The sequence below is a fragment of the Carcharodon carcharias genome, chromosome 8 (assembly GCF_017639515.1).
Source record: "Carcharodon carcharias isolate sCarCar2 chromosome 8, sCarCar2.pri, whole genome shotgun sequence".
Classification (NCBI taxonomy): domain Eukaryota; kingdom Metazoa; phylum Chordata; class Chondrichthyes; order Lamniformes; family Lamnidae; genus Carcharodon; species Carcharodon carcharias.
In genome coordinates this window covers 36,199,014-36,343,192 of record NC_054474.1, presented here as the reverse complement: position 1 = coordinate 36,343,192, position 144,179 = coordinate 36,199,014, and the positions used below count along the sequence as shown (strand labels likewise).

The 144,179-nt window shown below is 44.2% G+C and overlaps 1 protein-coding gene across 1 annotated transcript; it reads right to left on the bottom strand.

Annotated features, from left to right (window-relative positions):
* Nucleotides 1–26,461: 26,461 nt before the first annotated feature.
* On the bottom strand, nucleotides 26,462–111,178 carry LOC121281149 (solute carrier family 22 member 5-like). Its single transcript, XM_041193880.1, has 9 exons — nucleotides 110,780–111,178; nucleotides 95,705–95,808; nucleotides 89,661–89,815; nucleotides 86,169–86,340; nucleotides 69,714–69,840; nucleotides 64,498–64,598; nucleotides 49,928–50,142; nucleotides 39,771–39,953; nucleotides 26,462–26,601 (listed from the first exon to the last, which is right to left on the bottom strand). Exons 1-9 carry the CDS (start codon nucleotides 111,167–111,169, stop codon nucleotides 26,462–26,464), a joined length of 1,587 nt encoding a protein of 528 aa, XP_041049814.1. The 5' UTR covers nucleotides 111,170–111,178.
* Nucleotides 111,179–144,179: the final 33,001 nt, after the last annotated feature.

Below are 144,179 nucleotides of genomic sequence, written 5' to 3'. Positions count from 1 at the left end.
AGCGCCTCCAGCAGTGACTGCTCCATGGCCAGCTTTAGCGAGGAGATTGTACAACATGTGCAGCCCAACCGCTCTGCAGTCCACTAAAGTGCTCAGGAAGTCTGTGGTGGGGCAGGGGTAGCTCTGGAGTACTTGGTGGCACTTTGAAGCCTCTGCATTTCTTGAGTGGGCAGATAAACTGGAGGCCCAGCTCCAATCATATCAAGGCAGCTGCGACTGAACTGTCTCAGTTGCAGACGAATGGCCACTTTATACAGGTTTCCCGAATGCAAGGCCACTTCCCTCACCCACCATACACCCCCACCCCCTCCCCACCCCAATGCTTGTGTGCTACATTCAACAGCAGAGCTGCCCTTGCACAAGCCCTCCTTAACCACCACCGCTCCTCCACCACCGGTCACCTCAATGGCAAGGCTGTACATGCCTCCCACACTCCCCCTCACCCTCAAAAGTTGCCTCAGAGGTAGGGCTGCACTTGCCCCCTGATTCCCCCCATGCCACCAGTCAGGCAGGAGGCACTTAACGCCAATCCCCCGACACCCCTGAAGCCTGCAAAGCAACAGGTGACCCTTGTGAGCTCTGCAGAACGTGTCTGTGCACTCACCTCCAGTTCACCCAAAGTGCAGGCCGCCAAGGACACTTTGCCTCTGCACTGTTGTGAAATATGCTGGCGTGCTTTCTCGCTGACATGGACGGGCGATCCAGCGGGGGCTCAAGAGCCTGGTGGAATGGCCTGATAATGATATGCTGATGTTTACAATGAGGTTTCATAAGGCCATAAGACATAGGAGTAGAAATTAGGCCATTGATTCTGCTCCGCCATTCAATCATGGATGATAAGTTTCTCAACCCCATTCTCCCGCCTTCTCCCCATAACCTTTGATCCCCTTACCAATCAAGAACCTATCTATCTCAGTCTTAAATACACTCAATGGCCTGGCCTCCACAGCCCTCTGTGGCAATGAATTCCATAGATTCACCACTCTCTGGCTAAAGTTTCTCCTCATCTCTGTTCTAAAAGGTCTTCCCTTTACTCTGAGGCTGTGACCTCGGGTCCTAGTCTCTCCTACTAATGGAAACATCTTCCCCACGTCCACTCTATCCAGGCCTTTCAGTAGTCTGTAAGTTTCAATCAGATCCCCCCTCATCCTTCTAAACTCCATCGAGTATAGACCCAGAGTTCTCAAACGTTCCTCATATGTTAAGCCTTTCATTCCTGGGATCATTCTTGTGAACCTATTCTGGACCCTCTCCAGGGCCAGCACATCCTTCCTGAGATATGGGGCCCAAAATTGCTCACAATATTCTGAATGTGGTCTTGCCAGAGCCTTAGCAGCACATCCCTGCTTTTATATTCTAGTCCTCTCGAAATAAATGCCAACATTGCATTTGCCTTCCTAACTACCAACTCAACCTGCAGGTTAACCATAAGAGAATCCTGGACTGGAACTCCCAAGTCCCTTTGCACTCTAAATTTCTGAATTTTTTCCCCTTTTAGAAAATAGTCTATGCCTCTATTCTTCCTACCAAAGTGCATGACCTCACACTTCCCCACGAAAAGTGCATGTCCTCACACTTCCCCACGTTGTATTCCATCTGCCACTTCTTTGCCCATTCTCCAAACCTGTCCAAATCTTTCTGCAGCCTCCCCGCCTCCTCAATACTACCTGTCCCTCCACCTATCTTTGTATGATCTTCAAACTTAGCCAGAATGCCCTCAGTTCCTGATGGCGGGAAATGTGGCCACCGTTCGCGGGCTGAGCGGACAATCGCCTGCCTGCCATCATGAAGCTGGTCATGCCATATTGTTCGCTCACACCACCTATCACACCCGCTGCCAGCGGGCAAGGAGAATTCCACCCATAGCCTTAGCAAGAATACAACTATGGGCTTTAATTCTGGCAGCATATGAATACACTTGGTACATTGGCCTGGCAATCAAATCACAAATGCCAATGCCCTTAGTCAATTGCCTTCGCAAGAAAATGATGAGCATGTCCCAGCTCCACAGGAATTTATTTTACTGTTAAATTTCTTAGATTCCTTGCCAGCATGTGCTTGACAGGTCAGAGGCTGGACAAGTCAGGACCCAGCCCTACCTCAGGTAATAGAACGAGTGCTACATGATTGGTCACAGGAGCCTGTATCTGACAAAATGAAACCGTACTTTCAACAGAAGACATGAAATAACCAGTTGGGATGGCATCTTATTATGGGGAGCATGAGTGATAGTTCCTCCAAAGGGAAGGGAGCCACTTTTAATTGACCTACACAGTGCCTATCCAGGAATTTCTTGAATGAAGTCCATAGCACGCAGCTATCTATTGTGGCCTGGGATGGATGGCAAAATAGAGAGTTTAGTAAAGAACTGTGTGCAATGTCAGCAACTTCAAAAGTTGCCAATGACATCTCCATTACATCCATGGGAGTGCAGATAAACCTTGGGTGCAGTTACACATTGACCACGATGGACTTTTCTTGGGAACAATGTTTCTGCTCATTACCAATGCCCATTCAGAATGTTTGGACATATATGAGGTGAAGTCACCAACTTCAGTCGCTACAATTGAGAAACTACTTCAGAGTTTTGCTATTCACAGACTACCAGAAGAAATCGTTTCTGATAATGGCACTGCATTTACGAGTGCTGAGTTTCAATGGTTTGGAAGCCTCAATGGTATCACTCATGTGAAAACTGCACCGTACCACCCTTCCTCAAAAAGAATGGCTGAAAGGGTGGATCAAACATTCAAAGCAGGCATGAAAAAGCTAATTGGTAATTCCTTGGCAACCAAGCTAGCATGCCTTCTTTTTATTACAGGACTATCCCTCATACAACAACAGGTGTCACACCTGCAGAGTTATTGTTGAAAAGCTGTCTCAGGACGAGATTGAGCTAAGTAATGCCGAATTTAGAGGGGAAGTTGGAATGGAGGCAGGGAAGCCTGAAAACTAGACATGACTGGCATAGTCATGAGAGGAAACTTACCATGGGAGAGTTGGTATACATGAAAAGCTTCAATGAAGGACAAAAGTGGTTATCGGGTGAAATAAGTGCGGTGACTGGACCTCTATTGTGTTACGTGGAGGTGGAAGGCCAGAGCATCTGTAAACATGTGGATTATTTAAGGAAGAGAGACAAATCATTAAGATATAGTTCCACCAGTGACCACGACCAGGCTTGTGTTTCCTGTTGAGGATACTCACCCCAGGACTGACATGCCTGATGTTCCTGTAAGAGTTGAGGATACAGAACTGCAAGTGCCCATTGAAGCACCTGACGTCCTGGCAACTCCGGAAAAGGAGGTTCCTGACAAAGAATCTGAAGTTGTGGAGCTGCGACATTCCACATGTATCAGGAAACCTCCTGAAAGACTGAACTTGTAAATTCCTTATCCAGTGTAAATATTATGTTTTTTGAAAAAGATGTACTTGTAAATACAATATGTATAGCCGAGTTAAAGGGGGAGGAATGTAATAATTATGGTTTTATTTAGTGTGTAATGTACCTTTTAAGAATAATACTTGTTAAGGAAGACCACATTATCAGTAGTAGCCAATTGGAGATTAGCGTGGGCTACCTCAGCGGTCAGTGCAGAGATGGAGTTGAGGTTGAAAGCACATGTCTAGTTGCTGCTGAATATATTGTAAATAAACTTAATGGGCTGAATTTTGCCCTTGTCCCCGACCGCGATTTCACACTGGTGGGCCAGTTAAGACCTATCCAACATGAAACAAGCTTGTTACTAGCCAGGCAAGGCCGAGTGGGGGGGTCTGTCAGCCACTGTGTCCAATAGCGACCTGGCAGTCGGTATAAAGAAGGCCCAGCCAGGCCCAGAAAGACTGCCAGGGAAAGACGCCTTGGCTGCTGTTCAGACCATGCATTCAAGTGCGGCAGCAAACGCCAGGCGAGGGGGCAGGTCGGGCAGACACTCAGGCCCCTGCTTTTCTGATAAGTGCCTTACCATTCTCCTGGAGGAGGTGGCCGCTAGAAGAGACACCCTTGTCCCCAGAGACGGGAGGGGGAGGCCACCGCACCTCACAAAGAGAGCATGGGAGGGGCTGGCAGCAATGATGAGCAGCCAAGATGTGGTGCAGCGCACATGGATGCAGTGCTGGAAGTGCTTCAATCAACTGCTGTGCTCAGGAAGGGTGAGTACTGTGTTGACATGGGTTTGTGTACAGGCCAACCTCCCCTGGACCTCAGGGGTGCTAGAATCTGTCAATGACGCCGGAGCTGGCCAAGGAGGTGAGCCCTGGCTGCTTGAACTGAATGCCTTGCAGCTCAAGGGCCACGACTCGGTGAGATTTTCCTCAGCTGGGGTTGGCCAGGCTGCAATGGTGCTGCAGTTGGAGAGTGGAATAATCAATGCTCCTCTGTCCTTTCAGGAAAAAAACAAACCATAACCAAACAGAGAGGTCACGTACAGGTGAAGGCCCACCCAGCCTATTGCTGCTCACCAGGTTTGAGCAGGATGCCCTTGAGCTGGAGAGCCGGCACGCTCCCCGTGCAACCAGGCGTGGAGAGGCGGGGTGTCACTCAAAGGTAAGAGCACAGGGCACAGAGGTGAGTCTTTTGCATTGTGCAACCATTCTGATGCAGTCACAGAATCCAGAATCGTATGATTGTTACGGTGGAGAAGGAGGCCATTCAGCCCATCATGTCTGCACCAGCTCTCTGAACATTTTAACTTAGTACCAGTCTCCTGCCTTTTCCCCGTAACCCTGCACATTGTTTCTATTTAGATAATCATCCAATGCCCTCTTGAATGTCTCATCTGAACCTACCTCCACCACACTTCCAGGCAGTGTATTCCAGACCATAATTACTCACTGTGTGAAAAAGTTTTTTCTCATCTCGCATTGGCTTCTTTTAAACTATGCCCTCTGCTTCTCGATCGGTTTATGAGTGGGGACATTTTCTCCCTATCTAGTCCATTCAGGCCCCTCATTATTTTGAAAACTTCTATCAAGTCTCCTCTCAGCCTTCTCCTCTCCAAGGTAAACATTCCCAACTTCTCCAATCTTTCCTCATAACTGAAGTATCTCATCCCTGGAATCATTCTCATAAACCTCTTCTGCACTCTCTCCAATGCATTCACATCCTTCCTATAGTGTGGCACCCACAACTGTACACAATAGTAGTCTAACTAGTGTCTTATATAAATTCATCATAGCCTCCCTGCTCTTGTATTCTATGTCCCTATTAATGAAGCCTAGAATACTGTATGCTTTAGAAACAGCTCTCTATCCATCCTGCCACCTTTAATGACTTATGTAGCTCTACACCCAGGTCTCTTTGCTCCTGCACACCCTTTAGAATGGTATTATTTTATACTGTCTTTCCATGTTCTTTGTACAAAAGTGTATCACCTCATACTTCTCTCCAGTGAACGTCATCTGCCATCTATCTGCCCACTCTATCAATGTGCCTATGTTCTTTTGAAGTTTTACACTATCCTCACAGTTTATAATTCTCCCAATATTTGTGTCATCCACAAACTTTGAAATTGTCCCCTGGATATCAAGGTCTAGATCATTTATGTATATCAGGATGAGCAAGGGTCCCAATACCGACCCCTGGGGAACTCCACTACAAACCTTCTTCCAGCCCAAAAAATACCCATTAACCATTACTCTAGGTTTCCTATCCCTCAGTTAATTTTGTATCCACGTTGCTACTGTCCTTTTTGTTCCATGACCTAAAACTTTCCTCACAAGTTTGTTGAAGTGGAAGTCCATATATACCACTTAAGTGGCCTTGCCCTCATCAGCCATCTCTGTTACCCCTTCAAAAAGCTTCAGCAAATTAGTTAGACATGATTTTCCTTTAACAAATCCACGCTGACTCTTCTGAATCCAAATCTTTCCATGTGACTATTAATTCTAACCCGATTAATTGTTTCTAGACGTTTCCCCACCACCGAAGTTAACTGACTGGTCTGCAATTGCAGGACAGATCTTTACAAACTTTTTTGAACAAGGGCGTAATGTTTGCAATTCTCCAGTCCTCTGGCACCTGCCCTGAATCCAGGGCACATTGAAAGATTATTGCCAGTGCCTCTGCAATTTCCACTCTCACTTCCTTCAGTATTCTTGGATGCACCTTAACCGGTCCCGGTGCCTTATCAACTGTAAGTACCAACAGCTTATCTAATATCTCCTCCAAATTAATTTTAAACCCTTCCAGTGACTGAATTTCCTCTTCTGCTCATTGATGGGAGCCTCGAACCTGGCATTCCCATTGACCATTGGAAGATAATGGCACCATGATGCAGATCTCCATCGTCTCACCAGGGTGCCTGGCATGTACAGTGACAGTGTGATAACTTTAACTAATGACATGTCCTTCTTCTCCCTTTTAGGTTCACCAGCAGGCATCCCATCCATAGACCCCAAAGGGCCACCCCTGTCGTCAGAGGACCAACTGGCATCCCTGTCACCTGCGTCATACCCACTCTTTGAAGCAGGCACCAGCGCAGAATCCAGCACCTCAGTGGGCATTAGTTTGGTGACTAGAATCTCGGTGCACATTGGTGAGGGAAGTCTACACTCGCCCGAGGTGCAGGCGGAGACAGAAAGTGTCCAAGGCCGAGGAGTGCTGGAGACCAGGACGATGCTCAATTGAGGGCTGATGTTGAGCCTCTGGAGTCGTCCATTAGGCGGCAGATACTGGCAAGATGTGTGGGAGTATCTGGCAGAGATCCATGAGGGTCTGCATGCCATGGTCTCCATGCCGGAGGAGTCCATGTGGAGCATGACCACTGCATTGACCCTCATGGCTGAGCTCACTGCTCCTCCATTGAGAAAGTGACAACTCTCATGGAGATGCAGCTCCAGGAACAGTATCAAGAGTTCCTGGGGTTGTGCTCAGACCTGCAAGCCCTCACACAGGCACTGACCTCAGGTGGTCAGTGTCAGTGTGGGAAATGGATGATGCACCCAATATCCCAGCTAGGTGCCCATCCATCAATGGTGAGCAGGGAGGATCGCACCAACCTTACGTTGGTGCACAAGCTGCCTGTCGTCTCTGTGGGCTCCTCTCAGGGTGCTCTGGATGACGGCAGCAGCTCCTCCGCACCTCTGCCAGAGACTGTGGCATCTGATAATGACTGGGGTGATGCCAGCTGTGGCACTGGCTGCTCCCTCCCAGGCAAAAATGCCTTTACACAGTAGTGGGAGTTTGGATCTCTCTTCCGCAAATGGCAATTGATGCTAGAACAATTGTAAACTTTAAATTTGCTATCTAATGTTACCCAAAGATTTTAAGGGATATGTGGTAATGAGTTAGGTCACAGATCAGTCATAATCTCATTAACTGGCAGAAAAGGTTTGAAGGTCTAAGTGATCTACCCATGTTCTTATGTTACCTAACCTTTCCAACCTCTTAATATGTTATGGGCTATGTGCCAGGAGCAACAAATAAATTAGTTACCTTGAGTTGCAGCATGAAGACACAACATTGCTGTGAGGAGTCATGCAGCATCTGATGGGCAATGATCCTGCTATTTTTGCTTTGGGAACACAATGTATTATTATGGGAACAGAGAGAAGGGTTTGTTCTATTTGTGGGTTTTTACATTGCAGATTACTGGTGAAGATTCCCAAATGCATGTCTTTGTATCAACAAATAGAGAATTGTATTGAAATGACTGAAGTTAATATTTGCAGAGTTATCAACAACCTGAGCAATAATTTAACATTGATGAAATTAAGATAGAAATATCTCTGTGCAGTGCTTAATTTCATTTCAGGCAACAGAGACTTAATTTAATTGTAAACCATATTTATTTGAATTGAAGAGGGTTTTAATTTCTTATCACACTGGAGGTGTATTTACTCATGAACAGATGATAAATGACTTGAAATAAACTCCGTTCTGTTTACATGAGGCTGATAATTTTGTTTCAAAACTAACATATCAGGAACAGGTTTGGCCTCTCAAGCTAATCTGCCATTCAAATCTATCATGGCTGATCTGTATCGTAACTTCATTTACCTACCTTGGTTCCACATGATATAAAACCTTTGCCACAAATTTATATCAATCTCAGTTTTGAAATTTCAATTGACTGAGCCTCAACATCATTTCGTTTTGGTGGAGGTGTGGTGGGTGTGAGATGCAGTGCAACGACAAGAGTTTCAGATTTCCACTATGTTTGTGTGAATAAGTGCATCCTGACATCATTCATGAACTATCTTGCTCTAATTTTAAGTTTATCCTTTCTTGCTCTGGACTGACCCATGAGAAGAAACAGTTTCTCTCAATTTGTTCTTCTTCTTTCAGCCTCTTCCATTGTACTTGGGGTCACCCCAATTGTGATTGATCACCCTTCTTCCCCTTCATCTGTCAGTCACCCATTCCTCTTTCAATCACACTGTGTTTAACGTCTCTCACCACCACATCTTTCCATCTGGTCTTAGGTCTTCCTGTTCTCTTTCTTCCTGGCTCTTTCATCTCCACCACTCACCTCATAGCATTTCCTCTGTCCATAACAACTGACTGCATCATTTCAATCTCTTCTCAGCTACTTTCTTTGATGCTCCCGCAATTTGCACCGACCCCCGATGTGCTAGTTCCTGATATCTCCTTTCTCATTACCTCACACATCCATCTCAGCCTCCACATCTCACTAGTATCCAGCCTTTGTTCCTCTCTTCTTCATACTGCCTAAGTTTCTGCACTATACAACAAGGTTGGTTGCACAACTCTCTTGTAGATCCTTCTTTTCAGTTTCCGTGATATTTTTCTATCAGATAACATAATACCACGTCAAATTCTTTATTCATTTTCAGCACCTCAATTTGATTACCCTTCACCTTCTAGATGTGAGTGAATACAAGTCCATTATCATATTAAACCTCCTCTTAATTCAACATTTAATCATAGTATCATGAATCTGTGCTGGCACTCTCACCATGGGTCCCAGGGTGTAGTTAACAGAGACTGCTGGAAACAAGGCCTCTGGGAACTTCCAAACATTTAAGAACTAAGAACTACCTACAGCTATGTGCTAGAATAAATAAACACAAGACTCTTTCCAGAAGTATCTCTCTCTCTCTCTCTCTGTCCTGGTCATATGTGATCCGACATCACTAATCATGTATATTAGCTATTAATATAATAGCTATTAACCCTTTATACTACATCCAAAATAAATACAAACTTCTTGAGTTGTGGAGCTCAGAATGGAGCCCAGTCCTCCATATCAGATCAGTCCTCCAACTGTAGCATAACTTTCACCCCTTTGTATTAAAGGATGACACCCCATTAATATAGGATAAAAATGCAGTAGATGTGAGAATTCTGGAATAAAACAGAAAATGCTGGAAAATACTTGGCAGGTCTGGCAGCATCCAAGGACAGAGAAGCAGTTAACATTTTAGGTTAATGACCCTTCGTCAGAACTGGGATTCTGTTCTGACAAAGGGTAATCGGTCTGAAATGTTGGGCTGGATTTTGTTCCAGTGATGGTAGTGGCTCAGCCCATCCCAATGCTGCTACTGAAGATATTTCCTCTCTGTTTACTGGGCCCTGACTACTTGGCCCATGTACTAATCTATTTAATGCTCATCCTTCCAAGGCACAAATGGAGACACCCTCATGTTCTTCTTGCCATCCCATTAGCAACTACCTCTCACAGTGATGCTCTCAGGTCTCCAGGTCTGCTGGCCCTCTGATGAGGCTGGCAGCATGGAAGGCCCACTGTTGATCTTAATTGACCACCAATCTTGCCTGCAGAGTCTTAACTGCCTTCTCTTCATAACATCACAGGTGAATTACCACCTCTTGCCCGTGCTTGATCGCTACCTGAAAAATGACAGGACCTCACCTTTAGTGTCATTTGGTCCCATGGACACTTGGCTCTGCATTCCATATAAACATAAAAAAACTATTTAGCCCAATCATCCTGCTCCATCACCTAAGCCTGCCTTTGGCCCAAACTGTTTTTTTGTCTCTATTCTATAATGGGTTCTCAGCATCATCAGCAAGGTCAGCATTTGTTGCCCATCCTTAATTGTCAAATGAACTGAGTGGCTTGCCATTTCAGAGGGCAGTCAAACTAGTCAGCCACATAGCTGTGCTGCACATGTAAACTTGATAACAGATAGCCTTACCTGAAGGGCATTAGTGAACCAGATGGATTTTCACAACAATCAATGATAATTTCATGACCATGTTTACTGAAAGTAGCTTTCTTTTCCAGATTTATTAATTGAATTTAAATTCCACCAGCTGCTGTGAGATTTGAGCCCATATCACCTGAAATTAGCCTCAGTCTCCGGATTACAAGTTCAGTGACACTACCACCAGCACTCCCCACACAATTGTGTCACAGTATTAACTTAATAATACCAATGAGGCCTTCCATTAATATTATTTCAATTCATAAACAATGTTATTCAGACAAGGTTAATAAAGGATGCTAGACACTGAATAAAATTAAGGATGTTTCAATGGATTCCAAAAATCACTCACAACTAAATTCTGTATTAGATTAACACCCATAACACTCTCTAACAGCCTTATTACTCATGCTCATTAATCCATAATTATAGATGACATAATCTTGCTTCCTAACAAGGAGAATAATTGTAATTCTGAGATCAATAAGCAAAAAGAAATCATTTCAGGAAAATGATTAAATAAAGAAAGTGTGGTATAACTGAACTGAATATCATCAATGGCTGCCTTTCCTATTCATAATCAATCATTGACTTCAGGCATATATCCAGATCTTATTCTAGAGTATAATTTATGTTCTAAAAGGCATCATAATTACTAGTTTATAATGTGAACCATGTGTAAAATGCATCTAGCCAAAATAATGAACAAAATGATAATGCTTTCTCCCCAATAAATTCTCAGCTTTACATCATTAGCCACAAATACATTATTTCCTATCCTTAATCATTTCATTTGGAATATCTTTAATGCTCTATTACACCACTCCTCCAATATCGTACTATTTAAAGGATAACTATCTACCCTGATTTCAGTTCTGGCTCCTGTTGTTGATTTTAAATATCTTCTCTCTGAATTTAACCTGATGATTGATTTCCCATTTTATACCAAGCAGGGTGAATTTCCTGCAAGTTGGAGGAGTGGAACAGGAGTAACAGTTGACAGGAACAGCTAACAATATCATCTGAAAGGAAAACACTGGTTTGGTGCTGCTATTTGTTTCATGGTCTTTGGCAAAACTGTTCCTACTGGGAGAGAAACAAAAGGAGGATATGATCCACATGGGGTCAATTTGCACTTCACATGCGTAGTGTTAAAAGGGTGGTGATGAACTCAAAATGGTATTGGTAGCTTTGGCACCCCATTGGCAACAATGATCAACCATCATTATTGGGAGCTTGACATGGTCATCTGCATTGGCACTTTTAAAAAATTCTTTTATGGGATGTGGCCATTGCAGGCAAGACAAGCATTTGTTCTAATCCCTAATTGTTCTTGAACTGAAAGGCTTGCTGGGCCATTTCAGAGGGAAGTCAATTGTCAATCACATTGCTGTGGTTCTGGAGACACCTATAAACTAGACCAGTTAAATACAGTAGACTTCCTTCCCTAAAGGACATGAGTGAACCAAATGGGCTTTTTACAAAAATCAATGGATGATACTAGTTTCAAGGTCAGTCTAACTTTCAATTCCAGGTTTTATTAAATAAGTGAATCTAAATACCACCAACTGCCATGGTGGGAGTTGAGCCCACATCCCAAGAGCATTAGACTAGGTTTTTGGATTTTGTTGACATTACCACTACCCCACCAACTCCAATGACTATACAATCCACAAAGCGGCAGCTATACATTAAGGAGGTCAGCACCTCAAAATTGTGGCCACTTCTTCCCTGCAGTTATGTGACCGGCTGGCCAGCAGTCTTCATTGGTCTGTTGCCCAATTGTCAAAATCGACCTCATAATATACTTTAGCCCAAAATGTGAGACAAAGGATGGCATTTTCTGGATCCATCGTGGGAGGGCGGGGCCAGAAAATGTGGCGAGCCATTCAAAACTCCATTGACTTCGGCAGGACTGGAAGATCCCACTGGCAGCAGGGGCTGTAAAAGTCCACCCAAAGTTTTGTGTTACACAAGAATACATTGTTGGTTCTAAATGGAAGTATGAAAGTATAGGAAATATAAAATTGTGCAGCACTCTGCCGATCTGAATATTTGACAGTGATTCCTAAGTATCTTGATTGCATTGCTAATTACTTTTGAATTGGAGATAATGTTAATCAGTGACATAAACCGGAAAGGAAGGATTGCTTGTCCATTTCTTCATTGCTGCTGATGTGTGGCCAGGGCTGGGTTAAATTTCCCCCTTTTTACTGACAACCATATTGTTTTCTCTTGTTGTTCCATTTTTATAATAATTGTCTTGATTTCTGTGATTCCTTCAACATTTCAACCTGTGATAAAATCAAAAACAGCACCGTCATAAAAAATGCACTGAAACTTTCCCATTCTATCTCTTTGGGTACATTTAGTCAGTTTGGTTTGGTTTGATTTCTGTAATTCAAAAAGATTTAGGCCAGAATTTTCTGTTTCCATTGACGTCGGGCGTCATGGCAGGCATGAGCAGACAACATGGCAGGAAGGTCAAAAATCATTTTCACAAGGTCGTGAAACCAGTTTACATTTACCCACTCTGCCCGTCAATGGCGGGCTGTGTTTCCTGCCGCTGCGTGTTTGGAACTTCATCTTAATACATCTACATATAAACTACTGACTTTCGACAATAAATGGGCAAGTGGATTGGAAAATGTGTTAAGGTTAAGGCATTAAGGCACATCAAAGTGATATATGTGTTAGGCTTATTTTCTTCGTTAATGCATTTTGAGATCAATGTTGCAGAGGGGTGCTCTGCTTGGCTGCAGTAGAGAGCTTCAGTTGGAGATTGGTGACTGAGGGAGTGTAAGGGTTAAATTAAGGGTCAAATTCAATCTGAAGTCTAGTCTTTCTTTAATGTAGCAATTAACTAAAAGTTGCTGTTAAGGTTGAAAGGTGAGTTTTAGTCCAGCCTTAAAACAGGGCTCATACATGTTCTGCTTGCAACTGTAACTAGTTAATTAGACAAATGGCTTAAACAGGTTTTCAGAGGCTAGATTCAGAAAGTATAAAAGTAGACTATCTTATAGTGCTCACTTTGTCTGCACTGGAGTGCAGTGTTTGGCTGCAGTAGACAGCTTCAGTTGGAGATTGGTGACTGAGGGAGTTTAAGGGTTAAGTTCTATCTAAGTTTATTCTTTCCCTTAGTAATTAACTAAAAGTTGCTGTTAGGGTTGGAAGAATTTTGAGCTTTAGACTGGAAAGGAGAGGCCAGCAAGGCAGATATAAAGGGCGCAAAAAACGAGACCGGAGAGGAGAGGCGTCACCTCAGGACCTTCAGGTGGTGGAGTTTGAAGTGACGTCATGATTCAAAAAATGATGCGATGCAGAGGAGGCAGCTGATTGGTAAGTAGAGTTAGGCGAGCACTTCTACTTCTACTCTTTCTATTAATTAAACTGCTGCAGTCCATTAGCTTAAACAAAATAAGATGAGGGCATTGGACTGTAGTGGGAGTGCTTGGAGGGGAACAAGGACCCCAGCATAGTTTGGATTCTTTAAAGGGCGTAACTAATGGGCTTAATCAAAATGGAAATCATGGCAGCAGATCTCGCACCTATGATATGCTCCTCCTGTGCTGTGGGAAGTCATGGACACTTAGAGTGTCCCTGGAGACCATGTGTGCAGGAAGTGTGTCCAGCTACAGCTACTGGCTAACCACACTTGGGAGCCATGGATGGATTCACTGTGGAGCATCTGTGATGCTGAGATTGTCATGGACAGCACATTCAGTGAGGCGGTCACACTGCAGGTTAAGACTGAACAGGCAGAAAAGGGGTGGATGACCACCAGGCAGAGTGTGGAAGGCAGGTGTCCCCTGTGGCCATTCCCCTCTCTAACAGATATACCATTTTGGATACTGTTGGGGGAGATGACTTCTCAAGAGAAAGCAGCAGGAGCCAAGTCCATGGCACCACAGGTGGCTCTACTGCACAAGAGGGGAAGAAGAAGAGTGACAGGGCTATAGTGATAGGGGATTCAATAGTAAGGGGAACAGGCAGGCATTTCTGTGGCCACAGAAGAGACTCCAGGATGGTATGTTGCCTCCCTGATGCCAGGGTCAAGGATGTCTTGGAGAGACTGCAGGGCATTCTGAAAGGGGAGGGTGAACAACCAGTGGCTGTGGTATATATCGATACCAATAATAAGAGTAAAACAAGGGATGAGGTCCTACAAACTGAATATAAGGAGTTAGGACGTAAATTAAAAAGTAGGGCCTCAAAGGTAGAAATCTCAGGATTACTACCAGTGCCAGGTGCTAGCGAGAGTAGAAACAACAGGATGAATATGTGGCTGAAGAAATGGTGTAGAGGGGAGGGATTCAGACTCCTGGGACATTGAGACCAGTTCTGGGGCAAGTTGGACCAGTACAAACACGCAGGAAGGGTTGAATCTGGGCAGGGCTGGGACCAATGTCCTCAGGGTTGGGGGTGGGCTGTGGTTGTTTGCTAGTTAAAATTGGAATGGCAAGGGGATGGGAACCTGCGCGGAGAAACAGAGGAGGGGAAAACAAGGATAGATATGAAAGACAGAAAAGTAAGAAGCAAATGTGGAAGACAGAAAAAACAAGGGCGAGAAACAAATGGGGTCATAGTGCAAAATAAAGCTAAGATGACTAACAAGATTAAAAAGACAACTCTAAAGGCATTGTATCTTAATGCATGGAGCATTCGCGATAAGGTAGATGAATTAACAGAGCAAATAGATATAAATGGTTATGATATAGTTGCAATTACGGAGACATGGCTGCAGGGTGACCAAGGATAGGAACTGAACATCCAGGGGTATTCAATATTTAAGAAGGACAGGCAAATAGCAAAAGGAGGTGGGCACTGTTAGTAAAGGAGGAAATCAATGCAATAGTGAGGAAGGATATTGGCTCGGAAAAACATGAATCTATTTAGGTGGAGATAAGAAACACCAAGAGGCAGAAAATGTTGGTGGGGGTTGTCTAAAGGCCCCCAAACAGTAATGGAGATGTTAGGGAAGGCATTAAACAGGAAATTAGAGATGCATGCAATGAGGGTACAACTGTAATCACAGGTGATTTTAACCTACATATAGATTGGACAAATCAAACTAGCAATCATTCTGTGAAGGATGATTTCCTGGAGTGTGTATGTGATAGTTTTTTAGATCAATACGTTGAGGAACCAACTAGAGAGCAGGCTATCCTAGACTGGGTATTGTGTAATGAGAGAGAATTAATTAGCAATCATGTTGTGAAGGGTCCCTTGGGGAAGAGCGACCATAAAATGATAGAATTGTCCATTAAGATGGAGAGTGAAGAAGTTGAATCCAAAACTAGGGTCCTGAATCTAAATAAAGGGAACTACGAGGGTGTTAGGTGCAAGTTGGCAATGATGGATTGGGGAAGCTTACTAAAAGGGTTGACAGTAGATAGACAATGGCTAATATTTAAGGAACACATGCGTGAATTACAACAATTATTCATTCCTGTCTGGCGCAAAAATAAAACAGGAATGACAGTTCAACCATAGATTACAAACAAAATTAGGGATGGTATTAGATCCAAAGAGGAGACATTTTGCCAGAAAAAGCAACAAGTCTGAGGATTGGGAACAGTTTAGAATTCAGCAAAAGTAGACAAAAAGATTGATCAAGAAGGGGAAAATGGAGTTTGAGAGCAAACTTGCAGGGAACATTAAAACTGACTGTAAAAACTTCCATAAACATGTGAAGAGAAAAAAGATTGGCAACGACAAAGGTAGGTTCCTTACATTCAGGAATGGGGGAAATTATAATGGGGAACCAAGAAATGGCAGTAGAATTGAACACGTATTTTGGTTCTGTCTTCACAAAAGAGGACAAATAATTTCCAAGAAATGTTAGGGAACCAAGGGTCCACTGAGAGGGAGGAATTGAAGAAAATCAGTATTCGTTAAAAAATGGTGCTCGAGAAATTAAGGGGATTAAAGGCTGAAAATTCCCCAGGGGCCTGATAATCTACATCCCAGAGTACTAAAGGAAGTGACCCTGGAAATATTGGATACATTGGTGTTCATTTCCAAAATTCTATAGACTCTGGAGCAGTTTCTACAGATTGAAGGGTGGCAAATGTAACCCCACTATTTAAAAAAGGGAGAGAAAAAACAGTGAATTACAGACTAGTTAGACCAGTAGTGAGGAAAATGCTAGGTCTTTTATAAAAGACATGGTAACAGAACACTTGGAAAACATTAAGGGGACTAGTCAGCATGGGTTTACGAAAGGGAAATCATGCTTAATCAATGAAGTTTTTTGAGGATGTAATAAGTAGAATAGATAAGGGAGGACCGGTGGGTGTGTCAAAGAGTCATAGAATCGTAGAGGTCTACAGCACAGAAAAAGGCCCTTCGGCCCATCATGTCTGTGTCGGTCAAACAAGTACCTAACTATTCTAATCCCATAGCCTTGTATGCCATGGCATTGCAAGTGCACATCAAAATACTTCTTAAATGTTATGAGGGTTTCTGCCTCTACCACCCTTTCAGGCAGTGAGTTCCAGGTTCCCACCACCCTCTGGGTGAAAAGATTCTTCCTCACATCCCCTCTAATCCTCCTGCCCCTTATCTTAAATCTATGCCCCCTGGTTATTGATCCCTCCACCAAGGGGAAAAGTTCCTTCCTGCCTACCCTTTCTGTGCCCCTCATGATTTTATACACTTCAATCATGTCCCCCCTCAATCTCCTCTGCTCCAGGGAAAATAACCCCAGTCTATCCAATCTCTCCTCATAACTAAAACTCTCCAGCCCAGGCAACATCTTGGTAAATCTCCTCTGCACTCTCTCTAGTGCAATCACATCCTTCCTATAATGTGGATTCCAGAACTGCACGCAATACTCTAGCTGTGGCCTAACCAGCGTTTTATACAGTTCCAGCATAAACTCCCTGCCCTTATATTCTATGTCTTGGCTAATAAAGGCAAGTATCTCATAGGTCTTCTTAACCACCTTATCTACCTGTCCCGCTACCTTAAGGGACCAGTGGACATGCACACCAAGATCCCTCTTCTCCTCGGTACTTCCCAGGGTCTTACCATTCATCGTGTGTTCCCGTGCCACGTTTGTCCTGCCCAAGTGCATCACCTCACACTTACCTGGTTTAAATTCCATTCGTCACAGATCAACCCATCTGACCAGCCCAACTATGTCCTCCTGTGATCTAAGGCTATCCTCCTCAATATTTACCACCCCACCAATTTTCGTGTCATCCGTGAAATTACTGATCAACCCTTCTACATTCAAGTCTAAATCATTTATACATACCACAAACAGCAAGGGACCCAACACCAATCCCTGTGGAACCCCACTGGACACAGGCATCCAGTCACAAAAACACCTCTCGACCATCACCCTCTGCTTCTTGCGACTCAGCCAATTCTGGATCCAATTTGCCAAATTGCCTTGGGTCCCATCGGCTCTTACCTTGGTTATCAGTCTCCCATGTGGGACCTTATCAAAAGCCTTGCTGAAGTCCAAGTAGACTACATCAAATGCATTGCCCTCATCTACATACCTGTTCACCTCTTCGAAAAATTCAATCAAATTGGTCAGACATGACCTCCCCTAAACAAAACCATGCTGACTGTCCTTGATTAATCCCTGCCTTTCCAAGTGTAATTAATTCTGTGCCTCAGAATTGCTTCCAATAGTTTCCCCACCACAGAGGTTAAATTGATTGGCCTGTAGTTCCCTGATTTATCCCTTCTTCCCTTCTTGAATAATGGCACCACATTGGTTGTCCTCCAGTCCTCGGGCACCTCTCCTGTGGCCACAGAAGTATTGAAAATTATTGCCAACGTCCCTGCTATCTCCTCCCTTCCCTCACTCAATAGCCTGTGATACATTTCATCCGGGCCTGGAGATTTATCTACTTTTAAGCCTGCCAGACTACTTAGAACCTCCTCCCTTTTTATGCTAATTTCTTTAATTATATCACAGTCCTTCTGCATGATTTCCATACCTCATGTTGACCCTCTGATTTGTGAACACCAACACAAAGTATTCATTTAGAACCCTATCCTACGTCTTCCGGCTCCACACACAAATTACCACTATGATCCTTAGTGGACACTACTCCTTCCCTAGTTATCCTCTTACTCTTCATGTACTTGTAAAATAACATTGGATTTTACTTTATTTTACCTGCCAATGTTTTTTCATGTCTCTTTTTGCTCTCCTAATTTCCTTTTTAAGTTCCACCCTACACATTTTATACTCCTCTAGGGCTTCTGCTGTCTTGAGCCCTCGGCATCTGACATTAGCCTCCCTTTTTCTCTTTATCTAATCCTGTATATCCCTCGACATCCAGGATTTGTTGGTCCCACCCTTTGCCTTTACTGGAATATGTTGGACCTGTGCTCTCCCTATTTCCTTCTTGAATGAGTCCCACTGCTCTGATGCAGATTTACCTAAAAGTAGCTGCTCCCTGTCCACTCTGGCCAAATCGTAACTGATCCTATTAAAATTGGCCTTCCCTCAATTTAGAGCTCTGATTTCTGGCCCATCCTTGTCCTTTTCCATAACCGTCTTGAATCTAAAGGAGTTATGATCACTATCTGCAAAATGCTCCCCCACTGATACCTTTACCACTTGTCCAGCTTCCCTAAAATTAAGTCCAGAACCGCCCCCTCTCTTGTAGGATCTTTTACGTGCTGGCTTAAAAAGCTCTCCTGGATGCATTTTAAGAATTCCACTCCCTCTAAGCCTATCACGCTATGACTAACCCAGTTAATGTTGGGGAAGTTGAATCCCCCACTATTACTACCCTATTATTTTTACACTTCTCTGAAATTTGCCTACATATCTACTCTTCTATTTCTTACTGCTTGGGGGCCTATAGTACACTCCCAGCAATCTGATTGCTCCTTTTTTGCTTTTAAGTTCTACTCACATGGCTTCATTTGAGGACCCTTCTAAGATGTCATCCCTCTTTACTGCTGTAATTGATTCCCTGATCAATATTGTGATACCTCCTCCTCTTTTACCTTCTTCCCTGTCTCACCTGAAGAATGTATATACTGGAATATTGAGCTGCCAATCCTGCCCCTCTCTCAACCATGTCTCTGTGACAGCAATGACATCGTACTTCCATGTATTAATTTGTGCCCTCAACTCATCTGCCTTATTCGTCAGATTCCTTGCATTAAATGTGGCATATTTGGATTTCAAGAAGGCTTTTGATAAGGTCCTACATAAGAGGTTAGTGGGCAAAATTAAAGCACATGGGATTGAGGGTAATATACTGGCATAGATGAGGATTGGTTGACAGACTGGAAACAGAGAGTGGGAATAAATGGATCTATTTCTGGGTGGCACGCGATGACCAGTGATGTACCGTAAGGATTAGTGCTTAGGCTCCAGTTATTCACGAGATATATAAATGACTTGGACGAGGAATCCAAATACAATATTTCCAAGTTTGCTGATGACACAAAACTGGGCGGGGTTGTGAATTGTGAGGGGGAAGCAAGGAGGCTTCAGGGCGATTTAGTCAAGTTGTGTGTGTGTGGGCAAACACATGGCAAATGCAGTATAATGTGGATAAATGTAAAGTTATATCCTTTGGTATGAAAAACAGAAAGGCAGAATATTATTTAAATGGTGATATATTAGGAAATGTAGATATACAAAGGGATCTGGGTGTCCTTGTACACCAGTCAATGAAAGTAAATGGGTGGGTGCAGCAAGCAATTAGAAAGGCAAATGATATGTCGGCCTTCATTGCAGGAGGATTTGATTTCAGAAGTAGGGATGTCTTACCATAGTCTACACCGGGAGTATTGCATGTAGTTTTGGTCTCCCTACCCAAGAAAGGATATACTTGCCATAGAGGGAGTGCAGAAAAGGTTCACCAGGCTGATCCTGGGGAGGGCAGGACTGTCGTATGAGGAGAGATTGGTTCAACTGGGCCTGTATTCACTAGAGTTTAGAAGAATGAGAGGGGATCGGATTGAAACATATAAAATTCTAACAGGGCTAGCCAGACTAGATGCAGGGTGGATGTTCCCCCGGTTGGGGAGTCTAGAACCAGGGGCCACAGTCGCAGGATACCAGGCAGGCCACTTAGGATTGAGATGAGGAAAAATGTCTTCACTCAGAGGGTGGTCAACTTGTGGAATTCGCGACCAGAGAAGGCTGTGGAGGCCAGGTCACTGAGTATATTCAAGAAAGAAATCGATAATTTTTTGGACATTAGGGGCATCAAGGGGTATGGAGAGAAAGCGGGAATATGGCGTTGAGATAGAGGATCAGCCATGATCACATTGAATGATGCAGCAGGCTCGAAGGGCCGAATGGCCTCCTCCTGCTCCTAGTTTCTATGTTTCTATGTTGCATGGGTTTCATAAGAAATCTCATCCTTGCTATAAAGTATAATGTCCATTGTTTTGCAATTTGATCTGGCGTAACTTGTGTTAGATCAGGAGTACGGATATCTGCCAGATCCATGCTGTGTTAGATGGTCTAAAATTCCCATGAATATGCCACCATTAGCCTCTCTGGTCCTCAGAGTTTCCAGCCCTCCAGAAAAGTCCTGGTGGCTTGAAGAATCAAACAGCAAACTCCTGGTCACTGTGCTGATTAACGTGGGGGAAAAATAATAGGGCCATTAGAAAAATGTTTATTGTTTTCATTTTCTTTGAAGGGTTTCCTTTAATAAATATGAAAGCAAGGCTCACATTTTTTTAGCAACTTTCATGACCTCAGGGTGTCCCAAAGCACTTTACAACAAATTAAATGCTTTTGAAATGTAGGTGAAATCGTCCCAGTTTTGTGCTAAGTGCGGTAGCGGGTAGGTAAAACGACGTCTTACCTGTCGGCCAGGATGGTGGCTTTTCGCACCATGTCATCCCAAACCTGCCGCATTATTTATGAATTCCTGGGAAACATGCCGATTCCATGCTGGTGGGCTCTTATTCGCCTGGCAGGCCATCACCTCACTGCTTCAGCACGCCGGGCGCCATAATTAAAGTCCAGCCACGTGCACATCTCAGTGCTTCCTGTCCATGACTGCCGCAGGGAGAACGTCATCATAAGGCAAAAAGACTGCAGCACCCAGATTTAGAGGCGTGTCACTGGAATGCCTTTTGGATGTTGTGGAGACCTACCACGATGTCCTCTACCCCAGCTCTGGTCACAGGGTGGGCAGTGGCGTGACCAACCAGGCTTGGGAGGAGGTGGCAATTGTGGTCAGTGCCAACACCCTTCAAAAAAGGACAGCCACCAGTGCCGCAAAAGGATGAATGATCTCCTCTGTTCTGCCAGCGTAAGTCACTCTTCTCACACCCACAACTCACACACTCACAAACAATCACACATTCACAGTGATCTCACTCTATGCCAGTTCAAGGGACATCGCCATTCACTCTCTCATACACACATTCAGTGTCCTCATCCCATCCACGGGAACACCCACTACCCACACATGCCAAGCATACTTATCATTTGGCCTGGCAGGTGACTCGCTTACACTTTCTCCATCTCTATCTATGCAGGGCAAGCTGGTACACAACAAGATGGAAATGTGGCAGATAGGTGGAGGAATGCCTGAAATCAAAGTCCTCACAGATTTTGAAAGCAGAGTTATCTGGCTGGCCGGTGAAGATCTGGGTTGTTCTTGTGCTGATGGTGAGGTCGGCGGTGTTCTACCAAGTGAGATCCAGCAGAGTAAAATTCATCAGACAACCATTTTGTGAGCGAGGTGTCCTGTTTCACAGGCTGCTCCTTGATTCCGCAAGCATATCTGGGAAGCAGCCGACAGAGTCTATGACCCAGGGCCTCCAATCAAGCCCCGAAGAAACCTCTGAAGAGGAATCTGGAGGCACCCTTTTTGAAGTCCATTAAGCGCTGACTAGTGACGGCTCGCTGTGACTCTTGGGTAGCATGTGCGGGAGCCCCAGCCACCCCTTCTTCCCAAGGGTGCTGCTCCTCCCTCTGTGCAGACAGATACCTGAGTTGCTCTTTCCTCCATCGTCCTCATTCTCTGTATGCCACAAGGCATACAGCTAGTTCACCAGGCTCCATGATCCTGCTGTACTCTTCCTGCAGGATGAAAGAGAGAGACACATGGGTGTACTAAGAACCTGTCCTGGTTAAATGTGACGATCCCTTAATGCTTCCTGGAGAGTGCTGGCCACTTCTTGGATGGCTAGAGATTAGCGTGCTGCATGGCTGCCACCTCCGCCCCACTCCATCCGACCGATTGGTCGCAGTTTTGCCCATTGGACTGCATGCTGTGCTTTCAGCTCAGGCACAGGCTTTCTCCTAGCCCGCGCTGCAATGCTGCGCTGTTAGCTTGAACCATGGGGGAGACTGGTCCAAACCTGGATGATGACATTGCAAGGGGCTGTGAGCGCCTCCACCAGTGACTGCTCCATGGCCCAGCTTTAACAAGGAGATTGTTCAATGTGAGCAGTCATCCAACCGTTCTGCAGTCCACTAAAATGCTCAGTACTTTGCAGTCTGTACTCGAGGGGTGAAAAGCTTGGAGCACTTGCTGGCACTTTGATGCCTCTACATTGTTTGAGTGGGCAGAGAAGCTAGAGGCCCAACTCCAATCATATCAAAGGTTGCGTCTGAACTGTCTCAGCTGCAGAGGAATGGCCACTTTATATAAGGTATCCCTAATGCGTCGCTGTTTCCATCGCCCACTCTACCACCCACCCCAAATGCTTGTGCACTACATTCAATCGCAGGGCTGCCCTAGCCTCCTCAAGTCACCTCAACCACAAGGCTGCTCTTGGCCACCTCAAGTCACCTCAACTGCAGAGCTGCTTTTCCCCCCCCAGCCCTAATACGCCACAAGCTTGAAGTTCAACAGGCAACCCTGGTGAACGCTGCACAACGTTACTGTGTACTTACTTTCGACTTCCCATCAAAGTGCAGCCTGCCAAGTGCATGCCTTTTATATGCTTTTGCGGGCAGATGATCCAGAGGGGAGGGGCGGGGGGCGATTCCAGTGGGCAGGCCTAATAACGATATGCAGATGTATTACAATGAGGTTCCCGATGTCTGATGTTGGAAAACGCAGCCCGTCATCAGTGGGCTGAGGGGATGTCTGCTCACGCCAAAGAACAGACCCGACGCCACCGGCCGTAGTCACTGTTTCTTTTGAATGCAGGCAATTCAGCAATAATTTGTACACAGAAAGCTCCCACGAACAGCAACATGATAATGACCAGAGAATCTGTCACGTCTCGGAGCCAGGACTTGGACGCACATTCTTCCAACTCAGAGCATCGCAATTGAGCCACAGCCGATACTTTCCTTTTTATTATTAATTATAAAAACATTGAGGATGGGAGAAAAGGCTGTTGACTGGATGTGCTGGTTGGAGGGAGCTGGTGATATGATGAAACTTCTAGGATTGGTACCCTAATGGTCCCTGGAAGGTGAGGTGGGGTGAATGTGGTGGAGTTGGGACCAAGGAGGAGTGGTGTGTGCATGCAAAGCCAGGTTCTTTGCTGGAAAGTGAGACATGGACTTTGAGTGCGTCAAATATCCGATCACTCACTCACAGCCTTGGCCACTTAGCTCTGAAACTAGAGATGACATCCAGTGAAATAACTCACTAACCTGGGTTACAATAAAATGGCTCTCATAGAGGCTCATCTCTTCTATCTGATGCATCTCATTTCCCCCTAATCCTCTGTTCACCCTCTTCCTGACTACCACTTCTCCTGGACATCAATGTTAATCAACATTGAAATCACTGTCTGCTCACACATTGCCTTTCCAAAAACTTCATTTTAAAAAACTGAACCGTGACCTCGCTGCCCCCTTAACCTCTACTCAAATTTTGAATTAGAAAATTATAAAGTCGCTTCCAGTACTAGTGGGGTTACCTTTCTCACCATTCCCTACTTGCTATGTTTGTATGTTTCTGAAATACCACCAGCACCGAGCACACCTGGTCAAAGGCACAGCTTCTGTGCTTTTTTAACAATTCATTTTATGAGATGTGGGCATCGTTGGCAAGGCCAGCATTTATTGCACATCCCTTGAGGTAGTGGTGAGCTGCCTTCTTGAGTCGCTGCAGTCCATGTGGTGTAGGTACACCCACAGTGCTGTTAGGGATGAAGTTCCAGGATTTTGACTCAGCGACAGCGAAGGGGTGGAGATATATTTCCAAGTCAGGATGGTGAGTCTGATCATGGGGCATTATCATCCTCGACTTCACTGCAGCATTTGACATGATCAATCACGTCGCCTCCATCATCGAGCTGGATTAATCGCTGAGGGTAGTTTCCCCACAATGCAGCATAAAACATCAGGAGCGAGCCTGCCTCCACTGGGCTGACTAATCCCACTTTAATACTTCGGGTGATGGCCTTTTAATTATTATGAGGTGGGACTTCCAGCCATCTCCAGGAGGAAGTCCTACCTCATACAGCTGCTGGCTAATCGAAGATCGTCAACTCTGCACACTGACAGTGCCAACAGGAACAGTAGCCAATGCTGGTGCTGCAAGTAGGCCAAGGAAATGGCATTCAGTAATGGACCCAGGCATTCAGAGACATCTAGGATCTTTCAGGGGCCAGGCTGACAGGCCCTGGAGAGGTGTTGCGGGGATTGAAGGGGCAGGGGAAGAACGTGGAGATGGAGAGACAATACTGTGAGGAATGGCCTCTAATGGCTCTGGGACCCCAGTAAAAGGCACCCTCACCCCCTTTTACTGCCAGCAGTTCACCGGGTTTAACCTGCTGGACTGCACATTGAGTGCCGGCCTCTCCTGTCACTTGGTCTATCAGGAGGGCAGCATGATAAGGCCTTTAATTGGCTTTAATTGCCCACTATAGTGAGCCTGAAATGGTCATGGGTGAGTGACCCACCTGATGTATCCCATGCTGCTTGTACAATTGCAGTTGGGGCTGGGTGATTGGGCCAGTGGTGGGCACACCACGCTAATTAATGGGCACACCCACCTGGATTCCTGCACGTGGGTGGTTGGTAAAGTTCAACCCATTGTCTTCACTCAAGTTTATTCTCCAGCGAGTGCATTCCAACCTTTCACAATACAATCAATTCACCTTCAGCAACGGTTTCTCCTTCGCTTGTCACACAGTCACTTTGGGAATTCCCTGTGGATGTTGCCTCAGCTCTCTCCTCTTCCTCATTTATAATCTTCCCCTCAGTGGCATGATCCATAATATGGAGTAAGAATCTACATTTATGATGACATCTAGTTTTATTCCTTAACTATCTCTCACAATCATATAACCTTCCCAATGTGCTGATAGACTGCCTGTCTGACATTTAGTCATGGCTGGATCAGAATTTTCTCCACTGGGAAGGCTGAAGCCATTTTTGTCCACTTAGCAACTAAATTATTGCACTCTTGTCTTTAAGTTTATCCTTCCCTTGCTGCTTCCTCAGGTTGAACCAGGTAATAATCAAAAGTGAAAATTTATTTGATTCAGAACCAAGTTTCAGATACTATAACCAGTTAATTACTAATGCAGGAGAAACCCCTTTAGCTAGAGAGTGATTAGAATATGGAACTTTTTACCATAAGGAGTAGTGGAGAAGAAGAACATAAATCATTTATGAGGAAGCTAAATAAGCCCATGAGGGAGAAAGGAATAGAAGGATATGTTGATAGGGTTAGATGTAGAGGGGTGGGAGGAGGTTCATATGAAACACAAATGGCAGCAAAGACCAGTTAGGGTAATGGCTTGTTTCTACGCTGCAGACTCTGTGCAATTCAATGTATGTTTATTTTCATCTCTACAACGTTTTACTTTTACCCAAATTTCATCAATATAGTTTTGTCTTCTCTACACTCAAATTTTCCAATCATCACCTTTCTAGTCCCCATCCCTCACAAGCTCCAAATCATCTAAAGCTCTGTCATTCACATCCTGTCCTGCATTAAATTCCACTCACTCAGCAGCTCCTATTATTGCTGACCTTAACCCCCAATGAAGTGAGTTTAAAGTTCTCATTCTTGGCTACAGATCTTGACTTAACCCTATTTCACCTTATCTCAGCAAGCACCTCCAACCTAATGTCCTTTTTCTACTCTCCTCTCCTCTGAACCTGGTCTCCCCTCCATTCCTCACACTCCCCGCTCCATCTTCAGATACCACAGCAGTACTCTTTGGAATTCCCTTTCTAAATATTCCTAGGTCTTTGCTTCTCTCCCTCTATTTGAAACACATGTCTTCAACTAGGCCTTTAATCACCTCTCCTAACACTCCAACAAAGGACAGGTGCTTGCCTCTTTCCCCTCTCTAATGCGCTTTGGGATATTTTCTGTATTATTAGTCTCATGTAAATATAAATTGCTGTCCACCACAGAAAATTATGAAAAGACAAAATCATAAGAACTGTACATGCTTACCCCTTTATTTTCTGCATCTGGTCAATGGTTTCTGGGAGGGGAACATTGGCTGTTTCAGGCAGAAACAAGACCAAAATTGCTGACAGCACCATCAAACTCCCAATCAGAATAAAAGGCAGAAACTCCTGATAAACAGCTGTGAAAATACAATACATAAATTGTAGGGTGAAGACCCACATATCAACATAAGATCATAGACAGTCCATGTAACACAGGTTTTGTGAGCAATATTCTTTAATATATTTACAAGTAAATATGTTCAAATAGTTTGGGGAATCTTTCAGACAATGTGGAATTGGACTCGAATTACTTTGGCTTTTCCTCTCAATTTCTGCAGAAGATGGATAAATTAAGAATTTATTGTATGAATAATTTCAAGATCATACCCACAATTTGCCAGTATTGCAACATGCTGTGCCTTGGTTTTGGATATTCTCTGTGTCATCTGCTGCTCTGACACATGAGCTGCCCGTGGCAGACATCCTCTGGATTTTGGAGATCATCAGACCCTACCAAAGATGCCACACTTGCACCAATGCAGATGCGGACTCAGTCATCAGGGCAGAAATCAGTTTGTGGGGCTCTGTTTGGGTGTTGTGATGGGGAATGGGATCAAAGGGATGAAAAGAGGGAGCACTTTGAGAAGAGTCTCACGATCATGAGCCCTTTCTCTTCATTGCCTTTCATGGTCCACCTACACTTGCCTGCTTTCCAAGTGTTGGTGAGCGTGTGGCTGCAGGTCAGTGACACATTGAGCCACCAAGGAGAGGCTTGCCCCCATCCTGTTTAAAGTCTCAGTTCAGATATGATTTGGCTAGAGTGGACTGGGAGCATCTACTTGTAGGTAAATCTGCGTCAGAGCAGTGGGACTCATTCAAGAAGGAAATAGGGAGAGTACAGGGCCAACATATTCCAGTAAAGACAAAGGGTGGGACCAACAAATCCAGGGAACCCTGGATGTCGAGGGATATACAGAGTTGGATAAAAAGAAAAAGGGAGGCTTATGGCAGATACCGAGGGCTCAAAAGAGCAGAAGCCCAAGAGGAGTATAGAATGCGTGGGGGAGAACTTAAAAGGGAAATTAGGAGAGCAAAGAGGGACATGAAAAAACATTGGCAGGTAAACTAAAGGAAAATCCAAAGTTATTTTACAAGTACATTAAGAGTAAGAGGATGACTAGGGAAAGAGTAGGGCCCATTAAGGAGCATAGTGGTAATTTGTGTGTGGAGCTGGAAGACGTAGGGTAGGGTTGTAAATGAATAATTTGGTCAGTGTTCACAATTGAGAGGGGGACGTGTTTATGGAAATCAGGCAGAAGGACTGTGATATAATTAAAGAAATTAGCATAGAAAGGGAGGAGGTTCTAGGAGATCTGGCAGGCTTACAAGTAGATAAATCTCCAGGCTCAGATGAAATGTATCCTAGGCTTTTCAGTGAGGCAAGGGAGGAGATAGCAGGGGCGCTGGCAATAATTTTCTATACCTCTCTGGCCACAGGAGAAGTGCCAGAGGCTGGGGGACAGCCAATGTGGTACTGTTATTCAAGAAGGGAGGAAGGGATGAACCAGGGAACTACAGGCCAATCAGTCTAACCTCAGTGGTGGGGAAACCCTGAGGGACAGAATTAATTACATTTGGAGAGGCAAGGATTAATCAAGGACAGTCAGTATGGTTTTGTTAAGGGGAGGTCATGTCTGACCAATTTGATTGAATTTTTCGAAGAGGTGACCAGGTGTGTAGATGAGGGCAATGCATTTGACGTAGTCTACTTGGACTTCAGCAAGGCTTTTGATAAGGTTCCGCATGGGAGACTGATAATGAAGGTAAGAGCCCATGGGACCCAAGGCAATTTGGCAAATTGGGGCCAAAATTGGATGAGTGGCAGGAAGCAGAGGATGATGGTTGAGGGGTTTTTTTGTGACTGGGTGCCTGTGTCCAGCGGGGTTCCACAGGGATCAGTTTTGGGTCCCTTGCTGTTTGTTGTATATATAAACGACTTAGACTTGAATGTAGGAGGATTGATCAGTAATTTCGTGGATGGCACATAAATTGGTGAGGTGGTAAATAGTGAGGAGGGTAGCCTTAGATTACAGGAGGATGTAGACGGGCTAGTCAGATGGGCTGATCAGTAGCAAATGGAATTTAATCTGGGTAAGTGTGAGGTGATGCACTTGGGCAGGACAAACAAGGCACGGGAATACACGATGAATGGTAGGGTCCAGGGAAGTACTGAGGATCAGCGGGACCTTGGTATACATGTCCACCGGTCCCTTAAGCTAGCAGGACAGTTAGATAAGGTGGCTAAGAAGGAATATGGGATACTTGCCTTTATTAGCCAAGGCATAGAACATAAGAGCAGGGAGGTTATGCTGGAACTATACAAAACGCTGGTTAGGCCACAGCTAGAGTATTGCATGCAGTTCTGGAATCCACACTATAGGAAGGACGTAATTGCACTAGAGAGAGTGCAGAGGAGATTTATCAGGATGTTGCCTGTGCTGGAGAGTTTTAGTTATGAGGAGAATTTGGATAGAACGGGGCTATTTTCCCTGGAGCAGAGAAGATTGAGGGGCAAACATGACTGAGATGTATAAAATTATGAGGGGCATAGACAGGATAGACAGGACAGGAGGAACTTTTCCCCTTGGTGGAGGGATCAATAACCAGGGGGCATAGATTTAAGGTCAGGGGCAGGAGGTTTAGAGGGGATGTGAGGAAGAATCTTTTCACCCAGAGGGTGGTGGGAATCTGGAACTCACTGCCTGAAAGGATGGTAGAGGCAGAAACCGTCATAACATTTAAGAAGTATTTGGATGTGCACTTGTGATGCCATGGCATACAAGGCTATGGGCCTAGTGCTGGAAAATGGGATTAGAACAGTTAGGTACTTGTTTGACCGGCGCAGACTTGATGGGCCAAAGGGCCTTTTTCTGTGCGGTAGACCTCTATGACTATGAGAATGTGCAGATCATTGGCCTGGACCAACATGTACGCAGTGGCCTGCTGCACCTGATGCTCCATGCAGATGGAGACTCTGTCCATGGAGGTGGACAACAGCACAAATGCCTGAGACATCATGGCACCCATATTGGAATGGTCTCCTCCAATCTCACTGCCTCCAGGGATACTAACAGAAGCGCACACCTTTCCCTTGCAACGATGTTAACAGTGAGCCATCTTTTTGCACCACTGCAGTTCATGTGGTGAATTTACCCCACTTCCGTTAGGGAGGAGGTTTCACGGTTTTTTACTCAGCACTGATGAAACAACAGTCATATATTTGCAAGTCAGGGTAATGTGTGATTTAGAGGAGAACTTGGAGGCAGTGGTGCTCCCATGTGCACGTTGCCCTTGTCCTTCTTGGTAGTAAAAGTTCCTGTTTGGGAGATGCCCTGACAAATTGCTGCAGTGCAGATATTAGATGGCACACACTGCAATCGCAGTATTGAATGTGTTGAATGGGATTCCAGTGAAGTGGCCTACTTTGTCCTGGATGGTGTTCGGCTTTTCCAATGTTGTTGGAGCTGCACACGTCCAGGCAATTGGAAATTATTCCATCACACATCCTGACTTGTGCCTTGGAGGTGGTTTAAAGTCTTTGGATAGTTAATTGGTGAATCATGCCTCCCATCCCACAACTGAATTCCTAGCCTCTGACCTGATGTTGTAGGCTCCCTATTAATAGGTCAGAGGTGACTCCAGGATGTTGATGGTGGGGGATTTGATGATTGTAATGCCATTGACTGTCAAGGGAAGGTGGTTATTTTCTCTCTTGATGGAAATAATCATTGCCAGGTAATTAGATGGGAAATAACATTTGTGCCACATATCAGCCCTAGCTTAAATGTTGCTGCATGTGAGAATGGGATGCTTCAGTGTCTGAGGAGTTACAAATGGAGCTGGGCACCATGCAATTATCAGCGAACATCCCTGCTTCTCTCCTTATGATAGAAGGAAGGTCATTGATGAAGCAACTAAAGATTGTTTGGCCTAGGACACTACGCTGAATAACTCCTGCAGCAATGCCCTGGGCTGAGATGGTTTCCAACAACCTCAACCATCTTCCAATGTGCCAGGTATAACCCCAGCCAATGGAATGTACCCCCCCCTCAATTCCCATTATCTTCAATTTTACTTAGTCTTACATGCTGCCTTGATGTATTGGCTCACCTCTGGAATTCAGCCTTTTGTCTTTTTTGGACTAAGATTTTAAAGAAGTTTACAGTACAGTGCCTCTGGCAGATTCCAAACTGAGCATCAGTGAGCAGGCTATTGGTGGGTAAGTGTCACTTGACACTGTTGACAATCCCTCCCATCACTTTGCTAATTATTGACTGTAGGTTGGTGGGGTGGTAAATGGCTGGATTGGATTTGCCCTGCTTGTTGTGGACAGGACATACCGAGGCAATTTTCTACTTTATCGGATAGATACCAGTGGTGGGGCTGTACTGGAACAGCTTGACAAGTTTTGTGGCTAGTCTGGATGCTAAGTCTTTAGTACTGCAGTCAGGATGTTGTTGGCGGGGCCAACAGCCTTTGCTGCATGTATGCAGTGTACTCAGCCATTTCTTGGTAGTGAATTGGCTTCAGGAGTAAGCTGAAATGGATTATCCACTCAGCACGTCTGGCTGCAGATGATTTCAAACACATCAGCTTTGCATTCATGGGCTGTTCTCCGTCATCATTGAGAAGAAAGATGATTCATGGAATTTCCTCCTCCACAAGTTGTTTAATTGTCCACCAGCATTCCCTACTGGATGTGACTGGTCTGCGGAGCTTTGATCTGGTTGTGGGTTTTGCTTAGCCCTGTTTGGAGCATGCCACTTCCACTGTTAGAGTTTCACCAGATTGGCATCTCACTGAGGTATGCCTGGTGGTGTGCCTGACATTCTCATTGTGCTCTCCATTGAACCAGGGTTGATCCCTTCACTTGATAGTAATAATAAAGTGAGGGATATGTTGGGCCATGAGGTTACAGATTGTATAGGAATACAATTCTGCTGCTGCTGCTGTTGGCCCACAGTGCCTCATGAATATTGACTGAGTGACAACCATCAGCCAAGACATCAGCAAGAACTCCCCTGCTCTTCTTTGAAGGAGCGCTATGGTGGTGGGTGGTGTGGGTTTAGGTGACATTGTTCAGCCCACCAGTGGGAACACCAGTTGGAAACCTCTGTCACCTCTCCAATAGGCACTGGGTGTTTTTTTAAGTGCAATCAGGCACTCAAGTGGGCAGCAACAAGCCATCCACAGAATTAAGGCCCCAGGAGGGAGGAAACCCGGCTCACAACAGCTGCTGGCCAATCAAGGCCGGAAGCTCCACGTTACAGGCAGTGCCACTGGGAGTACTAGGTGCTGCTGATAATTCAGTGAGGCCTTCACCAGGAGTCTTTATGTGACCCCTGGAGACAGGTGAGTGTAGGTGCTTTAGGTGTCATGGGAAGGGGTTCACCAGCAATTGGTGGGATGCAGTTGGATGCAAGGGTATCTGGGTAGCTCTCAGTAGGCACACGTCTTCCAGATGCCGGGTCCCTCAATCGGGTACTAAGTGCCTTTGAAATAGGGACCCCCCCACCCACCCCCACCTCGGAGGCCAGTGGTAAACCTGACAGTGTTTGCTGGGTGGCCTTCAAGAGGCACAGGAAACCCATGTGAGTTTGAGAGATCCCTGAACTACACCAAATCCTGGTGATCTCAGTGATAACGTCTTTTTATCCACTTAATAATGAGCCCAATTAGCCAACAGTTTCCCCACCTCACCCTGTTCCCAACACTGAGTAACTAGGGGTCGGTTTTGCCGTCAATGTGAGCGGACCATGTGTCTTCCCCCCAGCGATTATGAGGCCCTGCCCACAACCTAACCCTTTCCAGTATGTTCCATTAAATCCCATCCAGGATCTTTTTTAACAAGTAAAGGAGTAAATGAGTGAAGGAAGAGAAATTGAGGAAATCATCTGGAGGACTCAAACCAGTTGTTTCCATTAGAACAAGAGAATGTAATTTCCATGCCATTATAAAGGCACATGCAGAAATTCCTTGGGAAGACAAGAAGGGAATCAATGGGTGGAATTTTCCATGTCTGTTACCGGCGGGCGTGTTTGGTGGCATGAGCAGACAATATGACGAGAAGGCCAAAAATGGGTTTCATGATGTTATAAAACCAGTTTGCAATTGTCCACTCTGCCCGTCAATGACAGGCTGCGTTTTCCACCGTCGGACATCCAGAACTTCATTGTGATACATCTGCACGTCATTATAAGCCCAGCTCGCCAGAACCATCTCCCCACGCTGAATCATGCAAGCACACCACTGTGATTGTTTCACAACTGAACATAAGCGATGTGCACCTGGCAAGCTGCACTTCACTTGGGACATCGAGGCCCACCTTGTTTCAGGCAGCACTCGCGGTCGTCAGTGCCAAGCTTCACAGGCAGAACCACATCACTTTTAGAGGGGCTCATGGGCAAGTGTCTACCTACCAGGCCATCCATAAGGTTGGGGGTGGGGGGTGCTTTTCAATGGCTTCAGGGCTAGGGCTTGCTCAAGAAAGGGGAAGAAGTGGCCTCAGACGAGGGAAGAGGCTGCAGGGTGAGGGCTGTACTGGGGAAGGAGGTATCCCGGGGTGTGTTGGGGGGGGTGGTACAAGTTGATCTGTGCAAATGACTTCAAGATGGAGAGAGCCAAGGAGGCAGTCCAATGAGGAGATGAGTCCAGATGGAGATGTGAGGGTGTGTTGAGAGAGTGAGTGAGATGCCAGTGAATGTGTGATGGACTTGAGTATGAGAGTTTAGAATGATGAGATGGTTGCCTTATCCTGGTGGCACAAATTAGATTATTCGTCCTCTTTCTGCATTGGATGGCCAACCTCTTCTCTGCAGCTCTGGCACTGACCACTACTGCCTAACAAGCTGAAGTGGTGAGATTGCTGGACGTCCTGCAGTGATCACGGTGGATCTCCACGGTATTCAAAAGGCCTTCCAGGGACATATCACTGAATTGGGGGAGCTGCAGTTTTCTTGCCTTTATCAGGCATGTCTTCTGTGCAGCAGTGTTGGGTTGGAAGCACTGAAAGGTGTGCACACAGCTGTACTTTAAGTACGGCACTCGGCATGATGAAGCGGCGAGGTGAGCCCACCCACCATCGAAGTGGCATGTCTCCTAGGAATGCATAATTAATGAGGCAGGATTGGGACGATACGGCTTGAAAGGCCACCATTGCGGCCAGTGGGTAAAATGTTCTTTTTCCTGCCTGCTGCCGCGCTTATCTGGGACAATTCCGCTCCATGTCTAACAGAATTACCTGGAAAAACTCAGCAGGTCTGGCAGCATCGGCGGAGAAGAAAAGAGTTGACGTTTCGAGTCCTCATGACCCTTCGACAGAACTAGTTCTGTCGAAGGGTCATGAGGACTCGAAACGTCAACTCTTTTCTTCTCCGCCGATGCTGCCAGACCTGCTGAGTTTTTCCAGGTAATTCTGTTTTTGTTTTGGATTTCCAGCATCCGCAGTTTTTTTGTTTTTTTTTTTCCGCTCCATGTCTGTTAGAAAGAAACACAATGGCTTTGATGGAAGTCAGGAAAGAAATTGGGCCTGATATTTAGTTAGGGCCATGTGGGGAGGTTTATCTGCATGTCCTGTTGTTAACTGCAGGGTGTCTTTTAAATGTTTTAATCAGAGTTTCCGAAAGGCTGGAAGGAGCGAATGCCAGGTAAATTGGGGAGATTGCAAATTGCACAAGAGCAGGTCATCGGGAGGGGAGGGGAGGGGGTTGCTCAGAGTTTACAACAGGGAGTGGGGGTGGGGGAGTGAGAGATTTTGCATTTCAGCTAGGCTATCAAAGATCATCTTCAACTGCATGCCACAGCTGCCACCTCCATCCCAGATGAATGAAAGGACCTTTTCATTTGAACGCAAAGAACACTGTGCAATAAGTTTTAGAGCCACCTATGTCCAACATTATATACTGATGTTCCCAGCACCAATGAAATAAAATGATGAAGCACACTCAATCCATGACGACAAAAATACAATTTATCTCATTTTGACAGTTCAACAATATTTACATAATCATTTCTGATCTTCAACCCCAGGCCGCTTTACATAAAGTGAAGATAAAGAACATAAAATCCCCTGTGACCTGTCCCTCTTGTGCTCAGGGTGCCTTTAACTTAGTTTTGTAAGTGCTACGTGTTGCTGCTCCCCCTTACATTGGAGACAGCCTGCTGACTCTGCTGTCTTGTTAGCCTTGATAACCTTGCTGGTTGTCCTTTGGCCAGTGGAGCCTGTGCTGGCCCCACCTGGGAGGGAGTGGCCAGTGCCACTGCCAGCATTTCCCCAGTCATCGCAGCCTCATCAGATGCCACAGTCACTGGCAGAGGGGCAGAGGAGCTGCTACCATCATCCAGGATGACCTGAGAGGAGCTTGCAGTGATGGCAGGCAGCTCGTGCGCCAACCTGAGGTCACTCTGGACCTCCCTGCTTGCCATTGATAGATGGGCACCCAGCTGGGATACTGGCTGCGTCATCCATTTCCCACACTGGCACTGACCACCTGAACATCCAAGTCATGGGCCTCGAGCCACAAGGCACTCAGTCCAAGCAGCCAGGGCTCACTCCCTTGGCCAGCTCTGACGTCATTGACAGTCGGCACTCAGACTCTAGCACCCCTGAGGTCCACAGTGGGATGACCACACCTTAACACTTCTGTACACTGACCCATGCCAACATGGTATTTACCCTTCCTGGGTGCATCAGGTCATTAAAGCACTTCTGGCACTGGACCCAGGTGTGCCATACCATGTCACAGCTGCTAACCATTGCTGCCACCTCCTCTCATGCCCTTTTGGTAAGGGGCGGCGGCCTCTTCCTCCCATTCCTGGGGACTAGGGTGTCCTCCTGGCTGCCAACCCCTCCAAGAGGATGGCGAGGCAATCATCATAAAAGTGGAGGAGCCAAGTGCCCACCTGACCTGCTCTCCCACCTGCTGTGTCCAGCTGCACTCAACTCCATTGCAAACGTACAGGGGATATCCTCCGTGACAGCCTCCCAGGGGCTGCTTGGGCCAGTTTTAAACCAGCTGTCGGGTCACCATTGGACCTGGCGGCTGACAGGCCCCCGGCTCCGCTTGGCCCTTCCCAGCCAGTCTGGAGCCACAATTCACGTTGGGCGGGCCTTAATTGGCCTGCCAGTGGAAATTTGCGGTCAGGACCTGATCGCGGGTGAAGGTCCATTTCGCGGCTGCTCCAGGACCCGCCCTCTGTGCCCACCCACTGCCCGACGACCTTGAAATTCAGCCCCATGTTTTTTTTTCTTCTGAGTTTACTCTTATCCTCCCTAAATCTGCCCTCAAACCATACTTATGTCCAGCTGTCTATCATCTCATGTCATCTCAGTACACCTATAGCATCAATCACAGATAAGTTCACCTATGACCACTTCCTTGTAACACTCATCACCCACAATATTCTTGTCACTTGAAATCTGCATCTTCCATTTGAGAAATTTATCCCCCAATTCACCTGACATTTCAAAATCCCAACTGTTTCACCTTTGAACTCTGCTCACTACAGGATTTCTGCAGTGACTGATCTGCTAAACTACACTCTCACCTCCATCAACCAAGCGCTTACCCTCATTAAAACCCTTCCTCTCTCAACCAGGTCATTCCGTCTGGTATGGCTCTCATAAACATTCCATTAACTCCAAGAAATGTAGACGTTAACTGATACAGTAGGCAACTGATTTAGCCATTCACTGCTAGATCTGGCTGGACAACATAATGTACTGTTGGATCCTTCTGGCATTTACAAAAGTTGCTTACTATCCCAAGATCATGCTGATTGCAAGATAAATCCCCAGGTTTCTTGTCTGTACTGCAAACTGCCTTCTTTAATTACCCCCTGCCCTTGTCCTGAATGTATAACCTTTCCTAGTTTCTCGCCTATCTCTCCTCATGTCCTCTCTGAGCTTGTCCGAGAGATCCACCTCTTGCTTTCTAGACCTCATTCCCACCTAACTTCATTTCCTGGCTTGCATGTTAGCTGACATTGTTAAAAGGTTTCTTTCCTCAAGTGTTGTCACCCCCTCATTCAAATCTGCCATCGTCGCCACTCTCCTCAAAAAACAACCCTTGACTCCACTTCCCTTGCAGGGTATTGTCCCATCACCAACCTTGAACATACAAATTAGGAGCAGGAGTAGGCCACTCGGCACATTGAGCTTGCTCTGCCATTCAATAAGATCATGGTTGATCTGACTGTAACCTCGTGCCTACTCCTGATAACCTTTTACCCTCTCATAAACTTTCACCCTCTCATTTATCAAGAATCTATCAAGCTCTGCCTTAAAAATAATCAAATACACTGTTTCCACAACCTTTTGAGGAAGAGAATCCCAAAGACACACTACCCTATGAAAGAAAAAAACTCTCCTCATCTTTGTCTTAAAAGGGCAAATGCTTATTTGAAAACAGTGACCCCTGGTTGTAGATTTTCCCACAAGAGGAAACATCCTCTCCACATTCACCCTGTCAAGACCACTCAGGATCTTAAAAGTTTCAATCAAGTCGCCTCTTACTGTTCTAAACTCCAGTGGATACAAGCCTAACCTGTCCAATCTTTCCCCTTAAGAAAACCAGCCCATTCCTGGTATTAGTTTAGTGAACCTTCCCTGAACTGCTTCTAATGCATTTACATCCTTCCTTAAATAAAGAGACCTGTACACACTACTCCAGATGTGACCTCACCAATGTCCTTTACAAATGGAGCATAACCTCCTGACTCTTAAATTCAATTCCCCTTGCAATAAATGATACATTCTATTAGATTTCCTAATTACCTGCTGTACCTGCATACTAGTCTTTCATGATTCATGCACTCGGCCACCCAGATCCCTCTGAATCTCAGAGCTCTGCAATCTCTCACCATTTAGATAATATGCTTCCTTTTTCATTCTTCCTGCCAAAATGGGCAATTTTGCATTTTCCCACATTATACTCCAATTGATAGATCTTCTCCCACAGTTAACCTATCTACGTGCCTTTGTAGCCTCCCTATGTTCTCTTCACAACCTACTTTCCTACTTATCTTTGTCTCGTCAGCAAATTTAGCAAACTTACCTTTGGTCCCTTCATCCAAGTCATTTATGTAAATTGTAAAATGTTGAGGCCCCAGCACTGGTCCCTGTGGCATGCCACTTGCCACATCTTACTAACCAGATAAGGACCCATTTATGCCCACTCTCTGTTTTCTATTAGCTAGCTAGTCTTCTATCCATGCCAAAATGTCACCCTCTACATTATGAGTTTTTATTTTCCCCAGTAACCTTTGATGTAGCACTTTTTGAAATTTCTTCTGGAAATCTAGGTACATTACATCAACGTGTTCCTCTTTATCCATAGCACATGTGACTCCTTCAAAGAACTCCAATGAATTGATTAAATGTGATTTCCCTTTCAGAAAACCATGTTGATTCTGCCTGATGGCCTTGAATTTTTATAAGTGCCCTGCCATAACATCTTTAATAATAGCTTCCCACATTTACCTTATGACAGATGTTAAGTTAACTGGCCTGTAGTTCCCTGGGACAGGATTTCCTGGTCATTGGAAGGGCACAGCGGGCAGGCCCAGGAATGGCCAGGAAACAGTCCGCTCCCCCCCATGATCAGCTCCTGACCATGATTTCACGCTGGCTGGCCAATTAATGGTCAGCCAGTGTGAAAGGAGTGCTGGGAAGCTCAGCACTGCCGGGCTGGGGGCGGGAGAAGTGTGAGCTTAAAAGTCTGCGCATGCATGGGGGAGTGCGCACCCAAAGCTCACTGAGGGCAGGGAGCAGAAGAATTGTTAACTCCAAAATAAAGATTTTAAAAATGATGGAAACATGCCCCCACATGTGACTTAGTCATATAAACAGAGACATATTAAAAATTATGTTTTAAAATTTTTATTGTTTTTTAAATTACTGTTGGAAACCATAAGGTTGAACGAGCAGCGAAAAATAGGTAAACTTAGTTGATTAAGGGCCTTAATAGGCCTCTAGGTTGTCAGCGGACATGCTGCCAACTCTAGCGCACTCCTGCTGACCAAAATATTGCGCGAGTGCATGGTGACATTGGGGTGCATGCCCTATGTCATTGTGCGCTATTTTATGCCCGATTGGGTTGGGTGAGTGCCCGCTCACGGGCCATAAAATTCTGTCCCTGCTTCCTATCTCTCTCTCTCTTTTTGATTAAAGGAGTTACACTTGCTCTTTTCCAATTTAATGGAACCTTCCCGGAATCCAGGGAATTTTGGAAAATTAAAACCAATGCATCGACTACCTCACTAGCCAATTCTTTTAAGGCCATTGGATGAAGTCCATGAGGGCCCGGGGATCTGTCAACCCATAGTTCCAGCAATTTGCTAAGTACTTCTTCCCTGGCGATTGTAATTTTCCTGAGTTCCACCCTCCCAATTCCTGATTCTCTCCTCACCTCTTGAGTTCAATTCTTTTTGTCCATGTTTAGACCAAGGATGTAATGAGGTCATAAACTGAATGGAACTGGCAAAACCCAGACTGAGCACCAGTGAGCAGTTTATTGCTGTCCAAGTGTCACTTCATAACACTGTCAATGGAATCTTCCATCACTTGGCTGATGGTCAAGAATGGACTGTTGGGTGGTATTTGGCCTGTTTGGATTTGTCCTGCTTTTTGTGGACAGGACATACCTGGGAAATTTTCCACATTGCTGGGTAGATGCCATTGTTGTAGCTGTACTGGAATAACTTGGCCATGGATGTGGCTAATTCTGGAGCACAAGTTTTCAGTACTGCTGGAATGTTATCAGGGTCAATAGCCTAGCAAAGGCTATCTAGTGTTTTCAGTCATTTCTTCATGTCACATGGAGTGAATCAAATTGACTGAAAGGCTGGTATTTGTGATTCTGGGGACCTCGGGTGGTGGCTGAGATGGATCAGCCATTCGGCACACCTGGCTAATAACAAACGGTTGCAAATGTTTCAGCATTGTCTTTTGCACTGATGTGCTATCATTGAGGATGGAACTAGCTATGGTGCATCCTCCTTTGGTTCGTTGTTTAACTGTCCCATCACCATTCATGACTTGGTTGCAATACTGCAGAACTTTGATTTCACACTTTGATTGTGGGATCACTTAGCTTTGTCTATCACGTGTTGTTTCCACTGTTTGGCATCCACTGGTAGCCTTGTTGTAGCAGTTTGGCACCTAATTTTTAGTTAAGACTGGTGCTGCCCCTGGTATGTCCTCCTGCACTTCTCCTTGAACCATACAGAAGTTAAACTGTTAACTTACCAAGATAGAAAATGTAAGGTGTGATGATGTTGCCCAACCTAGAGACTGTTGAGCTCGTTCCTACACCCATGTTTCTTACTGCAGTTGGGTACAGCTCAGCACTATAGACGTAAACCATGGAGAAGGCACATGCGGTCGCAAATTTTCCAATCATCACCAGCACTGTGGCAAGCACTGAAAGATCTAGAAAAAACACATGTAATCATAAACTTAGTGGAAATGGAAACTGGTTTACAAGAACACATGAACATAAGAGGTAGGAGCACGAATGGCCCATATGGCCCATCAAGCCTGATCTGCCATTCTATATGAGCATGGCTGATCTTGGGCTTCATCTCCATTTTCTTGCTGTTCTCCTTTTCCCTTAATTTTCTGAGACCAAATATTTGTCAATTCCAAACTTAATTGTAATCAACAATGGTGCATTCACAACCCTCTGTGGTAGAGAATCCCAAAAATTTGTGACTCTTTAAGTGAAGGAATTTCTCCTCATCTCAGTCCTAAATGATTGGCTACTCATCATAAAACTGTACCCCCATGTTCTAGATTGCCTTGCCAGGGGAAATGTCTCAGTGTCTACCCTGCTAAGTCCCTTCAGAATTTTATGTGTTTCAATGAGATCACCTTTCATTCTTATAAACTCCAGAGAATATAGGTACAATTTACTCAGCCTCTCTTCATAGGACAACCCTATCAGCTCCGAGACCAATCTAGTGAACCTTTGCTATACTGCCTCCAATGCAAGTACACCCATCCTTAAATATGGAGGCCAAAACTACATGCACTACTCCAGGTGACTGTATAATCCCATCACACCTGCCACATGGGACAATTTTCGAAATACATGCTTCTGACACAGACCCTCCACAACCAGCAGTATATGTTGGAAATTTGCGGTGATGCTCCCCATCCACTAAAATTAACAGATGGAAAAGCATGCATCCACAATTTTGCATTATATGTGCTTAATAGACGTGATTCTACACTGAGTGCAAGCTTCCATAAAGACCCTTTAATCTAGGTGTTACAATTACTTGGCTGTTGGGAGAGAGGCAGATTGAATAAAAGCACCTTACCCATTCTGCCCAGGTTCCAACATCAAACTAAATTTATATAAAATCTTGTAAAGAGTATAACAAGGTCTCAAGCTGCTTCGCAGAGGTATATAAAAAAAACTGAGCTGTGGATGAGGAATGGTGACCAGAAACTTGATCACAAACATGGTATTTAATGAGGGTCATTACAGTGGGTTTTAGAGAGGGAATTCCAGAATGTGAGGACTTGGTAGCCAAATGCATAGCCACTATGGGTAGGATGAAAAGGTGGGGGTTGCACATGAGGTTGCAGCAAGATGCATGGAGAGTTTGGGGGGTCTAGAGCTGGGTAATGTTACAGAGCCAGGAAAGAATAAGACATGGAAGGATTTAATATCAAAGATGAGACTTTTAAATTTGAGACATTGGGAAATGAAAGCCAATGTAGACCAATGAGGACAGGGGTGATGGGCAAATGTGAACTGGTGTGGAATGGAATATGAGCTGCAAACAGTTTGATGAGTTTAAGTTTACTGAAAGTAGAGGACAAGATAAGAGTGGAGTGGTCAAATCGAGATGAGGACTGAGGTATGAGCAGAAGTTACAGAGGTGGACATAATCATATCTTGCTGATGGGGAGGATATGTGGTTAAAAATTCAGCTCTGATTCAAAGCAAGTCAAGGGTATGAACAGTATTTGCTCAGCTTGAGACAGTGACTGAAGAGGACAACGGAGTTGGTGGCAAGAGCATGAAATTTGTTCCAAGGGCTGAAGATGACAGCTTTTATCTTCTCAATGATTAACATGAGGGAATTGGTGTGTATTCAAGATTGGTGGTTTTTGGTAAACAGTCCAATGGCTTAGAGTCAATGGAGATGTTAAGAGTGGTAGAGCTGGGTATATCACAGCATATGAGGAAGGTAAACCCATATCTAGTGATGATGACAATAAGAGACAACATGCAAATGGAAAGAGGGAACCAGGGACAAATCCTTGGAGACCCTCAAAGTTCTCAATGTAATCATGTGGAGGTGGGAATAGAGGCCCCTGGTAAACTTGCTCTGGCTGTGATCAGATAGGTAAAATCGGAACAACTGAGGACATTCTTAGTCAGGTAATAGTTGGCTAATTGTAAGAAATCGGAAAGGAAAGAGTCAATTAGGATTCAACACAATTCAATGGAGTTTAGTTTGTGGTTTGGCTTATTAAAAATGCAAAAGTTGATGATTGGCCCAAAAATTTCTGTCAAAATAACGGAGGAGCTATTATTCAGTGTAAAAGCCACAGCAGCTTCAGATGAGGGCAGATACATAATTCAGTATGGAAATGAAAAGTTGCTGTTGGAGATGTGCCATTCTGCCAGTAGCTTCACAAAAAGTTGTCCCTCTGTATGGTTCCCTAGTGAAATGCGCTGAGTGTCATCAATATTTTTTCCTTTATATTTCTATCTATCTCAATCCAATCTTTCTTTCCCTCACTTTAGTTCTCTTTCTGTACCTAATTTGACATAAAATTCATCATTCTAACCTTACTTATCCTTGTTGAGAGCCACTGTTCATTTCAGAAAACTTCAAACTGGTTGGTTAAGGAGGTACAAGTTCTTCATTCATATACCAGATATCTTATAGAGGGAGCTGCACCATTTTAATCTCCCGCTTACATTAACTGGCGCATAACATATCATGGAAAACAAGCAAGGGCAAGTCTAATTAACAGCAACTTCTCTTTGTTGACAGTTTACTACTATTTATGGGTCACTGATGTACAGGCTCGAAACATCAACTCTGTGCCTGTCTCCACAAATGCTGTCAGTCCTGCTTAGTTTTTTCCAGCATTTTCTGTTTTTGTTGCAGCTTGTAGTAATTATGCTTTTATTTAGTGTGTAATATACATTTAAGAATAATACTTGTTAGGCAAGATCACATGATCTGTAGTAACCAAAAGGAGAGTAGCGCAGGCTATCTCAGCAGTCGGTGTAGAAAGAGATTTGGAGTTGAAAGCACATGTGAAGTTGCTGCTGAGTATATTGTAAATAAACAATGCTTCCACCCAAGAAGTGTCTACAGATCAACTTTATCATTAATAGCATGGCTCAACCACCCTACAACAAACTGGTGATGAGGATAAAACAGGATTGCACAGAAGAAATCAAGTTAAAAAGAAATCAGCACCGCACCTCACCCAGTGATTATAAGTAGCAAGCTTCATACAAGTGAGAAAGTTATCCTCTCTCTTAATACCCCAATTTGGGAGAATTGATTCTTTTGAACCAGCCACAGATGATTGGTCTCAATACATAGAACACCTCACTTTATTTTTTCAAGTGAATGAGATTACAGGGGAAGAGAAGAAATGAGTGATCCTCTTGAGTACTTATGGGAGCAAAATCTACAGTTTGATTCAAAGTTTGACAGCATCTAATGCCTCAGATTTGAAGAATTTGGACCTCGTGAAAGGTCATTTTCAACCTAAGCCCTCAATCATAATGCAGAGGTTCAGGTTTAATTCATGAAATAGAGCCCCAAGTGAGACAATTGCATGCTATGTGGGAAAGTTAAAGCGACTAATGGCACATTATGAGTTTGGTACAACTCTGAGCAAAATGCTCAGAGATCGTTGTGTGTGAAATGAAAGAGGACACTATTCAGAAAAGATTATTATCTGAAGTGAATTTGGATTTCAAGAAGGTGCTAGAGATAGCGCTGGCCATGGAAAGCACAGTAAGAGAATCAAAAGCAATACATGATGTGCAAAATGGCATTGTCCTCCACATCGAGCAGGAAGCCACAGGTGAAAGTGGCGCGAGAAAGCAAGACTCTGCCAAAAAAACCCCACTGGCTGAAGAAGAAAAACAGCTTAGCAATGAAATCGAAGAATAATTTTAACAGAGGTGGAAATAATCAGTCTTTTTCTGCTTGGCAGTTTAAAAAAATCGAATGCTACTATTGTCACAGAAACAGACATATGATGAGACTGTGCAAGGAAAGTTTCAAGCAGGCTTCTAAACAAAAGAAGAAGCCCAATGAAATCTACAATGTAGAAGAGCCCGAAACAACAAATTCAGACATTTACTCATTGTTTAATCTGAAAGTTGGAAAGACAGAACCAATACTTGTCACAGTGAAAGTAAATTGTAAACCTATTAGAGTGGAGGTGGACACAGGATCTTCCACTATATTAATTGGAAACATACCTTCAGGCTTTTGAATAATGGTAAACCCATCAGTTAAGTTTAGGAGGGACAGACACCAAGATAAAAACATATAAGGCTGTAGACATTCAAGTAAAAGGCATAAGCAGAGTAACTGTCCATTATGGAAGCCAATCGACAAAGCTACCCTTGATGGTGGTAGCAGGTGAAGGGCCAAGCCTCCTGGGGCAAAATTGGTTAAAGGATATTAAGTTAGAATGGGCTGAAATTTTCCAGCTGAGAGCAAGTGGGCTACCAGAGCTACTTAGAAAGTATGCCACTGTCTTCAAGGACAAACTGGGGAAAATCCAGGGCCTGCAGGCCAAGATTCATGTGGGTCCGGAAGCAGCCCCTTACTTCACGAAGACAAGACCGTTGCCATAGCCCTGTGAAAAAAAATCGACATTGAACTGAACAGACTAAAGAAACTGGGCATTATACAACCTGTTCAGTTCTCAGAATGGGCAGCACCCATTGTCCCGGTCCTTAAATCCGACCAAAGCGTCTGAATTTGTGGAGCCTATAAACTGACGGCCAATAAAGTAGCTAAGCTAGACAGGCACCCCATTCCAAAAATCGAACCTGTATGCCAACCTGGCAGGGAGAACAATGTGCACAAAGCTTGATATGAGTCATGCTTACCAACAATTAGAGTTGGATAATGCCTCCCGGGAATTTGTCACAATTAATACCCACAAAGGGTTGTACCAATGTACACGATTGCCCTTCAGAGTCTCCTCCGCTTATGCCATCTTTCAGAGAAAGTTTACTGCAGGGACTGCCCCAGGTTGTAGTCTATTTAGATGATGTATTGGTGACAGGATTCATTGAAAAAGAGCATTTGAAAAAGTCTTAAAACATTTCTTGCAAGCTGGAATGTGTTTAAGAAAAGAAAAATGCACGTTCCAAGTGAAGGAGGTAATCCATTTGGGTCACTGGGTACATTCACAGGGCCTCCACCTGGTTTAGGAGCAAATGAGAGCCAAAAGAGAGGCACCTGCACCAAAGAACACCTCAGAGCTCAAATCATTCTAGGAACGATCAACTATTATTGGCAGTTTTTACCCAATTTGTCTACAGTGCTGCCACCCACCACCTCCCCCCCCTCCCACCCCCCCTCCCCCCCACCCCCCCCCTCTCCCCCCCCCACCACCCCCACCCCCCTCCCCCCCCCCACCCCCCAACCACCCCGGCATTCTCTATCCAAAAAAAGCCAATGTTCATTATGATCAGATGAAAGAATCAGTGCTGACATGTGACGCATCTCCCTACGGAGTGGGAGCAGAGCTGTCTTATCGGATGAACGACAGCGCAGAACGGCCAATGGGTTACATATGAATAACACTCGCCACAGCAGAATAGAAAATTTGCAGATAGAGAAAGAAGGCCTGTCCATCATCTTTGGCATCAAGAAATTTCACCAGTATGTACACGGCTGTCATTTTACAATTGTTTCAGACATTGCTAGGATTGTTTAGTGAGGAGAAGGCAATACTGCCCATCGCCACAGCAAGGATACATCAGTGGGCCTTAATTCTGGCAGCGTATGAATACACCTTCGTACATAGGCCTGGCAATCAAATTGCAAATTATAGGGGAGGTGATGGCGTAGTGGCATTGTCACTGGGCTAGTAATCCAGAGACACAGGGTTCAAATCCGGCCATGGCAAATGGTGGAACTTGAATTCAATAAAAAAAAAAATCTGGAATTAAAAGTTCAAAACCAGGTGGGTTGTAAAAACCCACCTGGTTTACCTGGTCTGGCCTACATGTGGCTCCAGCAATATGGTTGACTCTGAAATGGCCTAGCAAGCCACTCAGTCGGAGCAAAACCGCTACGAGGGCACAAAAAAGGAATGAAACCACACCATCTGGTATCAACCTAGGCACTGGAAATGACAACAGTAATTGCAGCCCTGTCGCCCCTGAAAAGTCCTCCTTACTAACATCTGAGGCTAGTGCCAAAACTGGGAGAGCTGTCTCACAGACAAGTCAAGCAACAGCCTGACATAGTCATCCTCAGAGAATTATACATTACAGATAACATCCCAGACTCCACCATCACCGTCCCTGGGTATGTCTCGTCCCAGTGGCGGGACAGACCGAGCAGAAGTGACAGCATAGTCATATACAGTTGGGAGGGAATTGCTGTGGGAATCCTCAACATTGACTCTGGACCCCATGAAGTCTCATGGCATCGGGCCAAACATGGGCGAGGTAACCTCCTGCTGATTACCATATACCGCCCTTCCTCAGCTGATGAATCAGTTCTTCTCCATGTTGAACATCACATGAGGAAGTACTGAGGGTGTATACTGGGTGGGGGACTTCAATGTCCATCACCAAGAGTGTCTCACTAGCACCACTACTGGCTGACTCCTAAATGCTGGAGACTGGGTATGGGGCAAGCGGTTAGGGAACCAACAAGAGGGAAAAACATACTTGACCTCATCCTCACGAACCTGCATGCCGTAGATGCATCTGTCCATGATGCATCACATTGAGGATATCCTCCATTGTACTGTGTGGCACTACCACCGTGCTAAATGGGGTAGATTTCGAACAGGTCTAGTGACTCAAGACTGGGCATCCATGAGGCATTGTGGGCCATCAGCAGCAGCAGAATTGTATTCAAACACAATCTGAAACCTCATGGGCTGGCATATCCCCCACTCTACCATTACCATCAAGCCTGGCTCAATGAAGAGTGCAGGAGGGCATGCCAGGAGCAGCACCAGGCATACCTAAAAATGAGGTGCCAACCTGATGAAGCTATAACACAGGACTACTTGCATGCTAAACAGCATAAGCAGCAAGTGATAGACAGATCTAAGCTCTGCAGTCCTGCCACATCCAGTCGTGAATGTTGATGGACAATTAAACAACACACTGGAGGAGGAGGCTCCACAAATATCCTCATCCTCAATGATGGAGGAGCACAGCACTGCAAAAGAGAAAAGTATTTAGAACAAGCTTCAGCCAGAAGTGCCAAGTGGATGATCCATCTCAGCCTCCTCCAGAGGTCCCCAGAATCACAGGTGCCAGTCTTCAGCCAATTCAATTCACTCCACGTGATATCAAGAAACAGCTAAAGGCACTGGATACTGCAAAGGCTATGGGCCTTGACAACATTCTGGCAATAGTACTGAAGACTTGTGCTCCAGAACTTGCCGTACCCCTAGCCACGCTGTTCCAGTACAACTACAACACTGGCATCTACCTGGCTATGTGGAAAATTGCCCAGGTATGTCCTGTACACAAAAAGCGGGACAAATCCAACCTGGCCAATTACTAACCCATCAGTTTCACTCTTCATCATCAGTAAAGTAATGGAAGGGGTCATCAACAGTGCTATCAAGCGGCACCAGCTTCATAATAACTTGCTCACTGATGTCCAGCTTGGGTTCTGCCAGGGCTTTCAGCTCCTTACCTTGTTACAGCCTTGGTTCAAACATGGACAAAAGAGCTGAACTCCCAAGGTGAGGTGAGAGTGATTGCCCTGGACATCAAGGCAGCATTTGACCGAATGTGGCATCAAGGAGCCTTAACAAAACTAGAGTCAATGGGAATCAGGGGAAACTCTCGGCTGGTTGGAGTCATATCTAGCACAGAGGCAGGTGGTTGTGGTTGTTGGAGGTCAGCCATCTTAGCTCCAGGACATCAATGCAGGAGTTCGTCAGGGTAGTGTCCAAGGCCCAACCATCTTCAGCTGCTTCATGAATGACCTTCCTTCCATCATAAGGTCAGAATGTTCTCTTGATGGCTGCACAATGTTCACCATCATTCACGACCCCTCAGATACTGAAGCAGTCCATGTCCAATTGCAACAAGACCCGGACAATATCCAGGCTTGGGCTGACAAGCAGCAAGTAACATTCACACCACACAAGTGTCAGGCAATGAGCATTTCCAACAAGAGAACCTAACCATTGCCTCTTGACGTTCAATAGCATTATCATCACTGAATTCCCCACTATCAATATCCTGGGAGTTACCACTGACCAGAAACTGAACTGGACCAGCCATATAAATACTGTGATTACAAAAGCAGGTCTAAGGCTAGGAATCCTGTGATGAGTAACTCACCTCCTGACTCCCCAAAGCCTGTCCACCATCTGCAAGACACAAGTCCGAATATTCCCCACTTGCATGGATGAGTGCAGCTCCTACAACACTCAAGAAGCTTGACGCTGTCCAGGACAAAGCAGCCCACTTGATTGGCACCACATTCACAAAAATTCACTCCTTCCACTATCAACACACAGTAGCAGCAGTGTGTTCCATCCACAAGACACACTGCAGGAATTAGCCAAGGCTCCTTAGACAGCACCTTCCAAACACTACAAGCTGGAAGAAGAAGGGCAGCAGATAGATGGGAACACCACCACCTGGAAGTTCCCCTCCAAATCACTCACCATCCTGACTTGGAAATATACCTCCGTTCTTTCACTGTTGCTGGCTCAAAATCCTGGAACTCCTTCAGCGGTTCAAGAAGGTAGCTCACGACCACCTTCTCAAGGGCAACTAGGGATGGGCTATAAATGCTTGTTTAGCCAGTGAAGCCCACATCTTGTGAATGAATTTAAAAAAGAGCGTAACTCCAGCTGCAGTCGTTAGAGTATCCATTCCTGGACCTGAAGGGACTTCATGGGCAGGATTTTACTGCCGGCAGCGGGGGCGGGCCCTGCTCACCGACGCGTAAAATGACGCGCTGTGATGTTGGGCGGAACTCCTGACATCACCGCGCCCCATTTAAATTTTCAAGTAGGTGGGGGTGCAGCAAAATTATCGGCGCACCCGGCGACCTGTCACTGGCCAATTGAGGCCATTGACAGAGTCAATTAAGTAATTAAAGGACCTGCCCGTCCAACCTTACTGTTGGCGGGCAGGCCAGGAGCCCTGGCGGGAACTAGAGAAAACATGAAACCTCATCCACAGGTGGGATGGGGTTTCATGTAGGTTTTTAAAAATTTTAATAAAGTTTTCGTTAAAATTATGGACATGTCTCAACTCATGTGACAGAATCACATGAGAGGACATGTTAGGGAAATATTATTATTCTATTTTTAGCATTTTTACACTTAGAGGCGATCTCCCTGAGGCAGCACTTACCCTCAGGGAAATGAATGTGCTCTTTCTTGCGCATGCGTGAAAGAGCGTACTCTCGATTTTGGGATTCCCACCACACCCACCCACACAGGGAGCGCACAGTGCTTCTGTGCAGACGTCACACTGGGCGGGCCTTAATTGGCCCGCCCACATAAAATGGCACCGTGCCCCCAATCGGGGGTGCCGATCGGAAGCGCGCCTGTGCATGCCCGCTCTTCAACTTTGCCCCCGATGGGGGGATACTCCTACCCCATGTCCACATATCTTCAGTCTGTTTGGAAGAGTATAGCAAGATATCCATGCAAAGGGTAAGGGAGGAGATGGCTTCACATCAAAGGGGTTGGAATGGGAGGGATCTACTTTAAATACCTGCCTCCTGGCAATTGCGCAATTCTGAAGAATTGAAATATGACCAATTGAACGAATGATTGGCATAAGATATCCAATAAACCCCAGAGATAAGCTACATAAACAGGTACTCAGGAAGGGAAACTCGTGTCAGAATAGTTCTAGGACTGAAGGAGGAGAGGTTGTTACCATAACCTATAGAGCTCAAACCATCTTGCCTCTCCTGTTCATGAATCTGATCCAGGATTGGTAAACCATCCTATTATGGGCCCCATGTCTACTTATTCTGATATGTTGTATTTGAACTGTTGCTCTGTCATTTCTCAATAAACCTTGCAACTCCACGACTCTTTTGTGTAATTTGTCACCATTGATCAAATCTTATACCACTTTTATGTTATATCATGAAATCTGGCTTCAAAATATTTTACAAGGACAGTTTACAATAATGTTAGCTGCACTGTAAGAAAATTACTTGAAGGTATGAGCTGGAGCAAGAAAAGGACAACTCCACCAGGAAAAAGTATGGCTGAAAGGCTGAACCTTCGGGAAAATCTCTTGAGAAAAAGCCAAGCTGTTATATTGGCTGGAATTTCGATGACAGCAAAGAGGAAACAGTTCAAATAGTCATCACCATGGAGGTTGGGTGTGCTCAAGGACAGGCCTAAGTATCCAAGTGCCAGAACCATCCTGCAACAAAACGTAAAATCTTCTTGTAAAACCATTTTATAAACTTTCATTCCCATCACTCTTTTTCCATTTTGGTCTACTAAAATTTTCTTTCTCTCTCATTTGTGCTCTCATTTCCCAGCAAGCGGGCACGCAGCAGATCTGCTCTCCATACTCTATTATTGTCAAATGTTAGAAGGTGAACAGGAACATTTCCTGCCGGCAATTAACCTTCTAAATTTACTCCCTCCTGCATTGAGAAACAAGTATTTTCTTGGAAAATCAAACACTGTATACACATGACCTGTATATATGATTCCATTCCATTTTTTTATTCTTCCACCAGCTCAAGGAGTACCACAATGTATCGGCTGCCAATGATCCATCCAGCTGCTGAGAGACTGGGCAAATGAATTCCTTCCCTTCTGCCATCAATGCTACAAATATCATTTATTTTACTTTTATTTATATTTATTGATGCATTTACATTCGTTTGGTGCTATATTTTCATTTCGATGTCTTTTGATATACTGTGCTATTTTCTCTCTTCAATTGTAATGTTCCGAGATACTACTGTAGGACTGTTTAGGTTACTCTTTTAATGTTACTTTACATATTTCTTGTACTTAATATAAACTCTGAAATAATTACAAAATGAAAGAAAAACTAGCATGTCATGTTTTTTGTAAAGGAGACATGGTGTGAAAATCCATTGAGAGTTTGTGTGGCCAGGGGAGGCTCTTTCCTTCACAAGAAATCTCATCTAGGATACCCATTTGCACTGGAAGCTGCAGACTATGAGCAGACTGCTGGGTTTTGGGAGGGGGTGTTGGAGGAGACAGGCAGGTCTTTGCAAGGGAACAAAAGTTCCTGAAAATGTTCTTTCCCATTCAGAGGACCCAAACCATGATCCAGACTTGCACCCTCGGAGGCCCCATTCAGTATTTTCTCATTGTTCCACTGGATTTCACATAGCATACCAACTGTCAATGATCCATCCAGCGGATGCAGAGAGAATAGGAATGTGAGAAGTGAAGGTGGTATGATGGGGGCCTTAAATGACCATTTAGTGGCCACTTAAGGGTTTCACTAGGCCCAAGGGCAGACAGGCTACCCGACACATCCACCACCACCCTGCTCCCCCACACCCACATCCCAAAATGGGAGACCAGTTTGGGCAGGCAGATAAGCAGTAGACAGACCACACACTGCATATTAAGAGTCCCCACCCCACCCCCAACTTCAAACTTGCCAATGGGAGATTGTAATATTTCATCCTAGTTTCTTATTCAAGATTTTTATTTAACATAAGAAATAGGAGCAGAAGTAGGCCATTTGGCCCCCTAAGCCTGCCCTACCATTCAATAAGATCATAGCTGAGCTGATCTGCTCCAGGCCACAACTCCTCTTTCGTGCCAGCTTCTCATAGCCCTCAACTCCTCGATATTTCAAAAATCTATCTACCTCCTCTTTAAATACTTTCAGTGATCTTGCCTCCACAACTCTCTGGGGTAGAGAATTCCAGACATACACTAGAGAAGAAATTCCTTCGCATCTCAGTTTTAAATGAGTGTCCCCTTATTCTGTAACTATGTTCCCTAGTACGAGACTCCCCCACTAGTGGAAACATCATCTCAACATCTACCCTGTTAAGCCCCCTCAGAATCTTGTATGTTTCAAAAAGATCACCCCTCATTCATCTAAACTCAAATGAATAAAGGCCTAACCTGTTTAGCTGTTCTTGATAAATCAACCCCTTCATCCCATGAATCAGCCTAGTGAATCTCTTTTGAACTGCCTCCAATGCCAGTATATCCTTTCTTAAATACAGGGACCAAAACTGTACACAGTACTCCAAGTGTGGGCTCAGTTGTAACAAGACTTCCTTATTTTTAAATTCCAACCCCCTAGCAATACATGCCAAAATTTCATTTGCCTTCTAAATTACTTGCTGCACCTGCATGCTAACTTTTTGTATTTCATGCACAAGAGCACCCAGGTCCCTCTGTGCTGCACTTTTTTGGAGTCTCTCTCCATTTAATTAATAGTCTGCCTTTTGACTCTTCCTACCAAAGTGCATGACCACAAACTTTCCTACATTAAACTCCATCTGTCAAGTTTTTGCCCACTCACAATTTATTTATATCCCCTTGCAGATTCCTTATGTCCTCATTACAACAGGCCTTACACATATTTATGTATCATCAGCAAATTTGGATACATTGCACCCTGCCCCCTCCTCCAAGTCATTAACATGAATGGTAAATAATTGAAGCCCTAGGACTGATCCTTGTGGCATCCCACTAGTTACGTCTTTCCAACCTGAAAAAGACCCATTAATCCAGACTCTGTCTTGTGTGTGCTAACCAATCCTCAATTCATGCTAATACATTACCCCCAATACCATGAGCTCCTATCTTGTGCAATAACCTTTTATGTGGCACCTTGTCGAATGCCTTCTGGAAATCCAAATACACTACATCTACTGGTTCCCCTTTATCAACTCTGCTTTATATAACCTCAAAGAACTCTAGCAAATTTGTCAAACTTGACTTCCTTTTCCCAAAACCATGTTGACTCTGTTTGATTGCGTTAAGCTTTTCTAAATGTCCTGCAATTTCTTCCTTAATGATGGACTTCAGCATTTTCCCGACGATAGATGTTAGGCTGATTGGCCTATAGTTTCCTGCTTTTTGTCTCCCTCCCTTCTTGAACAGGGGCGTCACATTAGCGGTTTTCCAATCCATTGGGAGCCTCCTAGAATCCAATGAATTCTGGAATATTTTGACCAATGCCTCTACTATCTCTGCAACCACTTCCTTCAAAACCCTTGGATACAGGCTATCAGGTCCTGGCGACCTGTCTACTTTTAGTCACATTAGTTTGTCAAATACTTTGTCCCTTGTGATAAAGACTGTTACAAGATCTTTCCTTCCATTAGCTCCTTATTTATTTGATATATTTGGGGTGTTAATAGTGTCCTCCACCGTGAAGACCAATGCAAAATATTGGTTTAAATTATCTGCCATTTGTCCGTTCCCCGTTATCAATTCTCCAGTCAAATCCTCCAAGGGTCCCATGCTCACTTTAGCCACTCTCTTTTTATGTGCCCATAGGAATTCTTGCTGTGTTTTTTTAAATGTTTCTTGCCAATTTACTTTAAAATCAATTTTCTCCCTCTTAATTAGCTTTTTATTCAACTGCTGCTGGTTCCTAAAATACTCCCAATGCTCTGGCCTACCACGAGTTTTCACCACTTTGTATGCCTTAGTGTTTGATTGGATACTCTCCTGACCACCTTTGTTAACCATGGGTGGTTCATCCTTCTCATCGAGCCCTTCTTTTTGGCCGGGATATATTTTTGCTGAGCATTATGAAGTATCTGCTTAAATGTCTGCCACTGCTCATCCACTGACCTTCCCCTTAGTCTACTTTCCCAGCCTACTTTAGACAACTCTTTCTTCATGCCTCTGTAATTTTCCCTTATTTAAGTTCAGGACACTGGTTTGAGACCTGAGTTGCTCGGCCTCAAACTGAATTTGAAATTCTACCATATTTTGGTTGCTACCCCCTAGAGGATCCTTAACTATAAGATCTTTTATCAATCCCACCTCATTACACATTACTAGATCTAAAATAGCCTGCCCTGGGTAGGTTCTGCAATGTAATGCTCTAAGAAATGATCCCTGATGCACTCTACAAATTCATCTTCCATGTTACCCCTGCCAATCTGATTTGTCCAGTCAATATGCAGATTAAATTCACCCATGACAATTGTAGCGCCCTCCTTACACACCTCCATTACTTCACGATTTATACTTTGTCTGCTGGTGAGGCAAATCTTCAGGAGCCTATAGAAGACACCCAACTGTGACTTCTTCCCCTTACTATTACTTATTTCCACCCAAACTGATTCCACATTGCGATCTATTGTACCTATCTCATTACTCACCACCGCACTGATACCTTCCTTTATTAACAAAGCTATCCCTCTAATTTTCCTTTTTGCCTATTTTTTACAGAATGTCAAATACCCTTGAATATTTAATTCTCAGTCTTGATCAACCTGCAAATACATCCCAATAATAGCTATCAAGTCTTATTCATTTATTTCTATCTGTGCCGTCAACTCACCTATCTTGTTACAAATGCTGCGTGCACTCAGATAAAGAGCCTTAACCTCATTCTGTCCTAATTTCTGCTGCACTCTTCTGCTTATATTTTCTGCCTCTTGCTGTCACAATTGGATTATCGTTCATCTCTTCACTACCCTGCACCTCTGCTCTCGTTTCTTTTTGATTTTTTAAACTTCCCTTCAATTGAATCCTCCCCTCAACTAATTAGTTTAAAGTTCTATCTACAACCCTAGTTATACGATTTGCCAGGACACTGGTCCCAGCATGGTTCAAATGAAGTCCGTCTCAACGGAATAGCTATCTCCTTCCCCAGTACTGGTGCCAGTGCCCCATGAATCGGAACCCATTTCTCCCACATCAATCTTTGAACCACACATTTACCTCTCTAATCTTATTCACCCTATGCCAATTTACATATGGCTCAGGTAGTAATCCAGAGATTATTATCTTTGTGGTTCTGCTTTTTAATTTGGCACCGAACTGCTCATAGTCAGCAGAACCTCTTTCCTAGTCCTATCTATGTCATTGGTACCTACGTGGACCACAGCAACAGGATCCTTTCCCTCCTACTCCAAGTTCCTCTTCAGCCCAGAAGAGATGTCCTTAACCTTGGCACCAGGTAGACAGCCTGCAGGACCCTCTGTTTTTGCTACAGAGAACAGTATCTATTCCCCTAACTATACTATCCCCTATTACTACTACATTTCTCTTTTCTCCCCCCACTTGAATGGGGTTCTGTACCATGATGCTGTGGTCAGTTCACTCATCCTCCCTACAGTCTGTGTCCTTGTTCACACTGGGAGCAAAAGCCTTGTACCTATTGGACAAGGGCACTGGCTAAGGCTCCTCCAAAGCTAAATTCTGGATCCCATACCTGCCTTGCTCGCAGTCACAGCCTCCTGTCCCTGACCATAGTCCAAATTTGATGTAATTAATCTAAGGCGTCTGAAACAGAGTGTCCAAGGTAACTCTCCACCTTCCTGATGTGTTGCACTATCTGTGGCTCGGACTCCAGCTCATAAACTCTGAGCCAAAGTTCCTCGAGCAGTCAACACTTGCTGCAGATGTGGTCACCATGGTTGCACCCGCATCCACCAGCTCCCACATACTACAACTGCAACACTTCACCTGCCCAGCTATGTAATTAATTCTATGTAATTTATTCTATGTAATTAATTCATTTGGATGTTAAATATTTTAAAAGTGAATTCTTTAACTGTATTCTTCAGCTGTAATAATATCTCCTGATTTAAGCCACTTGGCCAATCGAAAGAGTCACGGAAGAGATACCCACCAATCACCGACCTGTTTTCCTGGGACATCACACTTCAGCTCTGACAGGTAGAAACAGGTTGAAGAGGCTCTCTGCCGCCGGTTTTTATCTCCTGCTGCTGCTGCCTTTCTCATGCAGGTCCACTGCTATGGTAGGGTTTGAACTTACGTACCTGGATCATTAATCCAGGCTTCCCTGGTTACTAGTCTGGTAACATATACACCATACCCTATATGCTACCATATCTCAATGGATCACCACAGGAATGTGCACTCTGACAGCCCACTGAATGATCCCATAGGGAGCCCCTTCCTCCTCGTCAGGAGACCCCATGGGGACAAGGCTGGGGGGAACTGCCAGCCAAACTGCAGTGAACCTTGGATACTGTATCAAGTTGTTTTATTATTTTCATGGGAGATGGCCATCACTGGCTAGGCCAGCAATTTATTGCCTATCTCTAATTGCCCTTGAACTGAATGGCTTGCTAGGCCATTTTAGAGGGCAGTTAGGAGTCAGCCACATTGCTGTGGGTGTGAAGTCTCAAGTAGGCCAGACCAGGTAAGGGTGGCAGATTTCCTTCCCTAAAGGGCATTAGTGAACTAGATGGATTTTTGCAACAATTGACGGTAGTTTTCATGGTCACCATTACTGAGACTAACTTTATATTCCAGATTTATTAACTGAATTCAAATTCCACCAGCTGCTGTGATGGGATTTGAACCCATTCCTCCAGATCAATTACTGGGCTTATTGGATTACTAGTCCAGTGACATTACCACTATGCCAATCCCCCTCAAAGTTTGATGCAGCAACAGTGAAGGAACAGCGTTATAGTTCCAAGTCAGGATAGTGTGCGGTTTGGAGAAGGACTTGCAGGTGGTGGGCACTCTCATGCACCTACTGTCCTTGCCCTTCCAGTTGGTAGACATCACGGGCTTGGAAGGTGCTGTCGAAGGAGCCTTGGTGAGTTGCTGCAGTACATCTTGTAGATGGTACACACTACTGCTACTGTGCATCGGTGGTGGAATAAGAAAATGTTTGAGGTGGTGGATGGTGTGTCAATCAAGCGGACTGTTTTGTCCTGGATGGTACCAAGCTTCTTGAGAGTTTTGGAGCTGCACTCATCCAGGCAAGTGGACAGTTTTTCAACACACTTCTGAAAAGTGTGTGATACATTTTAGTAGGAGGAATGAAGGGAGATAATACAAGCTAAATGATACAATTTTAAAAGGGGGTGGGGGTGGAAGAACAGAGAGGCCTGGGGGCGTTTTTGCACAAATCTTTGAAGGTGTCAGGAACGATTAATAAAGCATTTAATTAAAGAAATTAGGTTCTGGGCTTTATAAATGAAGGTATGGGGGAAGTTTTAATCTGGCAGTTTTGGCAGACTTTGGTGCTTGTGGAAGGTTAAAACATCAAAAATGCAGGTGTGTTGGGAAGTAGGTTAGAACTTGTCACTTTCCGCATTTAACTGAATTGTGGTAATTGTAACATTGAACCCTTGTGGGACAGACAGATCTGCTATTAACATCTTGAATATTGCTGAAAAAAGAGACATGTCAAAGCTTTTCATCTTGCACTCATCAGGACACGTTGCAAGAATACCAATTTATGGGGAAAACAGCAATTTATACTGCATGAGAAGAGAGTGCTGGTTGGTTGGCAAATGGACTCTGACTAGTAGAGGTGCTGCCATGGAGAATGTAACAGTAATGGTGAATTCACGGTGCAGCAGTGGTGATCCCTGGTGCATTCTCCATAGCAACACCTCTACCAATCAGAGGCAAGTTACCAATCATCAGCTAGATAGATTCTTGATTAATAAGAGATTGAAAGGTTATTATGGATAGGCAGGAATGTGGGGTTGAGGTTACAATCAGATAAGTCATGATCTTATTGAATGGCAGAGCAGGCTTGAGGAGCCGAGTGGCCTATTCTTGCTCCTAACTCGCATGTTCGTATGTCAGAAGGATGAGGGGAGGTAAGATAATGTTCAAGATAAAATTTTTTAAAAAGCAGAGGGACCTGGGGAGTGTATATACATGAACTGTTGAGGGTGGCAAGGCAGGGTGAGAAAGTGGTAAATAAGACATATGGGATCTGGGATTTATAAAAAGAGGCATAGATCACAAAAGCAAAATTATGGTGAACCTGCATAAAACTATGTTTCGGTCTCAACTGGAGTATTGTGTCCAATTCTGGGCTCCACATTTAAGAAGATTGTGAAGCCACTGGGGAGGGTGCAGAAAAGATTTACAAGGACAGCTCCGGGATGAGGAACCCAGAATGGGAATACAAGTACATAAGAAATAGAAGCTGCCCTAATGTGCTGATAGTGGTCTGCTGCACCTTTCATAATCCAGGGCAGGAACAAGGACTGGAGCTGCTGGAGGAGGAAGGTGATGACTGCATTGCATCTTCTGAGGGAGAGGAGGAACAGGATGAGCCATGGGAATAGCAGGAGGATCAAACCTGATCTAGCCAGCTGGGTACCTAGAACTGCAAACTTAGCTGACAGGGATGCATAGGGCAGGCTCATCAGGCACGTTTCAGCTGATCTAAGGCAGTGCAGCCATCTGACCACCAATGCAAAACCCTCTGCACCCACCCCAAATCCCCAGTACAAAGCAATCCAACAGTCAAAAATCTATCCCTTTTACTGACACCCATTACTTCTTCCTACTTTTTTCATACATTTTCCTCAAGGCTGAAGACCATTTGGTAGGCAACAAAGGATGATTGGACAATGGAGCTTAAAGTTTCAGGAGCATAAACATTGTCAACAAAAATGACCTTTTACAAAATGTTAAATGTACAAGTGACTTCCCTTATGAGATTGAACATTGGGTATTGCTGAAAAGGGACACGTTGAAGACTTTCATCATGCATTCATCAGGACATTCGCAAGTATACCTGATGTAAAGGGAACTATAATTTATACTTTGTGAGAAGAGTGCTAATTGGTTGGCAAGTAGACTCTGATTGATAGAGGCGTTGCCAAGAGGATTGCCACCAGTTAACTGAATATGGAAAGTTAACTGCCAAGCTCAGTTTAAATTCAGGACCACATGCTATAAAATTGACCTTATTGGCAATGTCGTAAATAGGGCCCAAGCCGTTTCCTCACCGTGCAAGCTTGATTATGAAATAGGGCATATCTAAGCCATCCTGCAAGGTAATGGCTACCCCGATCAGATCATTCCTTGCTGTATATCGCACAAACACATGAATGAGGCTAAGGCTGCCACTTTTGGTCCTGAAAAGTGCCCAGCCTACCTCAGATTACTGTGGAAGGGTATCTTCCACAGTATTAGGAATGTGAGCAACAGGTGAAGCTAGCTGTTTGGTGCTGCTACTATGCAGTAGCAACATGAGTGATGTTTGCCAGTAACAGGATTCTACCATCAAACCAAAAAGATGTTCTGCCTATCAAACAAATGAATAATGTGATATATGAATTTCAGTGCCAGTGTGATGCTAAATATGTAGATTGTACGTCCCAAAGACTGATGGATCCTAGCAAACAGCATGTCCCTTTGGCTGTTCTCAACAGATAAGGTACTGACTGTACCCAATCAGCACATGCTCAAAAACCTCAAAATACAGTGTCTAACATTAGATGTGATTCGCTAATTGGACAACATTTGGTAAATGATCCTGAGTGTGCTAAGAATTACGCTGACAACTAATTTTCAGTCGGACTCACAGTGTGGCACACTTATGCATGCTGGAAGATACAAATATTAATACATAGAGCCTTGTTCTTTGCAGACAGAAAGAACATGCGCATACATTGTGCCTGTTCCACCTGAACAAAATAATCAACAGCCATTCTCTGGTTCATTCCCCAAAGCAATGCTGTGACTAATCAGGGTCAACCTGCCTGGTTTGAATTTAAACAAAGCTTGGCATTTAACTGTCAATCATAGGTTAACTGGTGCATTCTCCATGGCAATGCCTCTACCAATCAGTGTCCACTTACCAACCAATCAGCACTCTCTTCTCATGAAGTATAAATTGTTGCTCCCTTTACATTAGGTATTCTTGTGAATGTCCGGATGAGTGCAAGATGTAAAGCTTTGACATGTGTCCTTTTTTCAGTGATATACAAGATCTGTACTACCAAATGACTAGAGTGAACATTCTTTTTCTTCATTTTCCCATTAGGAGGAATCTGGGTGTCCTAGTGCATGAATTGCGACAGGTTAGTATGCAGGTACAGCAAGTAGTTAGGAAAACTAGAATATTATTGTTTACTGGAAGGGGAGTTGAATAGAAAAGTAAGGAGGGTATGCTTCAGTTATACAGGGCATTGGTGAGACAAAATCTGGAGTACTGTGTACAGTATTGGTCTGCTTATTTAAGGAAGGATGTAAATGCATTGGAAGCAGTCCAGAGAAGGTTACTAGACTAATACCTGGAATTGGAGGGTTGTCTTATAAGGAAAGGTTGGAACTTGTATCGCAATTCATGCACTAGGGCACCCAGATTCCTCCTAATATGAAAATGAAGTTAAAGGGTGTTCACTGTAGTCATTTGGTAGTACAGATATTGTATTTCACTGACAAAAAGACACATGCAAAAGCTTTACATCTTGCACTCACCAGGACATTCACAAGAATACCAAGGCTTGGTACCAAGGCTAGGCTTCTTTCTGCTAGAGCATGGAAAAGAAAGAGGTGACTTGAGTGAAACAAATAAGATCTTGATGGGTCTTGACAGGATGGGTGTGGAAAGGATATTTCCTCTTGTGGGAGAATCTAGAACTAGGGGTCACTGTTTTTACAAAATGGGGTCGATCATTTAAGACAGGGATGAGAAGATTTTTCTTCTCTCAGAGGGCCTTAAGATACTCTCTTCCTCAAAAGGCAGTAGAAGCAGAATCTTAGAATATTTTTAAGGCATAGCTAGGTAGATTCTTGACAAGCAAGGAGGTGAAAGGTTATTGGGGTAGGCAGGAGTTGAGGTTACAATCAGAGCAGTCATGATCTTATTGAATGGCAGAGCAGGCTCGAAAGGCTGAGTGGCCTTCTGCTGCTGCTAATTCATATGTTTGTATTACTTGCCCTTACTTTTGGTTTCAGTAGAGCAAGAAGCAAGATATCCATATCTGCTCTGACTGCTCAGCGGTCAATGTCCTCTGGGTTTTTGAGCCCATGAGGGCTCTACCAATGACTGCCCAACCTGCAGGGGTAGAGTCAGCCATCAGGAGGCAGCATGTGAGGATCTGAATGAGAGGGAGATTAGGGAAGAGAACATGAAACGAATGTGCACTCCATTTGCCCTCTCATGGCCCACCAGCACCTCCCTGCAAGCAAGAGCTGAAGAGCATTTTTCTGCACTTCAATGAGGCATTGAATGGCCAATGGGATCCTTTCCACCATTCCATTTAGGCTGATGGATTGAGGATGGAGGATGTTGTTGAGAACGAATAGATATTTGATTGCCAGCCACTTTTAATGCTTCATGCAGGTGCTCATTCGTTCCATGGAAGGAGGCATCTGTGCCTCTGTGTGGTGATGGACTCCTCCAATCTCTCTCTAAGTTACATGTCTCTCCAAGAGGCAAGTAACTCACCTTCTGACTCCACAAAGCCTGTTCACCATCCTGTCCACCACCCACAAGACACAAGTCAAGAGTGTGCTCTGCTTGCCTGGATAAGTGCAGCTCCAACAAAACTGAAAAATCTCCACACGTCAAGGACAAAGCAGCAGGATTGATTGACACCCCATCCACCATTTTCAACATTCAGTCTCTCCACCACCAATGCACAGTGGCAGCAGTGTGTATCATCTACAAGACACACTGCAGCAACTCATTAAAACTCCTTCTACAGCATCTTCCAAACTCACAACCTGTACCGCCTAGAAAGACAGAGGCAGATGTATGGGAACGCTACCATCTGTAAGTTTCCCTCCATGTTACACACTATCCTGACTTGGAAATATATCGCCGTTCCTTCACTGTCGCTGAGTCAAAATCCTGGAACTCTCTTCCTAACAGCACTGTGGGTGTACCTACACCACATGGACTGCAGCAGTTCAAGAAGGAGGCTCACCACCACCTTTTAAGGGCAACAATGGAGAGGCAATAATTGCTGGCCTAGCCAGTCATCCCCACATCCTATGAACAAATAATAAAAAGTGTGCATACTGCCTTTGCAAATGCTGGCAGAACCTTGCACATTTTCTGATATTGTTCCAGAATATGAAAAAAATATTTGCAGCTTTATAGATTATATACTCCATTAAGTTCAGGATTTCTCAAATAACTTTACAGCTAACTAAATGTTTTGAAGTGTAATCACAGTTGTAATGTAGGAAAGGGGTCAGCCAATTAGCACACAGCAAGCTCCTACAAACAGTAAAGTGTTAATTGCCAGATAATCTGCTTTTGTGATGTTGACTGAGGGATAAATATTGGCCAAGGAACCAGAATATCTCCGCTGGTCTAATTCAAAATAGAGCCATGAGATCTTTTATATCCAACTGAGAGGCCAGTTTTATGTCTGTTCCAAAAGATGAAGGAGCTGACTGTGTACCACATCTTCACTATTTCACAATAGTGTCAGCTTAAAGGTTTGTGTAATTTTTGTGGCACTTGAATCTACAACGTTCTGACTCAGAGACATATGTCCGCCTCTTCAATGATCTCTGAGGTTCAGCATCTGCCTCAACTGAGCAGAGTTTGGGGGATCCTGCACCCTTCAAGTAGGAATTTCCACTGCTATCCCTGTCACCTACTCGTGCCCACCTGTGATGTGTGTCTCACTATGTAACAACCCAACTATTTATATGCATCTGATTTGGTGGGGGATACACCTGAGTCATGTGATTGTGCTTCCTCAGAGTGTGCAACATCTTCTGAGGAGTCTTTCTCCTTGTCTGGCACCAGCTCTTGAGTGATGCTTGAAGGACCTGTGGAAGATGAAAGACAGAAATTAGCATTGATTTCAACATTGTGCAGATCATCATATTTCAGTGACTGCTGACATCAGAGTGCCATGTAGCTGTGTGATATCTAATTCTTTCGCCAGGTGGCTGGGAAACCCCATTTTTCCATCGCCATTTGCCATGCATTCCAAAACTCTGGCTATTTTCAGTGTATCATCCTCTGCAGTGGCCAGAATGGCAGTGACTGGGGGGCCACCAACAGTTCTCAGTCTCCCCCTGGTGTTCAACACTCTATTCTGCAATGAAAGAAGGAAGAAGACACATGAGTGTGAGGAATGGAATGTTTTGAGAAGGTGGAATGACAACATTTGAGGTGGGTGACATGAGAATGCAGCCAGATGAAGGTGAGCCTCAGTGGTGGCTGTTAATGCGAGGAAGTGCCTTGAGATAGAGTAATGGATGGGTCTGCAAGTTGTATTAGTCTGAGGAGTGCTGTGAAGGATAAAGCTGGGTGACCAGGGTGTTTGGCACTTGAATTTGGCATGCCACTCACCTTTCCTACCCGATGATGTAATTGAACCGGTTGAGGACCATACTCCTGCTGCTCACCTCCTCAGCCACTTCCAACCATACCTGCTTAGTTTGCAAGGCAGGCTTGTTCTTCATGACTATTGGAAAGAAAGGCCAGAATTTTATGTTGAATGTGCGGGCACGCTCCTGACCCAGAACCACGTGGAATCTCATGAGAAGACGTCAGGCGCGTGTTCTGACATCACCACATTCACGTGCAACATTGTAGTTGGCGGGCAAATGCAGGAGTCAGAAGCACTGCTGCCAACAATTAAGCGGGCAATTAAACCCATTACAGAGCTAATTGTTAGCAACTTTACATGGCCTGTCCACTTTTATGGTTGACAGACGGGCCAATCAACCAGGTGGCCTTCACGTTTTCACTACAAACTCCATACAGGGCGGGTTGAAATGTCTGGAGTTAAACAAAATAAAAGACAACGTTTGAGGGATGAGGTGTTATGTAGTCTGCTGTCAGGTGCTTGAATTTGCAGTTTTGACAGTTTGCATCAGTTTATTAACCTCATTTCATTTTTACAGTACTGCAGCTCCCCACAGCAGCTCTCAGCCTTCAGGGAGCGCCCACCCGCACCCCTACTTTTCTCGGTGCCCGCCCTCTTCCCACACCTCCCGGCAGCGCTGAGTCTTTCTCAATGCGCGTTTCATGCTGGCTGCCAGTTAATTGGCCAGCCAACATGAAATTGCAGTTTGGGGGGGAGGGGGGTGGGTGGTGGGTGATTGTGGCCGGAGGCACATATCGCGTCTGCTTCCAGGCCCGCTGAATGCACACGCCTGAGAAGCACAAGGTTCAGGCCAAAATTTCTCTGTAGCCTTTATAGCCAGTTGTAAAAGGTTCCATTCTATTCCTCGGCAGAGTCGCATTAAATGATGAAGATTCAATAGTCGGATGTAGGTCGTGATCGCACTCACCTGCTCACTGCTCGATCCAGATTGTTGGGAGATGCAGAAGTGGGACCCCAATGCTGTAGTTCAGTTAAGGCTTTGGGCAGGATACAAAAAAGACTTACTTGAATATTTCCGGGGTTGAGGGATTTACAGTTAATGGATAAAGTGGAGAAGTTGGCACTATTCTTCTTTGAGCAAAGAAGGTTAAGAGGAGATTTGATTCAGGTTATTAAAATCATGACGGGTTTAGACAGAATAAGTAAAACATATATGTTTCCAACATCTGAAGTGTCAATAACCAGGAGGCACAGATTTAAAATGATTGGCTAAATAATCTGTGATGTTCTGGGTAAAAGCTTTTTCATGCAATGAGTGGTAAGAATTTGGAATGCACTGCCTGGTAGAATGGTGGATACAAATTAACTAGTAACTTTCAAAAAAGAATTTGATGAATACTTGAAGGGGGAAAACTTGCAAGGGTGGGGGGTAGGGGTAAGAGCAGGAGAGTGGGACTAACTGGATTGTCTTGTAAATAATCATCTGATGGGCTGAATGGCCTTCTCTTCTGTACTAACCTGTTTTTCGACGAAATACTCACCAAACTACAAAATTAATGATTGTGACAGTTCGGATATTACCAGTTTTAAACAAGTGAATAATTGCATTAGGTTGTTTACTTTTAGCCTTGATATCTTCAAGCTGGAAGGAAAACAGAGAGGAGTCAGTGTTATCATGGATTATTATTATTTGTAACAACAATATTATTGAGTGTATATTGGGCATGGATTAATCAGAAAACTTATTTGCAAACAGTGCAGTCTAAACTTTCGCATTTCCAGCCCTCTGCCCCTGTCACCACTTGTGTTGACCCTGCAACACCTATAGATAAAAGTGGGGCTCAGTATAAACATAATAAAACATCCATTTTATTGATGCAGTGACATGTCACAGTTCATGATATTGGCTTCAAAGAAGAATACTGTCACTTAGTTTGTGCTTGGATAGGTAAAATGCTTTTGTGGGTTAGAGTTACTCCATAATATCTACAAATCTTTAAGTAGGAGTTGTAATGAAGTTGTATATTATAACTTCCTGCAATCTCCTTCAGAACTGAATATGTGGAGAGTAGGGGGCAGGAATTAATATTTTGTATACTTTGAGCACAATAAATTCTTCCTCACTGGCATGAAAAATAATTCAGGCATGATTTACATTTGTTTAAACTGCCATATTATCGTGAGATATTTTCTCAGATAATTAGTCAGAACTGTTAAAGAGACAGGAGTGCAATGAGAGCAACTCCATGGCAATAGCATGGAACGTTATTATTTTTAAAATCCTAGTTTTAATAAACTTGGGAGAAGGGCACAGTGCAAATGAATGTTGCAAGAAAGATACTGAAGCTGCTGATTTGCAGTGGCAGCATAGTGTATGATGTGGACTGTTCCAGACATCAAATAAACTGAAAAACTCCACCAGACTTTTCACTTTTTCACCATGGTTTAAATGAATTAAAGATGTTGAGATAAATACAAGATTACATTCACTTGTCTTTTAGTTTTTTTCAAATCTATAAGTAGCTGCCCCATTGGCTATGTGCATAAACATTACACCAGGTCCAATACTGAAGCACATGAGCAGAATTTTACGCCTCACGGGCGGCCTGACCCAATCGGGCGTAAAATAGCACGAGAAGACGTTGGGCGAGCGTCTCAATGTCATTCCACATGCGCAGAATCTTCAGGTTGGCGGGCGCACATGGCTATCGGAGCTGTGGCCGCCATCAATTAAAAGGCTACTTAAGGCCATTTTAAAGCCAATTGATCCATATTTTACGTTGCCTGTGCGATTTCACACTTGTCGCACACACAAAACTGGCAGGCGGGCAGCCCATATTTTGCAAAAGCTCATCCAAGTGCGGGATAAAAAGGGTCAGCAGCATTGTCATTGTGAGTATGGAAGAGTTTAGGAGATAGTTTGCTGCCGGTTGCTTATTTGAATTTGACAGCTTCATCTCAGTTCTGAGCTTCAATCTTAGCATTTCGAGGCTTCACTTCAGGACTCCCTGGTGTCTCCAAGGCTCCCGGATGATTTTGACTGCATGTACCCTTCCAGGTATCAGACATCCTTCTCAAAGCCTGGTAATGGGGATTGTATTCTCTGCTGGGGGCACCTTCTCTGAGGAGCAAGAGAGGGGCAGAAGGGAGAGGAGGCCAATGCAGCTTCCAGGTGAAGGACCTGTGGAAGGAGAGGCGCAGGAACAAGGGCACAGGGCCTGCAGGTAGTCCAAGGCGTAAGGGGCTGCAGAAGAAGCCACTATCCTGCTCCCAGTGTTTACAGGCAGCGATGCAGCTCCAAAATAGTTACAGCACAGAATGAGGCCATTTAAACCATTGTTTTCCTGCCAGCTCTCTGCAAGAGCAACTCACCTCCTCCCAATCTCCTGCATTTTCTAATAGGACTACTTATATCAAGTTATTCCCATCCTGCTCATTGTTCTTAATGTTTTATCTATTGTTGAATAAATCAATTTGGGAATAACTTTTTAATTTCTGGCAATAGTGTAAAATGTGTGTTATTGAGTTGGTCACCCATTATACGTTAGCCTCAATATTCCTGTCTGATAACTTCAATGTAAAGAAAAATCATGAGAAATTTATAATTGACAGTTAATCTGATAATCCTGTTGTACACTAATGCAAACAGCTAAAATTGCACATCTTATGTTTCAAATCAAACTCTGAATTAGTCTAATATTCAGCCCAGTTTCAGCAAGATTTGAGAAGTACACATGCACAACTTATAGGGATCCAGCCTGGATTGCAATGAACTTTCTTGTTTCATTCCTGGAATACAATATTTAATAAAAATATACATGGCACTGTGAGTTGAGTCCCATAACAAAGAGGAGCAGACTGCTTAAGGGAGTGACTAAGCCACTAAACACAAGATATCCACGGTTAAGCCAAATTCATAAAACCCCTCACCTCTGTTTGTATACAGGAGTGAATAAATGCTCCATTTTGCTCATTGTGTTGATACCCTCTCTATAATAGGATGACCAAAACTCCACACGATATTTCACTCACAGCCTAACTGAAATCTTGTACAACATTATTCCCTTGCTCTTGTATTCAATGTCTCTGGTTAGAAGACCAAGGATTCTATTTGTATTTTCATGGCCTTCTCTATTCATGCTGCCACCTTTAATGATGTCTGTTTCTGAGCATTAACACTGCTCTACCCCATTGAACATCTCCTCATTTGTTTCATTTTTATTTCTGCCAGCTTGTTATCTTCCACAAATGACAATATTGTTCCCCAAATTCCACTATCCCCATCATTTACATATCTACAGGTCCCAGAATGGAACAGAAATTTTCCTAATCTCCTGCCATAACAAATTTTTAACAATATGTCCTATTCCTCGGCAGGTTGCACTTCTATTCTGAAGTTATAATATGGGAGAAAAAGAGAGCCCTCACAGAATTTCAGGGTCATAATAAATAGCAGTGGCTCCAACACAGTAACTTATAGTATACCAAGCACTATGTCTTTCTAATATCTTTCATTCTGGCTGTTTTCTTCTGTCTTTCAACCACTTCCTAATCAATGTCCATCAAATTCCTTTTAATTCCATGGGCAGAATTTTACATTCCCCCACCAGCAGGTTTATAGGCTGCGGTTGACCATAAAAGTTCTCGGATGGCCTTCCCACCAATCTGCTGCCTACCCCTACCTCTCTGTAATTTTATGCTGGGATGGTCAAGGCCTATGCCGGCCACCTGCCCTTGCCCCAATTAAGGCCCTTAAGTGGCCAATTATTGACCTCTTAAGGGCTGTTTCCTCCCCAGCTTCAATTTTCAGGCTGGCAGGAGGAGTTCAGGGGCCAGAGGAAGTCCAAAAAGTAACCCGGTTGAAGCCTTGGGTGTGATGGGGGGAGATGCCATCATCAGAAGCCTCATTTTCCCTTCAGGCACACTGCCCCCCTCCCGCCAAAGCACTGAGCCCAGTAGGTCCTCCCTCCTCCACTGGCCACTGCACCAACACCCCACCCCACTGGGGGCACACCTCGCCACCCTGCCTTGAGACCCCCAAAACTTACTTGGACCTAGACTCCCAAGACTGAGGCTCTGGGGACTGCTTGTTCCTGTCCACTGCAGCTTCTGGCGCTGATTGATCAGCCGCTCTCTGAAGTGGGCTTCCTCCCAAGTGAGTGGCGGAAGTCTCGCTTCCAGCCAATTAATGCTTGTTGAAGCATTAAATAGCCGTGGAGTAGAAGATATCGGCGGGGATGTATTCTTTGCTAACTCTTCGGATAACGGTGAGGGAAACCTCGCCATCCTAGAAATCCTGGTCCCTGTGCTATTTTTTGCCATGATCCCCTTACATAACAGCTAATACCTGAACAATGTCTTTTGAAATCCATCTTTCACTTGTCTCCAAAGAATTTTCTAAGGTCAGTAAAGCAAAACTGATCTTTGAATAAATCCATGCAAACTAATTGATATGATTCCCATGTTTCCACGTGCTTTATGTTTTTGTCATGCATTGTGACTCTCGTACTTCACCAATAGTCTACAGGGAGTGATGTGGCATGCTTTTGTCTTATATCCGAACATACGAGTTAGAAGCAGGATAGGCCACTCAGCCCCTTGAGCCTGCTCTGCCAGTCAGTCAATAAGATCATTGCTGATTTGATTGTAACCTTGACTCCACATTCTCACCTACCCCCGATAACCTTTCACCCCCTTGCTTATCAAGAATCTATCTACCTCTGCCTTCAAAATATTCAAAGACTCTGCTTCCATTGCCTTTTGAGAAAGAGAGTTCCAAAGACTTAAATAGCTCTGAGAGAAATAACTTCTCTTCATCTCTGTCTTAAATGGACAACCCCTTATTTTTAAACAGTGATCCCTATTTCTAGATTCTCCTACAAGATGTAACATCCTCTCCACATCCTCTCTGTCAACAACCTCAGGATGTTATATGTCTCAATCAAGTCACCTCATGCTCTTCTAAACTCCAGTGGACACAAGCCTAGCCTGTCCAACCTTTCCTCATAAGGCAACCCTCCCAGGTTGCCCTGACTACAAAGATTCTACATAAACTACTTGCTCCCATACATAGGTAACATATTGTCTACATGGACTACAGCATGGCTGGAAGACTAAACAAAAGGCAACACAGAGCTAGACAAGCAGCTAGAAGAGGGAGGAGGAGGAGGAGAGAGACAATGGCTCTCGCTAGGAAGCTATTTATCTCCGGAGGTGTTAAAGGAGCAAGTCATCTACCTGAACATCAGCAAGGGTCAGTGCGTTGCATGTCTGTGCTTGGATCAGGATGTTCTCACTCAAATCTGTCACTTTTTCTAGCCATAACTGCAACTTCATAATGGGTGAAGATGGTATTATGGCTATGATAACCATGAACCTGAAACTTTATATATCTGGCTGTTCATAGCTGTGGCGGGCAATATTTGTAACATCACCCAGTCTGCTGTCCACTATTGCATAAAAGAGATCACTGAGGCTCCATATTCTACGGTATGCCTTTGTTTCACTTTCTCTGCCACAGATAAGCAGGTGGAATGAGAACATGGCTTTGCAAGGATTGCAGGCAGCCGAATGGTCAAGGTGCCATTAACTGCACGCATGTAGGTTTGCAGATGCTGCACATCAATTGTGAAATGTAACATAATGAAAAGGATTCTATTCCCTCTAGGTTCAGCTGGTGCATTCCCTTATGCAATGTATTATGCAGGTTAGTGCCCAGTGTCCTGGTAGCTGTCATGATGCTGTCATTTTCCAGTACCTCAAGATCACTGAGGAGCACCTCTGGTGGAGTGATACCATTTTTCTTCGCAATGTGTCGGAGTATTGCTTCAGCCTCCTGTACCCTTCCCTTTATCAGCAGCCAGCGTGGAGATTCAGGAATAAACCTGGAATCAAAAGGTTTTGCTTTAACTAAAGAGAGTGTAAGTCACAAAATAACTTATCAGGTACTATTATTATTAAAATACTCTCTAATGGTAGGTATTAACATGTAACTTCATTGAACTCCAGGGAGAGAATTTTCTCTCCGTTGGGGGGGTTGGGCGGAAGCAGGTGCGGACTGCCCATGATTGGCTGGGTGCCGCCATTTTACATGGGCGGGCCAATTAAGGCTCACTCATCATGACATGCACCCGGAAATGCTGAGTGCTCCCTATGCGGGTGGGTGAGGGGGCAGTTGCCTGAGTCAGGGCATGCACGCAAAAAAGCGCAGAAATCTCCCTGGGGCACAGAGCTGCCTCAGGGAGATTAGTTTAAGTTCCAAAAATTTTAATAAAGAAAAAAATTTTAAGATATGTCCCTCATGTGTCACGTGAGCTGGAACATGTCAATGAACTGAATGAAAAAATTTATTTAATTTATAAACCCTTCATGAAACCTCATCCCGCCCGTGGATGAGGTTTCATGATAAATGCGAAGGCCACCTGGGCTCTTTGCCTGCCCACCAACCTTAAGGTTGGACAGGCAGTTCAATTAATTACTTTAATTAGCTTTTAAATGGCCTTAATAGGGCTTTGACAGTTCGGCAGGCACACAGCCGACTCCGCTGCTTGCGTGCCGAACTGAGGATCAGAATGATGCGTGGTGATGTCGGGATGCACGCTTGATGTCACTGCGCGTCAGCGAGTGGGGCCCACCCCAGCTCGCCGACCCGAATATTCTGTCCCAGGAGTGGATTCAGAAATAACATGTGAGGCACTAGACGAAAGTAATTCAGTTGACTGGGTCACAGACTCACAGAAGTTGATGACATTGAGGAGGCGTAATACATTCTGACAATAGTCACAGCAAGACAATATCGTTCATGACTTTGGTTAGAACTGCTTAGCTGCAATGGTGGGGGTAGAAAGTTGAGCAGATTCAAATAGTGAATCAAGGGAGATTATTATTGGATTCAGCAAGTGAAATCACATTCAAGGTGAGCAAAAGAGGATTGGAGATCAGGCCTAGCCTTTTCTTTAATTTATCAATTAACTAAAAGTTGCTCTTTGGGTTGGGAGAAGTTGAATTTTACCCCGGCTTTAAAACAGGGCTTTACAGACTCTCCTTGGAGCTACAGCCAGTTAATTAGATAACTGGCTTAAATCGGTTTTCAGAAGCTTCAATCAGGGAGCATAAAAACAGGCATGCTTCAGTGCTGCCTTGTCGGTACTGGGGTGTTGCTTTGGGTGCATTTGAATACTTCAGTATGGGTTTGGTGAGTGAGGGAGCTCAGTGAAGAGGTGAAGGAGGTGCTTCTTTCTTTTTCTACCTTTCTTCAGCCTCCAGCAGATAGCTGTTACATTGCTACAAGGAAAGAAGCTGATTGAATGTCTTAGGAGCCCATAAAGCAGCAGAGAGAAAGAGCCAGGAGTTTACAGATAAAATCTAAAAGTTACATCATAGGAGTTCCATAAATTGACTGGATGGCAAATGGATTTGGCACAGAGAGAGGATTGGTGAGTGACAGGTTAGTTATTATATTATACCATTCTGTAATAAACACTTTATAAAAAAGTTTGAGGAATATCAGTGCAGCTTGGCCATGTAGAGTGTGCATCCTGTGGGATGTGGGAAGTCATGCAGGTACAAAGTAGCCTCGATGACTACATCTGCAGGAAGTATCACCAGCTACAGAAACTTGAACTCCAGCTTACGGAACTCGAGCAGCGACTGGAGTCACTGGCAGAGGATTACATGGGTAGCATGTTTAGAGAGGTCATCACACCACAGCCAAGAAGTACACAGGTAAAGAGGGAATGGGTGACCACCACAGTGTCTAAGAGAAACAGGAAGGTAGTCCTGAAATCCCCTGAGGCCATATCGCTTGTAATTGATTTTCCATTGTGGACACTGATGAGCGAGCTGGCTCTTCAGGGGATTGCAGCAAGATCCAAGTTTATGGCATCATGGGTGGCTCAGCTGCACAGGAGGAGGAAGAGTGGGAGTGCTATAGTGGTGGGGGATTTCATAGTTAGGAAGCAAACAGGCATTTCTGTGGCTGTAGAAGTGACTCCAAGATGGTATGTTACCTCCCTGGTGCCAAGGTCAAGGATGTCACAGAGCGGCTGCAGAACATTCTTTTTGGGGAGGGTGAACAGCCAGAGGCCATGGTCAACACTGGGACCAATAACATAGGTAGAAAAAGGGATGAGGTACTGAAAACAGATTTTAGAGAGTTGGGAAGGAAATTAAAAAGTAAGACCTCAAGAGAAGTAATCTTAGGATTATTCCCAGTGCCACGTGCTAGTGAGCATAAGAATAGAAAGACTGAGCAGTTCAACATGTGGCTGAAGAAATTGCACAGGAGGCTTTATATTTCTGAAGCATTGGGAGTGGTTCTGGGACAGATGGGACCTGTACAAGAAGGACGGGTTACGCCTTAACAGGGCTAGGACAAATGTTGTGCGGAGGTTTGCTAGTCCTGTTGGGGAGGGTTTAAACTGGATTTGCAGAGGGATGGGAACTTGAGGGGAAATTCAGAGTGGAGAGGAGAAAAACTGGCAGTGGGAAGGAGAGAAGTATTACCTGATGAGGAGGATATATCAGAGAGTAGTATCAAGGTAAATAGAATACTTGGAGAGTTTGATAGGATTAGAGTAGGGAATAGTAAGTCATCAGCTAGTGTCAGAATAAGTGGGTGGAAGTAAAAAAGCTTTAATCAAGGTTAATGTGCATGTATTTGAATGCATGGAGTGTGGTTAATAGGGTTGGTGAACTGCAGGCACAGGTTGACAAATGGAATTATGATATTCTTGCCAACAAAAGACCAGGGGCTGTATCTTCTAGTCAGCGAGCAAGAGCGGGGCCCACTCACTGACTCATAAAATGGTGCGGGGCCTCACGGTGCATCATTCAGACTTTCAGTTCAGCGGCTGTGCACCCAAGTCAGCTGTGCGCCCGCCGACCTGTCAATGGCCTATTAAGGCCATTAACAAAGTAGTTGAAGTTATTAAGTTATTAATGGACTTGCCCATCCAACCTCAAGGTTGACAGGCAGGCCAGGAGCCCTGGCGGGCTTCCGATAAAGTTTATTTAAAGTTTAAAATGTGAACCAATCTCCCTGAGGCAGCACTTTGCCTCAGGGAGATCTGTGCGCTCTTCTGCGCACATGCGCGAAAGAGCGCACTCCCGGCTGAGAGAATCCCCTCCCTGCCCGCATAGTGCTTCCTGGCAGACATCACGCTGGGCGGGCCTTAATTGGCCCACCCATGTAAAATGGCGGCGCGCCACCAGAAGCCCGCCCGCCCACGCCAACAGGGGGAAAATGTTGCCCTTGGTACAAAGAAGGGCAGGACTAGACATTACATATTCTTGGGTACAAGGTATTTAGGAAAGACAGAAAAGGAAGAAAAAGTCGGTGCTGGGGCGGCGGTTTGGGTTGAGGGGAGTGGCAGTATCAATTGAAGATGATATTGCAGGACTGGAAAGAGAGGATGTTCCAGAATGGTCAAGGACAGAATCTCTCTGGCTAGAGGAAAGGAATGAAAAAGGCACAATAACATGGATTGGTGTGGTATATAGGCCACCAACTAGTGGAAGGGATGTAGAGAAACAAATTTGCAAACAAGTTACGGAGAAGTGCAATATTTACATAGTAATTATAATGGGGGACTTCAAATATCCAAATATTGACTTGGATAGGAATAGCGCAAAGGGACAAGAGGGGCGAGGGTTCCTGATATGTATTCAAGATAATTTTCTGCAGCAGCATGTTTCTGGCCCAACAAGACAGGCACTGTTGGGCCTGGTTCTGGGGAATGAGTTGCCCCAAATGGATCAACTATTAGTGGGAGAGCATCTAGGGGACAGTGACCATTGTATCATAAGGTTTAGATTGGCCATGGGAAACGACACGGTACAATCCAGAGCAGGATTGGCAGAAAGTCAACTTAGATGAAATGAAAATGCACCTGAGTCGAGTGAGATGGAATCAAATGTTGGCAGAAAAGATGGTGGCTGAACAATTAGCCACCTCCAAAAAAGAAGTGTTGCAGGCAATGTCAAGTTATATTCCCCTGAAGGGGAAAAGTGGGACAAATAAATCCACATTGCCCTGGATGATGAGAGAGGTGAAAGTGAAAAGGAAGAAGTGCCCGTATGACAGGTGTCCGATAGAAAATACAACAGAGAATCAGGCTGAATATGGAAGGACCAGAGCGTAAGTGAAAAACTAATAAGAAAAGGAAGGAGAGAGCATGAAAAGAGACTAGCAACAAACATAAAAGGGAATCTCAAGATCTTCTACAAGCATATAAATAATAAATGGGTGGTAAAGGAAAGAGTAGGGCCGATTAGGGATAAAAAAAGGTGTTAGAAAGACTGTCTTTACTTAAAATAGATAAGGTACCAGGACTGGATGAGATGCACCCAAGGGTACTGAGGGAGGTGGGAACGAAAATTTGTTCATGGGATTTGAGCATCACTGGCTAGCCCAATGATTACCCATCCCTAATTCCCTTTGTTCAGAGGACATTTTGACAGTGAACCACATTGCTGTGGGTCTGGAGTCACATATAGGCCAGACCAGATTAAGGATGGCAGATTTGCTCCCCTAAAGGACATTTGTGAACCAGATGGGTCTTTACGACAATCAGCATTGGTTTCATGGTCATCATTAGGCTTTTAAAACCAGATTTTTATTGAATTCAAATTTCACCAGTGCCGTGGTGGGATTCGAACACAGGCCCCCAGAGCATTACCCTGGGTCACTAGAATATTAGTCCAGTGACAAGATCACAATGCCACCACCTCCCACCTTAATAAAGCATATAGTATCTTAGGCCTTATTAACAGGGGCATTGAGTAGGAGAGTAGGAAGGTCATGTTGATCTTGTATAAGACACTAGTTAGGCCTCTTCTGGAGTACTGCCTCCAGTTCTAGGTGCCTTATCTGAGGAAGGATGTGAAGGCATTAAAGAGATTACAGAGGAGGTTCACAGGAATGATTCCAGGGATAAAGAACTGTAGCTATGAGGATAGATTGGAGATGTTGTGACTGTTTTCCTTAGAGAAAAGAAGGCTGAGACAAAACTTGATAGAGGTATTCAAGACCTGAGGTGTATGGACAGGATAAATAATGAAACACCGTTCCCACTCAAGAGAGCATCAAGAACCAGAAAGCACATTTGGCTAAATTGCTGTCCCATTCTGATAATGACAAAGAAGAAACCTCACATGTCTCCAAGACATTTTCCCTGAGGGCTGAGAATACTGTGGTAGATTGAATCCCTCAGGACTGTGACTTACTGAGGGGGAAGAGTAGCAGTTGGAGCTGTAGATCTAAAAAAGAGTTACAAAAATGCAATGTAGTCAAAAATATGGTTTCCTATGTTCCTGTGTTGCTGAAAATTGGATAGTAAACTTGGAGGGAGGTTTAGTATAAAGGGTTATCAAATAGGGCATGCTAATGTATAACGTAGATGATGATGTATCACTGACAACAGTCATTCATGTGTTACATTCTTTCAAGAGAGAGGTTGGAACACCATGCTCAGGAGCAACATGCGTACTCTGTAATCTGTTTAGATGTAGTACTAATAACCAAACGTTAAGCAGATACCAGAGAATGCCTACAGTCTGTCTAATAATCAAGTACCATGCCTAGAGTCCACAAGTAAGAAGGACCGTCTCAGAACAAACATGTCCACAAATTGTCCAAAAGCAGATGGTTAGCTATTGGTAAATAATATCCATAATGCCAATTACATCCAGGAGGTGACTTAATGCTCTGGAAGGATCACATCAACATAGGAGTATAGGATCACAAGAAGGCCATTCGGCCCATTGAGCCTGTTCCACCATTCAATTAGTTCACAGATGATCATCTACCTCAATGCACTTTCTCACAATATCTCCATATCCCTTGATGTCGTTGGATTCCAAAAAGTTATCAATTTAAGTCTTGGACATGCTTAATGATTTGAGCATTCACAGCCCTCTGTGGTACAGAATTCCAAAGATTCACCACCTTTTGAGTGAAGAACTTCCTCCTCATCTCAGTCTTAAACAACCTACCCATAATCTTGAGATTATGGCTGGAATTTTCTACCCCTGCCGCGGCAGTGGTCAGGGAGAAAGTGAGGCAAGCCAGCCATTGGCTTTGGCAGAACCAGAAGTTCCCGCCACCTGGCGGGGCCAGAAAATTCCAGCCTATGTCCCCTGGTTTTAGGCTCACCAGCCAGAGGAAACATCTTTTATGTATCCGCCCTGTCATACTCTGCAAGAACTTAAAGGTTTCAAAGAGGTCAACCCTCATTCTTCAAAATTCTACGAAATGTCAGGCTGATTTCTGGCATGGCGGGACTGACATATGAGAAGAGATTGAGTCGGTTAGGATTATATTCACTAGAGTTCAGAAGAATGAGGGGGGGATCCCATAGAAATTTATAAAATTCTAACAGGACTAGACAGGGTAGATGCAGGAAGGATGTTCCCAATGGTGGGGGAGTCCAGAACCAGGGGTCACAGTCTGAGGATACGGAGTAGACCATTTAGGACTGAGATAAGGAGAAATTTCTTCACCCAGACAGCAGTGAGCCTGTGTAATTCGCTACCACAGAAAGCAGTTGAGGCCAAAATATTGTATGTTTTCAAGAAGGAGTTAGATATAGCCTGCTCCTGCTTTCTCCCCATATCTTTTGATCCCTTTCGCCCCAAGAGCTATATCTAACTCCTTCTTGAAAACATACAATGTTGGAGTTGGATGATCAGCCATGAGCATGATGAATGGCAGGGCAGACTTGAAGGGCCGAATGGCCTACTCCTGCTCCTATTTTCTATGTTTCTACACTTCTATGTTTCTACAGACCCATCTCCTCAATCTCCCGCACTTGTCTAAATGTCAACGGTATATTAAGGCCATTAAGAAATTAATTAAAGCAGTTAAGAACGCTGCCACAGGTGGGATGAGGTTTCCTGAAGCTTTTAATAAATAAATAGTCATAAAGCTACAAACATGTCTCCTCTCATGTGACACAGTCATATGAGGGGATATGTTTAAATAATTTTTTAAATCATTTCTGTCATTATTTTCTTATATATTCAATCTCTCTGAGACAGTTCTATGCCTCGGAGATTGCTGTGCTCTTTCGCGCGCATGCCCCGACTCTCCCTCTTCCCCCCACCCAGGTAGCACTGAGTGCCCGCTCACATAAAATGGTGGCACAGAGCAGATTGTGGGCGGCCATCGGCTCCGCACCTGCCCCACCTGCTCCCGCCCAGGCCGCCCGCCACAGGAAAAATCCAGGCCCATGTGGCTGCTCCCCTTGTCCTTCTAGATGGTGGTGGTTGTGGGTTCAGAAGGCTCTAGATTCTAACATTTTCTCTGACATCAGGCTAACAGTCCTGTAGTTCTCCATTCTCCCTCTTCCTCCCTTCTTAAATAGTGGGATCATATTTGCTACTTCCCAGTCCGCAGGAACCTTTCCAGAATCTACTGAATTTTGAAAGGTAACCATCAATACATCCACTATCTCTCTAGCCATCACCTTCAACACTCTGGGATGAAGCTCATCTAGCCCAGTGGATTTATCAACTTTCAATCTAGTTAACTTTTCAAGTTCTAATTCTTCCTAAAACTAATTTCTTTTAGTTCCTCAGTTTCACAAGTCCCTTGGTCATCCAGTATTTCTGGGAGAATTACTGTATGTTCTTTCATGAAGATAGTCACAAAATAACTGTTTGGTTTCTCTGCCATTTCCAATTTCTCCACTATAAATTCCCCTGTCCCCGCCTATAATGGGCCCACATTTGACCTAACTAATCTTTTCCTTTTCATATACCTAAAGATGCTTTTACAGTCCACCTTTATGTTCCTCACTAGTTTACATTCATATTCACTTTTCTATTTCTTAATTTCTTGGTTCACCTTTGCTGGGTTCTAACCTGCACCCAATACTCAGGCTTACCACTTTTTCTGGCATCCATCGAAGCCACTTCCTTTGATTTAATGCAACTTTAACTTTTTTTGTTAACTATAGTTTATTTACCTTTCCTCTTAGGTGTTTGTGGCTTAGAGTAATGTATATCTGTTGTAAACTGTACAGCATTGCTTTAAATACTAGCTATTGCCTATCAAATCCTTCAATGTATTTTCCCAATCCACCACAGCCAACCTGCCCCTCATTCCATCAAAATTTTCTTCCTTCAGATTTAAGATGCTAATTTCAGAAGCTCATCCATTTCCATTGATGTACAGAGAATTGATTAAAGGTCCAATAACAATTCTATGCTATTGCTGGTCGAAACCAGGGAATTAAGGACACCAGTAATCAATTCAATGTGTCTATCAATGTCAAAGGCTTCCAATGACCTGCCATATTGGTAGTTTTTAATAGCTGAAGAAATATAAGTGTATAATGTGGCAGGTATGAATTTCTGCATGCAGTTCTGTGATTCTCCGCAACTTTGGGGAAGTGCTGTCTGAAGGAAGCAAGGATTACAAATAAGCAGGAGAACACCCACAGAAATTAAGACCCAGTTGCTTTATCCTGGGACTCCTAACTGAAAGTGTTAATAAAAGTGGAACATTAGGACTTGGGATATTTCTTTTCTTATTCTTTCACAGGATGTGAGCATCACTGGCTAGGCCAGCATTTATTCCCATCCCTAATTGCTATTGAGAAGATGGTGGTGAACTGCCTTCTTGAAATGCTGCAGTCCATATGGTGTAGGTACACCTATAGTGCTGTTAGGGAGTGAGTTCCAGGGTCTTGACTCAGTGACAGTGAAGGAACGGGATGGTATATGGTTTAGAGGGGAACTTTCCGGCGGTGGTGTTCCCATGCAACTACTGCCCTTGTCCTTCTAGGTGGTGGAGTTCACAGGTTTGTATGTTGCTGTCGATGGTGTCTTGGTGAATTGCTGCAGTGCACCTTGTGCCACTGTTCATTGGTGGAAGAGGGAGTAGATTTTGAAGGTGGTGAATGGGGTGCCAATCAAGCGGTCTGCTTTGTCCTGGATGTTGTCAGGCTTTTGAGAGTTGTTGGAGCTGCACCCATTCAGTCAAATGAAGAGTACTCCATCACACTCCTGACTGGTGCAATGTAGATGGCTTTGGGGAGTCAGGAGGTGAGTTACTCACTGCAGAATTCCCATCCTGCTCTTGTAGCAGTATATATACGGTTGGTCAACCATTGTTTCTAGTCAATGGTAGCCTCCAGGATGTTGATGGTGGGGGAATTCAGTAATGGTAATGCCGTTGAATGACAAGAGATGATTGAATTCTCTCTTGTTGGAGATGGTCATTGCCTGGTACTTGTATGGTGCGAACGTTACTTGCCACTTATCAGCCCAAGCCTGGATATTGTCCAGGTCTTGCTGCATTTGGACATGGGCTGCTTCAGTATCTGAGGAGTCACGAATGGTGAACATTGTGCAATCATCAGTGAACATCTCCACTTCTGACCTTATGATGGAGGGATGGTTATTGATGAAGCAGCTGAAGATGGTTGGACTGAGGACACTACCCTGATGAACACCTACAATGATGTCCTGGCTCTGACATTATTGATGTCCAACAAACACAAACATCTTCCTTTGTGCTAGGTATGACTCCAACCAATGTAGAGCTTTTTCCTTGATTTTCATTGACTCCAGTTTTGCTAGGGCTCCTTGATGCCACACTCAGTCAAATACTGCCTTGATGTCAAGGGCAGTCACTGTCACCTCACCTCTGGAGTTCATCTCTTTTGTTCATGTTTGGACTGAGTGTGTAATGAGGTCAGGAACTAATTGACCCTGGCGGAACTCAAACTGACTATCAGTGAGCAGGTTATTGCTAAGCAAGTGTTGCTGATAGCACTGTTGATGACACTTTCCACAACTTTGGTAATGATCAAGAGTGGACTGATGGGGAGCTAATTGGCCTCTTTGGATTTGTCCAATGTTTTGTGGACAGGACATATCTCCGCAACTATCCACATTGCCGAATAAATGCCAGTATTGTAGCTGTACTGGAACAGCGTGGCTAAGGGCATAGCTAGTTCTGCAGCACAAGTCTTCAGTACTATTGCTAGAATGTTGTCAAGGCCCATAGCCTTTGCAGCATCCAGTGTCTTCAGCTGTTTCTCGATATCACATGGAGTGAATTGAATTGGCTGAAGACTGGCATCTGAGATGATGTGGTCCACAGCAGAAGGCCAAGATGGACCATCCACTCGGCACTTCTGAAGATTGTTCGAGTGCTTCAGCCTTATCTTTTGTAGTGATGTGCTGGGCTCCTCCGTCATTGAGATTGGAGGTATTTGTGGAGCCTCCTCATGTTAGTTGTTTAATTGTCCACCACTATTCATGACAGGATGTGGCAGTACTACAGAACTTAGATCTGATCCGTTGATTGTGGGATCACTTAGTACTATCTTGCTTTTGCTTATGTCCTGTGTTGTAGCTTCATCAGGTCAATCTGCAGTCTTCATTGAACCAGGGCTTATCCCCCAGCTTGATAGTAATGATAGAGTGGGGGGATATGCTGGGCTTTGAGGTTACAGATTGTGGTTGAGTACAATTCTGCTGCTGATGATGATCTACAATGCTTCATGAATGCGCCATTTTTGAGTTACAAGATCTGTTCAAACTCTATCCCATTTAGCATGGTGATAGTGCCACAGGACACAATGGAGGGTATCTCCACTAGGATTGTGCAGTGTCGCTCCTACAAATACTGTCTTGGACAAATACAACTTCAATAGGTAGATTAGTGAGGATGCGGTCAAGCAGATTATTTCCTCTTGTTGCTTCCCTCGCCACCTGCTGCAGTCTCAGCCTAGCAGCTATGTCCTTTAGGAGTCGGCCAGCTAAGTCGGTGGTGGTGTTACTGAGTCACTTTTGATGATGGACATTGAAGTCTCTCACCCAGGGTACATTCTATGTTCTTGCCACCCTCAGTGCTTCCTCCAAGTGGTGTTCAACATGGAGCAGTACTGATTCATCTGCTGAGAGGGGCAAGGGAAGTTGGTGGTAATCAGCAGGAGGTTTCCCTGCCCATGTTTGACCTGATGCCATGAGACTTCATGGAGTCCGGAATCGATGTTGAGTGAGTAAATGCCAGTATTGTAGCTGTACTGGAACAGTGTGGCTAAGGGCATAGCTAGTTCTGCAGCACAAGTCTTCAGTACTATTGCTAGAATGTTGTCAAGGCCCATAGCCTTTGCAGCATCCAGTGTCTTCAGCTGTTTCTCGATATCGCATGCCCGACCCGAACGAGCGTAAAATGACACGCGATGAGGTCAGACGAGTGTCCCGATGTCATCATGCATTCGCGCAATATTTTAGTTCGGCGGGCACATGTGGGAGTTAGCAGAGCTCCCGCCAATAATTAACAGGCCTATTAAGGCCATTAAAGTAATAATTGAATGAAATTTTTCACTGCCTGTCCATCCTTACATTTGACGGGCAGGTGAAAAGGCCCAGCGGATTCTGGATTTTTTCGGAAACCTCATCTACAGGCAGGATGAGGTTTCCAACAGCAAATAACAATTAAATAAAAATGTTTACATTTCATTCATAACATGTCCCTGCTCATGTGACAGAGTTATGTGACAGAATCACATGAGGGGACATGTTTTTAACATTGCTTGAGTTTTTGATTATCAATTTTAAAAATCTTCAGCTCCCTGACCCCCACTCTGGCGATGCTGCAGTGATGTTTCATGCTGGCTGTTAATTGGCGGTGGGTGGCAGTCAGCTTCCCAAGTGCTCCTGGGCCTACCCGCCGAGCCTGCCCAACAATTGGAAAGTCCTAGTCTTTGATTTACCACTGTTAGGAAATAGTGATAGTTTTAGTAAGATATACTGGTATTTGTGGGTGTTAGGAATGAGTTTTAGCTTTAAAGTTTAAACCTGATTTGCATTTCTGTATCTGTGTGTTAAGAAAGGTCAAATTGAGTTTTAGTTTCACTTAAAAATGGTGCTTGCCTTTCTAAGTTAAGCAAACAAGAGTAGAAGAATTGGGCTGTTGTCTATCAACAGGGGTCCAGGCAGACACGTCCCTCCCATAGACACACACAGAAAAGCTAGAAACAGCAGTTTACTTTGGAAGCTGTTGGAGTTCAGCTGGTTTTGAAGGTAGCTGCTAGAGAAGTAGCCCAGAAAGGCGGGGGTGGGGGCCGGTGGGGGGGAGTTGGCTCACAGTGTGACAAGTGTCTGGGGGCAGTTGAGGAGAGATCCATTGTATCTGGTTGAGGTGGCATCTGTCACTTGGCTTCAGAGTGTGGTGTGTCTGACCACAGGGTGCCTATTGGTACATGGACTGTATAATTCCTGTGGACATTAGATTTGTAACTTGTGTTATCCTTACAATTCTGTACATATCTGTATAGTTGTGGGCGAAGGAGTATTATAATAAAGTTAATCTTTTCTTGTTTAATAAATGTTTTATTCTTTTGTTAAAAGTTCAGTAACTGACTCCAGTGACTGTTCAGTAGTTACTCTCCATGTATCTAAACAAACAAATTAACAGTTAGGATCTATCATGCTGGGTTCCACTCAAGAATCACCCTTGTCCAAGGGTATCCTCAGCTGGGGTCATAACACCACATCTTCCCAAATTTGATCCCTTGCCCCCATTGTGTAGTTTAAAACCCTCTTTATTTCCCTAGTTTTGTGACTTGCTAGAACACTGGTCTCAGCAAAGTTCAGCTGTCAATTGCCCTAACAGTATAGATCCAACTTTCTCCAATACTGGTGCCAGAGCCCCATGATCTGGAACCCACTTCTCCCACTCCAGTCTTTGAGCCATGCTTTCATTTTTCTAATCTTATTTGCCATATGACAATTTGCATGTGGCTCAGATAATAATCCAGAAATGATTACCTTTGAGGTTCTGCTTCTTAATTTGGTGCCTACCTCCTTATACTGACTACATAGAACACCTTTCCTACTTCTACCTATATCATTGGTACCTACATGGACCACAATGACTTGGATCCACCCCCTCCGACTTCAAGTTCCTGTCCATCCCTGAGCAAATGTTCCAAGCCCTGCAACTGGGCAGGCAACACAGCCTTCTGGATTCTTGCTCTTTGCTGCAGAGAACCGTATCACTATACGAACCCCACTACCACCACATTCCTTTTGGATCCAACCATTTGAATGGCTTCCTATACCATGGTGCCATGGTCAGTCAACTCATTATTCCTGCAGCCCCCACTCTCATCCAAACAAGCTGAAAGAACCTCAAGCCTATTGAGCAAAAGCAAAGGCTAAGGCTCATGTGCTCCTGGCCTCTGTGCAGTCACACTCTCTTGTCCCTGACCAAATCAGAAGACCCTGTCCTAAGAGGTGTGACTGCCTCCTGGCACAAAGTATCCAGGTGACTTTCCCCACCCTGCCACCCACCTCCCTCTTCTGCCGACGTGTCTGCAGCTCAGCCTCCAGCTCAATAATTCTGAGCTGAAGCTCCTTGAGCCACAAGCATTTATTGCAGATGTGTTTGGCTGGAACACACTGGCATCCAGGAGCTCCCACATGCTGCAACCATGACATATATCACCGTTCTTTCACTGTCGCTGTGTCAAAATCCTGGAACTCCCTCCCTAACAGCACTGCAGGTGTGCCTACACCACTGGGACTGCAGCCGTTCAAGAAGGCAGTTCACTACTACCTTTCAGGGTCAGTTAAGGATGGGCAATAAATGCAGCCAGTGATGCTCACATCCAATAAATGAATTTAAAATATCACCTGTCCTGGCACCCTAAATATGTCTTTAACTACTACTTAAGTTATTTTATTCAATGGGTTATTTTCTTTTTTATGTATATTTTATTAACCTCACCACAAGTTTGTATATTAGTTTAAACCTTAGGAATAGAATAGGCCTTAGTCACTTACCAGATACTCACCAGTTTGCTTCTATCTCTCTAGTACAGAGAGAACCAATCCCTACAGGGTAAAAAAGTTAGAAAAAGCAAAAGCAAAGAATCATCTGCTTCCCCTCCTCAGCTAACTCCCCTAATCACCCAACTCCCAGAACTCTGTTCAAAGTCATACTCTGTGCTAAGTTGTACTATAATGTCTGTTCTTAAACACTTCTGAAACTAAAGGGTTAGCAGACCCCAGTTACAGAGAAACTAGTTTCAGCTTCTTTCCTTAATTAGCTAACTTCAGCCGCTCTTCCAGTACAACCCTGAAATCCTGCTTAAGGGTTAAGAAATTTAGAATTTAGACAGCAAATCTCAGTTAAATGCTAAATATGAACAAAATTAGATTGTTACAAAGAGATGAACCCCACATTACTCACCCAAACTTCCAGAAATTACTGCTGTCCCCGAAGATTCTGTTTTATTGAAAAGGTGCGATGCATGGATGTGCTCCTTCTGTCTGCAAAGGACAGAGCCTCATGTGTGAATATATGTAGCTTCTAGCATGTGTAAGTGAGCCATACTGTGGGCCCAACTGATAATCTTAAATTGGTTTGCAGTGTAATTCTTAACACAGTTTGGATTGTTTAGCAAGAGCTGTCCGACTGTGGAATTACATCTAATGTTCGACATTATGCTTTGTGTTTTGCAAGCATGGGCTAGTTGGGTACAGTCAGCACTTTGTTGCAAATAGCTGAAGGGATGTGCTGTTTGATATGATCTGCCAGCCACTGAGACTAGATATCTGGTATTACACTGGCATTGAAATTCATATACCACATGACTCATTCATATGATAGGCAGAACATCTTTTTGGCTTGACGGCAGTATCATGTTAGTGGAGAATACCACTCATGTTGATACTGTATAGCAGCAGCATGAAACAGGTAGCTTCAGCTGTTGCTCAAAGTTTTGAGACCCTTTATCCTTCTGGGGTAATCTGAGGTAGGCTGGGATATTTTCAAGACTAAATGTAGGCCCATTCATGAGTTTGTGAGATATACAGTGAGCAATGATCTGATCAGAATAGCCATTATCCCTTTTTCAGTACTTTAATTAGGAATAATGTTCATGTGTATGTAGGCTGTACATCCCAATGACTAGTGGATTGTATCAAACAGCACATCCCTTCAGCTGTTTGCAAAAGGCATAGGACTGACCATACTCAAACAGCCCATGCTTGCAAAGTTAAAAAAATAGTGTCCAACATTAGATGTGATACCATGATTGGACAGCACTTGCTAAGCAGTCCTGATTCTGGTAAGAACTACACTGGCAACCAATTTAGAATTATCAGTTGGGCTTACAGAAGCTAAATATATTCACACACAGCACCCTATCCTTTGCAGACAGAAGAAGCACATCAACATATTGCACCTTTTTCAACTAAACAGAAGCTTGGAGACAGCCATTCCTTGGTTCATTCCCCGTGGCAATGCCTTGGCCAATCAGAGTCAACCTACCTATTTTGAAGTTAAAAAAAGCTTGGCACATGTTTCCTGGTGCATTCTCTATGGCAATGGCTCTACCAGTCAGAATCTACTTGTTAACTAATCCGCACTCTCTTCTCATGCAGCTTAAATTGTTCCTCTCTTTGCAATTGGTATTTTTATGTATCTGTTCTGATGAGTGCAAGATGAAACACTTTGATAGCATTACTCTTTTTTCAGCAATGCTCTACTCTCCTTCTCATATCCCACTTCCCCTTTGTCTCAATCTCTTCTGGTTTACAAGCTGCAGATGATGTAAGCCTGCATCACTTGGTTTCCTCCATATACAAAATAGCGTTTTATCACAAGAATCAGGTAATGGCAGCAGAAGCAATGAATATGAGTTTCCCACTAACCAATTGAAAAGAACTATTGAAAGGGCAGTGCTTCAACACACTCATCATCCAGACTCCACCACAAGCCAATGAATTGAATTGAAAGTGGTATAATACACTGATTATCCCAGTATCATTACAAGACCATGACTTATAAATTCCTTGAGCATTTGGGATAATGTCCATCATTACCACCTGAGCAGTAACCTGATATAGCTGATCATCCGGCCATTGTAGAAGCCATCTAATTTTCAACCCATTGATCTCAACCTGGTAAAATTTATTAGGTATTGCAATGACTGGATATCAATTTCACTCAGTTACCTCCTAGGCAGTGAAGATGAAAATTAATCCACCGAACATTCAGCCTCTCATCATAGTCAAGGAGAAATCACTCCTGTCTTATACGTTGTCAGTGCTGATCTCCATCCTTACCCACATGCAAAAATGGCTTTCATTTTATCTTGATTGGAGTCAGTGACAGTAGTTAACAGCAAATAAAAAAGCCCTTACATACTGATTACATCAGGATAAGATTCACATTCCTACCTACCTCCACAAAGGAATATACAGGAGGCCAGAAAAAGACAGGGTCAACAGCAACATCCACCAGCTTCGTATGAAGTATGCAACCAAAGGCAGGTACATATAGCCGCTTGTACAAGACATGGCAAGTCCCAATATACAGTATGTAACACGAATAGATTTCCCAAGAACTTCCGATCCTGCAACAAGTTCAAGAACAACAGTGATTGTGAGATAAAAATAGAAAATGATGAAAACACTCAGCAGGTCAGGTGGCATTTGTGGAGAGAGAAACAGAGTTCACGTTTTGGGTCAATGGCCTTCCATCAATACCCTGACTGTGAGTTATTCCTTAATTTAATTCCACTATGGATTATCACCACTTTGAAAGAAACCTTGTGTGTAAACAAAAAGACTTCCAGTAATTTAATTGAATGCTCTCCAAATGTAAGCCGCTAGCCATGCTGTATGAAAGATCCTGATTGCAGATCAGTCACCTCAGCCCAGCATCTTCCAGAGACCAGTGATTCAGTTGCATTAATCGGAATAAGATAGTGAGGAGAGGAAAAGGGAGCGGAATATATTTGAACAACAATTAAAAACAAACCAAGCTTAAAAAAAAAGAAATGTTTAATAGGCTTTGGCACTGAAGATTATCACTGCCTCTCGATACAAAAATACAAGAATAACCAATGATGACAATAGGCCAGTTTGTCCTTGAAAGCTTATCCCTCAAGTATTCCGACTGTATTTTCAACAATCCCACTATTTTCCTGTGCTTCCTCCCTGGGAGACATTTTAAACATGGCTCTTTACTTCAGTAAAGAATTTCTGATTTTAAATGTACTTTTCACTAACTATATCTAGTTCTAATTTCCTGGTATTTTTTGATGTAACATTCTGGGTGTAAACTGTGTGTCAAAATTTAGCATTTTAGATATCACAGGTCCCTTATAACTGCCTTCTTTCCAAGTCTAGAGCACAAGTTGGCTAACCTTTCCTCACAGATCATCTTTAGACCTGGAATCAGGCTTGTTTTCCTTCTTGTACCCTTTCTAATACAGATAATCAAACATTTAAAGCTGTATATGGTTAATTGAATTGTTTAATTGACATCAATTGCTGAGAATAATTCAGATTTAGGTCATATTTCATTTAAAAATGCATCAGCACATTCTGGTAAAGTGCACAACACTGTAATAAGTATCTGAAATCTGCCACAAGCGTTTTGTGTCCTCCACATGTCAGCTGGCCAGCAAAGGTGAAAATCGTGACAATACTTAAATTACCTTGGCATGACAAAATTGCTCAGAGGTGGAAAACTTGAGTGGGCACAATTCCCATCCTACATAAAAAGTTATGGTAACATTCCACTAACCGGAAAATCCTGGGTGTATCTTCACCATTGCTGCCTTTCTAGGTCTTCCTGTTCTAACACAATTCTAGCATTACACATTTGTGACAAACATTTTCAACATCTGAAAGAAATACACTAAAGGAATGGTCTTTCTCTCTAGTGCGGTCTAGAGGCAAACAGGACTGTCTATGGCAATTCAGGTACAGGACTGCAGAAGACCATGGCCTGGATTTTCGACAAATTGGGTTGACTCTGGAGCTTTTAGAAAGTGGTGGGTGGGTCCAGATTCCAGGATACCTGTTCCCATTCCTGGGCTGTGTGATTTTTGCGAGTGCCTTTAAAAAGCGTGCGAGCTTTCTGTTACTAGCCCACATCCAGCACTCCTGGACTGGCTGGCTACTTTGCGGAGATAGATATCTCCTACACCTCCGCAATTTTCATGGAGTTGGGCCAGGTTTTTAAAGAGTTGTGGTTCACTGTTCCTTCGAGGAGTTGTGAACCCTAGTGTGCATGAGGGGACCTTTTAAAAGGTAAGTTCAAAGTTCAAGCCCTCTATGCCTAGTTACACCCTGCCACTCACAACTTCAGGCCTCTCAAACCGCCTATGACAGGCTCCATCCTTCCATCCACCCCACTTTGTCCCCTCATGCCCCTTAGGCCATCTTGCCCCCTATGCCAAGCTCTGCCCTTCCATCCAACCTCCCTCAAGCCCTTCATGCGCCCTATGCAAATCTCTAGCACTTCCTTGCCCACTGAGCCACTGCACACTTTCTAGAACCAATGAACAGCATAATGTATAGTGGGATCTATAAGAAATTGGCTTTGAAAAAATGTAATCAATTGATAAATTTCTTCTGTGGAAATAAGTCTTGACAGCATACTAATCCTAGTGCCAAATATCCAGGCCATCTGAAGTTTCAAAAACCAAAAACCACAACCACTTGAAATCACTTGACTTATGTCAAAAAGCATTGTGAAATTGACTGCAGGGATCACCGAGCCTGAACTGTCAATCAAACAATGTTTCATCATGGGAACAAGAGTAATTCAATAGATGCCTGGGCTCTCAGCCAAGCCTCTTTGTGTATCTTGCGGTTTGTGCTTTTTAAACTTCAAACAGCCTGGATGATTGACATTTTTTATTAGCTTGCTGTCCAGACATAGCAGGAATGGATGAAATTTTTTCAAAGCTTTTTTTTTACAAATTTCAAGATACACTAATGGTGGTCATTGGCTCTATAAAGTGTATAGTTGGTCAGTGAGCATGGAAATGCCAGAACTTGGCATAGTGGAGCATGAGGAGGCTGAGCGGGTGGGTGGATGGGCAGAACTTGGCATAGGGCATGAAGGCCTTGCGAGGGTGGGTGTAAGTGCAGAACATGGCATGGGGCCATGAGGGGACATGGGCATGGGTGGAAGGGCGGGGTTTGGAATAGGGGGCATGAGGGGACATGGGGGTGGGTGCAGGGGCATAACTTGCCATAGGGGGTGGGTGGAAGCACAGAGCCTGGCATGGCGGCATGAAGGGCTTGAGGGGGTGGATGGAAGGGCAAAGCTTAGCAAAGAGGGCATGAGAAGACATAGGATGTGGGTGGAAGAGCAAAGCCTGGCATAGGGGGCATTTTCTGTTTTTATTTAGGAAATCGTACCGCTTCTGGGGCTATTAAGTTTGATCTACGAGATGGAAATGATTATAACAATTGATACAAAGTCAGATTGAATAGAAAAGATGGTGTAACCCAATAAATTATTTTGAAGTGTTGTTGAGCAACCTCTCCCATTTTATTTGCTTTAATTGTTGCATCATTTCATGGAAAGCAAATGCCTGATCTATAATATCAGAATTCTTCTTACAGTTTTCTTCTGTCATACTGAATTTTGTGAATCATAGCTCATATTTTACTTTTTCTGCAATTCAATAATCCTCTGGTTTACATTCCCAGCGGGAACGTTCTTGCTGCCTGTCACATTTCAGAACTTTTTGAAAGTTTTTCCACAAAAGAATTGGGGAACAAAATGAGGCCTCAAAATTCCTTGGCTGTTCTGCCAGTCTTCTGGGCCATCACGTAATGACCAGAACTTGGTGTCATACTGAGAATGACAGGATCATCAAAAGTAGTGAGGGAAGGGCTAATATAAGTACTGCATGGATTAGATACTTACCAAGAACAAAGGCAGCCACATAGTTTGAAATTGCTCCAAGACCTACAAGGACATTCAGAAGGCAGAATATTACCCAGTTTGGAGAGAACGCTTGAAGCATGCTGAACACAGTCTGAATAGCCATAGTTCCAAACAGAATGATCTTCCTCCCAAATCTGCGAAGTAGAAGTAAAGAATGTGTCAATTTATACACAACTTTATGCTTACTATCATAGACACAAACACATGCTAAATTATGCACATACTTGTATATACACAGGTGCACATCGCATATCTATATTCTCCCAGTTACATAGCCATGATGCATATCAACACAGGCTTCTCCACTTACCCTTAGATTTACATAAAGTCACATGGGATTGAAAATCTATGATTCTGCTTATGTTCAACTACCACATCTTTGATAATGGTGTATTGGAAGGATTAGAAATTATGTTGGGATCCAGATGGAAGGTCTTGCCTCTGGGATTGGGGATGGCTTGTTTGAGGCTTTCTACCCCAAGAAGTTATTATTATAAGAGGACACAAGCCAGGTGATGATTTCAGGAGCTCACACGTCTCTGACCATCAAGGAGACCTTGGGTGTTTTTTAATGCTTTTTCCTGTGGTGAGCTTGGAGACAGGGATGGCATTTAATCAGGCTGCATAGGTGAGGACCCTGCTACTGTTGTGAGTGATGGCCAAGTTGATACTAGTGATAGAGTTGGTCTATAGGCACCTCTTGGGTAGAAAATTTAAGTTCATTTACAATGTACTCAGCAGCAACTATATGTGCACTTTGAACTCAAACTCTATCTCTACATTACTAACTACTATTAACTACTGATGTAGCCTGTGCTACTCTCGTACTGGGAATGAAAGATCATGTGATCTTCTTTAACAAGCATTCTTCTTAAAAGGTGTATTACACACTAAATAAAACCATAATTACCACATCCCTCCCTCTTTACTCAGATATACATTTTATATTTACATGTACAATTTTCTCAAGATGGCATAATATTTACACTGGTAAGTGACTTACAAATTCAGACTTTCTGGGGGTTTCCTTATGTGTGTTGAACTTAGCAGCTCTACAACTTCAAATGCTTTATCAGGAACCTCCTTTCCGGAATTGCGTGAACATCAGGTGCTTCGGTGGGCACCTGCAGTTTTGTATCCTCCACTCTTGCAGGGACAGACATGTCTGTACTGGGTTGAGTTCTCTTAACAGGAAATGTTGACCGGTCGTGAAAACTGGTGGGATCAATTCTTGGTGACTTGTTTCACTCTTATTTAAATGACCCACATGTCTCCGAACAGCCTTCCACCTCCACATGATAAGATAGGGGTTCAGTCACTGCACTTATTTCATCCAGTAACCACTTTAGTCCTTCTCCAAAGTTCTTTATGAAAACCATCTTTCCCACTTGATTCCTTCTGTTAAATTTGTTTTAGCCTTATCGCCAGTTTGTTGTGAGTGGTGGCCGAGTTGGTACTATCGATAGAGTTGATCAGCAGACACTTCTTGGGGGGAACCTTTAAGTTTATTTATAAGGTTCTCAGCAGCAACTACACATGTGCTTTCAACTCAAGCTCTATCTCTACGCTACTAACTAATGACTATTGACTACTGAGGTAGCCTGCGCTGCTCTCCTATTGGGTACTAAAGATCATGTGATCTTCCTTAACAAGCATTCTTCTTAAAGTTATATTACACACTAAATAAAACCATAATTACCACAGCTACCCTTACCCCAATTGAGTCCATGGCAGGAAGGCCAGGGGCCTTTCGCTCCACCACCAATTGAGGCCCTTAAGGGGCTATTAATGCCCAACTTGAGGGCCTCTTTTTGCTGCCACTAGTATTAACCCAGCAGAGGATGGGCCTGTCACCATACGGGATGCTCGGCGTGCAAACATGTCTAGGTTGCTTGTGGTCTCCCCAGCAAGCTAGGTGGGGGGGTCCCTCATTCAACGGCACTCAGTTCCTCATCGAGGGGATCAAGATAGGGAAGCCCACTGAGATACAGCCCTCCACCCTTGCTGCCGACCCCCTGCGCCCCCGTCTTCCACTACTCCCACCCTGTGAAACCTCTCTCCATCACTTACCTCTGACTTGAGTTGCACAGCTGTCCTAGGCCTCTAGTGGGTGATGTTCCAGCAGCAGATACTGCCCCTTGCTGGCACTGCTGAGCAAAAGATCTGCTGGTCTCTGACTGGCCTGATGGGATCCTGGTAGAAGGTCCATCAGTGGCCTCTAAACTGCCTGATGACCAGGTAATACTGGGCCTTCCTGGAGGAGACAATGCAAGGCTGACGGCTGAGACTCACATCACTTCCATAGAAGCCACCAACCCATGTACAATCAGTGGAAATCTGGTTGATAAGATCATGCACACCAACATGACAAACAGTCGAGTTGGGGCTCACCTGGGTGTTAGGGGCTGGGGGAAATTCTGGCTTGTCCTCTGATGAAAAGGATTTCAATTTTATTTTTAAAATTCTTAGTGTCCCCCTTACAAAGGGGACCAGAGGGGCAATGAGATGTTTACTTGGACAGAATCCAACACAACCTCTACAGCCGACCACAATGGACATTCATGCCACTTGGGCAGGCATGTCTCCTGGTTGTCTTACAATGGATTTAAAAATAATTATATTCTCAAGATGTAGCGAACACTGACAAGGCCAGCAATTATTACCTCCCGTGAATTAACCTGAGTAAAAGCTTGATACAACTGCTCGCTAAGCCACTTCAAAAGAAGGCTTAGAGTCAACCAAATTGGCATGGGATTGGAGTCACATAAAGTCAGACCCGGTAAGGAATGCAGGTTTTCTGCCCTAAAGGATATTAGTAAACAAGTTAGATTTTAATGACAAACCAACAGCCTCATTTTTACTGATACCAGCTTTTTATTTCTATGTTTTTTAAAGCTGATTTCAAATTCGAATGCTACGATTTGACCTCATGTTCTACAGGTTTAATGGTCAAAGCCGCTGGATTACTCCTGCATTAATATAGCCACTGCACCATCATTCCTTGATTATTGGTAGGGCATTCAACAGTGCTTTAATAATCACAAAATCATAGAATTGTTATAGCGCATAAGGAGACCATCGTATCCGCACCGCCTCTTCGATTGAACAATTCACTTAGTGCCATTCTCCTGTCCTGTCCCAGTAACCCTGAAACTTCTTCCCCTTCAAATAACAGTCTCATTTCCTTTTGAATGCCTTGATTGAAGCTGGCTCCACCACACTCTTACGCAATGCATTTCAGTGCATTTCCATTAACAACTCACTGTGTGAAAAAGATTTTTCTCATGTTGCTTTTACTTCTTTCACAAACTGCTTTAAATCTGTGTCCTCTCATTCTCAATCTGTTCAACAATGGGAACAGTTTCTCCCTATCAACTCTGTCTAGGCCACTTGTGATTTTGAATGCCTCTACTAAATCTCCTCTCAGCCTTCTTTTCTCCAAGGAAAACAGTTCCAACTTCTCCAATCTATCTTTATACTGAAGTTCTTCATCCCTGGAACCATTCTCGTGAAACTTTTTTGCACTCTTTTCAATGCCTTCACATCCTTCCTAAAGCGTGGCACCCAGAACTGGTTGTAATTTGCCAGCTGAGGACAAACCAATGTGCTTTATAAGTTCAACATAACCTCCTCGCTCTTGCACTCTATGCTCTTCATAATAAAACCTACAATACTGTAGACTTTACACCTTTACATAATGAAAGAATTTCATCTTTGTCATGTGAACTTTTAAAGAGTCAGCAACAGAGGCCCTGGAGCAGGTGCAATTCAGCATTTACAGTGCTCCTCCTCACAGATATTCTGTGTAAACCAACGGCAGAATTTTCGGGTCGGCGAGCGGGGGCGGGGCCTGCTCGCCGATGCATAAAATGACGCGCGGTGACGTCAGGCATGAGTCCCGTCGTCACCGCGCATTATTTAGATTGTCAGGTCAGCTGCATGCCCGCTGAACTGTTTAAGGCCTATTAAGGACATTAAGAAAGTAATTAAAGTTGTTAAGAATGCTGCCCGTCCAACCTTAAGGTTGGTGGGCAGGCGAAGAGTCCAGGCGACCTTTACATTTTTCATGAAACCTCATCCACGGGCGGGATGAGGTTTCATGAAGGGTTTATTAATTAAATAAAAATGTTTGAAAAAATTAATAGACGTGTCCCAGCTCATGTGACAGTTTCACATGAGTGGACATGCCCTTAAAATTTTTTTTTCCTTTATTAAATTTTTCTGAACTTGAACTGATCTCCCTGAGGCACGTTTTCTGTGACCTTTCATGCGCATGTGTGAAAAAGCGCAAGCTTCGACTCAGGGAATCCCACTCCCCCCACCCCCCGTACAGGGAGCGCTCAGCGCTTCCGGGTGTGCATCACGCTGGGCGGGTTTTAATTGGCCCACCCCCTTAAAATGGCGGCGCGGACCCAATCGAGGGTGCTGATCGGGTTCGTGCCTGCTCCCACCTGCCCTCACACAACCCCACTGACCGGGGGAAAATTCTTCCCCAAGTGTTTTCAACCAAAAGTGTTAGGTGGATTTCTTATTTTTACTCATTCATGGGATATGTGCACCATTTGCAAGACCAGCATTTACTGCCCATTCCTAACTGTCCTTGAGTAGGTGATGGCGAGAAGCCTTCTTGAAATGCTAAAATCCATGTGGTCTTGGTACGCCCACAGTGTTGTTAGATAGTGAGTTCTTAATATTTTATTGTAGCATCCTGATATGACTGAGTAGCTTGCTAGACCAATTCAGAGAGCAGTCAAGAATGAACCAAATTGTTGTCGACTGAAGTCAAATCTATCCCAGATGGTGTTTGCAGATTTCCTTGCCTAAAGAACATTAGTGAATCAGATGGGTTTTTAATGACAATATGATAGTTTCGTGGGCATCATTACTGATGTTAGATTATTATTCCAGATTTTCTTAAATGAACTGAATTTAAAATCACTAGCTGACGTGATGGGATTTGAACTCATGTCCCCAGGTCTTTAGTCCAAGCTGTCATCGATAACAGCATCCAGCCAATTCAGTTCACTCCATATGATATTAAGAACTGTCTGACCACATGGACACAGCAAATGGATGGCCAGATTCTTGGCTGTAATACAAAAGATCTATACACATGTGCTAAGTGACCCCCAAGCTATACTGTTCCAGTACAGCTGTGACCCTGGACGCTAACCAACAATGCAAAAGCTTATCCAGGTATAACCCACACATAAAAGACAGGATAAATCTTTCCCAAACTAGTTGTTGTTCAATCAATCAGTCTCCAATTAATTCTGAGTAAATTAATGGATTGAGTAGTTTATAATGTTGACAGGTAACATGTGCATGCCAATAGCCTGCTCTCATCTGTTTATGTTCCACCAGAACAAATTGCCTTCAGACCTTATCACAGCCTTTATCTAGAAATGGGTGCAAGCGGAGAGGTGAGATTAATGTTATATTGTTATATTATGTAAAATGATTTAAGAACTTTCTTCTTTCAGGTGTATTTGATTCACACCCTGTATTGAAGGAACATATCAAGGATGCCCCAGATGTGTACATAGATGGTTCTTCCTATCACCTGCAAGGATCACCACATACAAGCTATGTTGTGGTATTGCTGGGAAGAGTAAAAGATGCTGCAGTAGACATTCTTCCCAGGATGCTGGAAATCTAAAATAAGAAAGAAAATGTTGAAAATAATCAGCAGGCCTGGCAGCATCAGTGGGGAGAGAAAAAACAGTTAATAGATCTGGGGCCTTTCAACAGAACTGGGGTTGGTATTGTACTTAATTCACCTGAACTCTGATTTGAATGATATCACCATACCCAGAGTTTTGAATATTTATGAAGATACCCCACCTGCAGCAAGCACATGACGTGCCTCCTCAAGTCTAGACATTGGGGATAGAGTGCAAATGGCGAAGTATGTACTCGGCCCCAAGTTTAACGACCTTCACACGTGCCAAAAGGCCATTTTTTGTCAGTGCAAGTGAGAATGAAGATTCCTTCTACCTGGTCTGAATAAAGGGAAAACTCACCTGTCAGATAACTGTCCAGAAACAAAAGAACCAACCAGCACTCCCATGAAGAACGTTGACGTAGAAAACGGCCCTTTCCAGTTATTGTTGCAAACCAAGTCCCACTGAAAGGCAAAGAGAAATGAAAAATAATGTATGTATTGTGGGGAAAATTACAAGCAAGTCATTTTACTATATTGGTCTAAGAATGGGTGGTATTAAATCTGAGAAAAGCCCATTTGGATCCACCAAGCCTACTATGATGTCAGCCTCAAATCATTGCTTACACCTCTAAGCCAGAGGGTTGTGGGTTCAAACCCAATTCTGGAGGCTTCAGTACATAGTCCAGGCTGTCACATTTGTTCTGCACTGAGGGGGTGCAGTGTTTTATATCAGATGTTGAACTGTAATTCTGCCTGCTCTCTAGATGTAAAATATTCCATTGCACTATTTCAGGAAGAGCAGGATTGTTTCCAGCCACATTTATTCCTCAACCAGTTTTACAAAAGCAGGTTATGTGGTTCAAAGTAAAATACTGCAGATTTTGAAAATCTGAAATAAAAAAAGAGAAAATGCTGGAAAAACTCAGCAGGTCTGGCAACATCTTCTCCAGAGTCATACGGACTCAAAATATTAACTCTGTTTCTCTCTCCTCAGATGCTGCCAAACCTGCTGAGTTTTTCCAGCATTTTCTCTTTTTATTTCAGATTACTTGGTTGAACATCTCATTTGTAGGATGTTGTTTTCACATTTATTTACATTACAACAGTGAAAACAATTCAACAGTCGTTCATTGTGCTGAATTTTACATGCCTCCTCAGTGTGTTTCCCACAGGGTGGGCACACAAAATGAGGTGGGTGCCCATCCCACCACCTTCACGCCCGCCGCGAGGCTCACTCCCATAATGCAAGGGGTGGGTGGGTGCTGAAATCGGCAGCCTGCCTGCCATATTTAAACAAACAACTAAGGGTTAATTAGGTTTGTTATCAAGTCAATTGACCCTGAAAATGTGATGCCCATGCCATAAACCGCTTGGCTTGGGCAGCAGGGCAAAGGCAGGAAACCTAATTTTTTACCTTAGGTGCTCAAAAAGTGGGAAGGAGGGGGGGATGGGTTGGTGGTGGCAGTCACTCATTGGGGGCGGCCCTTTGCCAATTGTGAGGCAGCTCCCCCACCACCCGCCCCCCCCCCTCCCCCCACTTAGGTTGAACCCTCCCATTCCTTCCTACCCACTCCCTCTCTTAAATTGACCATCTCCCCCCACCCCGCCCCCCCCACCCCCACTCCCCTCTCCCCAACCTACCAAAGGATTTCGGCCTATGCTCCCGGGCTTACTTGCTTCAGGGATCCAAGGCCTTGCGGTCCTTTCTTCCCTGTACTCCCAGCAGCAGCCAGTGATGCATTCCTGGCACTGCCAGTATTGATGGAGCTGCCAGCCAACTAGATTGTCCAGCAGGTCCAGAGGGCGGGACTAAGTCCTCTGAGGGGGCAGAAGTCCCTCTCAGCCCTTATTATTCCATCCCAGTAGCATTTATGACTGCGTGCGCTGTCCCCCCACCCAGTACTATTCAGACTATTACGTTTGGAGTACTTTGGGACAGACATAGTAAATGAAAGGGCATGTAAAATAATTCTATTTCCAACAGACACTATACAATTTTCATTGTCATGAAATCTCTTAAACATACTTTGTATGTTGAGGGAAATGAAAAAAACCTGCATGTGTATTGCTGAAAAAAAGAGATATAATTTTGAAGCTTTCCATCTTACACTCATCAAGACAGGAGCAAGATTGCAAATTTCAAAGGGAGCAACGATTTTCACTGCATGAGAAAAGGTTGTTGATTGGTTGGCAAGTTGAGTGTGATTGGCCAAGGCATTGCCATGGAGAATGTATCAAGGAACTATTGTCTCCCACATTTCTGTCTAATTCAAAAGAGGCGCAATATCTGGACATGTTCCTTTTGTCTGCAGAGGGCAGGTCCCTACGTAAGAATATATGTAACTTATATCAGGTGTAGCTGAGCCACATTGCGAGTCCGACTGATTATCTTACATTGGTTGTAATTCTTAGCACACCCAGGATTGTTCAGCCAGTGCTGTCCAATTGTGAAATCATTTCTAACGTTAGACATAGGACATAAAGTGTAACGTTAGATGTGATTTGGCATTTGGACATGCTATCTATCCTTATGAGTAAAAGACGAAAATCTTTGACAGCATATCTCTTTTCTCAGCGGGGGTGGAGTCCAGGGGCGGTGGTGGGGTGGGGGCTGGGGAGGTAGAGTCTTGAGGGGGGAGAAGGGCTTCCAAGGGGGGTAAGTCTGGAAGGGGGGGTAATGTCCGGGTGAACATGCAAGGGAGGGCTCTGATGAGTCCATGACTGCCTCCTGGGAGCGAACTGAAGGTGGGCATGGAATGAGGGAATTTTGACCAAGGGTGAGGTGGTGAGGTGGTAGGGCAGGAGGATATGGGTTCGACGGTAGTGATGGAAGCCACAGCAAAGATGGTTGGTGGGGACTCAGAGGCAGACATGGACCCTGGGGGGGTGGGAAGAAGGAGGTCAAGAATGTGAATGTAGATAGGGGTGGGATTTTCATGAAGGAAGGGAATGTGTACGTTCATCAGGACATCCCCAAAGGAAATGGTTTGTGGCTAGCAAGTCACAGAAGGGAGGTGGAAGGTGATACTGGAGGGGGGGTCAACTGTGATAGGGGAAAGGAAATGGATGACTGGAGGAGGGGAAAAAATGGGGGAGCTGACATGAAAAGCAAATCCAGACCATGCTGTCCAAATTGAAAGTGAAATGACAGTCATGGTGGGTGAGATAAGGTGCTGCGTGGAAGTATGATCATAGGGTGGGCAGAGATAAAGGTCAGCTCAGATGGACAACTGAAGGCGAACCCCAAAAGGCATCATTGAAAATGCCCAGGACATTGAGGTGAGTGTGATACAGGAAGGATCTGCATGCATAGGAGAGTGCTTGCACAAGGCTCTGAAAGGCCCTGCCCCCACACACACACTGGTCACAAGCAAAGGGGACTTGGAAGGAGAGAACAACCTCTGAGATTCTTGAGTGGACGATACAGGGGAGTCCAGCTGCCGCTCCTCCTCACTTTGGGTGCACGGGAGCCCCAGCCTTGAGGGGAAGGAGCACCTGGAGGGACATTGAGGTGCCCCATTTCCCTCTCACGTTACCAATGCAGGAACTCACCCATGGCTCCCGCATTGCAGTGCAAGCCTGCGCGCACCTCCTCGTTCTGCTGAACCAGGGTCTCCATGGCATCCGCCATCCTCTCCATGGAGACCTCCATACACAGAAACGTGTGCATCATTTCATTAGAGAACAGGCGGACTTGTTCTCCGACTTGCATAGCACCCTGCTGAGGGCTTCCAACAGCTCTGCGTGATGTACCCACTTCTGTTGACGCTCCAGGATGAGTTGGAAGGTCAAATCCAGAGGCTCGCCATCTGACTCTGGCCTCACAAATGCCTGATCCCCAGCAGTCTTCCGAGTGCTGGGGAACTTATACAAACCTGCCTCCCCCTGCTGCAGACTTGTGTCCTTGCGGTGACCAATAGATTCTGAACCCAAGCCTGCTCTAGATCTAGGTCCCACCAAGATGTGTGTCTTTTGTGCTGGTGGAGGGTGTGGGTAAGCACTGTGACGGGTCTTCCAGGCTGCTTATTTTCAGCTCTTCAATGGAGGAGGTGTACTCTTGGCTGAAGATGGGGACCTGGATGGAGCTGAGGGACTGGCTGGCTGATGGTGTCAGTCACTTGGCAGAGCTTCCTGTGAACCAAAGTAGAGATAATGAGTGCATGGCAGCAGAGTCAAAAGCAGGAGAGAGAGCACTCACAGTTGTGTTGAGAGAGGGATGATGTAGAGCAGGATGCTCACAAGGATGTTCACGGCCAACCTCAACGTCACCAGAGGCACGGCCCATGTCCTCACCAGTCAGCACGATGGCACACTGCTCAAAGTGAGGGAGTGGCCTAATGTCGGCTACTCCAACCCCCCTCCCCCACCCACCCCCATTCTAGGACCTCCCCAAGCTGACGTGAGCAGGCTTCTCCTGCATGAAAGCTGATGGAGAGAGTGTGAGCAGGACAGATGGCACAGCCTGGAATGTTTGAACAGAGCCATGCATAGGATGAGGACTTGAGCTCAAGAGGAAATGAGGCTGATGGAGATGTGAGGATGTGTGAGAGAGTTAGTGGTTTTGTCCCCTGAGGGACAGATCCCTGTGGATGTGTGATGGGTTTGTGTGTGTGTGTGTGTGTGTGTGTGTGAGAAGAATGGGTTAACATGGTGGAACGGATGAGACCATTCATCCTGTAGCGACACTGGTGGCTGTCTTCTTTTGCAGGGCATTGGCGCTGACCACCGCTGCCACTGCCTCCTAATCTGGATTCGTGATGCAACTGCCCCTCCTGTGGCCAGAGCGGGTTAAAATATATCATGGCAGCCTCCACATTGTCAAAAAGGCACTTGAGGGATGCATCACTGAAGCGGGAGGCTGCAGTCCTTTTGCCTTTCGGGGCCATTCTGTCTTCCGTGTGGCAGTCCTGGGCTAGAAGCACTGAGAGGTGTGTGCACGGCTGCACTTTAAATGTGGTGCCCGGCGTGATGAAGTGGCAAGGTGACGGTGTAGTGGGCGGATGAGAGCCTCCCACCACTGAAACGGCAGGTTTCCCGGGGATGCATAATTAATCCGGCAGGTTTGGGATGATACGGCGTGAAAAGCTGTCATTTTCTAAGGCAGAACAGTGAAATTTTTTCGGACAGCATTGTCAATATTGATCAACTGGCATTCCCTGATATAACTATTGTGAATCCAACAAGATTGGGAGAATCATAATCCATAGATTATCTGTACGCTCATGTAAAAATCAGTTCTATTCCTGAACGGATTGGAATCAATGAACTTTTATTTTTCTATCATTTATTATCTTCATAATATCCCGAGAGCACAGATTAATGCAGATCTAGGCTCTAAGGTACAGTCTCTGCTTGTTATCCTACCCAGTTGGCTGTTCATTATATGTGAAAGCTGACAAGTAGGTCAGCAGGCTAATCAAGAAAGGACACATCAGAACTAAGCTCGATCCAGTTCTCAACAAAATCCACAAGTACACTTTTCAGCTGGAATTATTGACTAGTGAACAGATATGGGAGTCTTGGTAGATTTCTCCTCAAACAAATCCAGCTCACTGACACTTACTTGAGATCAACTAATTTGGCAAACAACTCTGGCCTATTCACATCAATCTTACATTAAATACTGTCCATTAAAACCTGAAACATGAAAGGCAGAGCCATTTCTTTGAAAATAAGATGCAAATCATTATTGTGTTTAATGTATTTTGATAGGAAACTATTCTAAAATGCTGCATGTTTGTGAGGGAACTGACAACTCTATTCTACTGCTCCTTAAAATTTGAAGCATGCTTCTTCAGCTTGTTATTCTTCTCGCCACTGAAAACAAGTTCAGTGTGTGAATAACTATACCATCAAATGATTTTGCATAAACTATAAATGATAACATGCATTTTGCACATGCAACAAATATTGATAAAGCTACATCCAAATTGCTGATCTGTCCATCACACTTTATTTATTAGCCTAACAGAGACCAAAGGGCAATTTGGACATTAGATTCATTTGTTGTATTGAAGACCAACATTGATTTACTATCTTAGAGGGCACTTGAAAGGACAAGTAACTATCAAATGGCAGCTGAGCAGAAAATATTTGGGTATAAGACAATAGAATCAGGAGGCAAAAAGTAGTTCCAGCAACAGTATGCTGGAAACCCTACAAGGCATAATCAAATATTACAAACTTCACAAGCATGCATTATGATCCCCATTAAGACCAATAACTTTTAAAAGAAAAGAAAATTAAACTTCCAGTTGATAGCAGGATATGTCAAGATTTCATGCTTTAAGACCTTTATTGTAACAAACAGACTTAAAGCATTATTGACTAAACAGTATTGCTGTAGGCAACTTATACTTAACTACAGAACAAAAAACTTTCCCCTCTTACTTTCAACACAACCAAGACACCCCTCTTCACAGATATATTTTACACTGTACCTCAGGTAGTCATTCGATTTTTTCCAACTCAAGTCCAAAATTATTCTTAGCCCTTGAGGGTTACTTCCTTTCATTTCCTTTCCCAGCCTAGTGACTTTTAATCCATGAACTGCCTTTGCAGTGAAGGGCTTTCCTGGCAATTTTCCCTCTTGCGCAAGCTCGACGAATTCTCCAGCCTCATTTCAAATCATTGGAATTTGGTCTTTTCATCCCGAGGGCGAGATCCCCCACCCTGCATTTCTGTGAATCATAGGGCTGAATTTTAATATACAGCAGGAGAGGCTATACCTTCATTTACTACATTTTTCAAATCTCCCACTCTTATTCAAGTCCATGCTTAACTAAATATAGGCCACAGGATCAAACACTGTTCACTGTTTAAAATCCATAGTCATATGCTAAGTTACAGCTACCTTAAGAGAGTTTATGGCCGCTTTCACAAAGTATGATCCTACAGTTCATAGTATTCAATGTCCTCATGCTTGTACTGAGCATTATGTATGTTAAAAGTCCTATATAAATACAAATTGTTGTTATTTTGCAAGCCAAGACTTGGCTTTGATGAAGGGTCATCAACTTGAAATGTTAACTCGGTTTCTTTCTCCACAGATGCTGAGTATATCCAGCATTTTATCTTTTTATCTCAGATTTCCAGCAACTGCAGTATTTTATCTTTGTTCATCAGACTGCTCGGTGTTGGGGAGAGTGAGGGAGTAGCTTTTGCATGTAGTTGCCGGTCAGGTGGACTGGTGGAACATAACTCAACCTAGCAATAATGAGTATCCAGACACCCATGTGCACTCCTGCTGCTGTTTCAACCACGTAACAGTCCTGACACATTCAGTCGTGAATGATGGTGGACAACTTAAAAACTTAAAAGAGAGGAGGAGTTTCCATGAACATTCCTACCTTCAGTGAAGGTGGTGTCCAACACACCAGAGCAAAAGACAAGGCTGAAGCGTTTGTAAACATATTCAAACAGAAGTGCCAAGTGAATGATTCATCTCCACCTTCTCCGGTGGTCCTCATCATTACAGAAGCCAGCCTTTAGCCAATTTGATTAGCTTCATGCAATATCATATAATAACCTTGTATGGATGCAGCGAAGGCTATGTGTGCAGACAACATCCTGTCTGTAGCGCTGAAGACTTGTGCTTCAGATCTGGTAACTGCCTCTAGCCAAGCTGTTTCCTTATAGCTACAACATTGGCATTTAAGCAACAAACTGGAAAATTACCCAGATATTTCCTCTTCACAAAGCATAGGACAAATCCATTTTGGGCAATTACCAACTCATCAGTTTACTCTCATTTATCAGCAAATTGATAGAAGGTGTCATTGATTGCATTATCAAGTGGCACTTGCTCAGCAATAAACTGCTCACAGATGTTCAGTTTAGGTTCCACCAGGACCACCCTGCTCCAGACCTAATTACATCCTTGGTCTGAACATGAACAAAAGTATTAAATTCCAAAGGCAAGGTGAGAGTGACTATTCTTGACAGCAGAGCAGCACTTGACCAACTGTGACATCAAGGGACCCTTACAAAATGGGAATCAGGAGGAAAGCACTCCACTAGCTGGAATCATACCTCTCAAAAGGAGATTGTTGTGGTTCTTGGTAGCCAATCATCTCAGTCCCAGGACATAGCTGGCTTCTTCAGGCACAACCATTTTCAGCTGCTTTATCAATGGTTTTCACAGAGTCACAGTGCAGAAGAGGCCCTTCAGCCCATTGAGTCTGCACCGACATGTGAGAAACATCTGACCTACCTACCTAATCTCATTTACCAGCCCTTGGCCCATAGCTGTAAATGTTATGACGTGCCAAGTGCTCATCCAGGTACTTTTTAAAGGATGTGAGGCAACCCGCCTCCACCACCATCCCAAGCAGTGCATTCCAGACCATAACCACCCTCTGGGTAAAAAAGTTTTTTCTCACATCCCCCCTAAACCTCCTGCCCCTTACCTTGAACTTATGACCCCTTGTGACTGACCCTTCAACTAAGGGAACAGCTGCTCCCTATCCACCCTGTCCATGCCCCTCATAATCTTGAACATCTCGATCAGGTCGCTCCTCAGTCTTCTCTGCTCCAACCAAAACAACCCAAGTCTATCCAACCTCTCTTCATAGTTTAAATGTTTCATCCCAGGCAACATCCTGGTGAATCTCCTCTGCACCCCCTCCAGTGCAATCACATCCTTCGTATAATGTGGCGACCAGAACTGCACACAGTACTCAAGCTGTGGCATCACTAAGGTTCTATACAACTCCAACATGACATCCCTACTTTTGTAATCTATGCCTCGATTGATAAAGGCAAGTGTCCCATATGCCTTTTTCACCACCCCACTAACATGCCCCTCCGCCTTCAGAGATCTATGGACACACACACCAAGGTCCCTTTGTTCCTCAGAACTTCCTAGTGCCACGCCGTTCATTGAATACTTCCTTGTCAAATTACTCCTTTCAAAGTGTATCACCTCAAACTTTTCAGAGTTAAATTCCATCTGCCACTTATCTGCCCATTTGACCAGCCCGTCTATATCTTCCTGTAACCCAAGACACTCAACCTCACTGTTAACCACCCGGCCAATCTTTGTGTCATCCACAAGCTTACTAATCCTACCCTACACATAGTCATCTTGTCGTTTATATAAATGACGAATAATAGGGGACCCAGCACAGATCCCTGTGGTACTTCACTGGACACTGGCTTCCAGTCACTAAAGCATCCTTCTGTCATCACCCTCTGCCTCCTACAACTAAGCTAATTTTGAATCCACCTTATCAAATTACCCTGTATCCCATGTGCCTTTGCCTTCTTTATAAGTCTCCCATGTGGGACCTTGTCAAAGGCTTTGCTGAAATCCATATAAACTACATTAACTGCACTACCCTCATCTACACACCTGGTCACCTCCTCAAAAAAATCAATCAGATTTGTTAGGTATGTCCTCCCTCTGACAAAGCCATGCTGACTATCCCTGATCAAACCTTGTCTCTCCAGGTGGAGATAGATACTCTCTTTCAGAACTTGCTCCAATAGTTTCCCTACCAATGACGTGAGACTCACTGGCCTGTAGTTCCCTGGCTTATCTCTAGAACACTTCTTAAATAGTGGAACCACATTAGCTGTTCTCCAGTCCTCTGGCACCTCCCCTGTGGCCAGAGAGGAATTAAAATAGGGTCAGTGCCCCTGCGATCTCCTCCCTTGCCTCCCTCAGCAGTCTGAGACACAAATTATTCGGACCTGGAAACCTGTCCACTTTTAAGCCTGCCAACACCTCCAATACCTTGTCACTCCCTATATCAATTTGCTTAACATCCTCACAGTCTCTCTCCCCAAGTTCGATACCTTCATCCTCATTCTCTTGGGTGAAGGCGGATGTGAAGTATTCATTCAACACTCTAGCAATGTCCTCTGGCTCCACCCATAGATTGCCCCCTTGGTCCCTTATGGGCCCTACTCTTTCCCTGGTTATCCTCTTCCCATTGATATACTTATAGAATATCTTGGGATTTTTCCCTACTTATACCAGCCAGAGCTTTCTCATATCCCCTCTTTGCTCTCCTAATTGCTTTCTTAAGCTCCACCCTGCACAGTCTGTACTCCACTGATGCCTCTGCTGATTTGCTTCCCTTGCACCTGCTAAAAGCCTCTCTTTTCCTTCTCATCGTTAGCTGAATATCTCTGGTCATCCATGGTTCTCTAGGCTTGTTACTCCTTTCTATCACCCTAGAGGGAACATGTTGAGCCTGTACCCTCCCCATTTCCTTTTTGAACACCCCCCCATTGTTCCTCTGTAGATTTCCCCACAAGTAACTGCTCCCAGTCTACCATGGCCAGATCCTGCCTTATTTTAAAATCCACTCTCCCCCAATCCAAAACATTTTTTGCAACTTGTCGATTTCCTTGTCCATAACAAACTTAAACTGTACCATGTTGTGGTCACTATCACTAAAATGCTCGCCCACCACCACCTCAGCTACCTGTCTGGCATCATTCCCCAGAATTAGGTCCAGCAATGCACCGTCCCTTGTTGGACCCTCTACATATTGACCTAAAACATTTTCCTGTACATATCTCACGAAATCCACTCTATCCAAGCCCTTAACACTATGTCTATCCCAACTAATGTTGGGAAAGTTGAAATCACCTAATATAATTACCCTATTGTTATTGTTTTTACACACCTCCACAAATTGTTCACATATTTGCTCCTCAAATTCCTGCTGACTATCTGGGGGTCTATAATAAACACCTAATAACATGGTTGCCCCTTTTTTATTCCTAAGCTCTACCCACAAAGCTTCATTCGATGCCCCCTCCAAGATATCATCTCTCCTTACTGCAGTAACTGGCTCCTTAACTAATAATGTCACACCTCCTCCTCTTTTACCCCCAGCCCTGCCTCACCTGAAGATTCAATATCCTGGAATGTTGAGCTGCCAATCTTGCCCTTCCCTCATCATGTCTCAGTGATCGCTGCTATATCATAATTCCACGTGTCAATCCTCACCCTTATCTCACCTGTTTTACCTGTAATACTCCTGGCATTAAAGTAGAGGCCATCCAGCCTTGCTTTACTCGCTTGAAGCTTATTGCAGTTGTACTCTCTCTGACATGATTGTTTTACTGTATTATAATGTGACCCTATTCTGCTAACATTCTGTGTCCCCTCCCCCTGCCTAGCACTAGCAAACCCGCCCGTAAGGATGTTGGTGCCGCTCTGGTTCAGATGTAGACCGTCCCTCTTGTACAGGTCCCACCTTCCCCAGAAATGGTCCCAGTGATCCAGGAATCTAAAACCCTCCCTCCTGCACCAACTCTTAAGCCACATATTCATCTGCGCTATTCTCTTATTTCTGAGCTCACTAGCATGTGGCACTGGGAGTAATCCAGAGATTACAACCTGAGGGGTCTTTCCCTCCATCATAAGGACTGAGAAATGGATATTCATTGACGACTGCACAGAATTCATTGCCATTAGCAACTCATTGGGCTGTATTCTCCGGTCGGCGAGTGGGGGCTGGGCCCACTTGCCGACACGTAAAATGACGCGCAATGACATTGGTGGACATCCGACGTCATTTAGATTTTCAGTTCGGCGGGTGCACAGCTGACTCGGCTGCATGCCTGCTGAACTGTCAGAGGCCTATTAAGGCCATTTAAAAACTAATTAACTCAATTAGATGAGTTGCCTATCCAACCTTAAGGTTGACGGGCAGGCGAAGAGCCCAGGCGGCCTTCGCATTTTTCATGGAGCCTCATCCACAGGCGGGATGAGGTTTCATGAAGTGTTTTAAAATCTAATAAAAATGTTTACATTAATTCTTTGTCATATCCCAGCTCATGTGATAGTGTCACTTAAGGGACATGTTTTAAAAGGTTTTTTTTCTCCTTTATGTACATTTACACAAGTCAAGCTGATCTCCCTGAGGCACGGGGTTTCACATGCGTGAAAGAGCGCAGGAAACGACTCAGGGAATCCCCCCACCTCTGCCCGTATAGGGAGTGCACAGCGCTTCCGGGCGAGCGTCACGATGGGTGGGCCTTAATTGGCCCACCCACGTAAAATGACAGCACAGCCCTGATCGGGGGGTGGGGGGGGGGATTTTTTCCATTGTTCTGTCGCAGACGTTTCATAGGCAGCAAGTATCAGGTAACACCAAGGAACACAACAAATAGATGAACTTGACCAACAGTGTAATCTACTTCTCATTGTTCCGCAGAACCAATTTTTAAAGTCACCAACTGAAGGGGAATGGTCCGTAGTTCAGATCTCTACTCTGTGTAGTTCAAGGTGAGAAACACTCAGTGACTCTGAAAGTGAATAAAGCAAAAACTGAAACTGCACTCAATGTGATATCTTTATAGCTGCAGTTACTGTGCAAGCCACTTGGTGGTGCCACAACTCTGCTAAGTTTGCCGAATGCTCCTTTTCAATGAGTCCTGTCACCAGAATGTCATCAAAATAAACTACAGCGTTGGGCAGTAAGTAATAAATTTTCCATTGTTCTCTGGAATATGGTGCAAGCTGAGGAGACACCGAAAGGCAAATGGGTATATTGGTACAATATATGTTGAAAGGTCATGAGGACTTGAAACGTCAACTCTTTTCTTCTCCGCTGATGCTGCCAGACCTGCTGAGTTTGTCCAGGTAATTCTGGTTTTATAGTGGTACAACCCTGTGTTGCACGCTTGTTTTGGGAAGGCCGAGTTGGTACCGAAAACAGATTAAATCAGCAGACAGTTCTTAGGTAGAACACATTTTATTTATTTACAGAGGAACTCAGCAGCTACACTGATATGCTTTCAACTCAAACCCTGTGTCTACATTACAGACTCTAACAACAGACTACTGAGGTAACCCATGCTACTCTGCTATGGGTACTAAGATCATGTGATCTTCCATTATAACATTCTTCTCAAAGGTATATTACACATCAGATTACCACACGCTTGGAACCCTGCAGTGCGTAACTCACCTCCTGACTCCCCAAAGCCTGTCCACTATCTACAAGGCATAAGTCAGGAGTGTAATGGAATATTGTTCACTTGCCTGGATGAGTGAAGCTCCAACAACGTTCAAGAAGCTTAGCACCATCCAGGACAAAGCAACCCGCTTGATTGGCACGTCAACCACATTTACTCCCTCCCATCACCAGCTCACAGTGGGAGCAGTCTGTGCCATCTACAAGATGCATTGCAGGAACTCACTAAGGCTCCTTAGATGGTATCTTCCAAACCCATAGCCACTACAATCAAGAAGGACAAGGGCAGCAGACACATGGGAACATCACCACCTGGAAGTTCCCCTCCAAGCCACTCACCATGCTAACTTGGAAATATATCGCCGTTCCTTCACTGTCACTGGGTCAAATGTCTCCTAGCAGCACCATGGGTATACCTACACCACAGGGACTGCAGCAGTTCAAGAAAGCAGCTCACCACCACCTTCTCAAGGGCAATTAGGGATGACAATAAATGCTAGACTAGCCAGAGGTGCCCACATCTCATAAATGAATAAAAATGTTATTTCGTTTGTCAAAGACCTTTTCTTGGTGATCCCTTGAAATCTTTTCACAGGTCTTATGGGGCTGAGCACCCCTGTCATAGATTACTGTTCCAAAGTGGAGATGAGAAGAACAAACCTCCAAAGTTATGCTGGGAGTATACAATAGAGCCTGAATCGGAGAGATATACAAGAGCAAATCTTCTTCAGGTGCCATGTTTTACAATCTCAGTGATCATGTCTTTCCAACTTTCATGATCCTTGATATTAACCAACATTTTGGTGTTGTTCTCAAATCTTACACCTGTTCTGCTTCCTAAACTGTCAGTGTATGTCATCCTTTATCTCCCTCTTGCTCTGCTATCATAAATTTTCTCAGGTGTTCTAGCCCTAAGTATGTGCCCAAAGAAATGTAATTGTTTCTTGGTGGTTACCTGCAAAAGCTCTTGTGTGCCTGTTTTCCGCAAACCTTCCTCATTAGTTGTGTGTGTTGTCCAACTAATCCTTATTATATACCTCAGAAACAACATCTGGCTTCTTTAATTTATCTTCCATTGGGTCTTGCTTGTATTTTATATAGGCTCACATATTTATATTTTATTTATATTCTGTTATATTTATATTTCACCTATGCTTAAATATTTTTCTCACTTTTCAACAATTTGCCTATATATTTGTTTTTGTAAATACATAGGCAAATTGCTTAGAAGTGAGAAAAAAAATAAGGCATCACTAGTAGGGAATTTCCATTATGTTAATATTAGCTGGGATAATATCTGTATAAAAGGTGCAGAGGGCATATTATTCTGAAAATGAATTCATGAGAATCTTTTTTTAGCTAGAACCTAACAAGCCCAATAAGATAAGATCTGGTCCTTGAGTTAATTATATGGAGGATAAAGCTGGTCAGTCAGAAGCATCTTGGTGTTAGTGATCATAATTCACTTAGATTTAGTGTAATTATGGAAAAAGACAAAGATAGACAAAGAATAAAAGTGTTAAACAGTGGAAAGTTCCAATTTTACTAAATTGGGCTTTGATTTGGCAAAAGTGGACTGGAAACAGCTATTTGAAGGTTAATTAGTGCAATAGCAGTTTGAGACATTCAAAAAGGAGATAGAAAAGGTTCAGATAAATGTTTCTAAAGGGAACAAGTGTGGGACTCTCAAATACAGGGCCCTTTAAATGTCAAACAGCACACAGGGCAGGATAAGGCAAAAAATGAAACCTTATGTTAGGTGCTGAGAGCTCAATACTGCTCAATAGAAAATGCACAAGAAAACTTGCATTTCTATAGCACCTTTCACAACCACCGGACATCCCAAAGTGTTTTACAGGCAATGAAGTACTTTCGACCTATAGTCACTGTTGTAACACAGGAAATGCCGCAGCTATTTTGCACCCAGCTAACTCTTACAAACAGCAATATGATAAAGACCAGATAATCTGTTTTTTGATTATGTTGATCGAGGGTCAAATTTTGCTCAGACCAGGGAAAGCTCCCCTACTGTACTTGAAAATGGTGCCCAGGATCTTATCTGCGCACGTGAGTGGGCAGACTGGACCTTAATTTAATAGCCCATCAGAAAACAGCATGTCTGACACCTCAACACTCCCGAAATACTGCACTGGAGTATCAACCTAGATTGTTGTGGAGGGCGAGGGTTTTAACGTGGTTACTCAGAGGCCAGAGTGCACGGAGCCACGGTTAACATTCAGAAAACAAATTTAGAGCCAGGAGTTAAAATTCAAACCACTAATGCTCAAAAGCGCAAATATACTGAAGTTAAATAGTAAAATGTATCTGCCCGGCGGCCACGGAAGATAAAGAATTGCAGTTGCCTGGTCATAGTTTGGATTCAAGAGCATCTGCACCTTTACTCAAAACAAAATCGAAATATCTTAGTTACCTGCACAATCTATTCTCAGACTCACTATTGCCAGTGAAATCACTCTATTCCTTCAGCCAATTACCTCACTGACGATGGTGGAGATGTACTGATCCTTACTGTACTCCCAACCATCCAAACAGGGCTCCTGTTCTACCTCAGACATGTTGAACGAATCTGGCTCGGGAAATGTCTCCGAAAGATTCACTATCACATCCAGCCGGTACCGTCTACACTTGCTGTACTGGAGTTTGCCTCTCTCTAGTTCCAGAGGGATAGTCCGATTCAACCACGCTTCACTCAGATTGAGATTCCCGGGAATTAAACAGCGATGCTCGAGAACTTCCACAACAAAAACCATGGAAATGCCACAGAAACCGTTGGGAAAGACACTGAGGCTCAACGCAAAAAAGACAACTTTCTGGTAGGGTCCCCATTCTCCGAGAAAACTGGTGATTTCATCGTAACCCCGCATGTTAGTGACAGCGAGAGGACTAGCGGCGAATTTCTTCTATAAAAATGCAGAAATTTGCCCTTGGAGGGCAGACCGGAACAACAGCCTTCAATTATTTCAAACTTTGGTTAAATCTCAATCGCTTCCACCTATAAATACCAATCCAATCTTGAGCCGGCTCTGAGAGTTCCCCCCCCCACCCCCCACCACTCCCTGTCTCCCTCACCCACCAATGGGACAGCATTTGGTAGATAAATTTTAAAAAACTGCGGATGCTGGTAATCCAAAACAAGAACAAAAATACCTGGAAAAACTCAGCAGATCAGACAGCGTCTGTGGAGAGGAATACAGTTAACATTTCCAGTCTGTATGACTCTTCATCAGAACTAAGAAATATAGAAATGAGGTGGAATATAAGCTGGTAGAAGTGGGGTGGGACAGGTAGAGCTGGATAGAGGGCCAGTGATAGTTGGAGGCAAAGAAGAATCGCCAAAGATATCATAGACAAAAGGACAAAGAGATGTTGAAGGTGGTGATATTAGCTAAGAAATATGCTAGTGGTGACATTAAGGGTAGAAAGCAGGATGAGCAAGGTACAGATAGCCCTAGTGGGGGTGGGGTGGGGGGAAGGGATCGAAATAGGCTAAAAGGGAGAGATAAAACAATGGTGGAAATACATTTAAAAATAATGGAAATAGGTGGGAAAAGAAAAATATATATAAAAATATATATAAAAAATTATAAATTATTGGAAAAAGGGAGATAGGAAAGAGGGTGGGGATGGAGGAGAGAGTTCATGAACTAAAGTTGTTGAACTCAATATTAAACCTGGAAGGCTGTAAAGTGCCTAGTCGCAAGATGAGGTGCTGTTCCTCCAGTGTGCGTTAAGCTTCACTGGAACATTGCAGCAGGCCAAGGATGGACATGTGGGCATGAGAGCAGGGTGGTGTGTTGAAATGGCGAGTGACAGGGAGGTCTGGGTAATGCTTGTGGACAGACTGAAGGTGTTCTGCAAAGTGGTCACCCAGTCTGCATTTGGTCTCTCCAATGTAGAGGAGACCGCATTGGGAGCAACGAATGCAGTAGACTACATTGAGAGAAGTGCAAGTGAAATGCTGCTTCACTTGAAAGGAGTGACAACGAGAAGCTCTGTGATAGGGCAGAGGGCAGGTGACACTATTGGTGATGGGAATGTCTGTGATAGGGTAGAGGGCAGGATACACTGTAACAGTGATGGGAAGGTCTGTGATGGGGTAAGGGGCAGGAGAGACTGTATCAGTGATGGGAAGGTCTGTGATAGGGCAGAGGTCAGGAGACACTGCATTGGTGATGGGAATGTATGTGATAGGGTAGAGGGCAGGATACACTGTAACAGTGATGGGAAGGTCTGTGTTGGGGAAGGGGGCAGGAGAGACTATATTGGTGATGGGAAGGTCTGTGATGGGGTAGAGGGCAGGAGAGACTGTATTGGTGATGGGAAGGTCTGTGATAGGGTAGAGGTCAGGAGACACTGTATGGATGATGGGAAAGTCTGTGATAGGGCAGAGGGCAGGAGAGACTGTATCGGTGATGGGAAGATCTATAATGGGGTAGAGGGCAGGAGAGACTGTATCGGTGCTGGGAAGGTCTATGATAGGGCAGAGGGCAGGAGAGACAGTATCGGTAATTGGACAGTCTGTGATAGGGTAGAGGGCAGGAGAGACTGTATTGGTGATGGGAAGATCTACGATAGGGCAGAGGGCAGGAGAGACTGTACTGGTGATGGGAAGGTCTGTGATAGGGAAGAGGGCAGGAGAGACTGGATTGGTGATGGGAAGATCTACGATAGGGCAGAGGGCAGGAGGGATTGTTCAGTGATTGGACGATCTGTGATAGGGTAGAGGGCAGGAAAGACTGTATTGGTGATGGGAAGGTCTGTGATAGGTTAGAGGGCAGGAGATACTGTATTTGTGATGGGAAGGTCTGTGATAGGGCAGAGGGCAGGAGAGACTGTGTTGGTGATGGGAAGGTCTGTGATGGGGAAGGGGGCTGGAGAGACTATTGGTGATGGGAATGTCAGTGATGGGGTAGAGGGCAGGAGTGACTGTTTCGGTGATGGGAAGGTCAGTGATACGGTAGAGGGCAGGAGAGACCATAAGGGTGAAACCATATCACTGCTGCCTCCAGCTCTGGCCGTGGGCTTGAAAATTTAATTCCCTTTGTTTCCAATTTCCTTCTCTTTCCTTCACCTGGTCTATTTCTGATTCTTCCCTTCCCTTCCTTGACTTCTCTGTCTCCATTTCTGGAGGTAGGCTACCAATTAATATTCACTACAAACTCACTAACTCTCACAGCTATTTTGACCACTCTTCCTCACACCCTGCTTCCTGTAAGGACTCCATTCCATTCTCCCAGTTTCTCCATCTCTGTCACATCTGTTCTCATGATGTAACCTTCCACACCAACACCTCCAACATAACTTCCTTTTTGGAAATGAAGATTGTGGCAACTGCCTCTGTAATATTTATCTTCATTTCATTCAGCATCCTTGGCTGCGTCCTACCCCATCCCAGTGAAGTATCAATGCTAAATACAGCCATTTCTAGTACTTCTGCTTCATCAATTTTTAATTATGTTGTATCTCAACTACTTCTTTCACTATTTTGATAGCATCCTCTTCCTTGGTAAAGACAGATGCAAAAAGCTGTAGTTCTCCTTTCTGGTTGTTAATTGGCTCCATCCATCTTCTTACTACCCTTTTACTACTTAGATGACAGCAGAAGGCTTTTACATTACCTTTTTTATTTGCTGCCAATCTCTTCTCATATTGTCTCTTTGCTTCTCTTATTTCTGTTTTCAGTTCCCCTCTGAACTTTCTACATTTAGTCTGATTCTCACTTCAACTAACAAACTGACATCTATCAATTACCCCTTTTTACTGCATCACCTTAGTCTCTATCTCTTTCAACAACAACAACAACAACAAGAATTGCTGGAAAAACTCAGCAGGTCTAGCATCTGTGGAGAGAAAGATAGAGTTAATGTTTTGAGTCTGTATGACTCTTCTTCAGAATTCAGACAGTCTCTGAAGAACTTCTTCAGAACTTTTGCTTTTATCTCTATCTCTTTCATCATGCAGGAAGCTCTGGCTTTGTCTGCCCTAGCTTTCTGCCTTGTGGGAATGCACCTCCACTGTCCCTGAATCATCTCTTTAATGAGGAAACACATGGATTAATTAAACAAAGTTAGCACGGATTTGATAACTTCAAAATGTGATTAACTAACTTGCTTGAGTTTTTTGGTGAGGTAACAGAGAGGGCTGATGAGGGTCAGGCAGTTATGTGGTGTACATGTTCTTCCAAAAGGTTTTGATAAAGTGCCACATAACAGGCTTGTCAGCAAAGTTGAACCCCTTGGAATAAAAGCAATAGTATTAGCATGGATACAAATTTGGCTAAGTGACAGAAAATGGGGAATAGTGGTGAATGGTTATTTTTCAGACTAGAGGAAGGTATATTGTGGCATCCCCCAGGATTCGATGTTAGGACCACTGCTTTTCTTGATCTATATTAATGACCTGGACTTTGGTCATTTTCAAAATATGTAGGTAACAGAAAACTTGGAAGTATTGTGAACTGTGAGGAGGGATGTGATAAACTTCAAAAGAAGATAAACTGGCTGGTGGAATGCACAACGAAATGACAGATGAAATTTAATGCAGAGAAGTGTGAAGCAATTTATTTTGGTAGAAGGATTGAAAACCTGAAGATACCAATTTAAAGTGATTAGAAAAAGAAACTACAGTGACATAAGGAAATCTTTTTCACACGGCACAGGAATGCACTGCCCGTGAGTGTGATGGAGGCAAATTCAGTCGAGGCCTTCAAAAGAGAATTGGATAACTACGTGAAAAACATTTGCAGGGCTATGGAGAAAAAGCAGGAGAGTGTGACTAGGTGATTTTCTCTTCCAGAGAGCCAGCACAGACATGGTGGGCTGAATGCCCTCATCATGTGCTGTAAACATTCTTTGATTTTAAAAAGGAAGCCCATTGTTCAAGTCTGCAGTAATTAAAGATTAATCTTCAGGACATGGCAACAGGCAACCAAAAAGCATATAAATTTCCTTTTAACATTTCTGTTTATTAGTTTTAAAAATATTAGTGGAGGGGAGAAAAGGGTTGTGTGGCTAGGCAGGCCTGTTGGAGCTGGGATATAATGAAACCCCCAGGGATACATTGAGCTAAATTTGGCAGCCCTGTGGCTAGGGTGGATAAATGCATTACTCACATGTGTGCAGTTTTCTCAGCATTGCTAATAAATGATACTGAAGAATATAACAAAAAAGGAGGTATCTGTTATGACCCAGGAGTTGGTAAAGCTGAGTTATTTTAAAAATCCCAGAGGGAAAATTTAAACAACTATCATAACCTATATTTTTAAGCAGCATGTTTGAGATGCAGCTCCAAATTCAGGAATCAGACCACCAGTTCTCGAGAGGTTTTTATATTAAACCAAATGATACATTTTATTAAGTTACAATGCATTAACACATACACATCACTACAAATTACTACTATCATAACTTTTAACAAGTTCCCAGACTAATGTCTACGAAGGCAATAGCAACTCATAGATTTTTATGCAGACACCAGGCAAAACATTTTCATCTTACAAATTTAAAATGAGGTTCTTTTCACTTTGGTTCCTTTGCAGACACCGTGGTAGGCTTACAGGTTTTGATCTTACATTGCCTCTGTCCTGCACACACAAAACTGCTATCTGTTATACCTATCACATCTCATTGAATGTAAATTCTCACTATATCACCAGCCCCTTTGAACTCCACCTCTTCTAACAATAAAACCCCTTTCATAGTACCAAATTTATTAGTAATATAAACATTGCTTGGTTTCTGTTAAATAGGTGCCAGAATTCACTTCCCTTCTTGAATGCTCTATTCAACAAAATGCAAATGAACTCTACCTCGCTTACATCTCAAAACTAGTACACATCAAAGCACCCAGACTAGCTGGCTTTAACCCAATTAAGACACACACAGACTAACCCTCTTTTTTTTAAAAAAAATAATTTCCAATAACATTATATTCATTAATAGCTTCATGACAGTGTCACAATCCACTCATTGCAATTGCCTCAGCAAGATCTATTCCTTACCATGCTGCACGTGGCAAGTCCAGGCACACCTGCAGCAGAGGCCTCCATGTCAGACCTTTGTAAAACAAATTATCTCTTCTGGCTTTTATAGGTTTAGGAATATATTAGAGAAAACAATGAGATAGGAATTCATTGACCCAATTGGTATGATTCGTACTGCTGTCAGAATTAAACAGCAGTCAGCTGTATGGGGCATTGCTCAACACAGGAACATTGCTGCAATGACCATGAAGAATACTGTTATTCCCTGGAGTGTCAAAATGTCATTATCCTTAGATTTCTGCATCTCTGACAGACTGCACACGGGGTCAGATTGGGATGCAGTTGTGAAACTGCAGAGAAGGCAGGGGTGATACAAATTTTCCAAGAATTATTACCACTAGTAACCATAAACTTGATGGAGGATGCACTGATCCGTAAGCACCACATCTAAGGTCTATTTTTCTGGATGCGTGCTCCTGACCTGGACCCTAGACTACTTGGAGTATATAGTGAGAAACCCCTGACACATTTTTCATAATTATGTGTTTATTCATTTTAATGAATAGAAAATTGTGAGAATGGACCGTAATATCCCAATGTGACACCTAGCAGGGTTTTGCAAGGAAGGCATTCAATCAGAAAATCAGCCCTTAATGAAGATATTATGGCTACTTGGCTGTTGTAAATGAGGCATTAAATTAAAGCATCTCACTCAGGCTGGTCAAGCAACTGTCACTTCTAAAACTTTAAGTCTTACTGTGCTCATGCAGACACCTCCAAATATCACATTGAAGTCCCCGGCACTTGAATCCTCAGGGAAGCCAGCATACACATGCACTCTTCCATTATTTATGCCTTATATTTAAAACATTTATAATTAATCATGCCATCCTCCAGCTTTCCCAAAACACCTTTCTGAATTCCTCAAGTCTACCTTACACCAATCTCACTGTCCCAAACTGACTTTTGGTAAAGTCACAAAGAATATGTGCTGCGGTTGTAATTGTGGTGTATTACTCAGCCTCCTCCTGACTGCCTCATAGAATTAAATATGGCTGACCACTCCATCGTCCTCCAACACTGTCCCTTCTTTTTCCAGTTCTGTGGAATTGCTTTCACAAGATTTCATTCCTACCTATCTGAAATATCGAGTGCATCCCCAGCAATAACATTTACTTCCCAGCAATAACATACTTCCCCACACATTCAACTCTATAGTTCTTGCCTTCATTCTGTTCCTTATCTGCATGCTGCCCTTAGTAAGATCATACACTGATGCCTTCTGCTGCTTTCGCACTGATGACACCCAACACCACCTCTCTACCGCCTCTCTCAACCCCTCAACTATCCTCAAATTGATTTTCTAACAGCCATTTTGGATAAGCTGTGATTTCCTTCAGTTCACTAGGGAATGCTGGAATCATTGTCTTTTCCCATAATATTTTTATGCTTTTGCCTCTGTTTCTTTCCCTTTCCTCCACCGTGATCATATTGAATCAGACAGTTCACAGCCTTGGTGGCATGTTTGATCCTGAGTTGAATTTTAAACACCATACCCTTCCATCACAAGGACTGCTTTCTTCCACCTTCCACAGCATTGTCGTAGCATTTCACTGATGAAACCATTTTACAAGCCTTTAATGTTCTCCTCCTTCACCTTCATAATACATCCTCAGGAAATTTTGTATGGGCAGTGCGTTCCAGACCCGAACCACTCATTGCGTGAAAAAGTTTTTTCTCACATCACATTTGCTTCTTTTGCAAATCACTTTAAATCTGTACCCTCTTATTCTTGATCCTTTTACAAGCAGGAACAATTTCACCCTATGTACTCTGTCCAGCCCCCTCATGATTTTGAAAACTTCGATCAACTGTCCACAATTCTGCCATGTAATCAATCTCCCTGTCCTGCAAAGCATTACATTTAAAATCCTCTTTCACATCTTTAAATCCCTCTATGGGACCTGCACTTTTCCCTAGATAATTAGTTCTTTGACTCCAGTGTTTATACATATCACCGTTCATTCAGTATTGGTGCACAGCCTTCAGCTGCCCAGGTCCTACTCTCTGGAATTCTCTCACAAAGTATCCAGCCTCTCCACCTCTCACCTGCTTTGAAAGTCTCCTCAAAATTAACTGTTCAATAACTGTTTCTGAGCACTTCTATTTTCTTCCTTGCTTGATTTTTTCTATATCCATGTGTGAAACACCAGTGAACATTCCTTACATTGAATGCTCTAAGCAACTGTAAAAACAGGTGTGTTGGTCTCAATTGTCTCTTCAAACTTGTCTCCTGTACTTACTCATTTAATTCAACTGCCATGTATGAGAGATGCACTAGCAAGTAGATACAGGGTCATTTTAATAAGAAGTGTAACACAGAGCAGAATTTGCCCTTTGGCGAATGGGGGCGGGGCCTGCTCGCCGGCTCGGAAAATGATGTGTGGTGATGTCGGGTGGGCGTCCTGACATCACTGCGCATCATTTAAATTGTCAGGTCGGCGGGCAGGAACAGAAGCGGAATAAGAAAAGTGATAGTCAGAGAAATCAAGGGCAAGAATCAAACAGGGCCTCAGTGAAAAATTGTGGAAATGGGACAAATAATGTTAAAAAGACAAGCCTTAAGGCTTTGTGCCTTAACGTGAGGAGCATTTGCAATAAAGTGGATGTATTAACCATGCAAATAGATGTAAACAGGTATCATATAGTCGGGATTACGGAGACATGGCTGCAGGGTGACCAGGGATGGGAACTGAACATCCAGGGGTATTCAGTATATAGGAAGGACAGACAAAAAGGAAAAAGCGGTGGAGTTGCATTGCTGGTTAAAGAGGAAATTAACACAATAGTGAGGAAAGATATTAGCTCCGACGATGTGGAATCTGTATGAGTAGAGCTGAGAAACACTAAGGGGCAAAAAATGTTAGTGGGCGTTGTATATAGACACCCAAACTGTAGTGGTGAGTTGGGAATGGCATTAAACAGGAAATTAGAGATGCATGCAATAAAGGTACACCTGTAATTATGGGTGACTTTAATCTGCATATAGATTGGGCAAATCAAATTAGTAACAATACCATAGAGGACGAATTCCTGGAGTGTATACGGGATGTTTTTCTGGACCAATACATTGAGGAACCAATGAGAGAACAGGCCATCCTCGACTGGGTGTTGTGTAATGAGAAAGGAATAATTGGCAATCTAGTTGTGCGAGGTCCCTTGGGGATGAGCAACCATAATATGATAGAATTCTTCATCAAAATGGAGAGTGACATAGTTGATTCTGAGACTTCGGTCCTGAATCTTAATAAAGGAAGCTATGATGATATGAGGTGCGAGTTGGCTATGATGGATTGGGAAACGTTACTTAAAGGGATGATGGTGGATAGGCAATGGCAAACATTCAAAGAGCGCATGGGTGAACTGCAATAATTGTTTATTCCTGTCTGGCGTGAAAGTAAAACAGGAAAGGTGGCCAAACCATGGCTTACTAGTATTAGATGAAAGGAAGAGGCATATAAATTGGCCAGAAAAAACAACAGACCTGAGCAGTTTAGAATTCAGCAAAGGAGGACAAAGGGATTGATTAAGAAGGGGAAAATAGAGTACGAGAGTAAGCTTGCAGGGAACATAAAAATTGACTGTAAAAGTTTCTATAGGTATGTGAAGAGAATAAAATTGGTGAAGACAAATGTAGGTCCCTTACAGTCAGAAACATGGGAATTTATAATGGGGAACAAAGAAATGGTTGACCAACCATATACATACTATGGTTCTGTTTTCACAAAGGAGGACACTAGTGACATACCAGAAATGTTGGGGAACACAGGGTTTAATGAGAGGTAGGAACTGAAAGAAATCAGTATTAGTAGGGAAATGGTGTTGGACAAGTTGATGGGATTGAAGGCCGATAAATCCCCGGGGCCTGATAATCTACATTCCAGAGTACTTAAGGAAGTGGCTCTAGAAATAGTGGATGCATTGGTGGTCATCTTCTGAGATTCTATAGACTCTGGAACAGTTCCTAAAGATTGGAGGGTAGCTAATGTAACCCCACTATTTAAAAAGGGAGGCAGAGAGAAAACTGGGAATTATAGACCAGTCAGCCTGATGTCAGTAGTAGGGAAAATTCTAGAGTCCATTATAAAAGAGTTAACAGCTGAGCACTTAGAAAACAGTGGCAGAATCGGACAGAGTCAGCATGGATTATCATGCTTGACAAATCTACTGGAATTTTGTGAGTAAGTAACTAGTAGAGTTGATGAGGGGGAGCCACTGGATGTGGTTTATTTGGACTTGAGAAGGGTTTCAACAAAGTCCCTCATAAGAGATTGGTGTGTAAAATTAAAGCGCATGGGATTGGAGGTAGTGTATTGAGATGGATAGAAAACTGGTTGGCAGACAGGAAACAAAGAATAGGAATAAACGAGTCTTTTTCTGAATGGCAGGCAGTGACTAGTGGGGTACCGCAGGGATTGGTGCTGGAACCCATTATTCACAATATATATGAATGATTTAGATGAGGGAATCAAATGTAATATCACCAAATTTGCAGATGACACAAAGCTGGGTGGGAGGGTGAGCTGTGAGGTGGATGCAGAGATGCTTCAGTGTGATTTGGATAAGCTGAGTGAGTGGGCAAATGCATGGCAGATGCAGCATAATGTGGATAACTGTGAGGTTATCCACTTTGGTAGCAAAAACAGGAAGGCAGGTTATTATCTGAATGGCTATAAATTGAGAGAGGGGAATGTGCAACGAGACCTGGGTGTCCTTGTACACCAGTTGCTGAAGGTAAGCATGCAGGTGAAGCAGGCGGTAAAGAAGGCAAATGGTATGTTGGCCTTCATAACCAGAGGATTCGAGTACAGGAGCAGGGATGTCTTGCTGTGCCTTGGTGAGACTAAACCTGGAATATTGTGTGCAGTTTTGGTCTCCTTATCTGAGGAAGGATGTACTTGCTATAGAGAGAGTGCAGTGAAGGTTTACCTGACTGATTCCTGAGATGGCAGGACTGACATAAGAAGAGAGATTGAGTCGATTAGGATTATATTTACTGGAGTTCAGAAGAATGAGGGGGGATCTCTTGGAAACCTATAAAATTCTAACAGGATTAGACAGGGTAGGTGCAGAAAGGATGTTCCCGATGGTGGGGGAGTCCAGAACCAGGGGTCACAGTCTGAGGATATGGGGTAGACCATTTAGGACCGAGATGAGGAGAAATTTCTTCACCCAGAGAGTGGTGAACCTGTGGAATTCGTTACCACAGGAAGTAGTTGAGACCAAAACATTGTATGCTTTCAAGAAGTAGATATAGCTCTTGGGGCGAAAGGGATCAAACGGTATGGGGAGAAAGCGGGAGCAGGCTATTGAGTTGGATGATCAGCCATGATCATAATGAATGGTGGAGCAGGCTCGAAGGGCCAAATGGCCTACTCCTGCTCCCAGTTTCTATGTTTCTATGAACTGTCAAAGGCCTATTCAGGCCATTATTAAACTAATAAAAGTTGTTAAGAATGCTGCCTGTCCAACCTTAAGGTCGGCGGGCAGGTGAAGAGCTCAGGTGGCCTTCAGAAAAAACATGAAACCTCATCCACGGGCAGGATGAGGTTTCATGAGGGATTTAAAATTTGTGTTACTTCTTGAATAAAAGTAATTGACATGTCCTGCTCATGTGACAGTGTCACATGAGGGGAAATGTCAATAAAATTTTTCACATTGTTTATTATCTTTTTAAAAGTAACACTGACCTCCCTGAGGCAGCACTTAGCCTCAGGGAGACGTGTGCGCTCTTTCATGCGCATGTGCGAAAGAGCGCACTCCTGGCTCAGGGAATCCCCCCCCCCACCTCGCCTCGCCCTCACAGGGAGCACGTAGCACTTCCTGGCGCATGTCACGCTGGGTGGGCCTTAATTGGCCCACCAGTATAAGATGGTGGCACGGCCCCGACCGGGGGTGCGGTTCAGTAACCTGCCCACTCCCGCACATCCGCCAGACTGAGGGATAATGCTGCCCATACATTCATGTATGATGTTGCCTCAGGCGCGGATGTAAAACTTGCTGCTGATTTGCTATCATCCAACAACAGGAACTCATAATTACACATCATCTTTAATATAATAAACCGTCTCAGGAATCTTCACAGATACTTTAGAAAACAAACATAGATACAGAGATTAAAAAGCCACAACATTAGGGAGATGGGTCAAAAGCTTGGTCAAAGATGTAGGTTCATAGGAGCAATTTAAAGGGTAGAGAGTTGGGGGGTGGCAGCGATGGGGAAGAATCTGTGGGGTGGGATTTCCAGAACTTAGGATCTAGGCAGCTGAAGGCAGGGCCATCAATGGTGGAGTAATTAAACCTGGGGTTTCACAAGAGGCCAGAATTAAATGAGCATAAAAGTATATATATATATACATATATACGGGAAGGATGAGGCTTTGGACGAATTTGAGAACAAGGATGAGGTTTTAAAATCTCTTGATTACTCGCTTGACCAGGCACCAATGTTGTTCAGTAAGCAGAGGGGTGAATGGGATTTGGTTTGAGAAAGGACACGGGCATTGGAATATTGGATGACCACAAAGTTTAAGGAGGGTAGAGTATGGGAGGCCAGCCAGAAATGCATTGGAATAGTCAAGTCTAGAGGTAACAAAGACATAAACGTGGGTTTGAGCAGCAGATGAATTGAGGCAGGGGAGAAGTCTGATGATGCTATGAAAATAAAAATCTTAGTACCTGTCTTAGTACCTGAGGCAGCCTATATTCCATTATATTCTAGGGGTTTGTATTAACTCCAGTTATGCTGTTAATTGGTTTCAGTGTCAACAAAATAAAAGTGAGAATCAACTCATTCCGAGGTATAATTATAATGCTGAGTCACCCTCAGATTTTTCTTTCCCTACTAAGCTCCGCCACACACAGGAAGATGCTTGTGGTTGTTAGAAGTTGCTGGAAGCCAATCATCTCAGGCAGGATCTTGCCAGGGTAGGCTCCCAGGCCCAACCATTTTAAGCTGCTTCATCAATGACCTTCCCTCTATCATAAGGTCAGAAGTGTGATGTTCGCTGATGATTGCACAATGTTCAGTACCATTTGCAACTGCTCAAGTACTGAAGCAATCTGTGCCCATTTACAGGAAGACCTGGACAACATTCAGCCTTGGGCTGCTAAGTGTCAAGTGACATTTGCAGCACTTAAGTGCCAGGCAATGACCATCTCCAACAAAAGAGAATCTAACCATTTGCCTTTGACATTCAATGGTATCATCATCACTGAATCCTGGGGGTTACCATTGAACAGAAACTGAATTGGACAAGCTATATAACTGCAGTGGCTACAAGAGCAGGTCAGAGATGGAAATTCTGAGGCGAGTAACTCACCTCCTGACTTTCCAAAGCCTGTCCAATATCTAAAAGGCACAGGTCAGAGGTGTGATAGAATACTCTCCAATTGACTGGATGAGTGCAGCTTCAACAACACTCAAGAAGCACAACACCATCCAGGACAAAGCAGCCCACTTGACTGACACCCCAAGCACCAAACTTCGCATTCGCGCCCTCCTCTACCAAGGCACAGTGGCAGTGTTGTGTACCATCTACAAGATGCCTTGCAGCAACTCAACAAGGGGCTCCTGTGACAACACCTTCCAAACCCATGACCTCTAACGCCTAGAAGGACAAGGGCAGCAGATGCATTGGAACACCACACCTGCAACTTCCCCTCCAAGTCACTCACCATCCTGACTTGGAATTTTATTGCCGTTCCTTCACTGTCGCTGTGTCAAAATCCTGGAACATCCTCCCTAACAGCACTATGGGTGTACCTACACCACATGGATTGCAGGGATTCAAGAAGGCAGCTCACCACCACCTTCTCAAGGGAAATTAGGGATGGGCAATAAGTGCTGGTCTAGCCAGTGATGCCCATATCCCTTGAACAAATTAATAAAGCTCTATTCCAAATATTGTTTTCAACTGAGTCATCATCAGGGATAGTGTTGAGCAGACTGATGGCCTGTTTAATGGTTTGCTGGTCGTTGTGTGGCCCACAGTGTAGCACACCTCAGCATTGGTCTATTGGTGTTTCATTTGTGCCATTAGACATCTCTTCTGTGGAAACCCACTGTCATCAGGTTTAGTAAATTTCTTTCTGAGGTAGTGCAGCCTCATTTCTATGGTGTGTGATGTTACAATAACAGCAGCTCTTGATGCTTTGGCTTGTGGTGTATAAATTTTCATTTTAATTTTGGTATCTGTTGGGCTGGAAAATGATATAGATAAAACCTCTCGCAAAATGCAATTGTCTCTTGGGGAGTAAAATTGCTAAGCAGAGATGTTACATTAAACCTGCATAGAATCTTGTTTAGACTATATTTTACAAATAATAAAAAGGCATTAAAGATGATGCAATAAAAAGTTAGGAGGATAATACCAGAACTGAATCTATGACCAGACTTAACAGTGCTAAACTGAATAGCCTCCAAAGTAGGTGAACTGCAATTTGGGTTGTCATGGCTTTGAGTTGAGCCCCTGACATCATTATGCAATTATAAGTAAGGCAAGCAGAGGGTTAATTCAGAAACTTGCTCGCCATTCAAGGCCAAATAAAGGCCAATTGTGCCAATTTAAAATGCTGTTTACATTTATTTTACATGTCCTGAGCTATTTTACAGGTCACATATGGGCTACATGGTGATGCTGTGTTGGAGGCAATCTTCAAAGAGCAGCAGCTGTTTGGCATATAAAGGGACCACCAACACTATGGGTGAGGAAGTGTAGGAAGCAGCAGCAGAAGTTGGTGTGAGAGATGAGGGGCCGAAATTTTAGTTTAAGTTGAGCCTTATTGAAAAGCAGCATCCACTACATTTTGGATAGCGCTTGCCAGTTCGTGAGGAATCCGCAGCCAGTGGGAAGGCACTGACACAAGAGTGCCAGTGTGCTGTGGCTAAGGGCATTGTCCAAATTGTTGGAGTTTCCTCCAGTGAGGAGGAGAAACGGAGGAAGGAGGAGAGGCTGCCAGGTGGCCAGGGACAGTAGAGCGCTGGTGGCCAGCTGCAGGTGTAGGCCCAGTCTCGTGATGGTGAAGGAGCAGAGAGCTTCAGGGTGCACTGTCTATTAGGACATGCAGGAGACAATGTTACCTAGGCAGGATCTAACAGCAGCAGTTAAAGTACCTAGAAATGTTAGAGTGCCAGTAACTACGGCAGATGTATCTGCCCCGAGAGACTGTGACATCTCTTTGATTGCAGCGGAGGTCAGCTCCAATTATGTGGGTGGACACCCAATGCTGATGCCTCTCAAGGTTACAGTGCCCTGAATTTCTATACCTTAGTCTTAGTCCAGAGTGCAACTGGTGGCATGTGCAGCACCAGCCACATCACTGCATCAAGGTTGTGAACAATGCCCAATTGAGGAGAATTAAGAATTTCATCTAATTTATGAAAGATGCAGGCAGTCGGGCTGAGAGGCCCAGAGGCTTTGGTGTCAAGATTGGGTTCCCTCATGTCTAAGGCATCATTGGTGGCAAGCATGTGGTCATCTTTGCTTCCTCTGGCCAGCCAGGAGCATTCTTGAACATCCTTAACTCCCTTAATGTTCATCTTGTCCATGACCGCTGGCAGCAAATCCTGCAGGTGTGTATTTATTACCCTGGAGCAGTCAAGCTATAGCTTCTCCAACACTCCCAGGTTCCAATGCTTTTTTTTACATGACCAGCACAATTTCAAAATTGGGTATGTGATGACACGGGGTTTTCACAGAAGAGATGGCTAATGACACAATTGAAAAACCCATAGATTGATGCTGAGGAGTGCTATACTGTGGGCCACACAATGACCAGCGAACCATTAAACAGGCCATCAGAGTGCTCAACATGAGATTTAGATTCCTGGGCTGACCGGGTGGTAGCCTGCGGTATGTGGCAGCAAGGATCTCCCTGACCGTGGTCTTATGTTGCATCTTGCACAACCTGGTGCTACAGAGAAGCAAGGTCTTGACTATATGAGTTATCGTGGACTATGAGACATCCTTAGAGGAGGATGACAATAAGAGGTCAGAAGAGTGGCCACACCATCTAGAACATGCTCATGCACCACTGCATGGGCTCAAGATTTAGATGGCAGGGAGAGTCTGGAGTCCATAGTCATAAGGTGCTTCTCATGAGCTGTAACACACCAGCCATTGTTATACTGAGGATCATCATAACTGGTGCACTACAACCTCGACTGTCCATTAACAGCACAGAATAACTTGATCATAGGTGCACAGTGCTTTGGTGATTGTCCCTCCCATCAGCCCACAAGTCAACCTTACATGGCCCCTGGCTTGTAACCTTCCACATACACATCTGGCCATATTAACCCCTTCATTGCATTGATACAGTCATAATCAGAGAGGGACATTGAATAAAGGCATCCAAACAAGGTGTATGAGACATTCACAAACATGTTACACCCATGACCAGGTATTTTGCATTAGTTTTCACTATAGAGGATACAAGTAATATCCCAGAAGCAGCTATAAGCCAGGAAATAGAAGTGGGCAAGGAAGTCAGGAAAAAAGTACAGTCACCAGAGAAGTGGTATTGAGTAAATTGTTGGAGCTGCGGACTGACAAGAGCACGGGTCCTGATAAACTTCATCCTAGGGCCTTAAAAGAAGTGTCCAGTGAGATAGTTGATGCATTGGCTTTAATATTTCAAAACTCCCTAGATTCAGGGAATGTCCCATTAGATTGGAAAAGAGCAAATTTAACTCCATTATTCAAAAAGGGAGGAAGACGAAAGTGGGAAACTACAGGCCAGTTAGCTTAGCATCTGTCGCAGGGAAAATGTTAAAAGCTATTATGAAAGAAGTCATAGCAGGGCACTTGGATAAGCTCAAGGTCATTAGGCAGAGTCGACATGGTTTTGTGAAAGCGAAATCATGGTTAACCAACTTATTGGAGTTCCTTGAGGAAGTAACATGTGCTGTCGATAAAGGGGAACCGGTGGATGTACTATACTGAGATTTCCAGAAGGCAGTTGATAAAATGTCACATCAAAGGTTATTACGGAAATAAAAGTTCATGATATAGGGGGTAATATATTTGCATGGATAGAAGATTGGCTGGCTAACAGAAAGCAGAGAGTAGGCATAAAGGGGACTTTTTCAGGTCGGCAAGATGTAACCAGTGGGACCTGAATTGTTTGTAATTTATATAAATGAATTGGAGGAAGGGGTTGAAGGGATGGCTGCCAATTTTTCTGATGACACAAAGCTTGGTAGGAAAGTAAGTTGTGAAGAGGACATAAAGAAGCTACAAAAATATGTAGATAGGTTAAGTGAGTGGGCAAAGATTTGGCAAATGTAATATAATGTGGGAAAATGTGAAATTGTCCATTTTGGCAGGAAGAAGAAAAGAGCAGCATAATATGTAAATGGTGAGAGATTGCAGAGTTCTGAGGTGCAGAGAGATGTAGATGTCCCAGTGCATGAATCAGAAAAGGTGATTAAACAAGTACAGCAAGTAATTAGGAAAGCTAATAGAATGTTGTCTTTTATTGTGAGGGGAATTGATTACAAAAGTAGGGAGATTATGCTTCAGTTGTACAGAGCATTATGGAGACTACATTTGGAGTACTATGTATAGTATTAGTCACCTTATTTAAGGAAGGATATAAATGTATTGGAAGCAGTTCAGAGAAGGTTTACCAGACTAGTTAACTGTGTTCCTCTCCGCAGATGCTGTCAGACCTGCTGAGTTTTTCCAGGTATTTTTGTTTTTGTTTTGGATTTCCAGCATCCGCAGTTTTTTGCTTTCATCTTAACTAATGCCTGTAATGGGTGAGTTGTCTTTTGAAGAAAGGTTGGACAGGCTAGACCTGTATCCCCTGGAGTTCAGAAGAGTAAGAGGCAACTCTGTTGAAACATATAAGATCCTGAGAGGACTTGACAGGGTGGATGTGGAGAGGGTGTTTCCTCTTGTGGTAAACGAGGGGTCACAGTTTAAAAATAAACAGTCGCCCATTTAAAACAGAGATGAGGAGAATTTATTTTCACTCAGAGGGCCATGAGTCTTTGGAGCTCTCTTCCTGAAAAGGTGGTGGAATCAGGGTCTTTCAATATTTTTAAGGCAGAGTGGATAGATGCTTGGTAAGCTAGGGGGTGATAGGTTATCGGGGGTAGGTGGGATGCAGATATCAGATCAGCCATAATCTTATTAAATGGTGGAGCAGGCTCGAGGGACTGAATGGCCTACTCCTGTTCCTTGTTCATATGATTCCTGAGTGCATCTAGTGTGTTTTCTTAACTTGTTTCTGGCTGCTCCGCTATGGTGCTCCCTCTTTATTGCTTGCTGAGGTGGAGACAGGCTGCGGAGATTACCACCTTATTGCCTGTGATGATTTTGGCAACCATCCTTTGGTAATCTGAGGCCCTGAGGGCACTGAATTCTGGGATATTCCTGACCAGTGGCAGAAGACTTCTCTGTCGACATGATGCATTGAGATACTGGTGTCACTGGCAGAAGGGATGGAGGAATTGGTGTCTGCGTCAAGAGCATCCTGAGAGGAACCCTCTGATGCTGACTGCTATTCTTTGTCTGTCATCATGGTGCATCCTTGTACCTCCTTGCTAACCTGAGAAGGATGAGGACCTGGTGCCTCTTCCCCTCTTGCCTTGCCACTGCTCCCTTGAGCTCAGGTACAAGGTGATGGCATACAGCTCTGAGTTCGCCTCCAGCCTCCCCTCACTGCTTTGCTGGATCTGGCTCTCCATAAGAGTCACTAACCCCTTAATGGAGGATGCCATGTGTGCAGGCGAGATTGCAGCACTCATGACCTGATGTTCTTGCCAGGATGTGCATACCCTCTGGAATCTCAGCCAGTTCTTCATCCACATCACACTCTACATTCAGCCCTATTGCCTTACAGGTGACTCCAGAAGCATGTCATCAGCTTAGGGCTCACCATGGGCTTGACCTCCCACACTTCTTCGAGTGTTAGTAGCCTCACCTGACAACTGGTCAGGTGTTTGAGTAGTGCTCATGTCAAATATGGGACCTTTAATAAAATGTACCTTTCCGAATAAGCATAGAATTCTTATGGAATTGCTAGGCATAGCATAAGGCCATCTTGGCAGATAAACCTTTTTTTCTTTCTCTCTGGAAAAGCACATATTCAAGACATCTCGAGGTCTCCTAATTCAGCTTCCATGTTGACATTCCTAAGTTGAAGGAATAGGACAGTATCTTGTATGTTCTTATCTATACAAGTGTCAGGTAAGGGCTAACAAATGACCTTCAGAACACTGTATCAGAAAAAGGGTATAAATAACTGACGGAAACTGTGGTCTGAATTTTCAGCTTGGCGGGTGGGCGTGATTGGCAGGCCCGGGAGCAGTTGGGAAATGGACCACCGACTGCGATCGGCCCTGATCACGATTTCACGCTGGCTGAACAATTAATGGCCAGCCAACGTGAAGCATGCTCTGAAAAGTTCAGTGCTGCCAGGGTGGGGGCAGGAGGAGGGCATGCCATGATGTCCCTGACAGCATCAAGCTCTTCTAGACAGGGGGAGGCAGTAGATCTGCTGAGGTGATGATGGTTCTCACTGGGATATTGCAAGGTCAGTGTCTTTGGAGCAGGGTGGATGGCTGGCTCTGATAATTGTGCCCACTGGGTGGTCTGCAGTGGGTAGCAATGTTGGAAGGTGACCCTAGATTTGGCCTTGAGGATGAAACTTGTTTCCTCCTGATGCTGTTTCAAGGAATCCTTCAGAGCTGAAGTCTCAGCTCCTGTGGTGGCTCTGATTTGCCTGGCTGACAGCCCTTTCAAGCTGGCTGCCAGCACCTTCTATTGGGTCACAGCTTTCCATCACGGACGTGGGAAGTCCTACTTCCATTTGCTGTGACTTAAATTTGCACTCACTCACAGTGGGAGGGGGGGTCACAGCAGGATGGCCCTCGCCACCCACCTCTGCTTCTTCTGCCACAAACCCACCATTCCAATTTATAACTATTGTTGGGTTCCTATGACATGAGAAAAAAATCCAACACTGTATGTTCAAAACTTTATCCTTGATGTTATTTTTAGAACTGGATTTCTGGTTGAACCAAAACTTGACTGCTGCATGTCACATGACCACAGGGTTGACCTTTTATTTGGGAGCCACACACCAGGATTTACAAGAACAAAGAAACTATTTTCTCAGCTTCCAGGATCTCACCTGATTGTACAAACTCCCTGTAATCATAAAAGACCAGGAGACTCTCACATCAAACCTCATTATGACCACAAAGCAGCTAACAGACTCATATTACACCTGAGACGGTCCAGACTCATTTTGAAAGGGAACTACAAGGATGTCATTTGCACCTGATAAACTCATCTTGCTAGCAGAGTCAGTGGGTCTGTCTAGACAATAGCTTCCCAATGCCAAACCCTCTGACTCCTCTGGAGGGCTAAGCTTATCAAGATGCAAATGACACCCACTGTCCCATCAATGGTCTCCATTTGAAATGGATCTGGACAGTCCCAGGTTCGAGATGCATCTGTTAACAATGCTGCAGGAATAACAAGTTTAAATCAACGAGTCCCCTAGCTTCATAGTCACGATGTCCTTACAATTGGGTGTGGCAGATGATGTGTGCAGGTGGATCAAATCCACAAAGGAAACTTGATCCTGCTATCACAACAGTTTTGCAATTAGTATTTATTTTGAGATCTGTGCATTGAATTCAGAAGTATTATGTCCACTGAGACCTTTAGAGATTTTTTTAAAAACTGAATTAAAATATTTATTAACAAAAGAAAATATGTCAAACACATAGGTAAGATTCCAGTTACTTAATACTATAGTAAATACTAAAATTCCTGCCTAACCTGACTCCCAAATATACTCCCTTGCAAGGCAACCGTCCAAAAACAGATTTTAAAATTAAAAACAAACCAGCATAAATATCACCTTAAAAGGCTGGATGCAACAAAACTCATAAAGACATGCTGGAGGCTTTTGCCTGAGGCTTTATCACAAGCTTCTGCTAGATGTCACAGGGCCTCCCCCAACATTGCCTTTCATTCTCCCTTATATAGGTTTTCTCTCTTTTTAATCTATAAATTCCGTTGTCCCATATGGCTTGAGAAAGAACACCTCAGGCAGAATTTTGCCTTTGATGTGTGGGTGGGCAGGCCGCTGATCGCTGCCGCCGAAATGGGCCCTGCTGCCATTTTAAGTGGGTGGGCCAATTAAGGCCTGTCCTGCGGGCTGCCCGACGGGAACTTCCTGTGCGGGGGGAGGGGGGGATTCCCCAACTGTCAGAAGAGCGCCCATCTCCCTGAGGCAAAGTGCTGCCTCAGGGAGATTGCTGAAAGGTTGGCAAATATAAGAAAAATAGAATAATAAAAAAATCATTAACATGCCCCCCCATGTGAAAACGTCACATGAGATGGGCCATGTTAATGAAGTACACAAAAACTTTATTAAACTTTTTTAAAACTGCTATCAAACCTCATCCCACCACTGGGTGAGGTTTGTAAAAAACTCACCCACCCGTCTGCCCGTTGGGCCCGTGCGCCGAGCTGAAGTTCGCACAGGCCCCTCAAAATCGTCGGTGGTTGGCAAGTTAAGGGCCTTCATGAGGCCTTTAATTAATGGTGGGCACGCATCTGGCTGCATAGCGCGCCCGCCAACCGAAATATTGCGACGCCGCGTGCTGACGTCGGGACACTCGCCTGATGTCAGCCCGCGACATTTTAAGCGCTGGTGTGCGGGCTCCGCCACCCACATGCCAGCCAGAAAATTCTGCCCCTCATCTTATGATTAGGCACTTTGAAGTCTTCTGGGCTGAATATTGCATGCAACAATTGTAAAGTGTAATCTCTTCCCCCATTTTCTTTCTTTCTCTTTGCACGCTTTGGTTTTAATCTTGTTTCTCTCCTGTTTTTGCTTTCGGATTGCAGCTGTTCATTATTTTGCCATTCTCATTTCCTCTTAACACAATTTCATTTCCTTACCTGAGGTTCAAGCACATGGACTGCCTTAAGGTTATAAAACAGGGATTCCTAATTTCACTGGTATCAATTCTTTATAAATACAAACGGAAAAGCTTAACTTAAAAAAAAACTATTTACAATAGATATTCATGGTTGATGCTTTAGGTACATCCAGACGCCATCAAGTTCTTAATTTATAATCTCTAATCAGCTAGAGAGCAGAATTCAATTAGTGGAGGCCCTATTGATAACTTCACATGACCACATTGCTGCATTGTGAGGGGAGTGCAGGGCAGCTCAATCTCACTCCAGCTTCCCCTTTTCCTCAAGGGGTCAGTCAGGGGCCTTCAGGCGCCCACAGGGAGGAGAATCAGCAGGTGCACATCCCGAGGCCATCCACTCATGTGACCCTGGGAGTGTCCGGCCCATCCAAACCACCTCTTCCTGTGATCCCAGCAGTTCCAGCACCACAGGCTGAAGAGGGTGCCACTGACACATAGCAGGACCCCAAGAGCTATCTGGGGCCCTCCAAGTCGTGGCCCTCCAGAGGACGCCCACTAAGTTTATAACAGACAGAGCATAGTAGTCAGCAGGCTGCCTCCACCTCCACTATGGTTGTCCAAGGAGCACCGAGACCTAGTGGCTGGATTAGGAAAGTTAAGAAGATCTAGTTGCACAGCCAGGGGTTGGGCGTTAATCACTTGTACATAATGTTCACTATTGTAAATAAACTCTCAACAATGTCTCCCTGCTGACGGCTCTTTGTTCTGATGAACAGTGTACATGTTATTCAGATGTGAAACCTTTCTCTTCAAGATAAAGGCAGGTGTCTTAGTCCAGGGCCTCTTCCCTGTGCTTTGTGCGACATTCAGACCAAAGTGATGATCCGGCTTCACACCCTCTGGAGATGTTAGTGATGCCTGCACCTCAATGGTGCTTGTCATTACTGCCAGAATTTCGTGCGCAGGCCTCACAGAATTCCGTCACTCTCTCTGGGTGCTCTCAGCAACTTTATCTGGGGACTAGCATCCATCTCATCTGCATCTGTTACCAGCGATGCTGTGTTCCTGAAGGGATCAGGTGCTGAAGGTGGGAAAAGGATCAGATGCTGCTAAAGTTGGCTCATGGCTGCGTCTCTATGATATGACCCTGATCACAGAGCGCATGCGAGCTGCCCTCGGCCAGACAGGTGTCAGACATTCTTAGAGACTATGTGAAGATCTATGGAGTGTCCTCACTGCATGTCATCATCATCCTCCTGAAATCGAGTGACTATTAGGGCCTCCATTGCATCTCAATGACAGGAACATTATCACAGAGTATGTGCGCTCTCATAAGCCAGACAGGAGTCAAATATTCATAGATGCAAATGAGGATCTATGGTTTCTCCTCACTGCATGTCATCATCATTCTCCACGAATCTAGCAGCTAGGAGGGCCTCCCAAGCACACCTCCCTCATCTGGCCGGTGTGAGGGCCTCATCGCTGTCATCGTCGCCTTCGAGGCCATCCTCACCCCCATCACTGTCGACATCCTCCTCATCGAAGGAGACCTCCAGCTCTCCATCTCTTCCTCAGCCAGCTCCTCCCCCCGTTGCAGCACCAGCTTGTGAAGGGTGCAGCAGGTGACAACAATGTGTGACACCCTCTATGGTCTAAATTGCAGGGCTCCACCAGAAACTGTTCAGGCACCGGAACCTTATTTTCAGCATACCAATGGTTTGCTCCACCAAGTTGTGAGCTGCAGCATGAATCTTGTTATATCTACACTCTGCTGTAGCCTGAGGCTGCCACACGGGTGTCGTCAGACACGTCCTCTGTGGGTAACCCTTGTCCCCGAGGAGCCAACTCTGCAGCCTTAGTGGACCCTGAAAGATGTCAGAGATCTGTGACCAACTGAGAATGTAGGAGTCATGGACGCTCCCTGTAAATTGTGTGCAGACCTGCAGGATGCGTTTGTGATGGTCGCACACCAGCTGCACGTTGGCCTAAATAGCCAAGTGGTTATGGTACTGGGTTTGTAACCCCAAGATCAAGAGTTCAAATCTCACAATGGCAAATTATGAAACAATGTAACTTCATCTGAATAGGAACAGATGGAAACGTGTTTGTACCCGAAAGAGTTTCAGCAAATGGAAGCCCTCGTGGTTGACATATTTGGCCATGTGTTGCGACAGAGATCTGAGCGCCTCATGGGTGCAGTCGATGGTACCTTGCACCTGTGGGAAACCCAAGATCTGGACAAATCCAATTGCTCTTGCATCCTGGCTCTCTTGGTCCTGGGCAAAATGCACAAAGTTGTGTGACCTTGAGAAGATGGCATCCGTGACTTTATGGATGTATTTGTGGATGGAGACTTGTGATATCCCAAAGAGGCCACCTGTGGATCCTTGAAAGGAGCCACTGGCATAAAAATTGAGCACTGCGGTCACTTTCATGGCCACTCCATGTTGCCATGGCGCCAAATCCTACAGCAGCTGGCAGATGTGACAGACCAGTTCCCTCGATATGCACAGTCTTTGGTGACATTGGTTCTTGGTCATCTACAGGAATGAAAGGCAACATCTATAAGCTCTGGGTCTAGCTAGGCGTCAACCAGCTATGGCTCGCTGTGGCTCTTCAGTTGCGTGTGTGGGAGCCCCAGCCACCCCTTCTTCTTGAGGGTGCTGCTCCTCCCTCTGAGCAACCAGGCGCTTCTCCCCACTCTCTTCTCCGTCATCTTTGCTCTCTATATGCCACAAGGCATACAGCTAGTTCACCGGGCTCCATACTCCTGATGTACTCCTACTACAGGATGAAAGAGAGAGGAGTGTGGGTTAGCTTGGGTGATCTAAGAACATATCTTGGTTAAGTCTAAGGCCTCTTAATGCATCCCAGAGCGTTTTTGTCACCACTTGGTTGGCCAGAGATTAGTGCGCTGCATGGCTGCCCGAAACCCGTGCTCCCTCCGCCCCACTCCAGCCTGACCAATTGGTGGCAGCTTTGCCCATTGCTGTGCTCTCAGCTCAGGCACAGGCATTCTCCTAACCCGCACTCAAAGCTGTGCTGTTAGCTTGACTCATTGGGAGACTGGTCCAAACTGGGATGATGACATTGCAAGGAGCTGTTAGCGCCTCCACCAATAACTGCTCCACGGCAAGTAATTGTACAATGTGCCCAGTCAACCAACTGTTCTACAGTCCACTAAAATGCTCATTAGTTTACGGTCTGTGCCCAAGGGGTGAAAAGCTCTAGAGCACTTGGTGGCACTTTCCTGCCTGTGCGCTGCTTGAGTGACAGATAAGCTAGAGCCCCGACTCCACACATTTTGATGTGGATGTATTTGAACTGTCTCAGCTGCAGAGGAATGGTTGCTTTATACAATGTTTCCCTAATACGTGGCTGCTTCCCCACCCCACACATGCTTGTGTACTACCTTTAAATGCAGGGCAACTCTTGCTACCGCCCCCCCCCGCCACAAGTCACCTCAACTGTAGGGAAGCCCTTGCTGCCCCACACCTCATGTCGCCTCAACATTGAAGTCTGACAGGTGACCCACATGATCGCTGCGCAAGGTCACTGTGCACTCACCTCCGAGGTCTGCCCAAAGTGCAAGCCGCCAAATACACACCTTATATATGCCATTATGAAACATGTTGGCGTGCAATCACATCAACAGGTGCAGATGTTCCAGTGTGCAGGGATGATTTCAGCGAGCCGGGCTTTATAAGGATTTGCAGATGTATTACAATGAGGTTCCCGAAGTCTGACAGCAGGAAACGTAACCCGCCATCGACGGGCTGAGCGGACAATTGCAAACTGGTTTCATGACGTTGTGAAACCGGTTTTTGGCCTTCTCACCATATTGTCCGCTCACGCCACCGAACACATCCGCCGTCAGCGGGCACGGGAAAATTCCGCCCTAAGACTGGATCGCATGAAATACCTCCCTTCTAGTAATGTCATGCTGCTATCCCTTAAAAGCATATTACAACACACATGACCCCAATTTCTTTGTCTTCTGAGCACAAAGGAGATCTTTCTCTCCTCATGGTTTCTTGACTACAGGGATGCTATCCAGCCAGTCTGCCTAGGTTTCCAGCAGCATTTCGCCTGTTCCACATACGCTTCCCAACTTTCTAGCCACAGTCAGTGGCCTCAGTCTGATCTATTTGTGGCCTCTGCTGCTCAACACAGCGACTCACCAGTCTTGAGCTGATCTCCATCTCTTTGCTGCAACCCAACTCTTTCTCTCTCCCCCTCTCTCTCTCTCCATCTCCACGAGGCTTTTGGTCCCTCCTTCTCCTCTAACCCAAGCTCTGGGTTCTGGCCATGTCCGTAGCTTTCTTCAACTCATGCTCTGGGTTCAGGCTCTGTCCCCAGCTTGCCCAGGACTTTGGCTGTTATCCCAAGAGGAGATCCCAGGACCGATCAAACCACTTTCCTGGCATCTTCTCAGGCTGACAACCTCTGTTGGTCAGGAATTCCTGCCATGGTTGAGGTCCATTCTCGGGGCCTGCTCCAAAGTCGGGAGCTGGTAGTTGGGAAAATGAGGGCCTGCACCACACTATTATTTGGGTAGTATTTTATCGAATACCATTTGAAAGTCCATATACACGACATCTATAACTTGCGAACATCCAATTTAGAAGCAGGAGCAGGTCATTCAGTCCCTCAAGCCTGCTCCGCAATTCAATAAGACCTGATTGTAAACTACCTCCTACCCCCAATAAAATTTCAGCCCTTGCTTATCAAGAATCTATCTATATCTGCCTTAAAATATTTCAGGATTCTGCTTGCCTTTTGAGGAAGAGTTTCAAAGACTCACTAGCCTCTGACAGAAAAAAATTTCTCTTCATCTCTGTCGTAAATGGGGGACCTCTTATTTTTAAACAGTGACCTCAAGTTCTAGATTCTCCCACAAGAGGAAACTTCCTCTCCACGTTCACCATATTAAGACTCCCCTGGATCTGACATGTCTCAATAAACTAGCTTCTTACTCCTCTAATCTCCAGTGGATACAAGCCTAGACTGTCCAGCCTTTCCTCATAAAACAACTTGACCATTTCTGGTATTAGTTTAGTAAATCTTCACTGAACTGCTTAGAATGCCTTTACATCCTTTATTAAATAAGGAGACCAATATTGTACACAGTACTCCAGATGTGGGGTGGGATTTTCTCAGGTTTGCAATAATTGTGGTAGTGGGCGGGAAAAATGATGCTTTACCTGCAGGATGTGATGGCGGGTTTTCATCCCAAACCTGCCTCTTTATTTATGCAGTCCTGGGAAACACACCATTTCCATGGTGGGCGGGCTCTCATTCGCCCGCCCACCATCACCATGCCGCTGTATCACACCAGGTGCCATGTTTAATGTCTAGCACTCATTGTTTCCAGCTCATCGCTGCTGCATGGAAGACATGTTCAGCAAAGGAAAAAAGACTGCAGTCCCCCTGCTTCAACAACGGGCCCCTTGAGCGACTGCTGGATGCCATGGAGGCCCAGCGGGACGTCCTGTAACCCAGCTCTGGCCACAGGATTGGCAGCAACATGACCAATCCAGCTTGGGAGGCGGTGGCAGCGGTGGTCAGCGCCAACACCCTTCAAAAGAGGACAGCCACCCAGTGCCGCAAGAGGATGAATGATCTCCTCTGTTCCACCAGCGTAAGTCACTCTTCTCATCACTCTCAACTTGCACACAGACAAACCCATCACAGATCCACAGGGCCCTCACTCACTGCCAGTTCAAGGGACATCACCATGCACTCTCTCACACACACTGCCATTGACCTCATCCCATCCATGGGAGCACCCACAGAGGCCAGGTACACTTATCATTCTTCCTTGGGTTGCTGCTCCTGCCTTTGCACGGCCAGGGCCCTAAGTCGTTCTCTCCTCCATCTTCGCCACTCTCTGTCGGCCATCAGGCACACAGCTAGGTCACCAGGATCCATGATCCTGATGTGATCCTCCTGAAAAATGAAAGAGAGAGAGAGGTGGTTAGCATGGGTGTACTTGGCACCTTTCCTGGCCCTGTGTGATGGCCTCTTAATGCTTCCTGGAGAGTGCTGGACACCCCTCAGATGGCCACAGATAAGTGTGCTGCATGGCTGCCTTGTCAGCCTGTGACATGGGGGAGACAGCTCCTAACCGCGTTGCTGTGATTGCAAGGGGCTGTGAGCACCTCCAGCAGTGACTGCTACATGTCAAGGAGATTGTACAACGTGTGCAGTCTAATTGCTCTGCTGTCCAGTAAAATGGTCGCGGACTCACAGTCTGTGCTGGGACAGGGGAGGTGAAGGCCGGGGATGGGGGGGTAAGGTCTGGCGCACTTGGTGGCCCTTTGGTGCCTCTGCATTGCTCGCGTGGGCAGGCAGTTTAGCAGCCCGAACCCAATCACATCACTGTGGCTGTGCCTGAACTGTCTCAGTTGCAGAAGAATGGTCAGTATATACAGGTGTCCCTACTGTGTGGCCACTTCCCTTGCCTACCCTGCCCCCCACATTGATTTCTTGTGCACGAGATCCAATGCCAGGGGCCTTAATGGCAATAACGGCAATAAATGGCAGCGGTTGCCCACCACCCCAACAACAGCCATCTCTGCAGCTGGGCAGCAGTTCCCCAGACACACGCCCCCTGACAACAGTCGCCTCCAAGACTGGGCAGCATTTGCCCCAGACACCACCGCCCCCCCCGCCCCACACATGACAACTGTCACTTTCGTGGCAGGGCAGCCCCTCACCCCGGTCCCCCTGGTGCCCCAGAAGCCTGAAAAGCAACAGACGACCCTGGCAAGCTCTGCAGAACGATACAGTTCACTCACCTCCAGTTCACCCAAAGCGAAGGATGCCAAGTGCACATTGGCTGTGTGCTGTTGTGAAACATGTCGGTGTGCTTTACCGCCAACATGGACAGATAATCCGGCGGGGGTCCAAGAGCCTGGTGGGATGATCTTTTAATGATATTCTGAAGTATAACAATGAACTTCTCAACAACCGTTGGCGGGAAATGTGGCCCGCCGGTGCCGGGCTGAGTGGACGATCGCGACTTGTCTTCATGCTGTCATGAGCCTTATTGCCCAAGCACACTACCTATCACGCCTGCTGCTAGCAGGCATTTAAAATTCTGCCTGTGGTCTCACTAGTGCCCTGTACAACTGAAGCATAATCTCATTACTTTTAAACTCAATTCTCCTTGCAAAACATGATAACATTCTATTAGCTTTCCTGTAAACTCGCTGTCCCTGAATACCGGGCTTTTGCAACCTGTGCACTAAGACATCCAGATCCCTCTGCATCTCAGAGCTCTGCAATCTCTCACCATTTAGATAAAATGTTTCTTTTTTAGTTTTCCTGTCAAAATGGGCAATTTCACCTTTGCCAACATTGTATTCTACTTGCCAGTTCTTTGCCCACTCACCTAACTTGTCCATGTCTCGGTAGCCTCTTTATGTCCTCTTCATTACTTACTTTCCTACCTATCTTTGTGCCATCAGAAAATTTAACAAACAAACCTTCGGTCCCTTCATTCAAGTCATATAAATAAATTGTAAAAAGATGAGGACCTTGCACTGATCCCAGTGGCACACCACTCGTTACATCTTGCCAACCAGAAAAGGCCCATTTATGCCTATCCTCTGTTTCCTGTTAGCTAGTCAATCATCTACCCATGCCAATATGTTACTCCTACACTGTGAGCTTTTATTTTCTTCAATAATCTTTGATGTGGCACCTTATCAAATGCCTTTGGGAAATCTAAGTACAGTATATCTACCCATTCCCCTTTATCCACAGCACATCTGATTCCTTCAAAGAACTCCAATAAATTGGTTAAACATGATTTGCCTTTCATAACATCATGTTGACTCTGCCTGATTGCCTTAAACTTTTCTAAATTCCCTGCCACAACATTTTTAGTAATAGCATCCAACATTTTCCCTTTGACTGGTGTTAAGCTAACTGGCCTATAGTTTCCAACTTTCTGTCTCCCTCTCTTTTTTTGAATAAATGGATTACGTTTGCTATTTTGCAACCTACTGGAACCTTCCCGAATCAAAAGAATTTTCGAAAATTAAAACCAAAGCATCAACTATCTCAGTAGCCAATTCTTTTAAGACCCTAGGATGAAGCCCATAAGAACCTGGGGACTTGTCAGCCTGCAGCTCTAACAATTTGCTAAGTGACACTTCCCTGATGATTGTAATTTTCCTGAGCTCCTCCCTCCCTTCCAATTCCTGATATAGAGCTATTTCTGGGATGTTACCAGTATTCTTTATACTGAAGACTGATGCAAAACACCTGTTCATTGCCATATCCTGATTTTCCATGATTAATTCCCCAGACTCACTTTCTATGAGACCAACACTCGTTTTGTTAACACTCTCTTATTTAAATATCTATGGAAACACTTAATATCTATCTTTATATTTCTAGCTAGCTTTCTCTCGTACTCTATTTTTTCTCTCCTTATTAACCTTTTTGTCATTCTTTGCTGATCTTTATATCCTATCCAATTTTCTGACCTGCCACCTGTCTTTATGCAATTAAATGTTTTTTCTTTAAGTTTGATACTAGCTTTAACTTTTCACAGATTGTACATCCTCCCTTTGAAATTTTTATTTCTTGTTGTTGGAATGTATCTATTCTGTGTATTCTGAAATATCCCTTTAAATGTCTGTCATGGCATGTCTGTTGACCTACCCCTTAACTTAATTTGCCATCATATTCATCAACTCTGTCCGTACTTTTCAGCAAAGATTTTAATCAAATTAGTCATACATGGTGGACAGAATTGTAACTGCTAAGAATGTTTGGGTTCAGGTGTGGGTAAGAGGTTGAAGCCTTGAAAAGTAGTGTCAGGTGGGAAACCTTACATGATCCTGCTGACTTCCAGGTTTAATTGTAGTTGTTTGCAGATGAACAGAAAACCCCTGTGAAGCTGTTGGGTAAGTAATTTAAATACAGCAATAATGAGACTAGTTTTTTATTCCAGAATGTATTAATTAATTAATTTTAAATCCCCCCAGCTACCTTGGTTTGATGTGAACTCCTGACTCCAAATCAATAGTTCAGGCCATTAGTTTAACTAATCCAAAAACTTTACCCTATTCTGATAAAATGATAAAATGTGGGGGTTTTTTTAGCAGTGAAATGCAGCACAATTTTAGAAGCAGATCACTTCAGTTAACAGATTGTCCCCACCCTTGGGGAATGGATACAGCAGGTTTGTTTTGCTGAACAGTGGGATTGAAAATCCCTTTTGAAGCTCTTCTCCTGCGTCTGGCAGTGAATGTATTGCTGACAAATTAAACCTCAAACCTATTTCCAAAAGATTATACATTTGTTTTATTAATTGATTATATTTTGTGTCGTGTGTTGAATATGATGACCTGATCACCACAAGATTGGTAAGCATCATATCCTATTGGACAGCGTTGTTCTAATATATGCCTATAATCCTGACCACATTCATTGGTAATACCGTACTTTTTCCCCCAAATTATTTGCAGTATTGAAACTCAGAATATCATCTGACTTACTATGATTAATGCCTTGGAAATCTGCTAATACAAAATATATTAAACAAAAAGAAATTGCTTAATTTCCATGCACATATGGTTGATTCCTGGTTGATTCTGGCACTGAGTTTGTCATTGTGGTTAATGGCAGTTGCTCCAGACTGCATCAGACTGCAATTAACTTCAAAAGGTGATCATAAAGTGAATTGAAGTTAATTAATAAAACACAGTTATACTTTGACCATATGATCATAAAGTGACTTGTAGTTAATTAATAAAACACAGTTATACTTTGACCACTCACTGGTGAAATTCTAACCTATTTATACAGCTGTGTGCTAAACTGATAAATAGTGAAAAAAAAACAAAAAACTGCGGATGCTGGAAATCCAAAACAAAAACAGAATTACCTGGAAAAACTCAGCAGGGCTGGCAGCATATGCTGATAAATAGTGAACATTGGGTAAGGTAAATAATGTGTGCAGGATGCAGAGAAAATAGCTGTTTGAAAATGTGGTAAAGCAAGGGTGAGATTAACAAGGAATGCAATGGATTGCGAGTGAGGTTAGTAGGGAATGCAAAAATAAAGATTATGGTAACATGGAGAGTGTGTTAAACTGGAAAGTAAGTAGGAAATTAGGTAAACAGGCTCAATTGGAAAATGTATTGCCTGGAGAATTTGAGGTCTCACAGTCAATTCCAGGATTCTGCTGAGGAATCTGATCAAAGCCCCACCAGCAGTGAGTACATCATAATTAGCCTCAGTGCCCTTTACCATTTAAATTATCAGTTAAATTCCCACTTCTGAATATAAGACAGGGAAGCCCTGCAGGAATGTATGTGCGCGTGTGTGTGAACTGAGGTAAGAATATGGTCAGGCTTGGGAGAATGGATGAAGACATCATATGATGTAGTATGTGCCCAGACAAGCCTGATCTTTAATCTGTGCTGAGCTAGTTCATTGGCCAAAACAAAAAATGTATAATCTTTTGGAAATAGGTTTGAGGTTTAATTTGTCAGCAATCAAGACCGATAACTTCAAAAGGTGATCATAAAGTGAATTGAAGTTAATTAATAAAGCACAGTTATACTTTGACCATATGATCATAAAGTGACCATTTACCAGACCCAGAAGAGTTTCAAAAGGGGCTTTCAATCACGCTGTTCAGCAAAACAAACCTGCTGCACCCATCCCCCAAGGTTGGGGACAATCTGTTAACTGAAGTGTTGTGCAGCACCTGGATTATTTTAGAATACTGACTATTATGAACCATAGAACCATAGAAAAGTTACGATGCAGGAAGAGGCCATTCAGCTCATCATGTCTGTGCCAGCCAGAAAAAGATGAAAAAGAAACTAGCTGCTCATTTAAATCCCACTTTTCAGCACCTGGTCCATAGCCTTGCAGATTACAGCACTTCAGATGCAGATCCAAGTACCTTTTTAATGAGTTGAGCATTTTAGCTGAGCACCTCCCCGTGAGGCCATCCCTGGGGGTGGGTGGGGGGGATGGGGTGGGGGGTGGTGGTAATAAATAAGGACAGTGTTGTCATTGATATAGGGTTCTCTAACAGCTCAAGTATTTCTCTGTGAACATTTCTCTGCATCACGGAATCATAGAAACAATGCCCGTTGAAAAGCAGTTGTGTTTAGTTCCACAACCCACTTTTTGTCCAAAACCCTGTAGGTTCCTCATTCTCAAGTACCTGTCCAATCATTTTTGGGATGCACTTTAACACCTTTTCTGGTAGACCATTCCACATTGCAGCAATTTCTTGAGTGAAAGAAATTCTCCTCATCTGCCCTCTCGATCCTTGCCAATGACTTTGATCTATGACCTCTGTTTATTGACCCATTTGCCAGAGTGAATATTTTTTCTTTATCTACTCTATCAAAACCTCTCACCATTTTAAAAATCTCTATTGGGTCACATTTTAAGCTTTTAACTTTTTCCAATCTCTCCTTCACTGAAGTCCCTCATCCTGTTAAACCTTCTCTGTATTCTTTCTACAGCCATTGCATCTTTCATAAAATGTAGTGCCCAGAATTGTTCACATTTCTGCAGTTGAAACCTAACCAGTGATTTATAAAGTTTTAGTGGATCTTTATTATATTCCATTCTTTATTTATATCTCAAATAACCCATTTCAAATTTTAAACATCTTATCAGCTTGCCTTGCCACTTCTAAGAATGAGTAGACACCAAGATCTCTCTGTTCATCTCCACTTGTCAAAATCATGTCAGTTATAGAATACTGTCTTCATTCCCTCGAAAGTTCATCATTTCACACATGAATGAATTGAAATCTATCTGCCATGCTGCTGACTGAGCAGGAGAAAAAAATGCACAACTCCAGCGAGAGACAGAGAACAGGTGGTAGCCCTATGGTCACATAAGGAGAAGAAGGCCTTGGGGGTTGGCAGGA

Bases quoted from the DNA above. Each gene is read 5' to 3' on its own strand.
- LOC121281149 (XM_041193880.1), bottom strand. From the start codon at position 111,169: ATGCGGGGTTACGATGAAATCACCAGTTTTCTCGGAGAATGGGGACCC. The intron at 86,341-89,660 runs GTAAGTATCTAA...AACTTGTTGCAG, and splicing joins TGTGGCTGCCTTTGTTCTTG to GATCGGAAGTTCTTGGGAAA. The intron at 50,143-64,497 runs GTGAGTATTTCG...GTTTTGTTGCAG, and splicing joins ATCATTAATTTTGTAGTTTG to GATGGTTCTGGCACTTGGAT.